This window comes from Mastigoproctus giganteus, chromosome 11 (assembly GCF_048544385.1).
Source record: "Mastigoproctus giganteus isolate SK-2022 chromosome 11, ASM4854438v1, whole genome shotgun sequence".
Taxonomy (NCBI): Eukaryota; Metazoa; Arthropoda; class Arachnida; order Uropygi; family Thelyphonidae; genus Mastigoproctus; species Mastigoproctus giganteus.
The window spans coordinates 33,334,733-33,474,053 of record NC_143585.1 but is presented as its reverse complement, the minus strand read 5'-3'; the positions used below and the strand labels follow the sequence as shown (position 1 = coordinate 33,474,053).

General features: G+C 38.3%; 1 protein-coding gene across 3 annotated transcripts; it reads right to left on the bottom strand.

Annotated features, from left to right (window-relative positions):
* Positions 1-23,096: 23,096 nt before the first annotated feature.
* Positions 23,097-117,916, bottom strand: LOC150077876 (protein D3-like). 3 transcript variants are annotated; one of them, XM_090385430.1, is made up of 6 exons: positions 117,802-117,916; positions 117,358-117,444; positions 48,214-48,310; positions 43,652-43,778; positions 32,241-32,378; positions 23,097-25,265 (listed from the first exon to the last, which is right to left on the bottom strand). In XM_090385430.1, the coding sequence occupies exons 1-6, from the start codon at positions 117,855-117,857 to the stop codon at positions 25,048-25,050; spliced, it is 723 nt and encodes a 240-aa protein (XP_090241556.1). In that variant the 5' UTR covers positions 117,858-117,916; the 3' UTR covers positions 23,097-25,047. The 3 variants fall into 3 exon arrangements, with proteins under 3 accessions (XP_090241556.1, XP_090241557.1, XP_090241558.1); XM_090385431.1 differs by lacking the exon at positions 117,802-117,916 and adding an exon at positions 117,581-117,599; XM_090385432.1 differs by lacking the exon at positions 117,802-117,916 and having other exon boundaries at positions 117,294-117,371.
* Between the last annotated feature and the right edge of the window lie 21,405 nt (positions 117,917-139,321).

Below are 139,321 nucleotides of genomic sequence, written 5' to 3'. Positions count from 1 at the left end.
TCATTTCTGCCTCTTATCTCTGTGAAGAACAATATTACTACAAATGGGCCAGATATGTGTCTTATCATCGGACATAGTGTGCATAGTGTTAGGGTCGGGCGCCACCTGTGGTTTCCCACATCTGCGCCATATGTACACTGTGAAGAAATACAGAACACTGTAAATGCCAGAAAAAGTGTAGTGTGTTGAGTATGTAGTTTTGTGTTGAGTTCTGTTGTGTGTCCTGGCATTTGGAGCAGGGCCCCTGGTAGAACCCCACGTTGCCCGCACACACCACTAGGAGGTAGCCAGGCTGCCCATTATACTCTGGCAGGTCTCCGTCAGGGTCGCCTGAGCTTTCTGAACGGAGACCAATTAAAAAATAATAAATAAATAAAAAAATAAATAAATAAAAAAATTAAATAAATAAAATAAAATAAAAAAATAATAATAAAAAAAAACCGATGATAAATAAAAAAATCTTATCATCGGACACCCTGGGCATTGTGGTGATGTATTTTCTTTAGTTCCTGGTGTTGATTACCTACCTGGTCTTGGATGGCGAGCATGAATCATTCAGTCTCGCCGAAGAACATTCCGCTTGCGAACCATGCATTGGAAGCAATTTTATCTAATGTGATCTTGATGGAGATCATTGTAGTGTCTGCACGGGTAGCACAGTGGTATTGTCACCGTCCTCCCCACACCGGGTTAAAAAGGCCCGAGTTCGAATACCGTTGATGACGCTAGGAACTTTAATGGGCTTTTTTCACTCCGTGACTGAGTTAGTCGGTCTCAGGCGTAGAGAGAGAGCAAGGTTTTTTCCCCCCAGCAACTGGGTTTCTGGGTAAAAAAATGCAAAGATAAGATACAGCACGGCAGACGAATTTAATTATTCGGGTTGCCTAAATATAATAGTTTTTTTTTAGATCATTGTAGTGTTTGCCATGGACTTCTCTGGCCATCTTTCTAGCTTCGTTTGTGCCTCCTGATTGGGAGGGGGCTCCTCCCTTAGGTTGAGTGGGGTATACCACTTGTCTATCTTCCTTATGGCCTGGTGGAGTGCTGCTGTGTATTTCTGGGTGTAATGCTCCAAGTTAGCAATCGCTGTCTTCTGTTGCTCGATGAGGTCTATCAGGCTCCTTCTTCCTTTCCGGCCAGTTTTCCCTCTCCACAGCTGATTTCAGGTGGTGTTGGCAGCTCTTGGTCATCATTGTTCTTGTCTTTCTCATGATATCCTTCAGCTCGGTGTTCGTCCAATTTGTGACCCTAAAGGAGCATGTTAGCACTGGGACTGCATAGGTGTTTATGGCTTTAACTGTGCTCCCTCCATTCAGCTTTGCTTTCAGCAGGCTTCTGAGTCTCTGATGGTATTTTTCGGTCAGGCGGGCCTTAATTTTCTTGTGCTGTAACTGCTGAGCCTGCATCATCCCCAAGTATTTGTAGGCCTCTCCCTCTGTCACGGCTTCGATCCCTTTACCAGTCTGCAGTTGGTAGTTTCAGTTGACTAATTTTCCCTAGTGCAATCCGTGGGTCATGCAATCAAGTGGGTCAAGCAATCAAGTAGTGCAATCGTGGGTCAAGCCTAGACCAAATTCCATCCTAATATCATTGCTGAATTCTTTGGAAATCTGGAGTAGTTGCTGGAGCTGAATGTCGCTTCCCGCGTAGAGCTTGATGCCATCCACGAAATTTAAGCGTAGGTGAGGGTGTACAGGTTCTTCCTTCTTTCTTTGAAGTTATATCCGTACTTGCTACTGTTGAGCATGGCGGACAGCTGGTTAAGTGCTAGACAGAACCACAATGGGCTCAGGGCATCTCCCTGAAAGATTCCTCTGATGATGGGGGTTCGCCTGATTGTTATGTTTTCGACCTTAATGGTGGTACTCCATTTCGATATCGTTTCTCCTAGGAAGTTTGTCACTATCGGATTGACTTTGTAGATGTTCAGCACCTCTATTAGCCAGCTATGGGGTGTAGAGTTGGAGGCCTTGCGGTAATCGATGTAGGCTGTGTACATGTTGCAACGCTTCTTGTAGGCTTGCTCCATAACCGCGGCATCTATGGTTAATTTCTCCTTGCAGCCTTTGCTCAGCTGCTTCCATCCTTTCTGCTGTTCAGCCATTATGTTGTGGCCCTCCAAGTGGTCTTTCTCTTATTATTTTTTTGCTTGCTCTCAGGTTTGGGCAGCATGGGAACGGAATCGCTGGCACTCACCGGTATAGCACTACTTCCGGTGGGTGCTGGACTTTAGTGCACAAGGCACTGTCAGAATGGTGGACCCAGGCCTGGTTCCATTTGCCTGGGGTCAGCCATCAGAGTGGAATGTCCTGGTACCGGCTGCTCCCTGGTGGCTCAGAGGCCTCTTCCATACAGGCCCATTTTACAGAGGGGGTGCATAAATTCGGCTTTTCAGGTGGAGATAGACGGAAGTCTAGGTGCCACAGTAAACATAAAATAAAAAGTGGTCTGATATCTTCCTGGTATTTGCAGCTGGTCAGGATCTTGTTCATTGTTGGGACGCAGGTGATTGTCCTATATTTCGCCTGGTTTCTTGTAAATTTGTCTTTTAGGCTTCAGATATGCGATTCCTTGAGTGAGAAACTTCGGGATTGTCTGTGGGTGCCTTTTCATTCGGGTGAACTGCTCTGCTACATGATTGCATGCGCAAGTGAGCTTCTTCTACCAGTAGTTGTGAACGTTATCTGTTCCTGGAGTTTGCCAGTTGCGAGAGTTCATCATCTCTTTTACTTCTTCCCAAATCTCCCATCCTCTCATTCCTTGTACGTCCTTGGTTTTCTTGCATTCTAGTTCAATCCAAGGGACTCAGCTGTTATGTCTTACTTACCTCTTCCATGTTTCCCCAGAACTCCTCAATCGTCATCTTTCCGGGTGGTCCGTTCCCTTCTTTCCCTTCTTCTCCGAGACTCCTGTAAAAGCCTCTTTGGTCCTCTTCGAAGATTCCATTGTTTATTTTCCTCTGGGAGCTGTCTTTGTATTGGCGTAGTCTCTTGCTGAGTGCACAGAGGTTCTGTTTCAATGTATCCAAGTACTCTTCTATTCTCTGATTTTTTATCTCATGTTTGCTGGGGATGCTGTCCCTCCCTACACCGGGTGGAAAAGGCCCAGGTTCGAATCCCGTTGATGACACGAACTTTAATGGGCTTTTTTCACTCCATGGCTGAGTTAGTCAGTTTCAGGCGTAGATAGCAAGGTTTCTGCCCTAGGAACTGGGATTTTTCATCCAACAAAAGACAAATCGACCCGAATAATTAAGTTAATCTGCCGTGCACACAGCATGGCAGATTAACTTAATTATTCGGGTCGTTTTTTGTGGATTCTGTCTCTCTCTTGAGGATGCTCTTCACTTTTCCAATTAATTTCTTACTGCTATTGTCCTGTTGGTACTGGGTCAATTGGCCTAATAATATCTTGGACTCTTAATTCTTCTATCCTGCTGAAGTCTTCTCCAAGCTGGTAATTCCTTCTGTTTTCGGTTCTTCTGCTGCTGGTCTCTCGTTTCTCCTTCTTCAATCCTAATGGCAGCCTCCTCTGTTGCACCATTGTTGTTGAGGTAATGCAGTATTTTGTGCGGTTTGTGGTGGTCTGTGACTCTCCACAAGGTTCTATTCGGCCTCTGCTTCAGTATCACGTGTCTTTGTGGCATCCATTCCTTCGAATTCTGTTAGGGCCTTCTTCCACTCACCCGCTATTCTGGATATGACCTCGTCTCTTTCCCCTTCAGCTGCTGTGGGTTGTATTTCTTGTTCTTCCTCCTCCAGTTCCGTATTCTTTATCCGTTGTAGTTGATTGCTCATGTCCTGCTTGATTTTTTCCAAGATTACAGGAGCTATCAGGTTCTTTGTGACGATGGTACTTCTCTGGTGCGCTATTCGGTCACCTGAATATCCGGGAGTCGTTCCAACCACTTGGTATGTAATCTCGCTCTGTAAGTTGTCATATTGGTCTCCAGCTTCATTATTTCATAGTATGCTTGCAAGTGCATGTATTCCATTTCGATGCTCCACTTCATGCACCGGCGTGTTCTACCATCCTGGGTGGTCACTAGCACAGTTGCGCAGGAAGCACTTCCAGTTTGTAGGGCTGGATGGTCTTGGCCTACGGGGGACCGCCACTTGCTCCACTGTCCTCCTCGGGCGACCATCTCTGATTTTTCTAACCGACCGCTCTGTGCAAGGGATGTGACTTTATCCTGCGCCACACTTGATGCAGTATGATTAATTTTTCTCTGTGACATCATCCATTTATGGAGATGGACTTGTTTAGCTTCGGCTTATGTCCAGTGGCAATTGTCTGGAGGGACACCAGATGGCGCCACAATTTGCCTTAGCCACCACTCAGACCTTGGGTTAGGTAGGTTCCTTTGAGCAACTTTCACATGTTTATTTATTTATTATTTTATTCTAATTTATTACTATTATTATACCGGTCTACCAGGGCGAGGGCACCGCGTTCTCTTCCTCCAAGGCGGTTCTCGAGCCCAGATCCATCAGGCTAGCAGTTATTATTATTATTAGCTGAGGAAGCCTGAGGCTTATACTGCAGCAGCCATAAAATAATTCCCGAGTTAGCCTAAGAAAGAGAAGTTAAAGGTAATCACCAAGAAAGAGAAGAATGATGATATCCAGCTGAGGACACCCAGGTGTGCCAGGTCAGCCCCTGGGGTTGATAGTACAGGGGCTCAAACCTGGAAATTAGTGAGAAACGTGGGCAAAAATTAAAGTGCAAAATAATTTTATCATACAAAAATTAAGAAAAGAAAGGAACAATGTAGAAATCGAGTGAAAGATCTCATACAAGAAAAAAGAATTTACCAATGGTGCAGGATGGAAGGGCAACACCAGAAGTACAAGCTGTTATTCGGCATAATATTGGAAGAACAGAAAGAAAAGGCGCCTAAAATTCATTTAAAATTTAGGGAGGCTGATAGTCCATCAGCTGCATTTTACCAAAGAAGACTAAGGCTAAATAATCTAGCCAAAACAGTCCAGGAAATTAAAGACAGTGGCAACACATATTCATCAATGTCCACCATTCTGAATCATTTTGTAAATTATTATGAAAAAGCTTGCTTGGCAGAAAAAAGAGACTACTGCATTTGGACGATTGGACAATTCACAGCCTAGCAAAAAAGCATTACAGGACGGAAATAATAATAGGGGATCTAACCGTGGCACTAAAATCATGTAAATTACAACGCGTGCCGGGACCGGATCGTTTGAGGGTTGAATTTAATAAGAAATTTTGATACTTGTTAGTGCCTATTCTTCTAGCCATCTTTAACAAATTTTTTGTAAGGAAGGGGTTGTACCCGAAGAATTTTTACATGTCTACACTACTTTCATTCCGAAGCATGGACGGGATTTAACGAAAATTGGTAACTGGAGACCCATAACGTTGGTTAATTGTGACTACAAAATACTTGCAAAGATTTTGACATCTCAGTTAAATCGCAACGTAATCCAGTTAGCAGTATACAGTTCTACGGTACACCGGGAAGGCGGATAGAGAATATAACCTTTGGCTACTAAAGGATATAATATTAGAATATAGGAAACAAAAGGATTATAATTTAACGTTAGTAACAATTGACCTAGAAAAGGCTTTTGATAGAATTTACCATAACTACCTTTCTCCATAATTAAGGAAACGAATATAGGAGCTAAGTCCTGAGAAATTTATATACAGTTAGTAGCACAAGACTTGATAAATGGGGAAATTTCGAAAAACATTAAAATCGATAGGGGTGTAAAGCAAGGATGAGCGCTTAGTCCTTTATTTACATTAGCACTGTAACCACTACTGGGAAGAATAGACAGAACAGGCCATTCAGGAGATACCGTTGCCGAAGCTGGCAGGGAAGTGTAAATGTATAGTTTATGCGGATGATGTTACCGAGTTATGTAGAGTTATGCGGTGGAAGAATTTAGATCACTCTAAAGAGTGACCTAAATTTTAGGTAAGAAGTCTGGGATTAAACATAAAGTGCTATCCAGCTCAGGACCCTGGGTGTGCCCAGCCCATACTCACCAGATGTGAGTTTATAAGAATGGGAAGTGTGACAATTTTCTTTTTAGAACAAATCCATCATTATAACCGTAATTCTTCCTATGATGTTATACACAGTGTTTATAAAGGGAATCGCAGCTAGGACAATGCGACGATTTTAGGTTCCAACATTTCCGTTTTTATGAGGAGGGAAATGGATATAAAACTAGGATTATTGTCAGGAGAATGGATACACCGACCCTTAGCACAGCAAGAAAAAAGAATCGGATAAATCAATTAAAATATTAGGAGATCCGTTTAGAGTCCCGTGTTACCTGTAGGAGGGCTGACTGCTAAAATACCGAAAATACCGGAAAGTTTTTATTATTATTAGGCATATGGTGCAAGGAAGCCTGAGGCTTATGCTGCACCAGCCAAAAAGAGAGAGAACTAGTAGAAGGGAATCACCAAGAAAGAGAAGAATGATGATATCCAGCTCACGACCCTGGGTGTGCCCAGCCCATACTCACCAGATGTGAGTTTATAAGAATGGGAAGTGTGACAATTTTCTTTTTAGAACAAATCCATCATTGTTATAACTGTAATTCTTCCTATGATGTTATACACGGTGTTTATAAAGGGAATCACAGCTAGGACAACGCGACGATTTTAGGTTCCAACATTTCCGTTTTTATGAGGAGGGGAATGGCAAGAGATAGTACAGAAATTCTTATTTTTAACATGGAAAGATGGGGAGAATAACTAGTGGTGGAATTCAGCCGGTTCACACGAAACCGTACATAGAATTTCCCGAGTTCGCCGAACCGATCCCTAAAGTCCTTTTCACACCAAATGCAATGCGAACGACGCTACTTTTGGTCTATGTTTGGTATTTATTTTGAACCTTGGAAAGGGGGAGTAAAGTGATAGAGAACCGGATTTTTAAATTTTCGATTCCCACACTGGGAATTACTGTTCCAAAAATTAAATTGAGGTGTAACTGTAAGGGACTGCTGAACGTGACTAATATGGTGCATTCTAATCATTTAGTAGCGGTATTCATAAAACATTTTATGGGTTTTCATCATCAGCCATTTTCAATCCACTGCAGGATGAAGGTCTCTCCAGAAACTTTCCAGTTCCTTCTGTTTTGAGCACTGGCCATCCATTTACTACCCACAGACTCATGAATTTCATCTATCCATCTCCGCCTTTGTCTTCTAGGTTTTCTTCTAGCTCCTCTTGGGTACCATTCTGTTATTTTTTTAATCCATCTCTCATCATGTCTTCGAGCTATGTGTCCTGCCCAAGACCATTTTAGTTCTTTAGTTTTGATAAGAATGTCCTTTACTTGAGTTTGCTGCCTAATCCATGTGTTTCTCTTCTTATCTAACAGTCTGATTCCCAATATAATTTTGCTATCATATACTTGGATTTCAGGAAAGTGTTTGATACTGTTGCGCATGGAAGACTACTAAAAACTGAAGCAGTATGGAATTAAGGGCAGAGCCGGAACTAGGCAACCCAATGCCTTGGGCAAAAGTGTTATAAGTACGCTCCCATTATGTACAAGTAGTCAATCTGTCAGTAGCATAGCAGGGTCATCGACGACATGTCTTCCTGGCGCCGATGATTGTAATAGATGATCCCTTCATTTTGCGTCCCCAAAGCTCGGCGCCCGGGAGGGAATCCCCCGATCTGTAACCCCCTGCAAACTTTATGGATTTATAAAAATTACTATTGCAACGGTCTACAATTTGCATATATTTATTAATAAAATAATTTAAATAATACAATGAATATAACCAAACAAAAATATCAAACGAAAAGAAACTTACAAATATTCGTTTATATCTACAGAGAATTGAATTCTATATAAACTACAAAGAAAGCACATATAACTGCAGAGAAATTAAAAAACCAAATAGTTTATGTTTATATATAAACTATCACATATATGTTTATATGAAGGGCAACAAGATTGGTGAGGGGGAACAAAGGGGTGCTCTTACCAAGAAAAGCTTAAGTTCTGCAAATTTCAGCGCCTGGCACCTGCGAGGTGATCTGATTGAGGTGTATAAGGCCTTGAATGGGTTGAGCAAGCAGAATACTGATGAGAATCTTCCTCTTGCTCAGACTAAGAACCTGAGAGGGGCACAGTTTCAAATTGAGGAAAGATAGTTGTAGAATAGATGAGCGGAAATTTGCCTTTAGCCAGCGATAGTTGATTGGTGGAACAGGCTGCCATCTTTTGTTCTGGAAGCTAATAGCCTAAATAAATTTAAGGCTGAGCTGGACAGGCATTTGGAACGAAGGCAGGGTAATAAAAATTCATAGCGCTATTTCTATATTAAGGTTAGATTCTATTAGACTGTCAGGGGGCGCTCTCTCTCTGTCTTTCTCTCATTCTGTGTGGTTTCTCTCTTTCTTGCTTATTCCTCTCGATTTATGGCCGTGTTACTTTTCCTATGATAATTGTTCTAAATGAGATGATCGTCGGACTAGGACAAAATCCGTGCTCCCGGCAAATTAAAGGTTGTTCTAGCAATTAACTGCTGCGGCATCGGATTCGCATTGTGTTAGGTCGGACGATCACAAAGTGTCAACCCGACCCCCGCTCTTATCTTTATTGGTTCGTACTTATATCTGTTGATGTATGAGAATATGGGCAGAGAGAATGAGACATTATGTAACACATAACAACATTTATTATAACAAAAGAAAACATGTGTACAGACTTATCCCATCTAGTGGTTTGTGTAAAAGTAAAATTACGTATATACAGTATATTGCTTCAAGGTTTCTGTTCATAACAAAAATATTACATTGGCAAAACATCTTTATAACATACTGGATTCTCGTATCACTGGAACTATTCCTTCAATAGACTTATTGTTTGGCTCTGGTTTAACAAGCTACAACATTCACAAAACAATTCAATTCAATTCACAAAACACTTCAACATAGAACAGAACGGTTGGGGACAGTAGAACCTTAGGCAAAGTGCTTTTGATGTGCTCATCACTTTAGACCATCTTACATCCGTTCTAATCGGACGTCTACAGAAAGGATAGACTGGATATTAAGGGAGGCGGGGTTATGCTATTAGTTAAGAAATACATAAAATCCCAGGAAGTGAGGCCAGTGGACATCGCTGGACAGTGCAGTGTCGAGTCAGTTTGGTGTGACATAAGCATTGGGAGATCAAAATTGAGAGTAGGAGTGTGATATAGGCCTAATGACTCTGATGAGTACAATAAGAAACTGTACAGGGAAATAGAGTGGGCCAGTAAATCAGAGAGTCTTGTAATGGGAGATTTTAATTTCCCAGATATTGACTGGAATTTGGGGGCTGGTCACTCACACACTAGCAAGGCTTTTTTGGATTTATTGGATGATTGATTTCTACATCAGCATAGTTCGGGAGACAACTAGAGGAAGGAATACTCTTGATTTGATTATCAGCATTGATTCTTCATGCATTAAGAATCTGCAGATAAAGGAACCACTAGGTGGCAGTGATCACAGTGTGCTGAAGTAGGATTTACTCAAAGAGGTAACTACCATTAGGGGTAAAGGGAAGGGTTATTGCTTTCGTAAAGGCGACTACGATGGACTGAGACAGTATTTAAATTCTATACAGTGGAACCAACTGATGATGTTACCAACAGCAAATGCAAAATGGGAAGCACTCAAAGAACTTATCTTGGAAGCTACTAGGCTTTACATACCAACTAAGAAATATTGTTCAAGGTTTAGGCCTAAATGGATGTCAGATGAACTGATGAGGCATATGGCAGAGAAGAAACATGCATGGGATACATACAAATTAACACGTGACACAGAAGCCTATGATAGATACAAGTTGATCTGTAACCAAGTTACAAAGGAGGTTATGCAGGCGAAGGCAGATTACGAGATATCTTTGGCAAGCGATGCAAAGAAAAACAGCAAAGAGTTCTTTACTTATGTAAACTCTAGAAGGAAGGGGATGAATCAGATTGGTCCACTTGATAACGATGGGGAAACTGTTCATGATCCTGCTCAGGTAGCTAACAAACTAAATGAATATTTTGCATCGACATTCACACATGAGGAGTTACTCAGCGAGAGGAAAGCCAGAGGTGTATTCAACTCTAGCAGTAAGCTAGAGAATCTTGTAATAACTGAGAGTAAAGTGGAGGAGAAATTTTTGAAGATCAACACAAGAAAGGCACCCGGGGTGGATGGGATCTATCCAGTTATATTAAAGGAGGCAGCAGAGGAAGTAAGCAAACCCTTAGCCATAATTATGAGAGCTTCCTTGGACTCAGGGGAGGTACCCACAGACTGGAGATGTGCAAATGTGACCCCAATTCACAAAGGAGGATCAAAGGCTGACACAAGTAATTATAGACCTGTGAGTTTAACTTCTGTTCCCGGAAAATTAATGGAGGCACTAGTTAAAGAAGCACTGCAGGATCATTTAGACAAGACTTCAGTTATAGCTCGGACACAGCATGGTTTTGTTAAGGGGAAGTCTTGCTGACCAATTTGATTGGATACTATGATGCAGTCACAAAGGAACTGGATGCAGGGAATAACTTTGATATTATATACTTAGATCTTAGAAAGGCTTTTGATACTGTTGCACATGGAAGGCTGCTGCACAAATTGGAGCAGTGTGACATTGGAGGCAAATTGCTGCTGTCGATAAAGGGGTGGCTGAGGGGGAGAAGACAGAGAGTGGTAATCAATGGACACTGCTCGTCGTGGACTAATGTTATTAGTGGAGTCCCTCAGGGCTCAGTGTTGGGTCCATTATTGTTTTCTGTATTCATAAATGATATTGATGATGGTATATCAAGCTTAATGTCGAAGTTTGCAGACGATACGAAGGTTGGCAGGGTTGTCAAGGACACTACTGACACTATACTGCTGCAACAGGATCTGAAAAGGTTGAGCAGATGGGCTGAGAGGTGGAAAATGAAGTTTAACATTGACAAATGTAAAGTACTACACATGGGAAACAGCAACCCCAGAGCAACGTATCAACTCTGTGGTACTACACTGACAGTGGTAGAAAATGAAAGGGACCTGGGGGTGGTTGTGCAGGCAGATAATAAGTTCTCTGAGCAGTCCAGATGGGCTGCAAGAGTAGCTCAGGGTGTATTGTCAATGATATATAGGAATTTTTCTAGCAGGGATAAGGAGGTGATTATTCCCTTGTATAAGGCAATGGTCAGGCCACACCTAGAGTACTGTATACAGGTCTGGAGGCCTCATTTCAAGAAGGATGTATAGCTGCTGGAACGAGTACAGAGAAGGGCAACAAGAATTGTGAGTGGAACAAAGGGGTGCTCTTACGAAGAAAGGCTTAAGTTTTGCAAATTACAGTGTCTGGAGACTAGGCACCAGCGAGGTGATCTGATAGAGGTGTATAAAGCCTTGAATGGTTTGAGCATGTTCAATGCTGATCGGATTCTTCCTCTCGCTCAGAATAATCACCTGAGAGGGCATAAATTCAAATTGAGGAAAGAGTTAAATTAACAAGGATTAAATATTTAGGAAGGAAGCATTGAAAATGGCATCTGTTTTTGTTATGTTCTCAAGGTTTACTTTCACACGAATGAGATAATGGCTTACCAGTTAGATCTCTTGCTTCAGGACAGATTATGGGACCTCCTTCCCTCTGGAAGAAACTAGGGTGCGGTCTTCTGAGCCATGTTTCCTTTGTCTCAGCTTCTCCTCGACCGTTCTTAAGGCTGAAGCGATACACGACTGCAGAACCTTTCCTTCATATCCTTAGGAACCTGGACGTTCGACGACGAGACGTTCCACTCTTCTGCCAGTCTCTGGTGGAAAAGCTAAAAAGGTCTCTCCTCTGATCTTGCCTTTGCCTCTCTGACTACGCCACTCTCTCGCCGTCTAGCTGTTCAACTGCGAAAAGCCAACTCCCATCTGCCCCTTTTTGGGTCCCCAATACTCTTATATACCTCGCACCTTTGCTCTACTTTTCCCCAAAAAATTCTCCTTTCATTGGCTATTGTTCCACAGGCTTTTCCGTCATATTATGCTCTTGCCTATCAATATACTCGTGAATCCTCGCTATAGCAAGTCAGCACAATATCATGTGAATTCCAGAAAAGCCTGGGTTTCGAATGATCTATCTAGTGGTTCAAATTAGGACAAAATCCTGCGCCCTCAAGTCTCACTCAACATGTCACAGTGAGCGTACTCGCAGCGACAGAATTGCGTTGTGTTTTTCATCCCGAAACAACTCTTAGCTAAGGGCTGGTTCGAAATGCCGCCATAAATGATTCTTTAAAAAAAATGATAGTTAGTGATTTGCATGTATTGAAAAAGAATGATCACGACATAATTTTAACAAACAAAACAGGTTTATTTAACATATATGTATACAAATGAGTACAATATAACTGGTAAATAAGTTAGATTAATTGGTATTTAATTGTTAGACAAATTAATTGAAAGCAAGCATTATTTTGCTGTTAGCTATATTACAATGTTGTAATATTCTTCATATGGTTTTTCCACTAATTCCTTAGCAAGTACAAAATAATTAGTGTTTGTCAGAGCATACCACTGTTCAAAATATGAAACAGGTAATTATATTATCTTAATAGTGTAATTAGTAATTGACAATTAAATTAATAAGTCGCATTATTATTAAAGTTGAATACTAAGAAAATAATACAGTTGTCGGGGTATATTTATGTGAGGAAAGGTGTCTTATAAAGGCATTAAAACGTATGCAGGTAATAGGTTGGCTTTTGGGTGATTTAATACAGTTTGTTATTAAACAATAAGGGTTGTCTTACCCGAAAATATTCTGCAACGCCTCGGGGGGGGGGGGGGGGGGAATCTGTTCCAGACATCAATATAGTTCTTTTCTCATCTTTTCCCTCGTAATTATTAATTTACATCTTCTTTACACAATGACAAAAATCGGCCAACCGTATCACTACTCTTTCTTCAGTCATGTCTTGCACAAAGATCACTGTGTCTGTGTGCCTCTGTTCCCCCTTTCTTTTTCCCCTTCAAATATATATATCTCTGCATCGCTTCGGGGGGGGGGGGTGAGAAATAAATTGATACTGAACCATGCACGGCGTCGTAGTGACAATTAATATCTTTATAAAGGTCTTGTTATGCAAGACCTGCTGTGTCTTGTTCTGGTAATTTCTACTCATATAACAATTCGCCGTTCTTCGGACCTTTGCGTTCGATCAACATTCTTGTCCGCTCAGGAGAACGGGTGACGTCACTGTGGTGTCCCCTTACGGCGACCGCACCCCTGGGGTGATTTGAAAGCGAAAGTAAAAGCTTAGCTCAAGTGACGCTATCTTATATAATTTAGTTGTACAGGCCGTGAAAAATATATCAGGCATTATTAGGCCCAATACCTCTTGAAAATAAGTGAAAGGGCTGAAAATGAAAATATTTTTCACACTATGCTAAAATCAAAGGATTATTCACTTCCTGCGATGGTAATAAAGGAAGTGGTAAATATGGAAGAAAACTGTTCTTTTGGTTATTTGAACTTACGTCATGGCCACGAAGTGACTCTAAGAAGGCATCTCTCCTCCGATGTGACCATTATTGGTGACGGTTCCACGGTCCTCTGTGCGCGTGGGCTTCGCTATGACCATAAACATCTTTTTACTTACTGTTGTGGACATGGGAACCAAAGTTCTTACTGTCCCTTCAGCCCACGTTATTAATCCCCGTTAAAAGCAAATGCAAGATTCTGGTAGTTATGGCAATCCTTGCCTTCTCATTGGCTCTTCCACATTTTCTCCTCCTTCTCACCGGTCGGACGCACGGCACCGCCTGTCCGCAATTGAGGGATAGGATAAATTTTCGCTGAACGCCGGAGCATTTGTACCCCTTCCCTACACTCATGGGTTTGTCTTTTCTCTTGCTTAATTATCGTGGGTTCTGATCGAATACGGTTTTTGACAATTTAGCCTAAATAGTCTAAATATCGGTTTTATTGATAGAATCGTTAATTAGATTTTGCTCGATCGTCGTGAGCTGAGAATTTTTCATTCTCAAAGACAATATTCATGAAAGAATTTGATCAGTTCTAAACGGGTTACAGATTTTATATCCTATAGAATTGATAAAACATGATTTTTCAAATATCTGTTGAAATATCATCAGTTTTTTAAGAATTTTGTTTCTCCTCCAGTGGTTAGCACTGGAGGACAAACCAAAAAGTTCAGAGGTGTAACGTCACAAAATGGGCCATCCTTTATAGAAGTTTGTAATCGGATTTCTCTGTTGTTTTCGAAATTTGTAAAACACTGTTCCTCCCTGAAATTTTTTCTATAAGTGATTATGAATCCCGAATTCATAATTTTTTTCACTCTCACAAAGTCACAAAAATTTCTGGAATCATAAGTAGTAAGTACTGTACAAAGATAATGCAATATTTCTTTCAAAAAATTCACTATAAATTTCGTTAAACACAGGTCCGACAGTAATTAAATCAAAAATGAAGCAATATTTAAATATATAACTGGTCGGATGTGCCATTAACATGTTGCACCTGGGCTGGTACCCCGCTCGCCCCACCCTAGTTCTGGCTCTGATTAAGTGCAAGATGCAACAATGGATAAAAGGGTGGTTGAGTGGAAGAAGACAGAGTGGTAATCAATGTAGGCTGCTCTTTAGGGACTAATTTTATTAATGGAGTCCCCCAGGGTTCGGTATTGGGCCGTGTTGTTTTGTATATTTATCAATGATATTGATGAAGGTATATCAGGCTTAGTGTCGAAGTCAGCAGATCAGTATTAGCATTAGCATTGGTAGAGGCATATGATGCAAGAAAGCAAGCTTATGCAGCATCAGCCAAAAAAAAAAAAAAAAAAAATCACTCCCATTTCACCCCTCCGTTCGTTCAAAATACCTGCCCAGCTGAGCCTTAAATTTATTTAGGCTATCAACTTCCCTTCAAGGAATGGAAGTCTGTTCCACCAACCAACTACCCGCTGACTAAAGGCAAATTTCCGCACATCTATCCTACATTTGTCTTTCCTCAATTTGAATTTATGCCCTCTCAGGCGATTATTTTAGCAAGAGAAAGAATCCCATCAGCATTGGGCATGCTCAAATCATTCAAGGCTTTATACACATCTATCAGATCACCTCGCCGGTGCCTAGTCTCCAGACACTGTAATTTGCAAAACTTAAGCCTTTCTTCGTAAGAGCAACCCTTCGTTCCGTTCACTAGCCTTGTTGCCCTTCAATGTACTCGTTCCAGCAGTTCTACATCCTTCTTAAAATGAGGCCTCCAGACCTGTATACAGTACTCGAGGTGTGGCCTGACCATTGCCTTATACAAGGGAATAATCACTTCCTTATCCCTGCTAGAAAAATTCCTGTATATCATTGACAAGACACCATGAACTACTCTTGCAGCCCGTCTGCACTGCTCAGAGAACTTCATATCTGCCTGCACAATTACCCCCAGGTCCTTTTCATTCTCAACCACTGTTAGTGTAGTACCACAGAGTTGATACGTTTCTCTGGGGTTGCTGTTTCCCATATGTAGTACTTTACATTTCTCAATGTTAAACTTCTTTTGCCACCTCTCAGCCCATCTGCTCAATCTTTCCAGATCCTGTTGCAGCAGCATAGCGTCAGTAGTGTCCTTAACAACCCTGTCAACTTTTATATCATCTGCAAACTTGGACATTAAGCTTGATATACCATCATCAATATTATTTATAAATACAGAAAACAACAATGGACCCAACACTGAGCCCTGAGGAACTCCACTAATAACATTATTCCACAATGAGCAGTGTCCATTGATTACCACTCTCTGTCTTCTCCCCCTCAACCACCCCTTTATCCATAGCAGCAATTTGCCTCCAATGCCACACTGCTCCGATTTGTGCAGCAGTCTTCCATGTGCAACAGTATCAAAAGCCTTTCTAAGATCCAAGTATATAATATCAAAGTTATTCCCTGCATCCAGTTCCTTTGTGACTGCATCATATTATCCAATCAAATTGGTCAAGCAGGACTTTCCCTTAGCAAAACCATGCTGTGTCCGAGCTATAACTGAAGTCTTGTCTAGATGATCCTGCAGTGCTTCTTTAACCAGTAACTCCATTAATTTTCCGGGAACAGAAGTTAAACTAACAGGTCTATAATTACTTGTGTCGCCCTTTGATCCTCCTTTGTGAATTGGGGTCACATTTGCATATTTCCAGTCTATGGGTACCTTCCCTGAGTCCAAGGAAGCTCTCATAATTATGGCTAAGGGTTTGCTTACTTCCTTTGCTGCCTCCTTTAATATAACTGGATAGATCCCATCCACCCCGGGTGCCTTTCTTGTGTTTATCTTCAACAGTTTCTCCTCCACTTTACTCCCAGTTATTACAAGATTCTCTAGCTTACTGCTAGAGTTGAATACACCTCTGGCATTCCCCTTGCTGAATAACTCCTCATGTGTGAATGTCGATGCAAAATATTCATTTAGTTTGTTAGCTACCTGAGCAGGATCATCAACAGTTGACCCATCAATATCAAGTGGACCAATCTGATTCATCCCCTTCCTTCTAGAGTTTACATAAGTAAAGAACTCTTTGCTGTTTTTCTTTGCATCGCTTGCCAAAGATATCTCGTAATCTGCCATCGCCTGCCTAACCTCCTTTGTAACTTGGTTGCATATCAACTTGTATCTATCATAGGCTTCCATGTCACCCATTAATTTGTATGTATCCCATGCATTTTTCTTCTCTGCCATATGCCTCATTAGTTCATTTGACATCCATTTTGGCCTAAACCTTGAACAATATTTCTTAGTTGGTATGTAAAGCCTAGTAGCTTCCAAGATAAGTTCTTTGAATGCTTCCCATTTTGAATTTGCTGTTGGTAACATCATCAGTTGGTCCCGCTGTATAGAATTTAAATACTGTCTCAGTCCATCGTAGTCGCCTCTACGGAAGCAATAACCCTTCTCTTTACCCCTAATGGTAGTTACCTCTTTGAGTAAATCCCACTTCAGCACACTGTGATCACTGCCACCTAGTGGTTCATTTATCTGCAGATTCTTAATGCATGAAGAATCACTGCTGATAATCAAATCAAGAGTATTACTCCCTCTAGTTGCCTCCCGAACATGCTGATGTAGAAAACAATCATCCAATAAATCCACAAAAGCCCTGCTAGTGTGTGAGTAACCAGCCCCCAAATTCCAGTCAATATCTGGGAAATTAAAATCTCCCATTATAAGAATCTCTGATTTACTGGCCCTCTCTATTTCCCTGTACAGTTCCTTATTATACTCATCAGAGTCATTAGGCCTATAGCACACTCCTACTCTCAATTTTGATCTCCCAATGCTTATGTCACACCAAACTGACTCAACACTGCACTGTCCAGCGATGTCGACTGGCTTCACTTCCTTGGTTTTTATGTGTTTCTTAACTAATAGCATAACCCCTCCCCCCTTCCTATCCTGTCTATCCTTTCTGTAGACGTTGTACTCCCCAAATTGCAGTTCTGCATCCCTTATATCTGTGTGACACCACGTCTCTGATATCCCAACAATATCTGCCTTTGATGTTTTGAGCAATACCTCAAATTCATCAAATTTATTTACTAAACTCCTAGCATTGGTGTACACGCAAGTATACCTGCACCTGTTTCTATTCTTAGCTACCCTAACACAACCCATGTGTTTACTTGTACCGCAATGGCTCCCAGCAGTCTCTGAAATACCATGCATCTTGTTTTTCAGGCTTCTGCTCATTCTAATAGAAGCAGTGCAAGAATCTCTTTCACCTCTGCCAGTGGCTGCTAGCAGTTTTCCGACCCACCTAACACTGCCTCGATAGCATCAGCAAATATTCTTGCACCCTTTCTATTTAAGTGTATCCCATCCCTGTAGAAGCAATCTCTCCTGTTAACAAGTAGTCCAGGCTGAAAAAAATTCTACCCCTTGAGCCTTGCACAATCTTTCCAGGGCCGAATTGATCGACAAGGCTCTCATTATATACTCCCTCCTATCGTGTCTGGGCAGAATTGCAGACACTTTCAAATTCAACCCTAATTCTCGGCTTTTGTTCAATAGTGACCTGTACTTGTTAAGTAATTCTGTCGGTCTCCTACTCTTTATATTATTAGTGCCAACGTGTACAACTATATCACCTTTTGTGCCCTTAAAAGATGATATTCGCTCTACAACGTCATCAACCTTTGCCCCTGGCAGACATACCCTGGTCCTGTTCCACCTATCTTTTTTACAAAGCATGTTGCCCGTTTCCCTGACAATAGAGTCACCAACAACTACTAGTTCCTTCGGGACCAGCGCATTCTGCCTTGGGAGTTGTCTGTGTCACGTGATGCCCAAGTGCAAGCTCTGGCGTTGATGTGGGCAGCTGAGAGCTTGATGGGCCCGTCAATTTAGTTTCTTCGAGGGCATCCACCCTGTCCTTCAAGCTCTCATATAGGCCCACAAGAACGCCGAGTTGTTGCCTGATATCGATACACTCCTTGCATAGCGCACACACAAAGACATCCCCCTTGGCAGTATCATGTCCCGGATAAAATCAAATGTGACGACCATGCTTATGGTCTTTCTTCCTTGGGCCTTTGAGAAGGTAGACAGGACTTCTATTGAGAAGACTGGGCCTTTCTTTTCGGGTAACAACAATAAACCGCTGTTCGTCACAGTAATGATGGAAGGCGGCCACAGGAAGGTTCATTTTTGACAGATAAGTGGCCCTCCTGAAACTTTGCAAACCATGGAATGAATGACACTAATGAAAAATTACTCCTTTAACAATCCAAAAAATGTGGGATATTTTAAAAGGCGATTTTTCAGATAATATTGAATAAAAATCTTTTAATATTTTGTAATAAGCTTATTCAAAACAGTGGGCCATGGCACATAAAAAACACGGTAATATTCAAAGCTGCATATACACTGTATGATCACTGAATTATGATCACCCCTATGAAAACTGAAGGCGACCCGTCGACCACGTGAGGTACGGAGTGTGCAGTTAGTCGACCTTCATAGCATAACTAAGGTGTCAGTGGTTCAGTAGGTAGTAAAATTCCGAGAGTGAAGGGTAATAGAGATTTATCGGAATTTGATAAAGGACAGATTGTGGAAGCTCGACAAGCTGGTGGCTCGATTTCCCAAACGTTTGAAGTGGTGGAGTGTTCGAGAGCCGCCGTTGTTACTGTACCAGGACGTTGTTAGTGGCGCCAAAATGATCAAACGACCCAACAGCAAATCTACAAAGGTCAGCAAAAGGTTGATGTTAGTGGTGAGCGCTGGGTCCGATGAATCGTACAGGCAAACAGGCGCAGCACTGTTGAAGAGTTGACTACCCAATACATGGGCCAAGCCAGAACAATATCTGGCATGACCACACGTCGCACGTATGAGCTATACGTGCGACGTATAGCTCATAACCAAGGTTCATTGGTTATGAGCTATACCTCTCCTAACCAAGGTTCATTGCTGTAAAACTCGCCTGGTGCAAAGAGCATACAAGTTTGACATTAGAAGACTGGGTTTCCTCACCATGGATGGTCGTGTATGGATTTGCCATCAACAACACGAGGCTCTTCATCCACCATGAATGGTATCAAAAGTGCAGGCAGTTGCATGGTGTGGGGCATGTTTCACTGGTAAGAACTTGGACCCCTAGCGCATGTGGAACATATCACTGGTCTTCGCTATCGTCAACTGCTTGCTGACTTTGTACACCCCGCTATGTTACTTTTTCCCGAATGGCGATGGTGTCTTCCGAGATGACAATGCGCCGAGCCATCGGGCACTTGATGTGTTGGAATGGTTTCAGGTACAGTTCTGACTCCAGATTGGCCTCCGAACTCCCCCGATATCAATCCCATAGAGCACTTGTGGGACACTATGGAAAGGCATATCAGGCGTCTGGATACACCAATCACCTCCATACCTGCATTACTAGCCGCATTACACACAGCTTGGTTGGCTATACCTCCCGAACGTTTCCGACATCTTGTTGGATCAATGCCACGTCAGATAGCTGCTGTACTGAGGTAAAAAGGAGGATCTACGAAGTATTAGGTAGGTGGTCATAATTGATCACTCAGTGTATATTGTAAGTTGTAGTTTTATTGTATCTTCTATCTCATAAACTGAGATCCAATGTGACTGTCCCAGAACATAAACAGAATATTTGATTTAGAACTTGCCCTTCAGATTATAAATTCCTTCCAAACTAGGGTGTGATATTTCTGAAACAGGATGACTGGTATGTCTGATGGGAATAAAACTGGAATAGCCTGTTTTTAATGGAATAATTGTGAGAATGCCAAAATTATTTTTTTTGAAGTAGGTGACAAGGCCTGGGTCAAATTCCCATCAATGAGAGGAGTAATTTTTAAGCTTTTTTCACTTTTTTTTTGTCCAGGAAATAGGCAAGCTTAGATGCATGCAATTTACAAATACTGACACCTCATGCCATTTGCTTCAGCACTTCACATACACATATACCATGGATATAATCAATGAGGTGTTTTCATGATGTGCTTACCAATAAGACCCCTAGAAAGGGTCGAGTAAGGACTGGATCCAAAGGTTGTTCCCCCTTGGCATTTGGGACGCTTTTCCCTTATGAGTGCAGATGCATAGCTTGCACTAAGAACACTTGCACTTCTCCAATTTATTGAGCTTTTCTGTTGGGGCATCTAATTATAAATGGGTAGTAAACTATCTTATTGCATTGGCGATAATACCAATAACTGGAATTCAGTGGGTTTTTACATTACAATATTATGGTGAAATCAGTACCCCTTCACTGAAATCTTCAATTCTATAAAAAAACAAATTTTCAGAATCTTCTCTTCATTCCTATTTACTTATTACAATGATCAAGGGAAAGCGACTACCAGAAAGTGCAAATGGTGGCAGTGTTAGGAAACAAAACAAAATTGATTTAAAAATGAAGATGAAAATAATTAAGAAGCAGGACAAAGTGTCATCTACTGCATGGGAATTAGGTCTCGCTGCTTCAACAGTGAATACTATTTTAAAGGAAATAGTAATATCATTACTATTGATATTACACGGCACTAATGATATTAAGGGTAAATATCATTACTCTTAATATCATTAGTGCTGTGTACAACTATATCACCTTTTGTGCCCTTAAAAGATGATATCCGCTCTACAACATCATCCTTTGCCCCTGGCAGACATACTCTGGTCCTGTTTTGTCCTGTTTCACCTATCCTTTTTACAAAGCATGTTTCCCTGACAATAGAGTCACCAACAACTACTAGTTCCGTTGGGATCAGCGCATTCTGCCTTGGGGGCTGCCGTTGTGTTGGGCGATGACCAAGTGCAAGCTCTGGCATTGGTGTGGGCAGCTGAGAGCTTGATGGGCCCCTCACTTTTAATCCTTCGAGGGCATCCACCGTCCTTCAAGCTCTGATATAGGCCCATAACAACGCTCAGTTGTCGCCTGATTTCCTTACACTCCTTGCATCGCGCACAAAGACATCCCCCATGGCAGTATCATGTCCCGTACCCGACTGTCCACAAACATCAAGCAAGTAGTGCATTTTAAAAGGCTGTGATTCAGAGGGCAACTGCCCCCCCTCAGTTCTCCTGAGCTACAGCACTCCCATTAGCTTGAGCCTTTTGCTTTGCTGCTCTGGTTTGAGTCATCATTTCGATTTAATTTCAGTAAAATTTCAATTTCAGTACAAAATTAAAACCCTAAACTTGTATCCCAACACAGTTATAACGCTATATTTATGTTTCAGTATCGAGTGTTATCTACGAAATCCCTTTATATAACTTCCGTATCGAGTTAAGTATTAATTATTTATTTTTCTAATTATTTATGTTACGTAACCTAAGTCGTTACATGTATAGTTAAAAATACAATTTAATTGACAATGAAGTTCAACAAGATTAATAGATTTTACTGATTAATTGACAATATTATGTACTATGCTATACTATACTATATTAAGCTTATGCTATCTAGTTCGAGATATTTTGAATCGCGCTACAATGGCGGCAATTTACGAACGGTCAACACGTGGATTTCATACCCTTACCGATACTAAGTAATACCTACAAAATCTCTATCTAAGTTACTTTAAACAAGTATAGTAAATAGGAATATAAAGCTACTCTAGAAAATAAGTTAATATGCCAATTTAAGCTAATAAAACAGAAATAAATCAGAAAAAACTTCTCTGTTCCAGGAGCGACAAAAAGCTACATCCACACAGGCTACCCTCATTCTCAAACTGGCTAATGATTACTGTTTAGCCATAGAAAATCACTAGATAACCAGTCCAGAATATTGTGAATGAAAAACAGAACTAATACAGGGAATAAAGATGATTTATTAGCAACATGGGCTCATATTTATCTATTAGATTAGTTATTGAAGATTCTCTTCAAGTCCTATAAACAAGTTCAAATTTCCAGAGGCTCGTAGTGATAGGGAAGTTATAATCTCACTTTATAAGGCAATAATAAGTTGTACTTGAAAAGTGTGTCCGAGTATGATGTTAAAAAAAGGGGGCCTTTTAGAAAAGATCCAAAATTGTGTTGTGCGTGATGACATCAGCAGGAAAAGAGCATCCATACAATGAAGACGACTTCAATTATGTGGGATTCAAGTATTCAGTCTTGGTAACTAACCTTAGAGGAAAATCTGTAAAGCGGAACTCTTGTCATTTATCTTGTGGTCTTTGTAGACTTGCTTTGCATGATGCAGAATATACACAGATTATCACATGTCGAGAGCACTAGAAGAATGTATGTAAACACAGTAGGCTGAAAGGAGTTTCCATAGCCTCTAGCAGTTATTTATTTTATTTATTTATTTATTTTTAATCAATCTGAAGGTCAATAAAAATCCTCTTTATCACTCTGCTTCAGATGTCAAGTCCCTTGCCATTCTCAGATTTCCACACCAACCATTATTATAACTGCAGCTTCAAACCATACCACTTCTTTCGAATCTTTATTTTTGCACAGTTACTTAACATGACCTATCAATTGGTGAAATTTCACTGTTAAAATTTCCCCTCCCTAAAGAATAAAGTAACTCATTCTCTACAGAATCTCCATTTCAAAAATATCTTTATTGAACCTTACACAAAATGTTTCCTGATATAAACAAGAAAAAAAGCAACAAGTTTCTATCAGAGTGCACACTATCTTTGGTATTTCAGGAAATGACAGTAGAAATAATAACTTGCTTGGATAGGGACAACCTTAAACTGATTTAAATTGAAAAGTTTTTATCAAAGAGTAAAAAAGCATAGTAGCAATGTTAGTTCTGTAGGTTCATGGAATTCCAATGTCAAATTAATTCAAGTGCATAATCATTTAGTATCAAAAAATAACAATAGTAGAAATTAGGGCTAGTTGGCACATTGTTCAGTAATTGTATATATTAAGAGAAAGAAGTACAGTTCCAATTACAACCAGGGAGCAGCTCAGTTTAGCTTATGCTTTGAAATTGGTGTGAAAATATGGATGGTATTTATGATTGCTAATTTGAGTGTTTTTTCTTATTTTGTGCAGAAAATAACTTTTCCAACAGTTCCAATCTAAGTACATATAATGGAAATATGAAGTTCATAGGTGCATGGAAAATCTGTCACTAAAATATAAAAATGACACAAGAGCTAGACAGCTCATTTCAAGAGAAGGATGACCACTCCAATTCTTATTAAGCCATTTTCATACACTTTATCTCAATTTCCCTACATTCCCTTAGCCCCATTTTTTGTTGATGCAAAAATTTAACAAGACCACTAATAAATAAAAATATTTGCATATATAATATTTGTTAGTTCAGCCTTTTGGTGCATTTTGCTGATGAATAGAGGAGAAATAATCCACAAAACACATGAGCTGTATTAAGAATAAATATATTCCTAAAACTACAGAGGCAAAGTGCTTTTCAGTTCACAAGCAATTTTTAAAAATTATATGCATCGTATTCATGGCTTCATTTTATGTATTTTCTCTTGCGACCTTAAATAAATGTGAATTGTCTGAGACACCAGATACTTCTCAATGGTTTCTTATTTCTCATACTGAAAGTTGTAAAAGAAGGGAAAAATAAGTCAATAAAGGAGTGTCACTAATTCCTGATGTTCTTTCTCAAACCTTGGCAAGATACCAATGTAAGGTAATGCCAAAGCCAGTGAAAACTTTTTTGAGTTGTTATGAGTGACAAATTTAATGTGCTGAGCAGGCATATAAAGGTTGCAAAATGCTAAACCAGACAATGGCTGGCTGTGGCTCTGGGGAAACATATGCACATTACAAAGTTGAGTCCATGCACTATCAGAAAAAAAAAAATAATAATAATCATAAATAAAATAAAAATACAAATGCACAGCCCACTTAACTATTGCCCTAGTATATCTTCTCCAATAGAATATTAACAAAGTAAACTAAACCCTTGCTGCTGCAGCCATACAGAAAACACAAATAGAAGTTTATTTATTTTATTATTTAAAAAAATATTCAACAAGCTTATAAGGAGACATATCATACACCTAATTTTAGAAAATTAAAGAAAATAACATAAGATAAATAATTTGCAAGAAAAATATAAATATGTTAGTATGACATTTTAAAATAGGTATATCTGTCATAATTGTGAATCACAGCTTAGGTCCAGTAATATGTTTTTTATAATTTAATTTTAATTAAATTCATTAACCTAAACATAATGACTTTACACACTGAATCACTCACTGTTTGCTCATTTCTGGACTTCAGTGTGTGTTCCATTGCCTCAGAGCAGTGAGACCCAGTTTATTCTGTCTAGGGATCCCAGCAATTGGAAGGGCTTAGAAAATGCATTACCACCACTCCTAGTTACAATTATGATGTAATAAAATTTCCAATCTACAGCAAAACAGTATCTCACCACTGTTTAGCAGCTTCTTTTTTTAAAGGTCAATAAAAAACAACAAAAATTAGAACAACTGTATAAAAATATGCCAACTAGCTCTAATTCTCCCCTACATATAAGAAAACACCACAGATGCTGCTCAGTTGCCACTGAGCTGCTCATATAGCTTAGGAACATAATCATCCCACTGTGCCTGGTAAAAATTCCCAGCAATTGGCATTCCAAGTTCATATTTCTCTGCAAAATGCCGTATTTTGAAATTCCCACGATGGTCCCCTGATCTATTGTTTAGGCGTTTCTCATCACAATCAAGCTGCCCAGGCTGTTTGAAAATCAAAAACACGTAACGATGCAAACCTATAACAAAACAGAGATATTGTATTAATAATAAAAAGAAATTAGATACAATACTGACTTCTAGGCTTTCTCAAGGCTTATTTTTTTTGTGCATGTGTGTGTACACAAGCACACAACTAAAAAACTGAACCTTTCCTTAAGCTGTCTATAACGATGTACACAAAACAGAGAAACCATAGTAATAATAAAGATATAGTAACCTGATATAATGCAGACTTGTAGCAATGTATGGATTTCAGAATCCATACATATAATAAGGTTAATTTTTTAGTCTTAAACCATGTTGATTCTGAAATCAATACAGTAAACTTTATATTGCACATCAGATGCTGCATTCAAACAATGATTGTCGTACACAATTGCTGTTGGCTACCCCTGGTCTACAGCAATTGTCGTACACAATTTCTGTAGACCAGGGGTGGCCAACAAGTCGATTGCAATCTACCAGTCGATCGCAGCTTTAATTTTGGTCGATCACGATGAATTTTAAATATATATAAAAAATTGACTAGTCAAAATCTAAATGTTATTATTATTATGCACCCTACTGCATAAGCTTATTACAAATCCGCTGGACCACATGACTACTCTTGTCGCCACGCAACCACTAGGCTTGTCTGGTGAAAATTCACACAGTTACATTGAGGAGAGCATAGTGTATGTGTCGAATTCTTATTTAGCTTACTTAATATTAATAATTGGACAGTACTTATGCATTAATTTAATACCCTTTGATTTAAAATGAATACTACAAAAAAGAGTAAAACGTATTATTTTCATCAAGTGGGAACTAGAATACTTTTTTGTAATGTTGTTGTTTGATTTGCAATGCTTCCGTGGCTATACCCAAAAAAGGAAATTTAGAAAGGCACTTCAACGCACTCCATGGTAAATACCAATCGGATTTTCTGCCTAATAGCGACCTTAGAAAAAATAAATTAAAAGAATTTAAATCCAGATTATTTGCACAACAAAATTTCTTCATTTACAATCTCAAGCAGTAACTGCAGAATCATTTGAAGTGAGCAGTCTTGCAAAAAAATGCAAACCATTTTCTGATGGTCAATTCATCAAAGACGCATTTTTAGAAATAACAGATTCTCTTTTTGAAAATTTCAAGAACAAAAATGAAATGAAAAGTGCTCTTCAAGATCTGCAATTATCTCGAAATACTGTGATACGACGCATCAAAAAAGAGGGTAAAAATGTGAGTGAACAATTGTGTGCCCTTTTCTTTACAACTGGATGAATCTACAGACATCAGTGATACAGCTCAATTGCTCGTTTTTATTCGTATGGTGTTTGATGATTCTGTCACTAGAGAAGAACTGCTGAGTATGGTTTCGTTAAAAGAAAGAACTGGAGGTCTTGATATATTTAACGCATTCAAAAATTTTATTGAAAAATTTAAATTACCACTATTTAAGCTCGTAGCAATAACAACAGATGAAGCTAAAGCAATGACGAGGAATTTTAATGGATTCATCGCATTGTGTCAAATGAATTCCCAGATTTTTTGAGTTACCACTGTATCATCCCCACCATCAAGTGTTACCCAGCAAAAGATTAAATACTAAAAGTGTTATGAACATAGCTTTAAATATCGTGAATTCCATCAAAGGACACAATCTCTTCAAAGGAGACTTTTTAAAATGCAACTCAATGAAAATGAACCAGATCTGATATTACACAGATGTGAGGTGGCTGAGTCAGAGCAAGTTTCTACAGAGATTTCGAAATTTGCTGAATTAAATTTAAAAATTTGATCAAAGGGGAGATGATTATCAGCAGCTACAAGATACAGAATGGTTGTGCGATCTGGCTTTTTTGGCAGATTTCACCAGTAAATTAAGTGATCTGAAATTGGAATTAAAAGGAAAAAAATAAAAATGTTGGTGACATGATTAGTAGTATTTCTGCATATAAATATCAATTTTCGCAATGGCTAAAGTTCTCAAAGAAGAAAAAAAACCGATCATTTTGCAAATATCAAGGTCATTTGCAAAAATATCCTGTCTTTGAATTTAATAGTGAGAAATATGTTTCTGAAATTGAGAAAGTTGTTGATGATTTTAAAACCAGATTCAGTGATTTTAAAACAATTGAAGACATTGTTCAATATATTTCTTATCCATTTAAATGTCGACTTAGATACGAAACAAATTGCAGAAAAAAATCTCTGAGATTTTTCACAAGCAGAAAATAGTACTTGAAAATGAAATTATTACATTGTAAAACGATAACTTCTTAAAAGCCAGATCATCAGTAAAAGCCTTTTGGAAATACTTTCTCGGCAAACTGCCGAGAAAAGTACCCAAATGTAAAAAAATTAATTGAACTTTTAAATTCCTGTTTTGGTTCCACATCTCTATGTGAATTGGCCTTTTCGTATTTGAAACAAACAAAAACGAAGAATCGCTCTACTCTTACAGACTTGCATACAGAAGATTCTTATCACAGTATATCTCCAATTTTGAAAACTTGGCAGATGACACGAAGACACAAACTTCATATAAATTAAAAATTTAAATACGTGTGAATTTAAAATAAGAATTCTGAATTGTATTTAATTTTAAAATTTATAAACAAAATTTTTCAGTATGTGTTGATTAACTTTTTTAACCATGTGCAATGAAATTCTTGAGAGGGTAGATCACATCACAAATTAAGTTGGTCACCCTGCTGTAGACAATAGCTTAAGCCTTTATAGCATAGGTTATAAAAGATTAAACTATGAAAAATTTAACTAGCATATAAGTTAGAGCATGCAATGGCACCATTTCTATACATAACAAAATTATTTAAAGCAGAGTTTTCAATAAAAGGCATCATTACAATAAGATGCCTTTACAATATGGCAGTTGTTGTTATTTGTTATTTGGTTTTTTTTAGGAGCATTAGCAACTAAGGCCATATTGCTCCGGGGATATGCGGTGGTCATTGCCTGACCTTTCCGCATCCTCTGTATTTGGTAGTCACAGGCTCGAACCCCGGTCTAATCAAGAAGCGTGTGCTATGCACTGCCACTCCTGCCCATCTGGCTATGGAGGCGCCACAATATGGCAGTGATGAGAAGACACCATTTTGGTTGTATCCTCATTACCAAGATGACACAATTTTGTCTCCAAAATGGTGTAGTCTGGGTGGTGGCACCTAAATGAAAATTTGTAATATACAGGAACTCCCCGCCTTACATAATACTCGACTTTACGTAAGTTTTTGATGGCCGGTGCAAACTTAAAAATATCGTGGAAACATATTTTGCATCCCGTAGGAATAAATGGAGGTATCGTGAAAATATCGTAAAGTGAACCCAATAACATGTTTTTTTTTTTTTTTTTTTTAAATTCGTTCCAAGTCCTTGGAAGTTGAAAATTTTGCTATATTACTAAGCTATTTATCTCTCTAAAAGGTCATATTTATAATTGAAATTGCACTACCCTTTCATTTTTATCATATGTTCCATTCTAAGAATCAGTTTTGAATGCCTTTGTGATATTTTTCTAAAGCACATTTCTGGAGGTCACGACCATAAAACAATAAAAACAATTTGCACTTTCAGGTTTATTGGGCTTTTCTGTTAGTGCAATCTATTATAAATGAGTAGTAACTCAATCTTATTGCATTTGCAATAATACCGATAACTGCAATTGTGTGGGTTTAAGTTATGGTGAAATGCATTCCCCTTCACTGAAATCTTCAATCATATAAAAAAACAAAATTTTCAGAACCTTCTCTTCATTCCTATTTACTTATTACAATTGTGAAGGGAAAGAGACCAACAGAAAGTGCAAGTGCTGGCAGTGCCAGGAAACGAAACAAAACTGATTTAGAAATGAAGATGAAAATGATCAAGAAGAACGAACCAGGACAAAGTTTGTCATCTATTGCAAGAGAATTAGGTCTGGCTGCTTCAACTGTGTTAATTTTGTGCTTCAACATTTGCACTTCAACAGTGCTATTTTAAAGGACAGTGTGCATATAAAAGAACATGTCAAAGGATCAATGCACTCAAGATCAACAGTGATCATAAAACAGTGTTCAGGTGCTATATTGAAAATGGAACGGCTCTGCAACCTTTACAATAATAATTATATTATTGACCATCAATTTTATAAAAATTTATAAATTATATAATAATTATATTAATAATTATTAATAATATGGATGGAAAATCAGATTCAGAAGCGAGTTGTTGTATTTGGTTTTTAGGAGCATTAGCAACTAAGGCCATATTGCTCCGGGGATATGCGGTGATCATTCCCTGACCTTTCCGAATCCTCCATATTTGATGGTCACGGGCTCGAACCCCGGTATAATCAAGAAGTTTGTGCTATGCACTGCTGCTCCTGCCCACCTGGCTACGGAGGCGCCATCAGAAGCGAGTGTCCCTGAGTCTAATGACCATTCAAGCAAAAGCAACAAGTATTTATAAAGATATTAAGGCAAAAGCAATGGGTGGTTTAATAGGCTCAAGTTGCGCTGGTTTCCACAATGTTAAAGTATGCGGTGAAGTCGCCAGTGCCGATTCTGCAGCTGCATAGAAATTTTGTGATGTTTGGAAAAAATTATTGATGAAGGCGGCTGGCTATTCAATGCAGCAAATTTTTAATGTTGACAAGACTGCTCTATATTGGAAAAAAATGCCAGGTCGAACATACACTGCCAAAGAGGAAAATACAATGCCAGGTTTCAAGGCATCAAAATATAGTGCCATGCACTTGCTTGGGGCTAACGTAGTGGGAGACTACAGATTAAAACCACTGCTCTTGTACCATTCTGGAAATCCTTGTGCATTTAAAGCCATCAATAAAGCCACCCTACCCGTGCATTTCTGATCGACCCAGAGAGCATGGATAACAATATCTCTCTTTGAGGATTGGTTTAAATGCTGCTTAATTCCAAGGTTGAAAAATATTGTAAAGATAACGACATTCCTTTAAAGATTTTGCTTCTATTAGATAATGCTCCCAGACATCCTATGCATCTAGATGATTTCATTTTGAATGTGACAGTCATATTTCTTCCACCAAACACGACTTCACTCATCCAACCTATGGATCAGGCTGTTATTTCGAATATAAAAGCATACTATTTACGCACAATTTGCTCAGGCAGTGTCTGCAATAGACGATGAGAAAAATTTTATGTTAAGAGATTTTTGGATATTTTACAATATTTACCATGCCATTTTGAAATTACTAAAAGTTGTTTAAATGGCACATGGAAGAAAATATGCCCATGACACATAAAAGGCTTCGAAGGATTTGAAAAAGATGAATCATATGACGAGGTTACCAATAAGATTATAAAGGTTGCAGAGCTACTTCAGTTGGAAGTTGATGCCGAAGACGTGGAGGAGTTAATAGAAGAAGAGAAGGAATTATCTAACAAAGAACTTACTGACTTGCGGGCAGCAATAGTGAAAGAAGAAAATGCTGACGAAGCTCAAGATGAATTGAATGAGGAGTGGAGATGCTGCATCACCAGAGATGGCAATGGCATTCCGTGAAATTGTATCGGCAATGGTGAGGTTTGAGAAGATGGATCCCGACAACGAACGATTCTTAAAAGTTAACAGAGGGGTAAATGATATGCTTGCTTGCTACAAAGAAATCTACAATGAAAAGAAAAAAGCCACCACATCCAGTTATTCATATATATGTTCTTTCGTAAGGTTGAGTGGCCGACGCCTTCTAAATTTCCACAGCCCTCAACCTCTGCAGCAGTGTACTTATCAGCTGAAGACGTCAATTCTGGTAATGAAGCTTTAGAGGTAAAACTTACTGACGTTTATGCCTGTCTCCTCTCTTTTTTTGTAATTTTATAATTTAGAAATTTTTTTTAAATTGCATGCTTTTGTAATTTTTCCTGCGAATGAAATAAAAAATTGAAAAAATACAATATATAATTCTATTTACATGTTCGTCAAACATTTCTTTTTTGATTCAATTAATTCACCGAGCACAGTTGCAAGTGCTGCACAAGCATGGGGGAAATTCAGACTTACATAAAATCCGACTTGCGTAGCTTCCACGGAACACAACCCTTACGTAAGTCAGGGAGTTCCTGTACTTCTCTATATGGAAACTGTTACTTATTTGAGGTGCAAGAATAGGCAACTTGTGAAGGATTTCACAATGAGATATACTGTAATAATTCATTTTGTGCAAACTCCATTTTGCTTTAAAAATTTACATACAGAAATGATGTTTATGCAATAACTTATACATTAATAGCATTGCCTTTAAAAAAGCACCAACTAGTATAAGCATAAATTTTAAAAAATACAATCTGGGAACTTGTTTACACTGTACAGATAGATATTTGGGATTTTTTCAGTTTTGTCCGAATTTTTTCTGCTTCTGCAATAAAAAGAGTATGTGGCAGTCTAGCCTGAAAAACAAGGTATAATATTTTTTGGAAACTGAACAACACAAGACAACATAATACTTATTTATGAAATTACTCAATTAATGAAACTAAAGTGAACAAAAAAAAAAAAGGAGCATATTTAGTAGCCAACTTTCTTTGTAATTTACAGTTATGAAAATCTATTATGACCAAATACAAACGAAAGTGCTGGACATTACAGACATAACAAACAACTAGAACTAATTTTGTTACGTCCATTACTTTCATTGCAATTATTCATAACTTTCATCATTCATAACATGGCAAAGATTTTTTTTGATAAAATCAAAATATTTCCAAATAACTGTTTATAAAAACTGTTTGAAATGTGCAATTTCTTTGTGTTAAGAATAGATGTGTGCACTGATGTCTTACTTTCTGCCATCAGATATCTCAGTGACCTACAATAAAAAAGCAAAATTACTCAACCCATTTCATTTTATAAATGCAAAAAAACTCTTTAGCCATGAGCAATCTTCCATGCAGAAAAATATTCTGTACAGTTACAAGAGGGACACTTTTCATATTCATTTTCTTCTAAAACAAACAAGAAAATATTACCTGTGCCTTTGGGTGGTCCAGAACCTACATACTCTGATAATACTTCTCCATCTTGTACATTTGTTCCCGGAATATTAACTACCAACCAGTGATGCCATTCTCTGTATTTTGGATTCTGCCGACTTGGAGCATCTGGATCTAATAAAAAAAAATACTATAGAGCATAACTCTGTAATATTTGAATATTTATGATATATAAGTCTTAAAATTTTTCTAATTAAGCTATATTAATTTGTTTTTTTATTTTTATTTTTAGATAAAGAGGGTAATTTTTATTTAAATATGTTCCATTAATGGATACTGCAAAGGTCAAGTAAAAATAGTTGAATATGTATAATCAACACGAATCATCAAGAGTTTGTCTGGGACAGAACTTTGTAGTCAGGTGGAAAGGGTTGCACAAATTCAACTACCACCACTAGGAGCAACATATATGTCAGCAATGATTCTGATCTATTATTAGGAAGTTATTTATTACTGAAATCCATGGGGTATGTGTTTTTGGAGGGTAAAGCATAATCCTGAAAATGCATACATAAAATCCGACTTGTGAGCTTCCACGGAACGCAACCCTTACGTAGGTCGGGGACACCCTGAAGAGAATAAAAGTCACATATAACTTGTGGTTTAAATCCATACTGCAGCTAAATATGGTTAATAACATTCTTACTAAAATTAACTGTAAGGTTCTCTGACTTAGTGTTAGTAGTGAAAAATTATGCAAGAAGGCGTATAGAGCATAAAACAACAACAACAAAAAGCTATCCACCTCATGCATCCTCTTCAAGAATTTGCCTAGTTCTACCTGAAGTTTAACCTTGACAAATGCAAAGTACTGCATATGGGTAGAAGTAACCCCAGAGAAACGTACCAACTGTGTGGTACTGCACTTAAGGTGGTAGAAAATGAAAAAGACCTGGGAGTAATTGTGCAGTCAGATATGAAGTTTTCTGAGCAATGCAGACAGGCTGCCAGGGCAGGTCATGGGGTTTTCTCAATGAGATATAGGAATTTTGCTAGCAGGGAAAAGGAGGTGATTATCCCTCTGTATAAGGCAATGGTCAGGCCACGCCTTGAGTACTGCGTACAGGTCTGGAGGCCTCATTTAGGAAGGATGTAGATTTATTTGAGCGTGTACAGAGAAGGGCAACAAGATTGGTGAGGGGAATGAAGGGATCCTCTTATCAAGAGAGGCTTAAGTTCTGCAAATTGCAGTGGCTGGAGACTAGGCACCTGCGCGGTGATCTGATTGAGGTGTATAAGGCCTTGAATGGGTTCAGCACGCTGAATTCTGATGTGATCCTTCCACTTGTTCAGATTACGAACCTAAGGGGGCATAAATTCAAATTAAGAAAGGACAGATGTAGAATAGATGTGCGGAAATTTGCCTTTAGCCAGCGGGTGGTTAATTGCTGGAACAAACTTCCATCTGTTGTTGTGGAAGTTGATAGGTTGAATAAATTTAAGGAGGAACTGAACAGGCATTTGGAGGAAATGGTGTGATTTTTTTTTTTTTTTTTGGCTGATGCTGCATAAGCTCATACATTTGCTTTCTTGCATCACATGCCACTATTACTACTACTACCTTGAATTTAGTCAAACTGCCCACTTCCACAACAAAAAAACTTGGAAGTTTGTTCCAGCAATCAATCACCCAGATTTCTTCACAGGTGCCAAGTCACCAAATGTGGCAATTTGCAGAACTGAAGCTATTCTTGGTAAGAGCACCCTTTTGTTCCCTTCACTAATCTCTTTCTCCTTCTCTACACCTTTCCAGCATATCTATATCCTTGCTAAAATGAGTACTCAAGATGCAGCCTAACCATGGTCTTGTACAAAAGGATAATCACCTCCTTAAGCAAAGCTCCTGTGTATCATTGACAAAATCCCATAAGCTGTCCTGGAAGCCTGTCTGCATTGTTCAGAGAACTTTATATCTGACTGCACCATTACACCCCAGATCTTTTTTCATTTTCCACTATGCTGAGCATAGTACCACACAGTTTGTACATCCCTCTGGATTTACTGCTACCCATACTCAATACTTTGTATTTGTCAATGTTAAACTCGAACTGCCATTTCACAGCCCATTGGCACAATTTTCTAGATATTGTTGCTGTTGCTTACCTTGATTACTGTCATTAATCACAATGCTAACCGTTGTATCATCTGCAAACTTGGCCATTAAGATTGATATACCCTAATCAATATCATTAAAAATACTGAAAACAGCGATGGGCCAAGCACTGAACCCTGGGGAACTCCACTAATAACATTAGTCCATGAAGAGCAGTGCCCATTGATAACCACTCTGTCTTCTCCCACTCAACCTCCCCTTTATCCATAGTAATAACTAACCTTTAATGACACATTGCTCCAGTTAGTATAGCAGTCTATGTGTAACAGTATCAAAAACCTTCCTGATATGAAAACAATGTATTAAAATTATTTTTTGCATCCAGTTCCTTTGTACTGCATCATAGTATCCAATCAGATTGATCACACAAGACTGCCCCTTAAAAAATCTGTGCTGTGACTACAATATAACCGCATTCCTTCCTGGATGGTCTTGCTTTACTTTTTTAACCAGTGACTCCATTATTTTTGCTGGAACTGACATTAAGCTAACTGGTTTGTAATAATTCATGTGATCTTTTCATCCCCTTTATGAATTGGGAATACATTTGCACATCTCCAGTCCATAGGAACCTCCTCTGAATCCAAAAATGCTCTCATAATTAAGGCCAAGGATCTGCTTACCTCCTTTGCTGTTTCCCTTAATATAATTTGAAAGATCCCATTTATCACAGGCATCTTTTTTTTATTTTTTTTATTTATTTATTTTTTTTTTTGTTTAGCTTCAACAACTTTTCTTCTGTTTTCCTTTCAGTTATCACAAAATAATTTAGCCCGCCTTTAGAATTTTATAAACTTCTGGCATCCCCTTCCCTAAAGAATTCCTTCTGTATAAATGTAGATACAAAAATACCAATTTAGTTAAACTACACTGACATCAAGTGGCCCAATGTGATTCAACCCCCTTCCTTCTACTATTAATAGAAGCATAGACACCTTTGTGGCTGTTCTTTGCATTCTTTGCCAGAGACTTCTTGTAATCTGCCTTAGCTTGCCTAACCTCCTATGTGACTTGATTACATATTGTTTATATCTACCATAGACTTCTCTATCATCTGATAATTTAAATGCATACTATGCATTTTTTTCCAGTGCCACAAGTCTGATCAGTTCATCTGAAATGCATTTAGAACTTTCTTAGTGGGTATGAAGAGTCTAGTAGCTGCTATGATTATTTTGCCCACTGCATGCTTCCATTTAGAATTTACTGTTGGTAACATCATCAGTTGCTCCCATTGCATATAATTTAAAAAAAAAAAAAAAAACTTTCTGAGGTCACTGTAGTCAATGTTATGAAAGAAACAGCCTTTCTCTTTAACCTTGACAGCAGTAATCTCTTTAAGTACACCCCACATCAGTACATTGTGATCACTGCCACCCAGTGTTCATTTACCTGCAGATTCTTAATGCATGAAGAATTGCTGATGATAACCAGATCAAGAGTACTGCTTTTTCTTGTTGCCTCTTTAACATGATGCTGTTGAAAAAGTCATCCAATAAATCACAAAAGTCTTGCTAGTGTTGAGTGACCAATGCACAAATTCCAGTCAACATCGGGAAGGTTTAAATCCTCATTATAACACATTCTGATTTACTGGCCCACTCTATTTCTCTGTATAGATTTGCAGCCACTCATTAGGCTTATAGCTCACACCTACTCTCATTTTCATTTTCCCAGTGCTTACATCACACAAAACTGACTCCATTGCTGGACACCCATTCCATGTCAGCTGGATGCACTGCCTTAGATTTAATATGCTTCTTAGCTAAGCGCATAACCCCTTCTCCCCTCTTGTCCTGACAGTCCTTCCTGTATAAATTGTACTCCCCATATTCAAATTCAGCATCACAGATGTCTGAGTCTCTGATATGCCTACAATATGTGCATTTGATGACTCAATCAGTAGTTCAAATTCATCAAATTTATTTACAATGGCAACTAGCAATAGTGTACATTCAAGTACATATGCATCTGTTCTTACTCTTAATAACCCTAATACAGCTTATTCTACAAATATCTCAGTAGACCTTATAATCTCCTACACTTTGCTTTTTAGGCTGCTTTATGTTTCAATAGAAGCAGTGCCCAAATCACTTGCATCTCTGCCTGCAGCTCTAATTAATCTATTAGCCTGTATATCCCCCCCCTCACAAGCTAGGAGTTTTCCAACCTGGCTATCACTGCTTCGATAGCATCAGCAAATATTCTTACACCCCTTCTATTTAAGTCTATACCATCCCTGTAAAATCTCTCTCTCCTGTTAACAAGAACAAACCATGCTGAAAAAATTCTACCCCATAAGCCTTGCACATTCTCTCCAGGGTGGAATTGATTGACAAGGCTCTCAAACATGTACCCCTCCCATCATGTCTGGATAGAATTGTACACTGAAATTAAATCATACTTGTTAAACATGGTCATACCAGAATACAAATAGAAGTATGTACCACCCAATACCAACAGACAGTGTAGCAGCTGGTCTCCTGGAGTGACCATCTGATTATTCACCTAAACTGCAGGTGCATCTTAGGTGATGACTAGACTTGATGCATGCAAGCATGTGCAAAATACCAAGTACCTGAGAGCCCTGGTGTGTGTGTGTGTGTGTGTGTGTGTGTGCAAAAAAAAAAAAAAAAACTATAAAAATGTAAGGGGGAAAAATATAAAAATAGAATGCAAGCAGAGTGAAAATGAAGATTATGAATGAAGTAAATGTGTGTCACTTCCACCCCCACCTGACATCATGCAGCTACGCTGCCAGCACCATCTGGCGATCTGTATCGTGCTCCCTTGCATGGTATCTTTATTCCTCTTCCCCTGGCAGGGGGGAAGGGGATGGGTTCCTGTCTCCTCTTCTCCCCACTGATATTTTTGGGGCTGCCTTCCTTATCCCCATACTTTATATGTTCTCCCCCAGCCTTCAGGCTTCTTTCCTACTCTAACTTACCCAACCATCGTGCTTGCTTTTATAATCTAAATGAAACTTAACTTAGTGTCCAAATTTAACTCTACCCTAACTTTAAACATCAATTCAGCCTTAATCTAATTTCCAGTGCTTAATTTTTATTTATTTATTTTTTTATATAGGCCCTAGCCACTGAAATCTTAGGAAACTAGGTGGCAGGGCCTGCCAAAGTACTATTAAAAATCTACTGGGTACCTGACCTGCCTCCCTGTGTCAAAATGTGGACAATGTTGGGTCCCACTGGGGCCCAATGGCTAAATGGTCAGAGATACAACGGTACACAACACTACACACCCCATACACCTTTAAATCTCTGACCTTCACAGAGTTCTGTGTCACACGTACAAAGAATAAAACATGGAAATGGGGAGAACCCCTGGTGAAGTTAGACAACTAACACACTTTACTGTACCCAAGAGACATCCCACTGATTATACATGATGTGCGAGCCAAAAGTTTACAGACTAGGGCAATAAAATTAATTTAAACTTATGTTAATTACATATTGGCGTTATCTTGCTCAAAGTAATCCCATCTGAAGTTTACATATTGATCTCAAAGTTTCTTTCACTATTTGAAGCATCTCTGGAACTTCTGCTTTGCTTTGTGATACTATCCAATACTTTATGAGATTCAGCTCGCATTTCTACAATGTCTTCAAACCTTTGTACTTTTAATTAGATTTTCATATTTGGGTAGAAGTCACAGGCAGCAGGTCAGGAGAATAGTGAGGTTGTGGGATCATCAACATTTTGTTCCCAGTTAACAACTGTTGAACTAACAAAGCCATATGGATTGATGCATTGTCCTGATCAAAGAAAACAACCAGCATGCTCTTAATATTTGATATGATCTGCCTTGCTTTTTTTTGAATGTGAAGAAGATGGACCTTACCTGGGAGAGTTGGTGCTGCTGCTTTGTTTCTGGGTCATAACCACATATCCAGCATTCGTGCTTTCATTCCCTGTTATGACCCCAGAAAGGAAGTTTCTGTCCTTTCCAGCCTGCAGGTCCATGAAACCGGTTATGTTTCTGTTTGTCACTTGCCACAAATTTTGTAGCAATCTGCCTCAAGTTTCAATTTTCAGCTAAAATTTAAATGTGAGGCAGTTAAAATGCATTGGTGCATTGGAATGTTCATATGACAAGCCTAGAATATCACAAATATCTTTAACTATATGCCGTAAATCCTCATTCATGCCATGATGCACCAGCAAAAAAAAAAAAAAAAAACCCTTCTCATTTCACCCATCCATTTGCTCCAAAAGTTTGTCCACTTCTTCCTTGAATTTATTTAAGCTATCAACTTCCACAACGAAAATGAAAGTTTGTTCCAGCAATCAACTACCCACTGGTTAAAAGCAAATTTCTACACATCTATTCGACAACTGTCTTCCCTCAATTTGAATCTATGTCCCCTCAGGTTCTTAATATGAGCAAGAGGAAAGATCCCATCAGCACTGAGTCTGCTCAATCAATTTAAGGCCTAATACACCTCAATCAGATCACTTCACAGGTGCCTAGTCTCCAGATGCTTCAATTTGCAGATGTTGTTATTTGGTTTTTAGGAGCATTAGCAACTAAGGCCATATTGCTCCGGGGATGTGCGGTGGTCATTCCCTGACCTTTCCGCATCCTCCGTATTTGGTGGTGATGGGCTCGAACCCCGGTCTAATCAAGAAGCATGTGCTACACACTGGTGCTCCTTCCCACCTGGCTACGGAGGACCCCTTTGTTCCCCTCACCAGTCTTGTTGCCCTTCTCTGTACTCGTTCTAGCAATTCTACATCCTTCCTAAAATGAGGCCTCCAGATCTGTATACAGTACTCAAGGTGTGGCTTGACCTTTTATACAAGGGGATAATAACCTATTTATCCAGGCTAGCAAGATTTCTGTATATCTTTGACAAGACCCCATGATGACCTCATTGCTAAAAATACTCAACTGAAGTTTGTCCACCTTAGAAATGCAATCTGTATTCTACTCATAGCATCATCATAAAACATGTGTTGAAGCATTTCATAAGTCTTTGAAGTTGTTTTTCCAAGTTTGACAATTATTTGGTGCAAATTCACTGTTTCTTAATGTGAGCCATCTTACTTGGTTACAAAAATTGCAAGACACATTCAATAGAAACACACTCCTATTGGCACAGAACTCACCACACTAACTCACAATGAATAAGTTCAGCAATATCTGACAGCTCGCTGCTATAACACCTCCAATTCTCTTCTCCAATGGAGCCTTTCTGTCATGACCATTCTCAGCTTCGTGTTTGGGATTACAAAAATGCAAAATGGGATATTCTGCGACATTTCTATTCTTATTTGGATTACTGTTTTAAATCTTCTGACATCAATGTTTTTCTCAGGTCACGTCAATGAAATTATTCTTGTAGGGATGAAATCCTTTATTCCACACTCCTCCTTTATCTAACCCTTGGTTTTCCAATAAATGAGCTAAGGCTGTTCAAGATAAGAATGTTGCATACCACAACTGTCTTGCATTGAAATCTCCAGGTTCATTTTCTGCCTACACCAAAGCTCGCCACAATTGTAAAGCAATTATCAATCAGTGAAATCTAGATTGTGGATAAGCTAAGAGTATAAAACTTGCTTGTTTTCCCAATAGTAGTCAAGCATTCTGTTCTCTTGCCAAAGCTACTGGCTGCAACTTTCCCATCTGCACTCCCACCTCTGTTAGAAGTTTACTTCTTTGCATCAAATAAGTTGTTCACTTTCACTCTCGGCATCACTCCTAAACAGCTACTGACTGCATAAATCACAAATCTGCTTCACCTCCAAAACCTCTCTTAATTTACTAGATCCTCTCCAAAAGAGGGGTCATTTTAATTACCAATCCTTCATTTGCAAAGTCTCATTCAGCTTCTGCTGCATACATTTTCTACTGATATTTCATGGTTTGCCATTTTTACCATTCCTCTTCCATTTACCCCTTCTATTTCTGCTCTTTTTAACAACCTCCCATTACAAGTATACAGGGTGTCTCAAAAATATTGGTACAAACATTTAGGGGAGGTAGGTAACATCTAAAGGAATGTCAATCGCATAGGAATCCATAACCGGAAACATCACCGTAAGTCGGTACACGGCGTTGTTCATCAGTTTGCGAGAGGGAAAATTTCTGGTTTACTCATTCAAGCAGTAGTCGCCGCATGAAGAGCATGCATCGATATACGAACTGTGAGCTGGCAGACATGCACCTAGTGTACGGATTAGCAGAGGGCAATGGACGAGCCGCTCAATGAATTTATGGAGAATGTTTCCCAGACAGACATGTACCAGACCACCGTTTGTTTGCGCGTGTGCATCAAAATTAGTGTGATTATGGGTCATTTAGAGGTAACAGGAGTAGTGCAGGTAGACCACGTTCAACACAAACTCCCGCCATGGAAGAAAGTGTGTTGAATGCCGTCCAGAATAATCCTACTACCAGCACACGTGCCGTTGCCTCTGCCTTAGGAGTGTGACTGCTTAGTCGGCCCATACCTGTTACCACCCCGCATGAACTCCGCTAAATATCGGATCTTTCTTGAACAAGTTCTACCACGGTTACTTGACGATGTTCCAGCAAATGTGAGACACAACATTTGGTTTCAACATGACGGGGCGCCTGCCCATTATGGAAGGTGTGTTCGTGACCATTTGAACAGGCGTTTTGGGCGTCGATGGATTGGCCGTGGTGGACCTGTTGCCTGGCCCCCACGCTCACCTAATTCATCGAGCCTTGATTTCTTTCTGTGGGGGGGGCCTCAAATCTATTGTGTATGAATTGTCTGTGGAGATGGAAATGGATCTCGTGGCAAGACTCGTCTGCGCTGCTGCTACTGTCAAAGAAACTCCAGGTGTGTTCGACCGGGTCCGCCAATCCATGCTGCGTTGGTGTCACGCATGCATCGCGTCTCATGGTGGAACCTTCGAGCATCTGTTGTAACATCATGAAATGCATCCATCTCGTACTCCATTGTTAATATTAAATCAAATAAATGTTTGCCACTAATTACTGTCTTGTGTCATTTCTGCTTCTTGTGCCTCTGCTACTACTGTCCCGTGACGTTTCCGGTTATGGGTTCCTATGCGATTCACATTCCTTTAGGTGTTACCTACCCCCTAAACGTTTGTACCAATATTTTTGAGTCACCCTGTATATTGAAAATTAGAAAATTACAACATATAGAAATTCTAGTTTACTGTCAACAGAAAGTATCTTCTGTATTCTCAACCTTTTACCCACATATGGTAACATGATTTCCATGACGTTTCATGTTTGGGATAACCATTAAAAAAAAAATAATTGAATTAAAGGCTAGAGAAATATATGCAGCTTAGATTATAATTAAATATGACACTGTACTATACAGAGCATTTTTTATGAGATCAAGGTGGCATACTTTACAACATGTACCTTTAAAATTAAATCGATTAACCCTGTGTCACTCATTTCCTAAACAGAGCAAATACACTTGCATGGCATGTGTGAGACAACTTTTTTTTTTGTTTTAATCATAAAAAAATTAATTTTTAGCTTTTTCTTTTTTACTGAATGGAAAATTGTGTTTATTGATTAATTTGCTAAACTGAAATCAAAGAAACCAAATTTTTTATTGTATTTCTCAGAATTTAAGGTCATTCATACCCTGAATTGAAACACAGATGCTTACATGGTCTGCCAGACCAGATTCCACATTTTTTATGGAGTCCTTTCTCCATTAGCACTTTCTCTATTTCCCCAAAATAGTGAATAGCACTATTCTGGGGGAACAGAGTACATCTCTGGGAGAAGGTTAAGTATAAATATACAGAGCATTATAGCAAACAGATGCTGAGTGAACTGTTCTATAGTGGGAACAACTGTATTATGTTTAATTATAAATAATAACCCAATACAGAATAAAATACATTGCAGAACCAGTCCAAGTTTGAGGACATTAAGTGGATATACACTGAAAGGACAGATTTCATGGGATACCTGGTTTCTGGGTAACGTGATGCTGTCACTCCTCTCGTTAGTGGACAAATCCACCGCTTGGCAGGTATATAAGTACACTGCATCACCACATTCAAGTAGACGGTGATTCGATGTCAGTATGAATGAACGTTGAGTTAAACCAACTTTGAAAGAGGGATGATAGTGGGTACCCGACGAATAGGTCACTCTATCGCGGAGGTGGTACAGAAATTGCACTATCCCCATTCAACAGTATCAAGAGTGTATCGGGAATATGCCATTTCTGGAATAACATCTCATTGTGGGTAGAGAAAGGTGGTGGATGAATGTGGCCATTGTTGATGTCTGTCTTGCATGGTTTCAGCCAACCGGAAAGCAACAGTGGCACAAATCACCGCTGACTTCAACGAGGGAGGTGCCAGAAACGTCTCCACCAAGACCATCAGGTGACCATTAGCCACAACAGGTTATGGGAGATGCTGACTCACCAGAGTCCCATTGCTAACATTATGACACAGGACTCTATGTCTCAAATGGGTGAAAGAACATCGGCACTGGACCTTGGATGATTGGAGACGAGCCTCTTGGTCCAATGAGTCCTATTTCCAGTTATTTCAAGCAGATGGGAGGATGTGCTGTTTCTGCCAGATAGGCAGAAACAGCACAAAGCTATGCACCCGTCATATCAACAAGGAACTGTTCGGGCAGGTGGACGGTCGGTAATGGTCTAGGACGTGACCAACTGGCACACGTTGGGACCTCTGGTATGTCTAGATGCATCTCTGAATGGTACAGGTTATGTGTCCATCCTTGCAGACCATCTGCATCCCTTCATGTTCATTGTGTCATACTGAATGGGAAAAACAAAATTTTAGAGCACCTTAAAATGTTGCAAATCTGTGTTTGCTAGATTCCACACTATTTAACACCTGATCAGAAACAAAACTACATGAAAGTGTGAACAGGAATGGTAACTAATGGTAATGGTAATGCTAATCTTCATCATACTGTACAAAGTTGTAATAATTTATTCTTTTCCTATCATTTAAGCTAATGGAAGCAATATTCACAATGACAAAGTGTGATTTCTTAAAACTGAGTACCAGTTCATTTACAAAGCATATGCTAAGCTGGGTAATATTTGTGTACAGAGAAGGGAATCAAAAGTTAGAGCCTTTTCTTCCAATAGAATGAATACACTACTTTCTGCAATACTCTGATATTCCTTCAAGTATATTGCATATTGTAATATTATAAAAATAAAAAGAACATAAAAAAAAATGTTTTTCTTCATACAATTAAATCACATTTATTAAAATATTACAAACAGTTTTTACACACCTGTCATGCATAATGTATATAAAGAACTTTCTTCAACAGGATAACTGATATGAATAGGTGGATCCTTAACTTCGGTAGGAGTTAATTCATTTCCAAGGTTTACTTCAAGATCACCATCATACATAATCTGATTAAGTAATAAAACACATTTAATGAAAATAACAAGAAGAAAATATAAGAAGAATTTAAAATAGCATAAAATTTATATAAAGTATAAAATATAATTTATATATATTTATAATAATTTTAACAATATATTTTAAATAATATAACATTTTTAACAATATAAATTTTATAATATATATATTTCTAATAAATATAATTTGTTATATTTATTAAATCCATATCTCATCACCAGTCACACTATGAGACAGAAATTCTTCACAGCAGCTGTCTGGAATGTTAGCTTGAGTGTGAACAGGAATGTTACCATTCCTGTTCACACTTTCATGTAGTTTTGTTTCTGATCAGGTGTTAAATAGTGTGGAATCTAGCAAACACAGATTTGCAACATTTTAAGGTGCTCTAAAACAATTCTTCCGATGCTGTGTGATTCTCTTGCCTTCATCCAGAACCTCCTGGGCCTTTCCAATTTGCTGTGGAGCAGGACAGTCCTCAGCTGTGTAGGCTGCGAGTCATCAGCCAGAGATCCCTGACCTTTAATATACCAGTCACTTAAGTTGCAGTTTTCTTCAAACACTTGTCTCTGTAAAGCTCTAAAATTTTTCTCATAGTCTCTGTAGCACTCACACCATAGTATATAATAAAACACTGCCTAATCTTCAAATCTTCCATTATGCAACTCACAAAATGGTTCACACTTACAGCACATATCTTAAGGCTGCTTTGAAAGTAAAGACCACGTGTCAAAACTTGCAAATGTATCAGGGTATCCTTCGCCACACACTCTCCTGCCATCTATTAGGCAGTTTGCTGAAACTTTGGTGGTTGTATAGTGACATAACACTAATTAATGATCTTCTTCGTCTTTTCCCACGTTATATGGGGTCGGCATTCAATGTTCCCAATTCACACTTTACATCTTCTTCTTCTCCTCTAGTTGGATTAACTTCTTAACTGGAACACATCTATTGGTTTTGGCATAGTTTTTACGACCGGATGCCCTTCCTGACGTCAACCCTCACCATTTATCTGGGCTTGGGATTTAAGCTGCCGATCTACTAAACCTGCCTCAGCCATATAAATGGAGTAGCTCTTATTCAGTGATGAAGCTTTCCTCGTGATGTCACAATTTAATAATTTTACGCAATTTATGTCTAATTTCTAGTCACCACTGAACAAGCAGGTGGCACTGCTGTAGTTCTTTTATCTCCTGGAAACATCCAAATGGCTGACTCGGTAGGATTACTGTGACCTTGAAAATACCAATAATGTATAACTCAGCAACATGTGAGTATTTTAAATACAATTTGGTATCCTGAAAACTTCTACATCAAAGCTATCAGGTAGCACAACTATTCAACAAAGAATTCCCAGTGGCTGATTATAGTTCCTTAAAAATTTAATGGCCTTGAAATTTCCTATGTTTTCTTATGTCCGAACATAATAATGATAGCCATTTTAAAAAGGTTCACAGTTTGAAAAATAAAACCACCTTTAGGTCCCAAATCTTAATCTATCACTCACCCACACTTATTTTATCTAAAATATAACTTCTTTTTGAGCAATACTCCCGAAAACCTTCTTTATTAATTAATTTTAATAGTGCACTAATTTAGCTAGCATACAGCTGATGCCACCAGGTAATGGAAAAATGAGTAATTACCAATATTTTACCCTTTTGGCAATATACATTCCAAGCTCTTTGAAAGCACCTTTAATTAGACACTGCTGACATGTTTAAGTGTGCCTGTCTCTTTGGGATTAATATTATTATTGTATTATGAATTTATTTATTTTTGTTGCTGTACTGGGCATATAAGTCTTTAAGCTTGCTTTTAATTTCATGACTTAAATCAACAGCTTTTTTCTATTACAATTGACATCTAGTTCATGTGATGATATTACTATTTTAATTTACAGTAGACGACATGTGATTTAAATATCTTTCATATGTATAAGTATAGTACACTAATTAAATGATCAGCCTCTGTAATTTAACCACACTACCTGACTCTGTTTATCCCAAAATCAATAGAGACATTTTAATGACATAACAGGCTTGGTTATTCTCTCCACTTACAGATCAACCTTGACATATAAATTACCTTAAGTAGAGAATTCAAGATCCTTACTCCCTTGTAAACACACAAAAAAATAAAACAAATAAAAAAAAGCTTATTTTCAAGTTCTCACTTATGCAACGGTGTGCATAGTACTGAATACAATTGAGGAAAGAATTTCAGAACAGATGTGTGGAATTTTGCCTTTAACCAGTGGGTGGTTGATTGCTGGAACAAACTTCCATCTGTTGTTATCAACTTCCAGATGGAAGTTGATAGAATTTAATGTTTGGCCATTTTCATACATCGTTATTAGTTTAATTTTCTGATCCAAATCGATGGCTTTCCTTTTGTTGGTAGATTTACTAGTAGTGCTGTCACTTATTCTCTTAGTCGACACCATGATAATGGTCAAAATGAAATTTTCTGAAAAGAACTTCACAGGGTTAAGGGTCACTATTATATATTATTATTATTATTATTATTATTAATATCCATATGATGCAAGGAAGCCTGAGGCTTATGCTGCACCAGGAAAAAAAAAAAAAAAAACAGTTCCCGAGTAACCCTGAGAGAGAGAGAGAGAGAGAGAGAGAGAGAGAGAGAGAGAGAGAGAGAGAGAGAGAGAGAGAGAGAGAGTGTGTGTCAAAATTAGAAGGGAATCACCAAGAAAGAGAAGAATGATGATATCCAGCTCAGGACCCTGGGTGTGCCAAGCCCATACTCACCAGATGTGAGCCCCCGGGGTTAAATATAAGGGACACAGGATCACTATTATATATAAGGGTCACAGGATCACTATTATCACCTCACGCGAACTCGCATTTTACTAAAGCACATTTCGAGAAGGTCACTACATTTAAACAATTTGCACCTTCCGGGTTACTGGGCTTTTCTGTTCGTGCATCTAATTATAAACGGGTAGTAAACTCTATCTTATTGCATTTGCAATAATACCGATAGCTGGAATTGTGAGTTTTTACGTTATTATGGTGAAATGTGTCCCCTTCACTGAAATCTTCAATCATATATATATATATATATATATATATATAAAAAAAAAAAACCATAAATGAAGTGTAAGAATCTTCTCTTCTTTCCTATTTTTTTGCTTGTTACTCTGTATCTCACTTGTGCAATTCGTGCGTGCCATGATCGTCATTATTGATTGCTTATTTTATTTATTTATTATTTTTCTTAAAATTTGCGTAAATCTGTAGGTGCGTAAGTCGGAGACTTACTGTATCGAAAAATGTTCAGCAACCTACGTAAAAAATATGGCGATAGATAAAAAAACTTACCACGTACTATTTGTGTGTTCAATACGATACGGCCCTTTATTTTTTTACGATGTCGATTTTAAATCTAATAGCTTTCCTTTATTTTTTACAATGTTGCATATGGTTTGGTCACCAACATTATAATGGTTCCTTTAGAGATTTAACGGATGCACCGTTTTCAAACTTTTGAATAATTTTAAGTTTTTGTTTAACTGAAAAAGCAATGCTTTTGCATTTACCCATCATTTTCGCGATTTCTAAAAAAAAAAAAAAAAAAATAAATAACTATAAAAAAATTCTGACATCGATGACATAAATAACGAAACAAAATTTGTCCTTTTTGGGCTGCAACGGAACACAACAATCGACGCAACGCACTAAAACAAACTAAACACTGTCTCTTTTTTTTGAGCGGCGGTTGTGACGACAGCGGGGATTGCAAGATAATAGGTACACTAATCTCCCAATGACGACTTATAATGCCACTTATTTACGACTTGCAAAATATCTGTTTATACCTATTCTAATTATTACTTGAACTTTTTGATTTCTGGTTGATTTTTTTTTTAATTTGGAGTGTCCCGGTTAATCCGATCCCGATTAATCGAGAGTCTGCTGTATTCACTTCTAGCCAAACACTAACGGAGGCCAATGAATACTAGTATACTGACAAATTTTATTTTAGATTCCTCCTTTAAAACAATAACTAATTTAATCAGTTTAAAAGCCAATATAATTGATATTTAACCAAATTTGGAATATTTGATCTTATTCAAAGTGAGTAAATGACTAACACTCTTTAAACAGTTATGATCCAAAATGAAAACTTGATTTAGAATCATAACTGTGATCACACCACAAAATGATGCCAATTTTATTTCTTTTTCTATAGACAGAAATTCTTGCATGTGTGTGAGAGTGAGAAAGAAAATACCTTTATATGTAGTAGGCTGTCTTCATTGCAGAAGCAATGTTTTAATGATAAATTTAACAGTATACGTGACTTTTTTTTTTTACAGTTTTATACAGAGTAAACTATATTTTTTTTAACTCATGCAAAAATAATTCATTTGCATGACAGTTAAATCACATATCTTACCTCCATAACGTGTGGTGGGACTTCATCAATAACATCAGGTACAACTTCGTGCTCCTCCATGAGATCTATTATTCTCGAGCTCACACCTTTTGTGGTACTAATTAAAATAAATTTAAATTACATATTTAAATCGGATATATGAATTATATGTTAAATAAATTACAGAATTAAATCAGATATAACAAATTTAAATTAGACAGAATAAATGTGAACCTTGTACAACACCAATGGGTGACACCTTATGTGACATTTATTTGTCCCTATATTAAAGTAGCCATTTATGCCACACCATTTCAATTTACACAAAAGTCACTCATGCAGAACTGTTTAAAAGATCTGTTAATGTCTAGCAAATATTTAAATAATGCTAAAATGTTAAAAATAGCATCTGTATCCAGACTAGCATTAGCATTAGTAGATGCATTTGATGCAAGAAAACAAGCTTATGCAGCATCAGCCAAAAAAAAAAAAATAAATAAATAAATAAAAAATAACCACTTCCACTTCACCCCTCTGTTCGTTCGAAATACCTCTCCAGCTGAGTCTTAAACTTATTTAGGCTATCAACTTCCACGACAAGGGATGGAAGTCTATTCCACCAACCAACCACCCGCTGGCTAAAGGCAAATTTCCTCACGTCTATCCTACATCTGTGTTTTCTCAATTTGAATTTATGCCCTCTCAGGTGATTATTCTGAGCAAGAGGAAGAATCCCATCAGCACTGAGCATGCTCAAACCATTCAAGGCTTTATACACATCCATCAGATCACCTCACTGGTGCCTAGTCCCCAGACACTGTAATTTGCAAAACTTAAGCCTTTCTTCGTAAGAGCACCCCTTTGTTCCATTCACTAATCTTGTTGCCCTTCTCTGTACTCGTTCCAGCATCTCTACATCCTTCTTGAAATGAGGCCTCCAGGCCTGTATACAGTACTCTAGGTGTGGCCTGACCATTGCCTTATACAAGGGAATAATCACCTCCCTATCCCTGCTAGAAAAATTCCTATATATCATTGACAATACACCATGAGCTACTCTTGCAGCCCGTCTGCACTACTCAGAAAACTTCATATCTGCCTGCACAACCACCCCCAGGTCCCTTTCATTCTCTATCACTGTCAGTGTAGTACCACAGAGTTGATACGTTGCTCTGGGGTTGCTGTTTCCCATATGTAGTACTTTACATTTGTCAATGTTAAACTTCATTTGCCACCTCTCAGCCCATCTGCTCAACCTTTCCAGATCCTGTTGCAGTACCATAGTGTCAGTAGTGTCCTTGACAACCCTGCCAACCTTCGTATTGTCTGCAAACTTGGACATTAAGCTTGATATACCATCATCAATATCATTTATAAATACAGAAAACAATAATGGACCCAATACTGAACCCTGAGGGACTCCACTAATAACATTAGTCCACGATGAGTAGTGTCCATTGATTACCACTCTCTGTCTTCTCTCCCTCAACCACCCCTTTATCCATAGCAGCAATTTGCCTCCAATGCCACACTGCTCCAATTTGTGCAGCAGTCTTCCATGTGCAACAGTATCAAAAGCCTTTCTAAGATCCAAGTATATAATATCAAAGTTATTCCCTGCATCCAGTTCTTTTGTGACTGCATCACAGTATCCAATCAAATTGGTCAGGCAAGACTTCCCCTTAACAAAACCATGCTGTGTCTGAGCTATAACTGAAGTCTTGTCTAGATGATCCTGCAGTGCTTCTTTAACCAGTGCCTCCATTAATTTTCCAGGAACAGAAGTTAAACTAACAGGTCTATAATTACTTGTGTCACCTTTTGATCCTCCTTTGTGAATTGGGGTCACATTTGCACATCTCCAGTCCATGGGTACTTCCCCTGAGTCGAAGGAAGCTCTCATAATTATGGCTAAGGGTTTGCTTACTTCCTTTGCTGCCTCCTTTAATATAACTGGATAGATCCCATCCACCCCAGGTGCCTTTCTTGTATTTATCTTCAACAATTTCTCCTCCACTTTACTCTTAGAGATTACATGAATCTGTAGCTTACTGCCAGAGTTGGATCCACTTCTGGCATTCCCCTCGCTGAATAACTCCTCATATGTGAATGTCGATGCAAAATATTCATTCAGTTTGTTAGCTACCTGAGCAGGATCATCAACAGTTGACCCATCGATATCAAGTGGACCAATCTGATTCATCCCCTTCCTTCTAGAGTTTACATAAGTAAAGAACTCTTTGCTGTTTTTCTTTGCATCCCTTGCCAAAGATTTCTCGTAGTCTGCCTTCGCCTGCCTAACCTCCTTTGTAACTTGGTTACAGACCAACTTGTATCTATCATAGGCTTCTGTGTCACGTGTTAATTTGTATGTATCCCATGCATTTTTCTTCTCTGCCATATGTCTCATTAGTTCATCTGACATCCACTTAGGCCTAAACCTTGAACAATATTTCTTAGTTGGTATGTAAAGCCTAGTAGCTTCAAAGATAAGTTCTTTGAATGCTTCCCATTTTGAATTTGCTGTTGGTAACATCATCAGTTAGTCCCACTGTATAGAATTTAAATACTGTCTCTGTCCATCGTACGAAAGCAATAACCCTTCCTTTTACCCCTAATGGTAGTTACCTCTTTGAATAAATCCCACTTCAGCACACTGTGATCACTGCCACCTAGTGGTTCATTTACCTGCAGATTTTTAATGCATGAAGAATCACTACTGATAATCAAATCAAGAGTATTACTCCCTCTAGTTGCCTCCCGAACATGCTGATGTAGAAAACAATCATCCAATAAATCCACAAAAGCCTTGCTACTGTGTGAGTGACCAGCCCCCAAATTCCAGTCAATATCTGGGAAATTAAAATCCCCCCATTATAAGACTCTCTGATTTACTGGCCCACTCTATTTCCCTGTACAGTTTCTTATTATACTCATCAGAGTCATTAGGCCTATAGCACACTCCTACTCTCAATTTTGATCTCCCAATGCTTATGTCACACCAAACTGACTCGACACTGCACTGTCCAGCAATGTCGACTGGCTTCACTTCCTTGGATTTTATGTATTTCTTAACTAATAGCATAACCCCTCCTCCCTTCCTATCCTGTCTGTACACATTGTACTCCCCAAATTCCAGTTCTGCATTCCTTATATCTCTGTGACACCACGTCTCTGAAATCCCCACAATATCTGCCTTTGATGTTTTGAGCAATACCTCAAATTCATCAAATTTATTTACTAAACTCCTAGCATTGGTGTATACACAAGTATACATGCACCTGTTCTTTTTCTTAGCTACCCTAACACAACCTATGTGTTTATTTGTACCCCAATGATTCCCAGCAGTCTCTGAAATATCCTGCATCTTATTTTCCAGGCTGCGGCTCATTCCAATAGAAGCAGTGCAAGAATCACTTTCACCTCTGCCAGTGGCTACTGTTAATCTATTAGTCCTTGTATCCCCCCAATCTAGCAGTTTCCAACCCACCTAACACTGCCTCGATAGCATCAGCAAACATTCTTGCACCCTTTCTATTTAAGTGTATCCCATCCCTGTAGAAGCAGTCTCTCCTGTTAACAAGTACAGACCAGGCTGAAAAAAATTCTATCCCTTGAGCCTTGCACAATCTTTCCAGGGCCGAATTGATCGACAGGGCTCTCATCATATACTCCCTCCTATCGTGTCTGGGCAGATGAAAATCTCAAAGCAAATCACAAATGATGTGCTACATAAAATGTATTTGTATGTTCAGCATGGCATGAGGTTTACAAAAGTGATTGCCTATTGCTTCGAACATGATGGATGTTGCCTTGAATGATGCAATGAATGAAGCATTGCATGCTTCTTCCTCTAATAATCAAGAACAGTGCAATAACAGTGAAGAACGTTTTGAGAATGTGTCATAACATAAACTTAGAGGGAAGTGTGTTTTGAAGACCATGCTGGAATGGATGTAGACACTGTGTGTTTCAATGTAGATATACTAATAAAGAAGATGAACTCACTGCAGATGTAATGGAACCTAAAATTTGTAGTGATGAAGAAAAGGAACCTAGAGGAGTTGAGCATGAAGTTTCACTGATGGACATTTGTCAAGGATTAGAACTTGTACATTGTTTATTTCAACACAGCCTAACTATTAAGGTGAATTAACCACTATCATGCACCTCCAAAAAATTCCTCTATCTAGGTAAGCCCACACACACACACACAATTTAATCTTACTGCACCAGACAATCAATGCAAAATGTACAATATTCATTTTCTTTTTTTAACCTTCCATCACTCGCATCCTCAATTTAACAATGACTGAGCAAGAAGCAAGAGAAAGAATGTTGATGGCATTCTTCCTCTTGTTCTGACTACACATGGGGGGCATATATTCAAATAGCGAAAGGATGGTTGCAGGACAGATGTGCAGAAGTTTTCCTTCAGCCAGTGGGTAACTGATTGTTAGAACAAATTTCCATCTGTTGCAGAAGTTGATAGTTTGAATAAATTCAAAGAACTAGAAAAACTATTGGAGGGGATGGGCAGGTGATGTGGGAAGTTTTTTTTTTTTTTTTTTTGGCTGATGCTGAATAAGCTTTATTTCTTGCATCATTTGATACTATTAAAACTAAAGACACTTGTGTGGCATCTGTGAGATAACCTTTGTGTTTTAATTATAAAAAAAAATATTTTTGCTTTTTTAGTGAACTGAAAAATAGTGATCTGTTAATCTCGATTTACTAAAATAAACTAAAAAAAATATCAAATGAAAACAAATGAGAGAAAACCAATAATAATAAAATTTTTATTGTATTTTTTAGAATATGAGGTCACAGAATCAGTTTGGACTGAACTCCAGATAATCATGTGGCAGCTCACAAAAGTAACATGAACACCAGTATTTTTGTCAGCTGTTCATATTTAGTCATCAAAACAAAAAGCTCTACAACAAAACTGGAAACCTGTCACTGGCTTCTCACAGAGACCATGTGGAATCGAACAGAAGAAATGCATTTGCTTGCCCGGCATCTGTTAAACACCAAACAAAAAAATTACGTCGCAAAATAAATTAAGGAAAACAGAAAATACTATATAACCAGTATTGGTTATTGGTGGGCAGAGGTACTTGAGAGAATCTGATTTCATTAAAAAAAAAAAAAAAGTCAGAAAAAGTTTAGGTGGCACCTGTCAAACACCATACCAGCAACAGAAGGTAAATATTGTGGTACATATTCTGAATTATCTTATACTATATTGTATTAGTAGAAGTACATTAAATGTCACACTTTCTTTTTGCTAATTTTATTTACTATAAATATAATAATCCTTGCAATATAAAACATTTTTTTCATTCCCCTGTAGGGAAGAGGACAACATGAAGGGCTTCATCAGTAATATATATTAGTTAAGTAAAGTAACAAACAATACTGGATCAATACATGGGAGAAGTGGGATCAATATAAATTAGTATTAATATGCGAGTTAAGTGTTGAGCAAGACAGGCTGCTTTTGCATTCCAAATCTTAAATTATATAACTTACAGCAGAATACTAAACTGAATCCAAAACATCATCTTAGTATTAATAGAGGCAATGATGCAAGAAAGAAAGCTCACACAGCATCAAAAAAAAAAAAAAAAAACACAACCCATTTCACCTATCAATTTCCTCCAATACTTTGTCTAGTCCTTCCTTGAATTTATTCAAACTATCCACTTCACAACAACAGATAGAAGCTAGTTCCAGCAATCAACCACACATTGGCTGAAGGCAAACTTCAGCACATCTATTCTCCAACCACCTTTCCTCAATTTGAATTTATGCTCCCTTGTGCATAGTCTGAGTAAGAAAAAGAATCCCATCAGCGAGCGTGCGTGCACAATGGGGGGTTTAATGGTGCATGAGCTGCTGGGGCTATGGTGCACCATCCCATCAGCACTGAGTTTGGGCAAGCCATTCAAAGTCTTAAACACCCTGAATCAGATCACATCGCAGAAACCTAGTCTCCACAGACTGCAATTTGCAGAAGTGAAGTTTTCTTGCTAAGAGCATCCCTTTGTTCCCCCTCATCAACGTTGTTGCCCTTCACTACAACAATTTCAGCAGCTCTATATCCTTCCTAAATTGAAATCTGACCATATAATGGGATAATCACCTCATTATCCCTGCTAGCAAAATTCCTGTATATCATTAACAAAACCCGATGAGCTGTCCTGGAAGGCTATCTGCACTGCTCAGGGAACTTCATATTAGATTGCATAATTACCATCAGGATCTTTTCATTTTTTACTATGCTGAGTGTAGTACCATAGAGATCATCTATTACTCTGAGAACACAGCTATCCACATACAGTGACTTGAATTTATCAATGTTAAACTTCAACTGCCATTTCTCAGCCCATCTGCCTAATTTTTCTAATCTTGTTGCAAGTAGCATAACTTCATTACTGTCAGTCAGTCACCACCCTGCCACTTTCATCATCAAACTTTCATCTGCAAACTTTGACATTAAGCCTGATATACCTTCATAAACATCATTAATAAATATAAATATTGAAAACAAAAATTGGCTCAGCACTAAACTCTGGGGTACTTCACTAATAACATCAGTTAACAAAGAACAGTGTCCATTGATAACCACTCAATCTTCTTCCACTCAACCGTCCCTTTATCCAAAGCAGTCACTTTCCCTTTATGCCACACTATCAATTTATACAGTAGTCTTATGTGCAAGTATCAAAAGCTTTCCTGAAATCAAAGTATATGATATCAAAATTTTTTTTTGCATCCAGTTGCTTTGTCATTGCATTACACTACCCAATCAGATTACACAGACAAGACTGCCCCTTAAAAAAATGTATTCTGTCACTGCAGTATAATTGTATTTCTGTCAAGGTGGTCCTGCACAACTACTTTAACCAGGAAAATAAAACTACATTATTTTCCCTGAAAAAGATGTTAAGCCAACAGGTCTGTAATAATTCATCATGTCACCTTTTGATTCCCATTGTGAACTGGGGATACATTTGCACATCTCCAGTCCACAGAGACCTCCCATGAATCCAAAGATTCTCTTATAAATATGGCTAAGGGTTTGCTTACCTCCTTTGCTGCCTACCTTAATATAACTAGATAAATCCCACTACCCAAGTTCCTTTTTCAAGTTTAACTTCAACAATTAGGTCTCACAGGAGCTAGTTATTGTCGGCGACCCTACTGTCAGGGAGACGGGAAATATATTATGCAAAAAAGGATAGGTGGAACAGGACCAGGGTACGTCTTCCAGGGAAAAAAGTTGATGACGTTCTAAGGCAGATATCATCTTTTAAAGGCAAAAAAGGTTGTTGTGCATGTTGGCACTAATGACGTTAAGAGTAAGAGATCTGCAGATTTACTTAACAAGCAGGTTAATGTTGAAAAAAAGTCGCAAGTTACGGTTAAATTTGAAAGTGTCTGCAATTCTGTCCAGACACAATAGGAGGGAGTATATGATGAGAGCCTTGTCAATCAATTTGGCCTTGCAGAGACCGCAAGGCTCATGGAGTAGAATTTTTTTCAGCATGGTCTGTGCTGCTAACAGGAGAGACAGCTTCTACAGGGATGGGATACACTTAAATACTTTCTATTTATATATAAATACCAACTAAGGGTGCAAGAATATTTGCTGATGATATCGAGGCAGTGTTAGGAGGGTCAGGAAACTGCTAGCTTGGGGGGATTCACAGACTAAAAGATTAACAGTAGCTGCAGGCAGAGTTGAAAGTGATTCTTGCACTGCTTCTATTGTAATGAGCAGGAGCCTAGAGAACAAGTTTCTGGGGATTTCAAAAGATGCTGGGAGTGATCATGGAACAAGTAAATACATGGACTGTTTTAGGGTAACTAAGAGTAAGTACAGGTGCATGTATACTTGCATGTACTCCAATGCTAGAAGTATGGTAAATAAATTTGATTATTTTGTTGGGATATCAGAGACAATGTCACACAGATATAAGCAGTGCAGAACTGGAATTTGAAGAGTACAATGTGTACAGAAAGTATACACAGGGTAGGAAGGGAGGAGGAGAGGTTATGCTGCTAATTAAGAAAAACAAAATCTAAGAAAGTGCATCAATAGTTGACATGGGTGGACACAGTTCAATGTTGAGTCAGTTTGGTGTCACAAACACTGAGAAAGGGAAAATGAGAGTAGGAGTGTGTTATAGGCCTAATGACTTTGATGAGCAAAATGAACAATTGTGCAGAGAAATAGTGGACCAGTAAATCAGAATGTCTTGTAATTGGGGATGTTAACTTTCCAGATATTGACTAGAACTTGTGGATTGAGAGGAGTTTGAGCACGAGAGTTTCCTGTGCGGACGTGCCTTTCTGCCGCTACTGGAACAGAGAAGTTTTTTCTGATTTATATTCTGCTTTATTAGTTTAAATTGACATATTAACTTATTTCTAGAGTAGCTTTATATTCCTATTTACGGTACTTAAAGTTAAAGTAACTTAGATAGAGATTTGTAGGTATTACTTAGTATCGGAAAGGGTATCAAATACACGAGTTTACCGTTCATAGACAGCCGCCATAGTTACGTGAAAATTAATCAGTAAATCTATTAATCTTGTCGAACTTCATTGGCAATTAAATTGTACTTTTAACTATACATATAACCACATAGGTTACGGAACATAAATAATTAGTAAAAATAAATAATTAATACATAACTTGATACCGAAGTTATATAAAGGGACTTCGTAGATAACACTCGTTACTGAAACGCGACACAGCATATCCGGAATTCGATAGCATTAGCTTTGTCTGGTATAGTGCATAATATAATATTGTCAATTAATCAGTAGATCTATTAATCTTGTTAAACTTCATTGTCAATTAAATTGTTCTTTTAACTATATATATATAACGACTTAGAGTACAAACGTAACAAATAATTAATACATACTTGATACTCGTTCGTGAATTCCCGCCATTTTTACACGATAGCATAAGCTTAGTGTAGTATAGTGCATAATATAATATTGTCAATTATTCAGTAAATCTATTAATCTTGATAAACTTTATTGTCAATTAAATTGTATTTTTAACTCTATAAATATATATAACGACTTAATCGTAACAAATAATTAATACATAACTATAGTGGTACACGTGATACGGAAGTTGTATAAAGGGAACACTAGATACCGAAAAAAAAAAAAAAAAAAAAAAACAATATATATATATCCATATATATATATATATATATCCATATATATATATATATATATATATATATATAATATAACTTAAGGATTTAATTTTTGTTTTAAATTTTATTGAATTACATTGGAATCATGACTCTAACCAGAGCAGCAAAGCAAAAGGCTCAAGCTAATGGGAGTGCTGTGGTTCAGGGGAGAACTGAGGGGGCCAGTTGCCCTCTGAATCACAGTCTATTAAAATGCACTGTTTGCTTGATGTTTGCGGAGCAGTTGGGTACGGGACATGATACTGCCAAGGGGAATGTCTTTGTGTGTGCACGATGTAAGGAGTGCAAGGAAATCAGGAGCCAAACTCAGCGTTGTTATGGGCCTTTATGAGACCTTGAAGGACAGGGTGGATGCCCTCGAAGGAAATAAATTGAGGGGCCCATCAAGCTCTCAGCTGCCCACATCAACGCCAGAGCTTGCACTTGGTCATCAGGCAACACAGAAGCAGCCCCCTAGGCAGAATGCGCTGGTCCCACAGGAACTAGTAGTTGTTGGTGACTCTATTGTCAGGGAAACGGGAAACATGCTTTGTAAAAAGGATAGGTGGAATAGGACCAGGGTATGTCTGCCAGGGGCAAAGGTTGATGACATTGTAGAGCGGATATCATCTTTTAAGGGCACAAAAGGTGATATAGTTGTACACGTTGGCACGAATGATATTAAGAGTAGGAGACCGGCGGAATTACTTAGCAAGTACAGGTCACTGCTGAAAAAAAGCCGTGAATTAGGGTTGAACTTGAAAGTGTCTGCAATTCTGCCCAGACATGATAGGAGGGAGTATATGATGAGAGCCTTGTCGATCAATTCGGCCCTGGAGGGATTGTGCAAGGCTCAAGGGGTAGAATTTTTTTCAGCCTGGACTGTACTTGTTAACAGGAGAGATTGCTTCTACAGGGATGGGATACACTTAAATAGAAAGGGTGCAAGAATTTTTGCTGATGCTGTCGAGGCAGTGTTAGGTGGGTCGGAAAACTGCTAGTTGGGGGGGATACAAGGACTAATAGATTAACAGTAGCCACTGGCAGAGGTGGAAGTGATTCTTGCACTGCTTCTATTGAAATGAGCAGAAGTCTGAAAAACAAGATGCAGGATATTTCAGAGACTGCTGGTAGTCATTGCGTTACAAGTAAACACATGGGTTGTGTTAGGGTAGCTAAGAATAGAAACAGGTGCATGTATACCTGCGTGTACACCAATGCTAGGAGTTTGGTAAATAAATTTGATGAATTCGAGGTATTGCTCAAAACATCAAAGGCAGATATTGTTGGGATATCAGAGACGTGGTGTCACACAGATATAAGTAATGCGGAACTGGAATTTGGGGAATACAATGTGTATAGAAAGGATAGACAGGACAGGAGGGGAGGAGGGGTTATGCTATTAATTAAGAAACACATAAAGTCCAAGGAAGTGAAGCCAGTCGACATCGATGGACAGGGCAGTGCCGAATCAGTTTGGTGTGACATAAGCATAGGGAAATCAAAATTGAGAGTAGGAGTGTGCTATAGGCCTAATGACTCTGATGAGTATAATAAGATATTGTACAGGGAAATAGAGTGGGCCAGTAAATCAGAGAGTCTTATAATGGGGGATTTTAATTTCCCAGATATTGACTGGAATTTGTGGGTTGGTCACTCGCACACTAGCAAGGCTTTTGTGGATTTATTGGATGATTGTTTTCTACACCAGCATGTTCGTGAGGCAACAAGAGGGAGCAATACTCTTGATCTGATTATCAGTAGTGACTCTTCATGCATTAAGAACCTGCAGATAAATGAACCACTAGGTGGCAGTGATCACAGTGTGTTGAAGTGGGATTTACTCAAGGAGGTAACTACCATCAGAGGTAAAGGGAAGGGTTTTTGTTTTCGTAAAGGCGACTATGATGGTCTGAGACAGTATTTAAATTCTATACAGTGGGACCAACTGATGATGTTACCAACAGCAAACTCAAAATGGGAAGCATTCAAGGAACTAATCTTGGAGGCTACCAGGCTTTACATACCAACTAAGAAATATTGTTCAAGGTTTAGGCCTAAATGGTTGTCAGATGAACTAATGAGACATGTGGCAGAGAAGAAAAATGCATGGGATACATATAAATTAATGGGTGACATGGAAGCCTATGATAGATATAAGTTGGTCTGTAACCAAGTCACAAAGGAGATTAGGCAGGCAAAGGCAGACTACGAAAAATCCTTGGCAAAGGATGCAAAGAAAAACAGAAGAGTTCTTTACATACTTGAACTCGAGAAGGAAAGGGATGAATCAGATTGGTCCACTGGATATTGATGGTTCAACAGTTGAGGATCCTGCTCAGGTGGCTAACAATCTAAACGAGTATTTTGCATCTACATTCACGCATGAGGAGTTATTCAGGAAGGAGAATGATGTAGGTAAAGTAAACATTGGCAGTGAGCTGGATGATTTTGTAATAACTGAGAGGAAAGTGGAGGAGAGATTGTTGAGGATAAACATAAAAAAGGCACCTGGGGTGGATGGGATCTATCCAGTTATATTAAAGGAGGCAGCAAAGGAAGTATGCAAACCCCTAGCCATAATTATGAGAGCTTCTTTGGACTCAGGGGAGGTACCCATAGACTGGAGATGTGCAAATGTAACCCCAATTCACAAAGGAGGATCAAAGGCTGACACAAGTAATTATAGACCTGTTAGTTTAACTTCTGTTCCAGGTAAATTAATGGAGGCACTGGTTAAAGAAGCACTGCAGGATCATCTAGACAAGAATTCAGTTATAGCTCAGACGCAGCATGGTTTTGTTAAGGGCAGGTCTTGCCTGACCAATTTGATTGGATACTATGATGTAGTCACAAAAGAACTGGATGCAGGGAATAACTTTGATATTATATATTTGGATCTTAGAAAGGCTTTTGATACTGTTGCACATGGAAGACTGCTGCACAAATTGGAGCAGTGTGGCATTGGAGGCAAATTGCTGCTATGGATAAGGGGATGGTTGAGTGGCAGAAGACAGAGAGTGGTAATCAATGGACACTGCTCAACGTGGACTAATGTTATTAGTGGAGTTCCTCAAGGTTCAGTGTTGGGTCCGTTGTTGTTTTCGGTGTTTATGAATGATATTGATGATGGGATATCAAGTTTAATGTCCAAGTTTGCAGATGATACAAAGGTTGGCAGGGTCGTCAAGGACACTACTGACGCTATGCTGCTGCAACAGGATCTGGAAAGGTTGAACAGATGGGCTGAGAGGTGGCAAATGAAGTTTAACATTGACAAATGTAAAGTACTGCATATGGGAAACAGTAACTCCAGAGCAACGTATCAACTCTGCGGTACCACACTGACAGTGGTGGAGAACGAAAAGGACCTGGGGGTAATTGTGCAGGGAGATATGAAGTTCTCTGAGCAGTGCAGACGATCTGCAAGAGTAGCTCATGGTGTCTTGTCAGTGATATACAGGAATTTTTCTAGCAGGGATAAGGAGGTGATTATTCCCTTGTATAAGGCAATGGTTAGGCCACATCTTGAGTACTGTATACAGGTCTGGAGGCCTCATTTCAAGAAGGATGTAGAGCTGCTGGAACGGGTACAGAGAAGGGCAACAAGATTAGTAAATGGAACAAAGGGTTGCTCTTACGAAGAAAGGCTTAAGTTTTGCAAATTACAGAGTCTGGAGACTAGGCACCGGCGAGGTGATCTGATAGAGGTGTATAAGGCCTTGAATGGTTTGAGCATGCTCAATGCCAATGGGATTCTTCATCTTTCTCAGAATAATCACCTCAGAGGGCATAAATTCAAATTGAGGAAGGACGGATGTCGGATAGATGTGCGGAAATTTGCCTTTGGCCAGCGGGTGGTTGGTTGGTGGAACCGACTTCCATCACTTGTTGTTGAAGTTGATAGCCTAAACAAATTTAAAGCTCAACTGGACAGGTATTTCGAACGAACGGAGGGGTGAAATGGGAGAGGGTTTTTTTTTTTTTTTTGGGCTGATGCTGAATAAGCTTGCTTTCTTGCATCGTATGCCTCTACTAATGCTAATGCTAATGCTAATGCTAATGATTGGTTACTCACATGCTAGCAAGACTTTTGTGGATTTATTGGAGGACTGTTTTCTACAGCAAGATGTTCGAGGAGCAACCAGAGGGAGTAATACTCTTCATCTGATCATTAGCAGCGATTATTCATGAATTAAGAATTTTCAGATAAAGTAACCTCTAGGTGACAGTGATCACAGTGTACTGATGTGGGATTTAATTAAAAATATATAACTACAATCAAGGATAAATAAAAGGGTTTTTGTTTTTGTTAAGATGACTACAGTGGTCTCAGACAGTTTGTTTTTAAATTCTATACAGTGGGATCAACTGATGTTAAAAACAGTGAATTCAAAATGGGAAGCCTTCGAGGAATTAATCTTGAAAGCTACTAGGCTTTGCATACCAACTAAGAAATACTGTTCAAGATTTAGACTTAAACGGATGTCAGATAAACTAATGAGGCTCGTGGCAGAGAATAAAAATGCATGGGATGCATATAAATTATCGGTAGACACAGAAGCCTATGACAGATATAAGCTAGCCTATAATCAAGTCACAAAGGAGGTTAGGCAAGGGAAGGCAGATTATGAGAAATCGTTGGCAAAGGATGCAAAGAAAAAAAACAAAGACTTCTTTACTTATGTAAAATCTAGAAGGAAGGAGATGAATCAGATTGGTCCACTTGATGTTAGTGGTTCAATTGTTGATGATCCTGCTCAGATAGCTGACAAACTGAATGAGTATTTTGTATCTACATTCACATATGAGAAATTCTGTAAGGAAGGAGAGGACAGAAGTTAACTAAACTTTAACAAGGAGCTAAATGATTTTGTAATAACAGAGAGCAGAGTAGAGGAGAAATTGAAGTTAAACATAAAATAGGTACCTCGGGCAAATGGAATCTATCCAGTGATACTGAAGAAGGCAGTGAGGGAAGTAAGCTAACTCTTAGCCATAACTATGAGAGCATCCTTAGATTCAGGGGAGGTCCCCATGAACTGGAGTTGTTCAAATGTATCCCCAATTCACAGGCACCTCCGTAGCCAGGTGGGAAGGAGCAGCAGTGCGTAGCACACGCTTCTTGATTAGACCGGGGGTTCGAGCCCGTCACCACCAAATACGGAGGATGCGGAAAGGTCAGGGAATGACCACTGCATATCCCGGAGCAATATGGCCTTAGTTGCTAATGCTCCTAAAAAACAAAAAAAAAACCAAAAAAAACAAATCCCCAATTCACAAAGGGTGACACAAATAATTATAGACCTGTTAGTTTAACTTCGGTTCCAGGGCAAATAATGGAGTTACTGGTTAAAGAAGTGTTGCAGGATCACCTAGACAAGACTGCAATAATAGTTCAGACACAGCATAGGTTTGTTAAGGGGAAGTCTTGTCTGACCAATTTGATTGGTTACTACAATGTGGTCACAAAGGAACTGGATGCAAAAAATAATTTTGATATCATCAAAATTATTTGATATGAATTGGATTTCAGGAAAGCTTTTAATACTGTAGCACGTGGAAGACTACTGTACAAATTGGAGCGGTATGGCATTAAGGGCAAGTTGCTGCAATGGATAAAGGGATGTTTGAGTGGGAGATGGAAGAGATTGGTAATAAATGGATACTGCTCTACATGGATTAATGTTATTAGTGGTGTCCACCAGGGTTTGGTGCTGGGCCCATTGTTGTTTTGTGTATTTATCAATGATACTGATGAAGGTATATCAAGCTTAATGTCCAAGTTTGCAGATGATACAAAGGTTGGCAGGGTTTTTGATGACAGTAAAGACAGTATACTACTGCAACAGAATCTAGAAAAGTTATGTAGATGGGTTGAGAAGTGGCAACTGAAGTTTAACATTGACAAATGCAAAGTATATGGGTAGCAGTAACCCAAGAGAAAAGTACCAACTATGCGGTACTCAGAGAAGTGGAGAATGAAAACAAACCTGAGGGTAATTGTGCAGTCTTATCTGAAGTTCTCTGAGCAGTGCAGACGGGCTGCCATAGCAGGTCATGGAGTTTTATCAATGATATCTAGGAATTTTGCTAGAAGGTGATTATTCCTTTGTATAAGGCAATGGTCAGGCCATACCTTGAGTACTGCGTACAGGTCTAGAGGCCTCATTTTAGGAAGGATGTAGAGTTGCTAGAACGAGTACAGAGAAAAGCAACGAGATTGGTGAGAGGAACAATGGGATGCTCTTACCAAGAGAGGCTTAAGTTCTGCAAGTTGCAGCATCTGGAGACTAGACACCTGCTAGGTGATCTGATTGAGGTGTATAAGGCATTGAATAGTTGAGCAGGCTCAATGCTGATGGGATACTTCCACTTACTCAGATTAAGAACCTGAGGGGGCATAGATTCAAATTGAGGAAAGACAATTGTAGAATAGATGTGCACAAGTTTGCCTTCAGCCAGCAGGTAGTTGATTGCTGGAACAGACTTCCATCTGTTGTTGTGGAAGTTGATAGCTTCAATAAATTTAAGGCTGAACTAGACAAACATTTGGAGTGACTGGATGGGTGAAATGGGAAGGGTTTTTTTCCTTCTTTTTTTTTTTGGCTGATGCTGTATAAGCTTGCTTTCTTGCACCACATGCCTCAACTAATGCTAATTTCTCTATCCATTTTCCTCTCAGTTATCACAAAATCATTTAGTTCCCTGATAGTTTGATAAAGTTTTGGCATTCCCATCCCTGAAGAATTCCTAATGTGTGAATGCTGATGCAAAATACCTATTTAGCCTGTCAGCAACCTAAGCAGGTTGCTGCTTAGTTATTGTTAATGAACCCAAAGGTTGCAGGTTCATTAACAGTTAAATCAAACACATCAAGTGGATGATATGATATTCCTTCCTTCTGTTAATATAAGTAAAGATTTTGCTGCTTTTCTTGGCATTCTTTGCCACAAATTTCTCATAACCTTGGCTTGCTTAACCTTCTTTGTGACTTGAATGCAAACTAGTTTATATCCACCATAAGCTTCTGTATCATCTGATAATTTATATGCATCCCATGTATTTTTATTCTGTGCAATGTGTTTCAATAGTCATCCAACATTCATTTAGATTTAAGCCTTGAACAGTATTTTTTAGTTAGTATGAAAAGCCTAGTAGCTTCTATGATTATTTCCGTGAATGCATCCCATTTAGAAGTTCTTGTTGGTAACATGATTAGTAGATTGCACCATATTGAATTTAAAAACTGTCCACTTTAGTCTCCTTTACAAAAGCAAAAGCCTTCCCTTTATTCTTTATGATAGTTACATCTTTAAGTATGTCTCAACATTAGTTCGTAGACTAATGTTATATCACGCTTAATGTCTAAGTTTGCAGATAATATGAAGGTTGGCAGAGTTGTTAATGTGACACTAATGACAGTATGCTAATGCAAGAGGATCTAGAAACGTTGAGCATATGGGCTGAGAGGTGGCAACTGAAGTTTAACATATGTAAAGTACTGCATATGGGTAGCAATAACCCCAGAGTAACATATCAACTGTGTGGGACTACACTCATGGTGGTAAAGAATGAAAATGACCTTGGGGGTAATTGTGCAGTCAGATATGAAGTTTTCTGAGCAGTGCAGACAGTCTGCTTGAATAGCTCATGATGTCTTGTCAATGATATACAGGAATTTTTCTAGCAGCGATAAAGAGGTGATTATCCACTTGTATAAGGGAGTACTCAGGCCACGCCTTGAGTGCTGTATACAGGTCTAGAGGCCTCGTTTTAGGAAGGATGTAGAGCTGCTGGAACGAGTACAGAGAAGGGCAACAAGATTAGTGAATGGAACAAAGGGTTGCTCTTACGAAGAAAGGCTAAAGATTTGCAAATTACAGTGTCCAGTGACTAGGCACCTGCGATGTGATCTTATTGAGGTGTATCAGTCCTTGAATGGTTTCAGCAAGCTCAATGCTGATGGGATTTTTCCCCTTGCCCAAATTAATTTCCTTAGGAGATATAAATTCAAATTGAGGAGAAACAGTTGTAGAATAGATGTGTGAAAATTTGCCTTTAGCCAGCATGTGGTTGATTGCTGGAACAAACTTCCATCTGTTGTTGAAGAAGTTGACAGCTTAAATAAATTCAAGGCAGAACTAGACAAACATTTAGAGTGACTGGATGGGTGAAGTGGGAAGTGAAGCCAAAAAAAAAAAAATTCCAGTCTGAAAGTTCCAGTCAATATCTGGAAAGTTAAAATCCCTAATTTTAAGAAATTCTGATTTACTGGCCCACTATTTTTCTGTATAGTGGTTTGGAATACTCATAACAGTCATTAGGCCAATAACACAATCTTACTCAAATTTTTCTTTCCCAAGTGCTTATGCCACAAACTGACTCAGCATTGCACTGGCCAGTCATATCAACTAGAAACACTACTTTAGATTTTGTGTTTTTTAACTGAGAGCATAATCCCTCCCGTCTTCATACAATATACTCCACATATACAAATTCTGCATCACTTATATCTGAGTGACACCACATATCTGATATCCGCACAATGTCTGCATTTGATGTCTTGACCAGCATTTAAAATTAATCAAATTTATTTACTATGGTACTAACACTGATGTACAGGCACGTATACGTACAACTATTCTTACTCAGTCACCCTAACACAGCCCAAGTATTTCCTTGTTCCATGATGACCCACAACAGGCATTGAAATCTCCAATACTTTGTTTTTCAGGCTGCTGCTGCTGCACATTCCAATAAAAGCAGTTCATGAACCACTTCCTGCCTGTGGCTATTGTTAATCTATTAGTTTGTGTATCCCCCCAACCGAGCTAGCAGTTTTTCAAAAACCCACTTAATGCTGCCCCAATAGCATCAGCATATATTCTCTTTCTATTTAAGTGTATCCCATCCCTGTAGAAGCAGTCTCTACTGTTGACAAACACACACCACGCTGAGAAAAATTCTATCCCACAAGCCTTGCACGTGTTCTCTAGGACCAAAGTGATTGAAAAGGCTCTCATCATGTACTCTCTGCTATCTTGTCTGGCCAAACTGTGGACTTTCAAATTTAACTCTGACTGCGACTTTTTCGCAATATGCTCTGTACTTGTTAAGCCAGTCCTCAGATCTCCTATTCTTAATGTCATTAGAGCCAACATGTACAACAGCATCACCTTTTTTGTGCACTTTAAAAGACAATATCTGTTGTATGACATCAACTTTTGCCCCCCCCTGACAGACACAACCTGATCTCATTCCACCTATTCTTTTTGCACAATATATAGTGTATCCCCTTTACGATATTAATCTGTTCCAGAGACACTATCATATTGTGAAAATATCATAACGTGAACCCAATAACACATTGTTTTTGGTAATTCGTTCCAAAACCTCGGAAGCTGAAATTTTCGCTATATAACTAAGCTATTTATCTCTCTAAAAGGGAATTTTTATAATGGAAATTGTACTTATTGATTAAAAAAATAGATTAAAACTAATATATTGATTAAATCACAACAAAAAATCACTTCAACTAAAGGATGCAAAAACAGAACATGCAACCAACACCAAAAGCTGCTATTGGTTGAGAGGAAGGACCACGTGCTGGGGTTTGAGACAATTGTAAGCACATTGTAAAGTAAAATCAGTTAGGTGCCTCTTAACATGGTCACTGGTTAGTAGAATGAGCTCTGTTACTAGAATCAAATTTCAGAAAACCAATTCAAATCATTAAAATTCACTACACTTTCATCGCTATCATATGTTCGGTTATAAGAATCAATTTTGAATGCCTTTGTGATATTTTTCTAAAGCATATTTCTGACTACTATAAAACAATTTGCAGTTTCTGGTTTATTAGGCAATCTATTATAAATGGGTAGCAAACTCGATCTTATTGCATTTGCGATAATACCTATAGCTGGAATTGTGGGTATTTACGTTATTATGGTGAAATGTGTTTCCCCTTCCTCTTCAATTATACAAAGACAAATTTTCAGAATCTTCTCTTCATTCCAATTTTAAGCTTCGTAAACTTGTTACTCTGTATCTCACTTGCATGTATTGTGTTAGTTGCAATTTGTGCATGCTCTGTTCTTTGTTATTGATTGCTTATTGTTTTTACTGTTTTAAATTTTACAACAAATAACATGCCAGTGAACAGAAATATTAATTAGCATGTACATATTCAAATTTAAGTCCCCTTACGTATGTCTCAGCAAGAGAAAAAATGCCACTCACAATCAGCTTACTCAATCTATTCAACATCTTAAACACCTCAATCAGACCACCCCGCAGGTGTCTAGTCTCCAGATGCTGCAATTTGTAGAACTGAAACATTTCTAGGTAAGAGTATCCTTTTGTTCCCTTCACCAATCTGGATGCATTTCTCTGCATCCATTCCAGTAGTTCTACATCCTTCATAAAGTGAGGCCTCCAGACCTGTACACAATACTCTAGGTGGGCCTAACTATGCCATGGTAAAAGGGATAATTACCTCCTTATCCCTACTAACAAAGTTTCTGTATATCACTGATAAACTCCCATGAGCTGCCCTGGCAGCACATCTGCACTGCTCAGAGAATTTCATATCTAACAACACAATTATTCCCAGATCTTAATTTTCTACTACCCTGAGTGTAGTTCCTCACAGTTGATAAGTTACTTTGAGATTCCTGCTACCCATATGCAGTACATTGCATTTGTCAATATTAAACATTAACTACCATTTCTGAGCCCATCGCTCAAAATTTTCTAAATTTTGTTGAAGTATCATACCATCATTACTGTTATTAGCATTAGTTGAGGCATATTATGCAAGAAAGCAAGCTTATATAGCATCAGCCAAAAAAAAAAAAAAAAACCTTCCCATTTTACTCATCCAGTCACTCCAAATGTTTGTCTAGTTCAGCCTTAAATTTATTTAAGATATCAGTTTCCACAACAATAGGTGGAAGTGCATTCCAACAATCAATTACCTGTTGGCTAAAGGCAAACTTCTGCACATCTATTCTACAACTGTCTCTCCTGAATTTGAATCTATGCCCGATCAGGCTCTTAATCTGAGCAAGCGGAAGTATCCCATCAGCACTGAGCCTGCTCAAACCATTCAAGGCCTTATACAACTCAGTCAGATTACCTCGTAGGTACCTAGTCTCCAAATGCTGCAACCTGTTGAACTATTAAGCCTCTCTTGGTAAGAGCACCCCTTTGTTCCTCTCACTAATTATGTTGCCCATCTCTGTACTCGTTCTAGCAACTCTACATCCTTCCTAAAATGAGGCCTTCAGAGCTGTACGCAGTACTCAAGGTATGGCCTGACAATTGCCTTATACAAAGGGATAACTTCATCTGCATAACTTTTCTAGATCCTGTTGCAGTAGCATACTGTCTTTACTGTCATTAACAACCCTGCCAACCTTTGTATCATCTGCAAACTTGGACATTAAGCCTGATATACCTTCATCGATATCACTGATAAATACAGAAAACAACAATGGGCCCAGCACCGAACCCTGCGGGACTCCACTAATAACATTAGTCCACGTAGAGCAGTGCCCATTTATTACCACTCTGCCGTCTCCCACTCAACCATTCTTTTATCCATTGCAGCAACTTGCCCTTAATTCCATGCCGCTCCAATTTATACAGTAGTCTTCCATGTGCAACAGTATCAAAAGCTTTCCTGAAATCGAATCCAAGTATATGATATCAAAATTAGTTTTTGCATTCAGTTCCTTTGTGACCACATCGTAGTAACTAATCAAATTGGTCAGACAAGACTTCTTCTTAACAAACCCACGCTGAACTATTACTTCAGTTTTGTCTAGGTGATCCAGCATCACTTCTTTAACCAGTGGCTCGATTATTTTCCCCAGATCAGAAGTTAAACTAACAGGTTTATAATTATTTGTGTCACTCTTTGAACCCCCTTTGTGAACTGGGGATACATATGCACATCTCCAGTCTGTGGGGACTTCCCCTGAATCTAAGGATGCTCTCATAATTATCGCTAAGGGTTTTCTAACTTCCCTCACTGCCTCCAATATAATTGGATAGGTTCCATCCACCCCAAGTGACTTTTTTATGTTTAACTTCAACAATTTTCCCTCCACTTTGCTCTCCATTATTAACAAAATCATTTAGCTCCCTGTTAGAGTTTAGTAAACTACTGTCCTCCCCTTCCTTACAGAATTCCTCATGTCTGAATGTAGATGCAAAATACTCATTCAGTTTGTCACCTATCTAAGCAGGATCATCAACAGTCAGACCACCAACATTAAGTGGACCGACCTGATTCATTCCCTTCCTTCTAGAGTTTACATAAGTAAAGAAGTCTGCTGTTTTTCTTTGCATCCTTTGCCAAGGATTTCTCGTAATCTGCCTTTGCTTGCCTAATCTGCTTTCTGACTTGATTACAGACTAGCTTATATCTACAAATCCCTTTATCCATAGCAGTAAATTTTCCTTAATGCCACATTGCTCCAGTTTAAACTGCAGCCTTTTATGTGCAACAGTATCAAAAGCTTTCCTGAAATTGAAGTACAGGTAACCCTCATTTAACACAGCAGTTTGGTTCCTACAAAGTTTCGTGTAATGCGAAACTGTGTTATACAGGACTAAGAACCAGTACAAAAGGGGGGATTACGTTCCAAAAGTATAACAAAAATACGTCCTTTTTTTTTTTTTTTTTCATAACTATCAGGAACTTAATTTTTATAGTATGAATAACTTAATATTTTAAATTTATTTTTATAATAGTAGTAACTTAAATAGTAATAACTGAACAAACGTCTTACCTTACAAACTGTGATACTTATGTGAGACGATGTACATTCATTTAATTTTTTTCCTCTTCATCGCTACTAAGCACAATCTCTCTTCTGCAGCATCTAGATTTCGCATACTTTTTGCTCTCTTTAAAAGACACAAACTGCACTTTTTGAAGTCAATTATTTTTTATGGTCTCAAACAAGCACAAGTCAATAGCACAGAACCTAGTCCAGGGATCTCCCAACAAAATACAGTACACCCTGCTTTAAATGAAACGTGAAAATCGGAAGAATATTTTCCAGTTAGCAAAATAAAAATAAATTTATGCTTACATACATAGCTTAATTAATACGTATTGTAATATGTACATACTAATTGATATTTCTGTTCACTGACTCTTTTTGTTGTTGTAAAATTTAAAACAGTAATAATGATAAGCAATTAATAACAAAGAACATGGCATGCACAAGTTGCAACAAACACAATACAGAGTAATGAGGTTCTGAAAATTTATGTTTTTTTATGATTGAATATTTCATGGAAGGGGTAAACACATTTCACCATAATAACGTGAAAACTCACAATTCCAGCTATCGGTACTATAGCATATGCAAGAAGATCGAGTTTACTACTGTTTTTTTAATCGATTACACTAACATAAAAGACCAATAAACTGGAAACTGCAAGTTTTTTTATTGTTTTATGGTAGTGACCTCAAATGTGCTTTAGAAAAATATAATGAAGGCAATAATAACTAGCGAGTCAACAGTAGGGATTCACAAAAAGGAATGGAAACGTTGAAAGTTACATCTAACATAGTAGCAGGGTTTTCCCAGCACAAAAGCTCAAAAATACTGCGTTATGCAAGATTTCCAGCAATTCTCGAAATGTGTTAGCGCCAAACCTTGTTGTAGAAGTACCGTGTTATAAGGGGATTGCCTGTATAGATATCAAAATTATTTTTTGCATCCAGTTCCTTGGTCACAGCATCTTAGTATAACAGAGACGGAACTAGGCAATCCTAAGCCTGGAGCAAAAGTAATATAAGTGCACCCCTATTATATGCAGGTAGTCAATATTTATGAATTTATAAAAGTTACTATTGCAACAATCTATGATTTTCATATATTTATTAATAAAATAATTTAAATAATACAATAAATATAACTAGAGTGTCCATACATCCCGGTTTAAGTGAAACTGTCCTGGTGTCCCGGAAGTTTTTTTCGGGATGCTTAAATGTCCAGGTTTCTTATCATGAACAATTTTGCACAAATTTATTTGTCAACAATAAAAAAATATAGTAGCAGAGTTCGGAGAATTGTCTTCAATCGTGTCGTCAATCACAGCCTGTACGTCGCCTGTTCACTGCAGGTTTGCGGCCACCTCACTATAAACTTTATAATGGTCAAAAAAACTTAATCCATATAATCAAGGAGGTGGTGTCTAGCATTGATTGGCAGACCTTCATTTCTCGTGTATGCACGTGCGACGTTACGTGTTCAGTTTTATTTCAGTGATTTGGATGTTAAGATGTGTTTTCTTCCTTTATTTTCAGTGCATGTGGCTCGATCAGTTTATAGATAAAGATAAGTGCATTTTTGTTTAAATTAGTTTAAGCTGCATAATAAAAAAATGCCTAAAGGTAAATGTGTTTTAAAAGAGGATTTCCAGAAAGAATGGAGGTTTATAAAAAAGGGAAGACACGAAAATGAGGCTGAATGCAGAATGTGCTCATGTTTTATCAACCTAAGTCACGGCGAGAGATGTGATATCAAAGATCATGTTAATTCGAAAAAACACGCAATGAAATTTCAAGCAACTGCATCATCCAAATTGGAACACTTTTTTTTCACAAAAAATTCAAATGAACATGACAAGGTTGCCATCGCTTGATTGCTCAAGCCTTTTTGGTCAACTTTTTGATGACTCAAAAATTGCACAAAATTTTTCCTACTGCACGAATGAAAACAATTGCACTAATAAAGAATATACTGGCTCCTTATTCACTTAACGAAGTTTTAAAAGATGTTAGCAGTACTGAATTATTTGGAATCTCTGCCGATGAAAGCAACCATAAATCGGAGAAACTATTTCCATTGTTATTGCATTATTTCAACAACAAAAATGGTATGCAAGTTAAGCTTCTTAAAATGAATTGTTTATCTGATGAAACATCAGAAACTAAGGGAAGTAATATCCCCAAATGAAAGTGTATTGCGTTCGGAGCTGACAATACAAATGTTAATTTTGGAGGGATCAACATAAGAGACAAATGCAACATATTTTCTCAACTCCAAAATTTAATTAATTTCAATATCAAAGATGTCGGATGTGTAGCGCACATATTTCATAAATCTGCTCAATCGGCAGCAGGAAGATTAGCTGTTGATGTGGAATTGGTAGTTATAAAAATTTTTTCTTACTTTCACACTTATACTGTTCGCACGGAACGTTTAAAGGAATTTTGTGCTACCGTTGATACAGAGTATAAAAAATTACTCTCTCACTCTAAAACTCACTGGTGGTCATTATTTCCTGCCATTGAACACATTTTAAAAATTTTCGAAGTTTAAAATCTTTTTTTTTTTATCTGAAGAAAAGCCTCCCGATTTTATTGAGAAATTTTTTAATCATCCATTGGGAGAAACATATTTGTGGACTGCCCACAGTTTTTCTCAGTTTCTTCAATAAGCAGATACTAAAAATTGAAAAAACAAAACTATTTTAGAGGTTAAAATAATTGTTGAAGAAACAATTGGGATGTTACATAATAAAATATCTGATCAATTTCTGCCATTTGAGGCTAGAAAAATTATTCAGTGCGATATAGAAAACCAAAAAGTTCATAAGTTTAAAAACAAAATCAGATTTTTATTCGACGGCTAAAAGTTATTTAGAAAATTGGTCAAAACTCCTAGAACAATTCCAGTTCTTAAACTGGATGCTAATGAAGAACATTCCGAAATGAGAGGATATAGCAAATTCTATGGAATCATTCGAAAAAATTGAAATTAAGTTTGATGAAAATTTATTATATGATCAGTTTGGAGTTTTAAAAAAATTGTCATAAATGAAATCAAAAATAATAAAGAATGGAATACACTGAGTTGTGTATTCATTTTGTTGTTCAAATTTAAGACCCGTATTCTGTTTTTGTTAATTCTACATTTTGAAAATAAAAATTGAAAAAAAAAAGTCTTTTTTTCATTAAAACAAAATTTCGCACATTTTTTTTTACAAGAGATGACTCTCCCCCCTCCCTGATAACAACAACATAAGATAAGTGTCCCGGTTTTGTGTTCTTCCAATAGGAAATATGGACACCCTAAATATAACAAAACAAAAAAATCAAAGAAAAAGAAACTCACAATTATTCGTTTATATTCACAGAGACTTTGTTTCTATATAAACTACAAAGAAAATACATATAACTAAAAGAAATAAAAAGTCACAGATAGTTTGTTTACATATCTAGAATAAAATCATATAACTTTTAATATTATAACATAAACTAAAAATATGCAATCAAGATGTATTATTTTAATTGAATTTTTCTCACTTTTGCTGAAGCAAAATCATCAATAATTTTATCATAATTTATGATTTGTGCAACGTGATTTTCAATGGATATAATTAATACGTTGATTACTCGTTTTTGCCCAGTTGTTGAACTAAGGTGATTTTTAATCTATTTTGTTTACTGAAGGACCTTTTACAGGCAGGGTAAGAAAAATTTGTAATGGTATTTCTGTTTGGACAAGATTCTATTGGACAATACTCATGAATGAATTGGAGAAGTTGAAAAGGGGTTACAGATTTTATATCCTGCAGAATTGATAACACATGATTTTTGAAACTTTCAATTTCTGTTGAAATATCTGGCACATTTAAATCTTTGTTGTATTTTCATGGACAAGGTCTGAAGCAGCCTTTTGCAAGTCAGATTTATTAATTAATGAGCGAGAAGTTCCCAATTAGAAAATCAAAATCTTAAGAAACAGTATTCAGTTTTTCAAATCTAGTGCTTAAGTTCATTCAAACGAACATCCAAAAGGTATTTAATTTCAATACAAAATCGTTGTTCAGCAGATAAATTCAAATCATCTGAAGATTTGTAAAGTGTCATTCTTTTTTTTTTCTTTCTTCTTCTCTCCTCTGGAAATGTAGCTGGTAAAGTAAATTGCAGCCATTATCAACCCACTGCAGGATGGAAGCCTCCTCAACAATTCATGCTGAGGGAAATGGACCATAATCTGCCACGCTGGTCCAGTGCGGGTTGGCAGATCGACTGTATTCAGCAGTCAGGGGCTTGAACCCCGGTCTACTCAAAGAGCGTGTGCTACTGCACCCCTGCTCCTGGCCACTCGGCTACAGAGGTTTTTTTTTTTTTTTTTATGTAGCTGGTATATATCCATTATTTCTGTTGTGGTAGCAGCATATCCGAAAATATCTTGAATTCACTTTCCCATATTTCTTGGAGATTTTTTATCAATCTGCTTATTAATTGTGAAAGCTTCCATGGACTGGAGGTGTGCAAATACTTCTCCTTCAACCCATGCACGGTACTAAGTACTATAGGTTTTGATACCTTTCGTCTTTGGGGTTTTCATAAAAAAAAAAAAAAAAAATGTATCACCAATTCACAAAAGGTAACACAAGTAACTATAGACCTGTTGGTTTAACTTGTGTTCCGGGGAAAATAATGGAATCACTGGTTAAAGAAGCACTGCAGGATCTAGACAAGATTGCAGTTCAGACACAGCATGGGTTTGTTAAAGGGAGGTCTTGTCTAACCAATTTGATTGGATACAATGATGTAGCCACAAAGGAATTAAATGCCAAAAATAATTTTGATATCATATACTTGGATTTTAGGAAAGCTTTTGATACTGTTGCACATGGAATACTGCTGTACAAATTGGAGAGGTATGGCACTAAGGGTAAGTTGCTACGATGGATAAAGGGATGGTTGAGTGGGAGACGACAGAGACGTGAGAGTGGTAATCAATGGACACTGCTCTTCATGGACAAATGTTATTAGTGGAGTTCCCCAGGGTTCGGTGTTGGGCCCATTGTTGTTTTGTATATTTATCAATGATATTGATGAAGGTTTAACGTCCAAGTTTGCAGATGATACAAAGGTTGGCAGGGTTGTTAACGACAGTAAAAACAGTATGCTACTCCAACTGAATCTAGATAATTTGGACAAATGGGCTGAGAAATAGCAACTGAAGTTTAACATTGATAAATGCAAAGTACTGCATATGTGTGGCAATAACCCAAGAGAAATGTACCAACTGTGTGGTACTACACTCAGGGAAGTGAAAAGTGAAAAAGACCTGGGGGTAATTGTGCAGTCAAATATGAAGTTCGCTGAGCATTGCAGATGGGCTGCCTGAGCAGGTCATGGAGTCTTGTCAATGATATATAAGAATTTTGCTATCAGGGACAAGGAGGTGATTATCCCATTATACAAGGCAATGGTCAGGCCACACCCAGAGTACTGTGTACAGATTAGGAAGCCTCGTTTTAGGAAGGATGTAGAGTTGCTAGAACAAGTACAAAGAAGGGCAACAAGATTGGTGAGGAGGAACAAAAGGGTACTCTTACCAAGAAAGGCTTAAGTTCTGCAAATTTCAGTGCCTAGAGATTAGGCACCTGTGAGGTGATCTGATTGAGGTGTATAAGGCCTTGAATGGGTTGAGCAAGCTGAATGCTGACGGGATTCTTCCTCTTGCTCAGATTAAGAATCTGAGGGGGCCCACTTTCAAATTGAGGAAAGACAGTTGTAGAATAGATGTGCAGAAATTTGCCTTTAGCCAGTGGGTAGTTGATTGGTGGAACAGACTTCCATCTTTTGTTGTGGAGGTTGATAGCCTAAATAAATTTAACGCTGAGCTGAACAGGCATTTGGAACAAATGGAAGAGGTTTTTTTTTTTTTTTTGGCTGATGCTGCATAAGCTTGCTTTCTTGCTTGTTTGTCTGTTATTTGGTTTTTAGGAGCATTAGCAGCTAAGGCCATATTGCTCCGGGGGGGGGGGGATATGCGGTGGTCATTCCCTGACCTTTCCGCATCTTCCGTATTTGGTGGGCACTGGCTCGAACCCTGGTCTAATCAAGAAGCGTGTGCTACGCACTGCTGCTCCTGCCCACCTGGCTACGGAGGTGCCTTTGCTTTCTTGCATCGTATGCCTCTGCTAATGGGGACCATAACACAAGATGACCAGAGGCCATTATTCATTTTGGGAATGCGACTGGCTATGAAAATCAGTTGATTAATACAACTTCTCGGTATGTGGGATAGGTGGCTTTTTACGGGCACCACTTTGCGGAATGGTAATCTCTTTAACCCTTAATTCACTCTTTTTAATTGCCTAAATGGTCAGAGATGGGAACAATGCATGCAAAGTTAAGTCTCTAGTAATCCGTTTAATTATATGGGAATTTTCTTCGTTCTATGGAAACTACATTAAATGTAATCACCAAGAGAATAAAAAAAAAATTAACTATAAAGATGTTCATTAAACAGACATCCGAATGTAATTAAATCAAAAATGAAGACATTTCAAATTACATAACTGGTCAAGTGCACTCTTAAAATGCTGTGCCTGGGGATGGGGCCCCGCTTGCCCCACCATAGTTCCGGCTCTGCTTAGTAATCTATCAGATTGGTTAGACAAGACTACTCCTTAACAAATCCATACCCTCAGAATTATGGCTAACAGTTTGCTCAACTCCTTTGGTACCTCCCTTAATATGATTCGATAGATATCATCCACCCCCAGTGCCTCTATGTTCAACTTCAACACTTCTGCTCTTTCACTTTCCTTTCAGTTATCGCAAAGTCATTTAGCATCCCATTGGAGTTTGATAAACTTCTGACATCCCCCTCCTGTAAAAAATTCCTCATGTGTGAACGTAGATGCAAAATATATATTCAATTTTTCAGCAACCTGAGCAGGGTCATCAATATTTAATCCATCGACATAAAGTGACCCAAAGTGGTTCAACCCCTTCTTTCTACTGCCAATATACGCATAGGAGTCTTTGCTGCATTTTTTGGCAATCTTTGCCATTGACTTCTCATAATCTGCCTTAGCTTGCCTAATCTCCTTTGTGAAGCGATTACAGAATAATTTATATCTAGCATAGATTTCTCCATTACCTGATAATTTATATATACCAATGCACTATTCATCTCTGCCACGTGTCTCAATAGTTCATCTGATATCCATTTAGGTCTATGCCTTGAACAGTATTTCTTTGTTGGTATGAAAAGCCTAGTAGCTTCTTGGATTACTTCCCTGAATGCATCCATTTAGAATTTGCTGTTGGTGACATCATCAGCCATTCCTACTGCAAATAATTTACAAACTGTGCAAGTCCATCGCTAGTCATCCTTATGAAAGCAAAAGCCTGTCGCTTTACCCTTCAATAGCTACGCCTTTAATTAAATTTCACATTAGTATACTATGATCACTGTCACCCAGAGGGTCTTATACCTGCAGATTCTTAATACATTTAGAATCACTGCTGATAACCAAATCAAGAGTATTGCTCCTTCATGTTGCCTCTCTAATATGCTACTGTAAAAAAGATTCATCCAAGAAATCTACATAGGTGTTGCTAGTATATGAGTGACAAACCCCCAAATTATAGTCAACATCTATAAAGTTAAAATCCTCCACTATACGACAATCTGATTTATTGGCCCACTATTTCCCTGTATAGCTGTTTGTTACACTTAGTATTTGTAGTGGATATGATGCAAGAAAGCAAGCTTATACAGAATCTGTCAAAAAAGAAAAAAATTAAAAAAATAAAATAAATAACACTTCCCATTTCACCTATCATTCCTTTCAAAGGTTTGTCTAGTTTTACCTTCGATTGAGTGGTTGACTGCTGAAACAAACTTTCATCTCCTGTTGTGGAAGTTTATAGCCAAAATTAATTGAAGAAACCAGTGACTCCATTATTTCCCTGGAACAAAAATTTAAACTAACGGCTGTAATTACTCATGTCACCGGCATATCTATTTTGCAACCAACTTTCATCAATCTGAATTTATGAATGCTTAAGTGCATAATCTGAGCAAGGGGAAGAATCCCTCTTGCTCAAATTATGAGGTATTTAAGGCTTTGAATGGTATGAGCAAGCTCAAACCATTCAAAGCCTAGTCTTCGGATGATGCAATTTGCAGAAGCGAAGCCTTTCTTGGTAAGAGCACCCCTTTGTTCCCCTCATTGCCCTTCTCTGTACTCACTCCAGAGGCTCTGCATCTTTCCTGAAATGAGGCGTCCAGACCTGTATGGAGTACAAAAGAGGTGGCTCTTGACCACTGCTTTATACAAAGGGATAATCACCTCCTTATCCCTATTAGCAAAATTCATCTAAATCATTGACAAAACCCCATGAGCTGTCCTGGCAGCCTGTTTGAACTGCTCATTAAAGTTCATACCTGACTGCACAAGTTTATTAAGTTTAACTTCAACAATTTCTCTTCCACTTTCCTCACAGTTATTACAAAATCATTTAGCACTCTGTTAGTTTAATATACCACTGGCATACTTCTCCCCTAAATAACTCCTCATGTGTAAATGATGATGCAAAATACTCATTTAATTTGTTAGCTACCTGAGCAGGATCATCGATATCAAGTGGGCCGATCTGATTCATCCCCTTCCGTCTAGAGTTTACATAAGTAAAGAACTCTTTGCTGCTTTTCTTTACATCCTTTGAAAAAGATTTCTCGTAATCTGCCTAACCTCCTTTGTGACTTGATTCCAGACTAGTTTATATCTACCATAGGCTTCTGTGTTGCTTGATAATTTATATGCATCCCATGCATTTTTTTTCTCTGCTAGGAGTGTCATTAGTTCATCTGACATCCATTTAGGCCTAAACTTTGAACAATATTTCTAATTCGGTATGAAAATCCTAGCAGCTCCAAGATTAATTCCTTACCATTTGTATTCCTTACCATTTAGAATATACTGTTGGTACATCATCAGATGGTTCCACTGTATAGAATTTAAAAACTGTCTGAGACCACTGTAGTCACCTCTTAGAAAGCAAAAACCCCTTCCCTTTACCCTCAATGGTAGTTATATCATTAAGTAAATCCCACAATACACTATGATCACCACCTAGCGGTCTTTTATCTGGAGATTCTTAATGCTTAAATATTCACTGCTGATAATCAGACCTATAACACACTCCTATCCTCAATTTTGTTTTCTCAGTGCTAATATCACACCAGACTGACTTAACGTTATGCTGGACACCCACATTGACTGAATGCACTGTCTTAGATTTAATACACTTCTTAACTAAGAGCATAACCCCTCCTGTCCTGTCATTCCTTTCTGTAACATTGTACTTTCTGTATTGTAGGCCCATAATCAAATTCAACATCTTATGTCTCAGTGACACCATATCTGTGCTATTCCTACGTCTGCATTTGAAAACTTAATCAGTACTTCAAATACATTACATGTTTTTACAATGCCCCTAGCATTAGTGTACATGCACACGTTCTTATTATTAGTTACCTTTACACAGTCCATGTACTCACTGGTTCCATGATGATCCACAGCAGGGCCTGAAGTCCCCAACACCTTGCTTTCCAGTCTACTACATTTTCCAATAGAAGCAGTTCAAGAACCACTTTCACCTCTACCTGCAGTTACTGTTGATCTATTATTCTGTGTATCCTCCAAGAAGGCAGTTTTCTGACCACCTATCACCACTGCCTTGATAGCATCAGCAAATATACTTGCACCCCTTCTATTCAAGTGTATCCCATACCTGTAAAAACAGTCTCTCCTGTTAACAAGCACAAACCATGCAGAGAAATATTCTACCCAACGAACCTTGTGCAATCTCTCCAGGAGTGAATTGATTGACGTGGCTCTGAACATATACTCCCTCCTATCATGTCTGGGCAAAATTTCAGACACTTTCAAATTCAATCTTAAGTCACGACTTTTCCCAACATTGCCCTGTACTTGTTAAGTAAGTCCTCAGATCCGGTTCTCTTAATATCATTAGTGCCAATGTGTATAATGATATCACCTTTTGTGTCTTTAGAAGATGGTATCTGCTCTGCATTATCTACTTTTGCCTCTGACAGACATACCCTGGTCCTATTCCACCTATCCTTCTTATACAACATATTTTCCGTTTCCCTCACAATGGAGTCACCAACAAGCAACCCCAAGGGCTCACATCTGGTGAGTATGGGCTTGGCAAACCTAGGGTCCTGAGCTGGATATCATCATTCTTCTCTCTCTCTCTCTCTCTCTCTCTCTCTCTCTCTCTCTCAGGGTAACTTGGGAATTTTTTTTTTGGCTGGTGCAGGATTAGCCTCAGGCTTCCTTGCACCATATGGCTAATAATAATAATAATAATAATAATGATGATAATAAATAATCACCTCCTTTGGTTCCAGTGCATTCTGCCTTTGAGATTGCCATTGTGTTGCCTGATGAAGAAGCTTAAGCTGTGGAGTGGAGTTGAGAACTTGATGGGACCCTCCCCCATTTTAATTCCTTTGAGTGCATCTACCCTACTCTTCAGTCTCATAAACACACCCATCACAATTAGCTGAAGCACAATTTCTTCACACACTCTGCATTGAACAGACAAAGACATTCCCTCTTGGCTGTATCATGTCCTCTACCAGAAATCAGCAAACATTACACAAGTTAACACCAGGGGCTCACATCTGGTGAGTATGGGCTTGGCAACCCAGGGTCCTGAGCTGGATATCATCATTCTTCTCTTTCTTGGTGATTCCCTTCTATTTCTGACACACACACACAAACACTCTCTCTCTCTCTCTCTCTCTCTCTCTCTGGGTAACCCATAATTTTTTTTTTTTTGGCTGGTGCAGCATAAGCCCCACACTTCCTTGCACTATATGGCTAATAATAATAAAAGTTGCACATTTTGTTAGGCTGTGATTCATAAGAGACTCGCGCTCTTCGGTTCTCCCCTGAGCCAAGGTATTTACACTACTTTGTGCCCATTGCTTTCCTGCTCTAGTCTGGGGCATGATTTCCGGTTAAATACAATTTAATTGATCAACAATGAAAATTAATAAAATTAATTGACAATACTACACTAGATTAATAGATTCCTAAATTCAGTGATACGTATTATGCTATCAAGTTTTATGTTATACTTTGCACTGTCCATTACGATCACAGTTTTAAATTAGCTATATTCTTATTAAAAAGTAAAATTTCTTAAAAAAAAAAAAATATGCCTAGCAAATGATTAGAACCTTCGAGCTACTTATTTATCATAATTAGACCCTACTATTCTACCTAATTATATTTTTGTGATATGATGTTTGCACTAAAGAAGTGATAAATAGTGGTACGAATAATAAGTCATAATTTGCAAATTCACTAGTAATTTTAAAAATAAGGAACAAACGGTCCTAAAACTATTAAACTATCTTCTATCTTCTATATATTCTATTAAACAATTTAATGTGTTAATTAATCAAAAATACAGTAAAAATTTCCACATAACTTATCCGTTACCACGAGCTCAAAATTCTTCGACCCTATGCCAGTACTCTCAAAGCAAGTCATTGGGGAATTGGTAGTAGATATCCGAGAAATTGAAGCTGTTTGTGCAGGGCAAGCTTTCTCATACTGGAAGGTGGAATGCAATGTACTATCATCAGCAAAACCATGGATAGGATTTCTGGTCAATGAGGGAAGGTCATTAAATTACAAGAGGAAAGGAGTGGGAGAAAGAACTGAAACTTGGGTGACACCAGCATTAGTGTAAAAGTTAGAACACAGAGAGCCATATACCATCGGATGCAGTGAACAGTCAGAGAGGAAACTGGATATCCAATTACAAAAAACAGTTGGCAAACCATAAGACCGAAACTTATTTAGAAGACCTTTATGTCAAGCACAGGTCTTTGAACTGTCAAGATCAACTGCTTGAATTTCAAACTTTTCCAGTGAATTGATACTGAAGGTTTTGGACCAGGGGTCAGCAATGCGGCGCTTTGAACATGTAACTGCGGCTCTTTAACTTTTAGCCCACATGTACGACAAGCTACGCATTTCTGTGAGCAAATATTTTTGAACATGAACTATATTAAAAATAAATCATGAAACTATCCGAACAATGTCTCTCTCAGCACGTTTAAGGATTAAAATTACAGCATACTCCCCTGATGTTGAGAGAATCACTCAAGAAGTTCACCAGCAAAAGTCACATTAATTTGTACCTAATTGGATGTTTGTTACGTTTTTTCCGTATTAATAAATAATATTTCAAAAAATATTTTTTAATAGAACACCTTCCCACTCTATTCCATTTTTTTAAATTCCACCCAACCCCCACTCATCTCGGCTTGAGCTGAGGTGCGGCTCTTCAGATTTTTTTTTTTTTTTTTTAATTAAATCAAAAATGGCTCTTCACTCAAAAAAAGGTTGCCGACAACTGAAATATTTTAGACAGTCAATAGATTCCTCCATTAATTTATAAAGAGTAGAATTGCAATGGGACGATAATTAAATGGGAGATTTGTTACCCTTTTCAGAAACTAATTGAATATGAGCAAATTTACTTGTTCTGCAAAGACTGCTGGGAGTCATTGTGTATACACCTGTTCCTATTGTTAGGGTAGCTAACAATAGGAACAGGCGCATTTACACTTGTGCGTACACCAATGCTAGGAGTTTGGAAATAAATCTGATGAATTTGAGATGTTGGTCAAAACTTCAAAGGCACATATTGTTGGGATAAGAAAGACGTGGTGTCACACAGATATAAGGAATGCAGAACTGGAATTTGGGGAGTACAATGTGTACAGAAATGATAGAAAGGGAGGAGGGGTTATGCTATTGGTTAAGAAACACATAAAATTCAAGGAAGTACAGCCAGTCGACATGGCTGGACAGTGCAGTGTCAAGTCACTTTGGTATGACACAAGCACTGGGAAAGCAAAATTGGGTAGAAGTGTGTTATAGGCCTAATGACTCTGATGAGTATAATAAACAACTGTACAGAGAAATAGAGTGGCCCAGTAAATCAGTGTCTTACAATGGGGGATTTCCCAGATACTGACTGGAATTTTTCAGTTGGTCACTCACTAGCAAGGCTTTTGTGGATTTATTGGATGATTGTTTTCTACAGCAGCATGTTCAGGAGGCAACTAGAGGGAGTAATACTCTTGATCTGATTATCAGTAGTGATCCTTCATGCATTAATAATCTGCAGATAAAAGAAGCACATAGGTGGCAATGATCACAGTGTGCTCAAGTGGGATTTACTCAAAGAGGTAACTACCATCAGGTGTAAAGGTGACTACAGTGGGCTGAGACAGTATTTAAATTCTATACAGTGGGACCAACTGATGATGTTACCAATTGCAAATTCAAAATGGGAAACATTCAAATAATTAATCTTGGAAGCTACTAGGCTTTTCATACTAACCAAGAAATATTGTTCAAGATTTAGCCCTAAATGGATGTCAGATGAACTAATTAGACATGTGGCAGAGAGGCAAAAATGCATGGTATACATATAAATTAACAGGTGACACAGAAGCCTATGACAGATATAAGCTGGTCTGTGACCAAGTCACAAAGGAGGTTAGGCAGAATACGAGAAATCTTTGGCAAAGGAAGAAAAGAAAAACAGAAGAGTTCTTTACTTATGTAAACTCTAGAATGAAGGGAATGAATCAGATTGGTCCACTTGATATCGATGTTTCAACTGTTGATGATCCTGCTCAGGTAGCTAACAAACAATGAATATTTTGCATCTACATTCACCCATGAGGAGTTATTCAGGGAGGGGAATGCCAGAGGTGTATTAAACTCTGGCAGTAAGCTAGATAATCTTAAAATAACTGAGAGTAAATTGGAAGAGAAATTGTTGAAGATAAACATAAGAAAGGCACCTGTGGTGGATGGATCTATCCAGTTATATTAAAGGAGGCAGGAAAGGAAGTAAATAAACCCTTAGACATAATTAAGAGAGCTTCCTTGGACTCTGGTGTGGTATCCATGGACTGGAGATGTGCAAATGAGTCCCAATCCACAAAGGAGGATCAAAGGGAAACACAGGTAATTACAGGCCTGTTAGTTTAACTTCTGTTCCAGGGAAATTAATGAAGGCATTGCAGAATCATCTAGACAAGCATTCAGTTATAGCTCGGACACGGCATGGGTTTGTTAAGGGGAAGTCTTGTCTGACCAATGTGATCACAAAGGAACTGGATGCAAAGAATAATTTTGATATAATATATTTGGATCTTAGAAAGGCTTTTGATACTGTTGCAAATGGATGACTGCTGCACTAATTGGAGCAGTGTGGCATTAGAGACAAATTGCTGCTATGGATAAAGGGATGGTTTAGTGGGAGAAGACAGAGTGGTAATCAATGGACACTGCTCTTTGTGGTCTAATGTTATTAGTGGAGCCCTCAGGGGTCAGTTTTGGATCCATTGTTGTTTTCTATATTTATTAATGATATCGATGATAGTATATTAGGCTTAATGTCCAAGTTTGCAGACGATACGAAGGTCGGCAGGGTTGTTAATGACACTAATGACAGTACGCTGCTGCAAAAGGATCTAGAAAATTTGAGCAGGTGGGTTGAGAGGTGGCAACTGAAGTTTAAAATTGACAAATGTAAAGTACTGCATATGGGGGCACCTCCATAGCCAGGTGGACAGAAGCAGCAGTGTGTAGCACACGCTTCTTGATTAGACTGGGGTTCAAGCCCGTGACCACCAAATACAGAGGATGTGTAAAGGTCAGGGAATGACCACTGCATATTTCACCGGAGCAATATGGCCTTAGTTGCTAATGTTCCTAAAAACCAAATAACAAAAACAACTGCATATGGGAAGCAGTAACCCCAGAGTAATGTATCAATTGTGTGGTACTACACTGGCAATAGTAAAGAGTGAAAAGGACCTGGAGGTAATTGTGCAGGCAGATATGAAGTTTTCTGAGCAGTGCAGATGGTCTGCAAGAGTAGCTCATGGTGTCTTATCAATGATATACAGGAATTTTTCTAGCAGGGATAAGGAGGCGATTATCCCCTTGTATAAGGCAATGGTCAGGCCACAGCTTGAGTACTGTGTACTTGGCTGGAGGCTTCATTTAAAGACGGTAGAGCTGTTGGAACGAGTACTGAGAAGGGCAATGAGAATAGTGAATGGAACAAAGGGTTGCTCTTAAGAAGAAAGGCTTAAGTTTTGCCAATTACGGTGTATACAGCCTTGAATGGTTTGAGCATGTTCAATGCTGATGGGATTCTTCCTCTTGCTAAAAATAATCGCTTGAGAGGGCATAAATTCAAATTGAGGAAAGACAGTTGTACGATTGATGTGCAGAAGTTTGCCTTTAGCCAGTGGGTGGTTGATTGCTGGAACAAACTTCCATCTGTCATTGTAAAAGTTGATAGCTTAAATAGATTCAAGGCAAAACTAGACAAATATTTGGAGCAAGTGGATGGGTAAAATGGGAAGGGTTGTGTTTTTGTGGTTTTTTTTTTTTGGCTGATGCTATATAAGCTTGCTTTTATTGCATCATGTGCCATTGCTAATTCTAAATTTCCAAACAGAAAAGAAAATGCCTGTGGAATAATAAAGTGAAAAAAGACAAGACAGAACAGGAGTAAACTTGGCAGCATGGGTTTGGAGAACAAGAGAAATACCATCAGATCCTGGCATCAAGACTGTTCAAAATTCTTCTGACATTCTTTTGACAGAAGACCACAGGGGACATTGAATGAAACTTAATGCAATTGGTATGAGGTGGTTTACCAAGATCATCAATATACGAGTTAGAAGATAAGTAGGATACAAGTAGGTCAGCTTTATCTTTGGCTGAAGTGGCTATAGAGCTATCCAGTTTTGAGATGGTGGTAATAGAGATGGGCAAAAGTTGTGACCAACAGCTTTAGCAAGAGACCAGAATGCTCGATTATCATTTGGACAAGAAGCAAGTTTTCAACTCTTAGCTTGTTCAAAATGTGTTTGGACTGACTAATAACTGCTTTACAGTTGTTGTGAGCTGAGATGTAGGCAGAAAATGAACCTAGGGATTTCACTACAAGCCAACTGCAGTGTGCAACATTCTTATCTTGAACAGACAGCACATTTATTGCAAAACCAGGGTTTAGATAAAGGATGAGATTTTAAGGTGGAATGTGAAATAATTGATTTCATTCCTAAAAGAATAATTTCACAAACATGATCTGAACAAACGTTGCTATCAGAAGATTTTAAACAGTAATCTCAACAGGAAAATTCAAACAGAAACCTCACAATCATCTCATTTTGTATTCTTGTAATGAACCAAACCACACAAGGTTGAGAATGGTCATGAAAGAAAAGCTACATTGGAGAAGAAACCATCAAGTTGTGATCTGAGATACCTAAAAGGACCATTCACCTCGACTGTATCCTTAGAAGGGTTGTTTGTGAGAAAAAGATCATGCATGTTTTGCAAAAGCCTCAGCATCTCAACCAATGGGTCCATATGACTAGAAAATGAAAGTCAGCTGGAGTTGTGAATGTTAAAATCACCAAGGAATATTACCACTGTTAGGAAAGTTGTACTGGAGATAGTCAAGTTTCAAAGAGAGGAAGTTTCTAAGTGGATTAATGGAGTTGGGAAAATGATAGAGGCAAGAGACAAATTTCACAGAATGTGTTAGGGAGATTTTAAGCCAGAGAAGATCAAAAAGAGGAAATTCCAAATTACTAAGTCTCTGACAAGGAATATCAGAGTGGTCATATGCCCAAGTACCACAGTGAAGTGAAAGGAATCATACAGCAAATAATTAGGGCAACTGAGATGAGCAGTGGTTGAATCAACCGATAATTGGGATTCTAAGAGAAAAAGTATGAGGTTTAGAAGACTATAAGTGGAAATGGACATCTCTGTATGCTATCTTCTAATGGAGGTTGGCGACTGCCATGGAATTTCTGTCTCTGGTAGCTCCGAAGAGCTGCTCAGTTTTCAGTCCTGTCCAATTCTTGATGTTATCTAGCCTTGATATGCTAGATAACATCAAGAATTTCTTTCTTTCTTTCTTTTTCCTTCCATTCTCCCCTCAATAATTAGCAGTGAAATTGCATATTTGCATCTTTACATCCTTCAGCAATTCAAATGGACATCAACGAGACCACATATACAGGTAGTTCTCAACTTTACGAGTTAATTCGTTCCTAGCGCGAGCGCGCACACTCGTAAAGCGGGAATTAAATCCCACGGACGTAATGTTAAAAATAGGGGTTACGCTCCCAACAAGGAAATTAGTTAGCTAATTACTTTATGTTTAAACAATGATTGATTTATCCAAAGAAATTAAAATGTAGCCTGTAAAATGAAGCAAATTATAATAATAAAGAAATTATATTTATGACTTACAAATAAATTTTAAAGAATGGTTATTCTTCATTATGACTAAATGTACACTCGCTGATCACTTATTATTGGCTCGGCAGTCGTTGGTTTGTTGCACAAGAAGTAGTCTTCTTCAGAAATTCTTCAAAAGGTATTTATTTCCAAGATAACCTTCTATTTTCTTTATAAATTTCAATAGATGCACAAGCATTTTTTAATGGAACGCACAAATTGCAACTAACACGATTCACACAAAGTAACAATTTTACAAAGCTTAAAAAAAAAAAAAAAAGGAATGTAGAGAAGATTCTGAAATTTTATTTATGTTTTTTATACAATTGAAGTAAAGGGGAAACATTTCACCATAACGCAAAAAAAACGCACAATTCCAGCTATCGGTATTTTTGCAAATGCAATAACATCGAACTACCCATTTATAATTGCTTGCAGTAACAGAAGAGCCCAATAAACCAAAAAGTGCAAATTGTTTTTATTGTTTATGGTCATGGCCTCCAGAAATGTGCTTTAAAAAAAATGTCACAAAGGTGTTCAAAATTGGTTCTTATAACAGAACATATGATAACGATGAGTGTAGTGCATTTTAGTGATTTGAATTGGTAACCAATACAATTTGCACTATAAAAATGACCTTTTAGAGAGTTATATAGCGAAAATTTCAACTTCCGAGGTCGTGGAACGAATTACCAAAAAATAATGTGTTATTAGGTTCACGTTATGATATTTTCACAATACGACGGTGTCTCTGGGATGGATTAATATTGTAAAGCAGGGTACACTGTATTGTATAGCTATGCATGTGGTTTGAAATGCGGTATTTATGAATGTTTAGCATTAATTTTTTGCAATTAATGTTCATATTTTCGATTTTGTTGCTACTTGATACTTTGAAAAAAAAAAAAAAAAAAAAACCTCGTAAATCCAGGGACTCGTAAAGCAAGAACTGTCGCTATTTGTGAAAGAACGAGGAAGTGTTTGGGAGGTTTAATTCTATTTTGCAGATAAGTTTGTTCATTAATTTGACTATTCCTGATATATTCGATAGTAAGAAAAGGTGGGGAGGGCATATTGTATGAAGTTGATTGATTGATTGAGTTTTTATTGGCACATCAGCAACTATGGCTATAATGCGCAAAACCCTTGTCATAAAAAGTAAATACTTTCAGTGACCTACTGAATTAGGTCACTACGTCAGATTATAAAAACAAGTATAAACTGTAACAGATCAAGTAACAATAGTAAATCTTAAAATAATAAGATTTTTTAAATATGAGTAAAAAGGTTTACTAATTTTAGGAAATTAAAAATAGCAGACACATGGTCACTGTCGGATAAAATCTGACTGAGTGTATACGGCTCAGTCAGATGGTTAAAAGCGGTAAAACGAGCATTTCTAAAACTGGTACAGTCAACTAAAATGTGTCTAATTGTTAAGATTGTGCCACAGGACTCACACATAGGAGGGTCATCAGCCCTCAGCAAAAACGAATGTGTCAAATGACTATGTCCTATGCGGGTCCGGGCAAGAACAACTTCCTCCTTACGATTTCTGCGCAGACTAGACTGCCAGGGTTCAATTACAGGCTTTATACAATATAGTTTATTCCCAGTCTGTCTATTCCACGAGTCCTGCCATTGGGAGTGTATGTTTTGGTGTATTATTTGCCTGTAGTCTGTATAGGGGATTGACAGGCAGCGATTATTATTGGGGATTGCTGATTTGGCTGCGGTGTCAGCCAAATCATTTCCCCTAATCCCAATGTGGCTGGGAATCCAGCAGAAGCGGATATCATATTCACGTCCAAGGAGGAAGTGAATCTTCTGCTGAATACTAGACAGAACTGGATGAGGATTATACCTCACAGATATTAAAGCCTGTAACACGCTGAGAGAATCGCAATATAAAATGAATGAAAATGAACCGCAATATAAAATTAAATAAAACGGCCAGACTTCGCCAAAATTCATTCCACTTGACTTGGGTGTCAGTTTCAGCATTGTTTCAGACTACCAGACAGCAAATCCAGCTTGACACACCTGAGAGAATGTCTGCGGCAGCCTGAAGGAACATAATTGAATAAAATAATTAAAAAAGTTCACTTGGCAATTGTTTTTCTTGCTTTTATTTGCACAAATTCATCAATAACCTCTTCCATATCCAAGTTCTGTACAAACTCATTTTCAATAAATAAAATAGCTAAACTACTCAGATAGTCTTGAGTTAAGCTATTGTATAAATAATTTTTAACTTACTTAAGAATTGAAAACGATTGTTCCCTGCTTTCATTTGTAATTGGAACCCTTAAAAATATTTTTAAATGTTTCAACATTAGGAAATGTTGATCAAAGCCTATCTACCACAGTCTTATACATTGTAACTGGATCAACAATATTCTTTTCTTTAATGAACTTCAGAAAATTAATTACCTCGTCTTTAAAATTTTTTTTTTTGCTTGCATCAATGTCATTATTATACTTGTTTTTTAATCTACCAATGTGCATATTAAGTTCATTCTCTGTCATGCATAATTTAAAAAAAAAAAAAAAAGTTGAAAATCATCAATAACAATACTGTAAACTTCATATCTTTTATATAACTCAAAAATAGGCTTGTCACAAATAACATTGTTTCATAGGTAATGAAAAAGCTTCATTACCTATGAAAGCTTTTTTTTTTCCAGGTAAATTTATTTCATTGCTCTATGATTCATCATATTGTAGTTTCCTTTTTTTGCCCTGGTTTTTAAATCTTTAAATTCCAGAAGCTCTTTATCAGTTATTAAATCGGCTTTCTCTCTATCAGCACTTTCAAAATCATTTTGAATCTGCAAAATAAATTCTAATAATGATTTTACCAGTTTTATCACTTTCCATAAATTGTGTTGTAGAAGAGATTTATTGGTGCTATTAATTTGTCAAGTTTATTTCACAGAACTGAGCAAAGCAATCTCATAATTGCTTTGGCAAATGTTTTTTAATAATATTTGTACTTTTATTTTGCCTATGGGTTTCTATCATTTTTTATCATTCTTTTCAAAGCTCATTTAATACACCTATAGTTTTCTCTTAAAGCTAAAACTGCATCAGCCAGCACACCCATCTAGTATCACTTACTCCTGTTGTACAATGGGGATGATTTTCTTTTTAAGCAGTTGATGAAAACATTATAGAATTTGTAAAAAACACATACAAGTTTTGCACAAAATCAAAATAATATAAAGTAACAGTGCAAGATTCAGCAGTAGAGTCCCCACTAAATTTAATGAGTGGCTTGCACATGGTACATAAGTTGCAGTTGGACACGATGCATTTATTTAGCCCGTAACCATGAATATTTGCCAGCCATGTTAACAGCATCATTGTATAACTCACCTCTATAATAATTAATATCAATGGAAAACTTGTACAGTATATGGAATTCAAAACAACATCTTTTAAATATTCAGAATTATGTTTGTTGATTGGAATAAAATCCATAAACCTTTCACAAGCATCACTTTCTTGATTTATGTATCTCAGAACAAATGTTAGTTGTCAGGAGTTGAATCCACAATTATAGAAAAATACATGGCTTCTCTCATCTCACAAATGATTTTATCGTTAACTTTGTTTGCCATTATAGCAATTAATTTGTCACAAATTGTATGTGATAAGTATATAACATTTCCTTGATCGGAATTAGCAAATCTTTCTACCTGTGTTTTAAGGAAAAATCAAATTCTGCCAGATATTCTATACAACTCAAAAAATTGACTTTTCTATTAGAAATAGAATGTTCTCTATGACCTCTAAAAGAAGCAATACCTAATGTTGATAATAGCTTAACAGTTGCAAAAATCCTCTTCAAAGCTTATCACCAATAATTAGTCTCAGTTTTTATTTGTTTAGTCAGCACTGTATCTATATGACCAGCTAATGAAGTTGTTTCGGAAAACACGCATCTATGTAATATTGCCCTTAGAACGTTCATGTTCCTTTAATGAACAACTTTTATAAATGGTGGGTCAAATAAAATGTCTGTGATATACATGCGAGCCAAATTTTTTTAGCTTTCCACGAGTTTTAGGATTATTAAAATGGTGTATAATCAGTGGTGAGCTGTGAATATTTTAGCAATGGGCTTGCACTTTTGCTGACTTTTTGATGTGAAACATCCTTTTGGGGGGGGGGAGTACCTACCGAGTAAATCTGATCGGTCACGGAAGTGACATCATCCGCGGTGTCTGCCAGAGGCGCTTCCCACGCTCAGACCACTAATCTGTGTGGAGCACTAATTAGTAGTATGATTAGAGTGCGTGATGCATTTTTGATATCTTAAGTTCTAACTTTTTGGAATTTTTGAATAGTATGATGTCACATCATACTTTCTGCAGTTACTACTGCAGTAAGTATGATTGCAAGTTTGTCATATGACTGCAACAATACAAAGATCTGTCAACAATTTCTTATTTCATCTCGCATTTTCACATATGCAGCTGTTCAAGGCATCTAACATTCCATTGTTAGGTGCACTGATATTTAGATACGTTGCAGTAGCAAGTATACGTCTCTTATTATTATTATTATTAGCTGTATGGTGCAAGGAAGCCTGAGGCTAACGCTGCACAAGCCAAAAAAAAAATTCCCTAGTTACCCTGAGAGAGAGAGAGAGAGTTTAGTTATAAATCCATTGTTATTATTATCATTAGCTATATGGTGCAAGGAAGCCTGAGGCCTTTGTTGCACCAACCAAAAAAATTCCCGAGTTACTCAGAGAGAGAGAGAGAGAGAGAAAGAGAAGGGAATCACCAAGAAAAAGAAGAATGATGATATCCAGCTCAGGACCCTGGGTTGTGCCAAGCCCATACTCATCAGCTATGAGCCCTGTCTTCCAGAAATTATGGAAATTTGTGAATGATCAATAAAATATTTACAATACAAAAGCTTTTATTTCATAATCAATATATACAAATCAAAATATCTAAAAGAAATGCGAAGGATGTTTCATATAAAACCATCTACCGTGCGTGCTCGGCAAACGTGCAACTTTTTTATTCTTTTGTTTTACAACTAGGGAAATATAATGGATACATTTTATTCATGATAATATTTTAATATTGTGAATAAAAATAACATAAAAATATTTCCCATATTACAAATAACGAATTATCACAAAACATTCCAGAATATAAAAACAAATATTACATAAAAAACAAACTGTTCTAGAAAAAGGTACACAAAAATCAGATTACGTGAAAAAAATTATTGCAGAAATATTCGAGAAAATTTTATTCTAAAAATTGCCATATGCAATTTACTTCTTTATTAATATTTGTTTTCGGTCTTCTTCTTTGCTGAATAGCTGAGCTATTATTACAGAGGAATGATTTGACATAACGATCCGGATCAAATTGAAGCAATGGTTTTCCATTCAGATGTATGGTCATCATAATCTGCAATGTGTTTAATTGTCAACATTATTCATTAATTCATTCATTTGCACAATATTATTCATTATGCTGAAAGCTCGCTCAGCTTCAGCACTGCTAATCGCAGTGGTTTTAAAGATATTTCTGGCTTTCTTAATTGAAAAGGGAATTTCATTCGATTTTAAAGATAAACTGTCTTCAACAAAATCTCTAAAATCATTAATTTTTATTTCATATTTTATCAGAAAACAAATTTCTTATTCAGTTTTCACAGTCTTGCCACCAAGACGAAAGTTCTTTCATATTCCACGATTTCCGGTAGCACATGTTTAAAATTTCTTTCAATGCTATCGTTATTTTCTTTATTTAAAATCATTCTGTTGCATTAATAACTTATCCTTTAAGGATAAAACAATGTATTTAATAACTTGTCATAAGGTAATTTTACTGTTCTTACTTTCGATTTTGATTCCTCCAAATTCTTTCCACTTCAACATGCTCTCAATTTTACCATCATAATTTCCTTCAGAATTTTTCAAATTAGCAATAACACTGATAGTTTGAATAATTACTTTATCTGCTTTTACTATAGTGAATCTGTAAAGCTACTGAAAGGTAAGAAAGCTCCTGCAGGATGTCAATCATTAGTGCTATATGATTAAGAAATTCCAGATTTAAAAGTCAATTTAATAATCTGGAATATTTAACTTCTGATTCAAAATGTTTGCACAATTCAGGATACTTCCCTTAACCCGCAATTACCATCTGCAAGCTACAAGTTGCTCATCGTAGCCTGAACATACGACCAATCTTTATAGTTTCCACATCAAGTTCTTCAGCAATCATCTTTAATTTGCACTGGTTTTTTGGAGATTGGTGATATAATGCATACAGTTGGGGTTTTTTTGGGTTTTTTTAATTATTACCCCTATGCCATTATATTTTAAAACGTTTTCTACACAGTGAAAGCCTCTACGAAATTTCAAAATCTGCTAACATTTCATCTTTGTAAAGTTTATATAATATCTTAGTTGCCTCAATCCCCCCCCCACTCTACGTTGCTACTGTCACTAGTTCTTCGAATATTGTGCAAAATGTCGGAATCACACAGATATTCAGCTACTGTGACCATGTAAACATAGACAGGAGAAATTTACTGGAAGGCGTGGATCACTCACTTCTCCGAAAAACACACGCCCGTTTGTCGGAGTAAATGGGAACCATAACACAGCTTGACCAGAGGCTATTATCCATGTCGGGAATCTTCTTAATCCTCTGGCTATGGAAAGCATATTGACTAGCACGACTTCTCGGAATGTGACTGCATAGGTTTTACAGACACCACTAACATTGTGAAACAGCAATCCCTTTCACCCTTAATTCGCACTTTCTAATTACCTAAAGGCCAGATGTGAGAACAATGCATACAGAGTTGTCTCTCCTAATCCATTCATTACATGGGAATTATTTTCGTTCAACGGAAACTACTGTATTTTAAATGTAATTACCAAGAGGAATTTTAAAAAATTCGGTATAAGTTGGTTAAACAGAGGTCTGCTGTAATTAAATCAAAAATGAAGCAATTTTAAAATACATAACTGATCGATTGTGCCATTAAAATGCTGGGAATGGGGCCCCGCTCGCCCCACCGTAGTTTCGGCTCTGGATACTCAATAATTGCATCCAGGATTTCATTTGTAAAATAAATGATCATCTCAACAATGGGCTCTCACGAGCTCACTATAGCTCACCTCTGTGTATAATGAAAAAAACTGTCATAAACAGTTTTGTTATTTATTGTAATATTTATACATACAATACATGTACATATAATTAATTTTATTAATAAGAAAAATGAAATACAAAATCAAGATAAAATTACAAAAATATAATTATAGTAAAAAAATACAAATACAATTCCAGTAACAAAAAGTGCAATATTTTATTTTTATAATATTTAAATGAGATTTGATAATTTTTATTTTTATCAATGAATCGATATCTGGATCGATATTTATTGTAGCGATGAGCAGAGTATTTTCTAAATTGACATCAGAAATTCCATTAATTCAAAAATATATTTTAATAAAGTAAAGTATTTAGATGTAGTTGTTACAGACCCCAGGGTTTCCCCCATAAGCCACTTTTATACTTCTTGTGGTGAGGCTTGCACCAAATCCAGTCATGTGCATGTAGTGTTTTGTGTGTAAATTTTGTGCTCTGTTCTGTTGTGTGACTGGCACCTGGCATCTTACCAAAAATCCCATCCTGGTATCAGGGTTAGCTGTTGTTGTTATTTGGTTTTAATGAGCATTAGCAACTAAGGCCATATTGCTCCGGGGAAATGTGGTGGTCATTACCTGACCTATCCGCGGCGCCTCCGTAGCCAGGTGGCAAGAGCAGTAGTGCATAGCACACGCTTCTTGATTAGACCGGGGTTCGAGCCTGTACCCACCAAATACAGAGGATGCAGTAGGTCAGGGAATGACCACCGCATATTCCCAGCCCGGATAAAGGGTGAGGGGTGGCGTCAGGAAGGGCATTCGGCCGTAAAAATTGCATGCCAAAACAATAAAAACGCTGACCCTATATAATAATGGGAAAAGGCGAGGACAGACAAAAAAAAAAAAAAAATTACCTGACCTTTCCGCATCCTCCATATTTGGTGGTCACGGGCTTAAACCCCGGTCTAATCAAGAAGCGTGTGCTACGCACTGCTGCTCCTGCCCACCTGGCTACCGAGGCACCTGAAGACATGTATTAAGAGCATTAAACACAACCTGATAGTGAACAAGTAAAGATTTATTTTCATTAGTGAAGAGTCCTGCAATACGTTAAAGTTCTTTTTTTTTTTTTTTTTAGGTGCATTAGCAACTAAGGCCATATTGCTCCGGGGATATGCGATGGTCATTTCCTGACCTTTCCGCATCTTAGCATTAGCATTAGCATTAGTAGAGGCATTTGATGCAAGAAAGCAAGCTTATGCAGCATCAGCCAAAAAAAAAAAAAAAAAAAAAAAAAAAGTAACATAAATAAATAAAAATAACCACTTCCACTTCACCCCTCTGTTCGTTCGAAATACCTGTCCAGCTGAGCCTTAAACTTATTTAGGCTATCAACTTCCACGACAAGGGATGGAAGTCTGTTCCACCCACCAACCACCCGCTGGCTAAAGGCAAATTTCCGCACATCTATCCTACATCTGTCTTTCCTCAATTTGAATTTATGCCCTCTCAGGTGATTTTTCTGAGCTAGAGGAAGAATCCCATCAGCATTGAGCATGCTCAAACCATTCAAGGCTTTGTACACCTCTATCAGATCACCCCGCTGGTGCCTAGTTTCCAGACACTGTAATTTGCAAAACTTAAGCCTTTCTTCGTAAGAGAACCCCTTTGTCCCATTCACCAATCTAGTTGCCCTTCTCTGTACTCGTTCCAGCAGCTCTACATCCTTCCTGAAATGAGGCCTCCAGGCCTGTATACAGTACTCTAGGTGTGGCCTGACCATTGCCTTATACAAGGGAATAATCACCTCCTTATCCCTGCTAGAAAAATTTCTATATATCATTGACAATACACCATGAGCTACTCTTGCAGCTCGTCTGCACTGCTCAGAGAACTTCATATCTGCCTGCACCACCACCCCCAGGTCCCTTTCATTCTCTACCACTGTCAGTGTAGTACCACAGAGTTGATACGTTGCTCTGGGGTTGCTGTTTCCCATATGTAGTACTTTACATTTGTCAATGTTAAACTTCATTTGCCACCTCGAAGCCCATCTGCTCAACCTTTCCAAATCCTGTTGCAGCAGCATAGTGTCAGTAGTGTCCTTGACAACCCTGCCAACCTTTGTATCGTCTGCAAACTTGGACATTAAGCCTGATATACCATCATCAATATCATTTATAAATACAGAAAACAATAAAGGCCCCAATACTGAACCCTGAGGGACTCCACTAATAACATTAGTCCACGATGAGCAGTGTCCATTGATTACCACTCTCTGTCTTCTCCCCCTCAACCACCCCTTTATCCATAGCAGCAACTTGCCTCCAATGCCACACTGCTCCAATTTGTGCAGCAGTCTTCCATGTGCAACAGTATCAAAAGCCTTTCTAAGATCCAAGTATATAATATCAAAGTTATTCCCTGCATCCAGTTCTTTTGTGACTGCATCATAGTATCCAATCAAATTGGTCAGGCAAGACTTCCCCTTAACAAAACCATGCTGTGTCCTAGCTATAACTGAAGTCTTGTCTAGATGATCCTGCAGTGCTTCTTTCACCAGTGCCTCCATTAATTTTCCGGGAACAGAAGTTAAACTCACAGGTCTATAATTACTTGTGTCAGCCTTTGATCCCCCTTTGTGAATTGGGGTCACATTTGCACATCTCCAGTCAATGGGTACCTCCCCTGAGTCCAAGGAAGCTCTCATAATTATGGCTAAGGGTTTGCTTACCTCCTTTGCTGCCTCCTTTAATATAACTGGATAGATCCCATCCACCCCAGGTGCCTTTCTTGTGTTTATCTTCAACAATTTCTCCTCCACTTTGCTCTCAGTTATTACAAGATTCTCTAGCTTACTGCTAGAGTTGAATACACCTCTGGCATTCCCCTCGCTGAATAACTCCTCATGTGTGAATGTCGATGCAAAATATTCATTTAGTTTGTTAGCTACCCGAGCAGGGTCATCAACAGTTGACCCATCGATCTCAAGTGGACCAATCTGATTCATCCCCTTCCTTCTAGAGTTTACATAAGTAAAGAACTCTTTGCTGTTTTTCTTCGCATCCCTTGCCAAGGATCTCTCGTAATCTGCCTTCGCCTGCCTAACCTCCTTTGTAACTTGGTTACAGATCAACTTGTATCTATCATAGGCATCCGTGTCACGTGTTAATTTGTATGTATCCCATGCATTTTTCTTCTCTGCCATATGCCTCATTAGTTCATCTGACAACCATTTAGGCCTAAACCTTGAACAATATTTCTTAGTTGGTATGTAAAGCCTAGTAGCTTCCACGATAAGTTCTTTGAATGCTTCCCATTTTGAATTTGCTGTTGGCAATATCATCAGTTGATCCCACTGTATAGAATTTAAATACTGTCTCAGTCCATTGTAGTCGCCTTTACGAAAGCAATACCCCTTCCCTTTACCCCTAATGGTAGTTACCTCTTTGAGTAACTCCCACTTCAGCACACTGTGATCACTGCCACCAAGTGGTTCATTTATCTGCAGATTCTGAATGCATGAAGAATCACTACTGATAATCAAATCAAGAGTATTACTCCCTCTAGTTGCCTCCCGAACATGCTGATGTAGAAAACAATCATCCAATAAATCCACAAAAGCCTTGCTACTGTGTGAGTGACCAGCCCCCAAATTCCAGTCAATATCTGGGAAATTAAAATCCCCCATTATAAGACTCTCTGATTTACTGGCCCACTCTATTTCTCCGAACAGTTTCTTATTATACTCATCAGAGTCATTAGGCCTATAGCACACTCCTACTCTCAATTTTGATCTCCCAATGCTTATGTCACACCAAACTGACTCGACACTGCACTGTCCAGCGATGTCGACTGGCTTCACTTCCTTGGATTTTATGTGTTTCTTAATTAATAGCATAACCCCTCCTCCCTTCCTATCCTGTCTATCCTTTCTGTACACATTGTACTCCCCAAATTCCAGTTCTGCATTTCTTATATCTGTGTGACACCACGTCTCTGAAATCCCCACAATATCTGCCTTTGATGTTTTGAGCAATACCTCAAATTCATCAAATTTATTTACTAAACTCCTAGCATTGGTGTACACACAAGTATACATGCACCTGTTCTTTTTCTTAGCTACCCTAACACAACCCATGTGTTTACTTGTACCCCAATGATTCCCAGCAGTCTCTGAAATATCCTGCATCTTATTTTCCAGGCTGCGGCTCATTCCAATAGAAGCAGTGCAAGAATCACTTTCACCTCTGCCAGTGGCTACTGTTAATCTATTAGTCCTTGTATCCCCCCAATCTAGCAGTTTTCCGACCCACCTAACATTGCCTCGATAGCATCAGCAAACATTCTTGCACCCTTTCTATTTAAGTGTATCCCATCCCTGTAGAAGCAGTCTCTCCTGTTAACAAGTACAGACCAGGCTGAAAAAAATTCTACCCCTTGAGCCCTGCACAATCTTTCCAGGGCCGAATTGATTGACAGGGCTCTCATCATATACTCCCTCCTATCGTGTCTGGGCAGAATTGCAGACACTTTCAATTTCAACCCTAATTCACGGCTTTTTTTCATCAGTGACCTGTACTTGTCAAGTAATTCCGCCGGTCTCCTACTCTTAATGTCATTAGTGCCAACGTGTACAACTATATCACCTTTTGTGCCCTTAAAAGATGATATCCGCTCTACAACGTCATCAACTTTTGCCCCTGGCAGACATACCCTGGTCCTATTCCACCTATCCTTTTTACAAAGCATGTTTCCCGTTTCCCTGACAATAGAGTCACCAACAACTACTAGTTCCTTTGGGACCAGCGCATTCTGCCTTGGGGGTTGCCGCTGTGTTCCGCGATGACCAAGTGCAAGCTCTGGCATTGGTGTGGGCAGCTGAGAGCTTGATGGGCCCCTCACTTGTAATCCTTCGAGGGCATCCACCCTATCCTTCAAGCTCTCATATAGGCCCATAACAACGCTGAGTTGTCGCCTTATCTCCTTACACTCCTTGCATCGCACACACACACAAAGACATCCCCCATGGCAGTATCATGTCCCATACTTGACTGCTCCGCAAACATCAAGCAAATAGTGCATCTTACAAGGCTGTGATTCAGAGGACAACTGCCCCCCTCAGTTCTCCCCTGGGCCACAGCATTCCCATTAGCTTGAGCCCTTTGCTTTGCTGCTCTGGTTTGAGTCATGATTTAGATTTACTTTCAATAAAATTTCAATTTCTGTACAAAATTAAATCCTAAACTTGTATCCAAACACAGTTATAACGCTATATTTATGTTTCAGTAACGAGTGTTATCTACGGAATATTTACGTTTCAGTAACGAGTGTTATCTACGAAATATTTACGTTTCAGTAACGAGTGTTATCTGCGAAATCCCTTTATATAACTTTCGTATCAAGTTATGTATTAATTATTTGTTTTTACTAATTATTTATGTTACGTAACCTAAGTGGTTATATGTATAATTAATTATGTTAAATAAAATTAATTATATTACGTTTGTAATCTAAGTCGTTATATGTATTTATTTAAACGTACAATTTAACTGCTAACGAAGTTCAACTAACGCTATCTAGTACGGTATATCGTATCACAAAGGCGGGAAAATTACGAACGGTTAGCGGAGTTGAAACAGGTGGAAACCTTTACCGATACTTTTATGCAATTACAAGGCCGAGTAAAGAATAAATACACCAAATTAATCAGAAAATCACAAAATAATGTTATACTACTAAATTTAAATCAAAAGTTTTAGAAAAACAATAATTTCAAATCAATAATTAACAAAAATCCACTTAGCGGCTTTGAAAACGACCGTCTCTAGTAGCCTCGTCAGCAACCACTCTAGTAGCCTCGTCTCTAGTAGGAATCCTCTGTATTTGGTGGTGACGGGCTTGAACCCCGGTCTAATCAAGAAGCATGTGCTACGCACTGCTGCTCCTTCCCACCTGGCTCCAGAGGTACCTTGTTAAAGTTCTTGTCTATAGTCCAAATAGTAGTGACAATCAAATAAGATATGATCCACATTCTCTTCAGCTCCACACAGAGAAAGTGCAGAAGGAAACAGTCCCAATTTAAACACTTTACTATTAACTAGTTGTACCCGGCGTAACATGTGCCTCTTTCTGATTACGGCATAAATAGTTTAATCTAGATCCTTCAGTCTTCACCATTCTTGTTCAGTGGCAATATAATTCTACAGCATTCGCCTGTGGGATACAGTGGTGCCTCGCAATTCGACTGTAATCAGTCGCCGAATTAGAGTCGAATTGTGGGTCAATATTTTCCATACAAGTTTATGGCAAATTGATTAATTTGTTGTCGGAGAGAAATACACAATATTATTGACTTTACTATATTCTACCATGTAACAAACGAAATTACAAAATACATAATGAGTGCATACATTTCATTGAGCCTAAGATGTTGGAAGGATGTTTTATTTATCTTGTTCTATCCCTTCTCTTCCCGGCTTGAATGGGGATGAGGAATTGATCAAGGGTGGACTCTCTCTCCCTCTTTTTCAAGATAGCCTTGAAGTGATGCATAGTAGTGTTGTTAAACAAGTCTGTCATTCTAGTTACAACAGCAGTGTTGGGGTGCTATTTTAAATAAGCAGACTGCACCTTCTCCCAATGGAATAAAATTTCTTTAATGGCAGCTGTTGGCATCTGCCCTTTTTCCCTGTCGTCTTCTTCTTCACGTGAAATTTCTTTTTCTCTCCCTTTTGCTTCCTGTTCGCTGAGTGTTTTGAGTTCTTCCACGGTTGGTTCGTCATCGTGATCCTCCACAAGCTCTTCCACATCAGCCTCATCAACTTCTCCTATGTTGAGGTTCTCCGCCGTCAAAATGATTTCTCACATGGCCGCAGCTGCTTCTGATTCTTCAGCAGCTTGGACTGCACTGTTGTCATCCCGAAAAAAGGAAGGAACGAGTTTCTTCCATGATGCACGAAGGGTCCTCTGTGTCACTCCCTCCCCGGCAGTTTTAATAAAGGAAATGGTGTGAAGAATATTGAACTCAGTCTTCCAGAACTCCTTCAGTGTCTTATCAGAAGAATGAGTCATGTCGAAAAGCTGTGAAAACAAAGCCTTGGTGTAAAGTTTTTTAAAACAGGCAATTACTTCTTGATCCATGGGTTGGATCAGCGATGTGGTGTTTGGAGGCAAAAATTGGACTTTGATGAAATCATAGTCAATTTCAAGAATGTTTGCCAAGTCTAGGTGGTGGGCACTAGCTTTGTCAAGAATCAGCAGTGCTTTCAAAGGTAAACTGTTGTCAATGAGGAATTTTTTTACGGTAGGGGCAAACTCCTCAAAAATCCAATCTTTGAAGACTTTCTGGTCTACCCAGGCTTTTGCATTGGATCTCCACATCACTGGCAGTTTAGACTTGATGATTTTCTTCCCAAAGCACCAAGGATTTTTAGAGTGGTAAACGAGAAGTGGCTTTACTTAAAAGTCTCCGCTTGCATTTGCTGCCAATAACAAGGCAAGCCTATCTTTCATAGGCTTATGTCCTGGGAGCATCACTTCTTCTTGCGTGATGTATGTTCGATTTGATAAGCGCTTCCAAAATAACCCAGTTTCATCCCCGTTAAAAATTTGCTGCGGCAAGTAGCCTTCCTTCATGATTAAATCTTCAAATCTTTTCACAAACTCTTCTGCAGCCTTTTTATCTGCACTAGCTGCTTCCCCATGTCTGAGCACACCATGGATATCTGTTCTACTTTGAATCTGTGAAACCACCCACGACTTGCCTTGAATTCATCAGTTTGATCTGAGATACGTCCTGGAATTTTCTTCTGCAATTCTTCAAAAATTAACCTAGCCTTCTCACAGATAATTGCCTGAGTTACTGGATCTCCTTTCACCTGTCTTTCTCTAATCCAGGTAAGAAGAAGCTTTTCCATTTCTTCATTGATTAAAGATCTGTTTCTGTCGGAAATTTTCATTTCTCCAGCGAACACCCTAGCACCTATAATCTTGTCTCTTTGTTGCCAAAAAGTTGCCTACTATGTCAACCTTTTGTTGTCAAAAGGTTGACCTAGGGACACCATACTCTTGAGCTACATCTGTAATTGTTCTACCTTTCTGCACTTTATCTATAATTGTTCTACCATTCTGCACTTTATCTATAATTTCTTTCTTCTTTTCTATGCTCAACCAAGTGTGTTTCTTTTCTGAATTATTCCACTGTTCACTTCTCTTTGGACCCATTATCAAATTTCACTCAAAAAATAAATAACTGCCAAAGCACAAAATTTTTCACTTTATGAGAAATGCAGAATTATAAATTAGCACAAACAACTTGAGCAAACATGAACTCGGACTACGATTATTAACGAGATAATGTTGTCTCATAACTGAGGAAGAACTGACTGCATATCTGCAGCTATCTTTGAGGGCGGCTAACGTAGCTGAACAATTGTAGGATCTATTCCCCTTTATCTATCATTGGTTAAATGTTACTCCCGCTCTTTAATACCATTGGTTAAAATGTATGAAGCAATCGTCACTATTTAGCGCTATTTAGTAACATTAAACACAGCTACATAGTCCAGCAAAGAATTCTATCGTGCAATATCATGTAGCGTTTGCGCCAGTCCGCGAAATCCGACTATCGAATTTAGAGACTGTTGAAGTGCAGTACATCGAATTGCGAGGCACCACTGTATAGGCATATGTCTCTATTTGCAGGTGGTTCCCAGTCTTCTCCAACAAATATTGCAGCAACCTCAATTTTGGATGTAGGTGCATTATATCGTTTCTTATCTAAATCCAGATCTTCTATAAATGCCATGTGCACATTCATTGTTGGATGGGCCTGGGTTATTTTACGCATTTGTTTGTATGACTCAGCAAATGGGTTAACTTGTCGCAGCATCTCATCCAATTGTTGCACTACTTCAGCCATTGGTTTGATTGTTGGCATCAGCAGATTTGAAAATATAAAGTTGTCCATATCCTGGCTTATTTGCCTCATTTGAATATAGCAGTGAGACCCAAATGGTAAATCTGGCCGTACATTCTAAAACAGTATGGACCATTTTCAGGTGGTGATTTAATCTCTGTGCCCACTGATGAGAACAAACACCATTGCTGAGCTGTACTCTTGTACATGTTCTCTGTGGTTATTTGCTTCACATATATCCCCTGTAAATAGCTCTTGTAATAGAATAGGTGTCTCAGACAGTGGGTCAAGTGAAACCTTTCCATCATGATAGCATTTAGTGTATTTATTCGATGTGTTTACTCATATTCCCAATATCTTGCATTGCAATACTCAGAGTTGTAACACATATTTCCGATGTCATGCTCTTCCACATTAATTACAGCTTGTTGATTATTCGCATCCAGTACTTCTATTTGATTAGTCCTACAGCATTTCGCCTATCTTCTCATTTCCAATCTTGCTTCTCTTTCTTCAATGTTTTCTGTCAGTCTTCATAGTTGTAGAGTCTCGTTTCAGTCTCTTAGTCTATTAGATCCTCCTCTAATGTTTCCTTAGCATTTCTTCTACATTTTCTCAAAGTTCATAAGCACTGTTCAGCCATTTTCATACTTCTTAAAACTTAGAACGGTTTATTAAAATTGAAGCCAGATAAAATAAACATACATCAATAGCTTACAGGCATAGGTTGCCCTTCTTCGGTCAAAAAATGTTAGTACAAAAATTAATAAAGAATGCCAGGTGAACTGGCATTTCAACTGCTAATTGTTGGCAACAATTAGCAGTTGAAAAATTTGGGCAGCATACCTAAGTGTTTCATATATACAGATGCTACCATGACCAACAGCAGGAATGTGCCATGCAATCCTGGAGAAACCATAAAAATTCTTTCTTCTTGAATTCTATTACTGAAGGAAAAATTCTCTTGTTACGCTACCAGGATGTGAGGTATTCCAATCTCTTTGCCAATTTTCAATGTAGATGGAATGCAGTCTTTTCCTTTCAGAAGCCAAAGAAACACTTAAATCAAGCTGCACATCTTCCAAGGAAACGTGCTTTTTTCAGATGATAATTCATGTATCTATGGATCACATAAAGTATTGGTAGTTTTCCCAAAAGAACCTGTAAGGCAACAGTAGATGTAGTCCTACATGCCCTAGACATCATCAGGAGGGCAGCACAATAGGCCTGTAACAACTGTTTAATCACAGCAGACTTAGAAGCTCTATAACCCCAAGCATAAGCACCATAAGGTAATAATAGACAAAAAGACATTTGTAATACAGTCTGAGAGAGTGACTTTTCAGACTCCACTCCTTTCTGGTTACTAATCACAAACTTGCAAGAATTGATTTATACTTTTCTTTTATGTACCTTAGATGAGGCAGAAAACTTAAGGTGTCAAGATAGATGCCTAAATACTTAGTTGTAGAATTATACTTATTGGACTGCCCTCGATACTTGATCAATGGAGGATGCCCCCTGTCTAGCTTACCCTTCAACAACATTGAGGTGTTTTAGACCACCATTTGCCAAACAGTGTTCCGCGAAAAATTTTAATTAATAATTGAAAATATAAAATAAAATAAATAAATTTTGCATATTTTTAGCATACACCACTTTTGTATCATTATAATATTTAATGTAATTTTTTTTTTTTCGGTTATTAATATACTGGCATAGACTAATAATCGAATAGACCACGGAACACTTTATTTTGGCGGGCTTTGCATAGAGAAGTATGCTTGAAAAAAGGAACTTTAAAACGAGAAGCAAAGTACTTCTAGTAGTGAAACTGTGGTCAATGAAAATGAACACAATATTGTCACACTTCAAATTGAGAATGAACAATCGCAGCCTTTTGTTCCCCAAAAATCCAAAGTGAAAAACAGGAACCAACTAATAAAAGACCAAAACAAAAGTATAATGGTAGTTATTTGAATCTCGGCTTTACGTGTGTTGGAAATAAAATGATGCACGGTGCGTCATATGTAATAAAATATTAACAAATAGTTCTTTGGCTCCCGCTAAACTTGTGTTTCATAAGTGTTCCGTGAATATGTTGTGAAATGAAAAGTGTTCCGTGAATATACAGGGGTGGGTTAGATGGGTTGGAAAACTGCTAGCTTGGGGGGATTCACAGACTAAAAGGTTAAGTAGCCGCAGGCAGAGGTGAAGGTGATTCTTGCACTACTTCTAGTAGAATAAGCAGCGGCCTGGAGCAAGGGGTGTGGGGGTCTCAGGGACTGATGGCAGTCATCGTGAAACAGGTGGGTATATGGGATGTGTGAGGGTAACTAAGAATAAGAATAGGTGCATGTATACCAATGCTAGAAGTATAGTAAATAAATTTTAAGAATTTGAAGTGTTGGTCAAGACATCAAAGGCGGATATTGTTGGAATATCAGAGACATGGTGTCACACATATTAGGAATGCAGAATTGGAATTTGGGGAGTACAATGTGTACAGAAAGGATAGGAAGGGAGGAGGTGTTATGCTGTTAATTAAGAAAAACAAAATCAAAAGAAGTGCATCCAGTTGATATAGATGAACAGTGCACTGTTGAGTCAGTTTGGTGTGACATAAGTACTGCAAAAGCAAAAATAAGAGTAGGAGTGTGTTATAGGCCTAATGACTCGAATGAGTACAACAAACAATTATACAGAGAAATAGAGTGGGCAAGTAAATCAGAATGTCTTATAATGGGGGATTTTAACTTCCCAGATATTAACTGGAACTTGTGGGTTGGTTACTCACACACTAGTAAGACTTTTGTGGATTTACTGGATGATTGTTTTCTGCAGCAGCATGTTCGAGAGGCAACCAGAGAGGGTAATACTCTGGATCTGGTAATGATCACTGAGTAGTGATTATTTGTGTATTAAGAATTTGCAGATAAAGGAACCACTAGGTGGCAGTGATCACAGTGTACTGATGTGGGATTTACTTAAAGATATAATTACCATCAGGGATAAAGGAAAGGGTTTTTGCTTCCGTAAAGGTGACTATAGTGGTTTCAGACAGTTTTTAAATTCTGTACAGTGGGATCAAATGATGTTACCAACAGCAAATTCTAAGTGGGAAGCATTCAAGGAATTAATCGTGGAAGCTACTAGAAGTTTCATACCATTAAGAAATATTGTTCGAGGTTTAGGCCTAAATGGTTGTCAAATTAACTAATGAGACTCGTGGCAGAGAAGAAAAATGCATGGGATGCATATAAATTATTAGGTGACACAGAAGCATATGGTAGATATAAGCTAGTCTGTAATCAAGTCACAAAGGAGGTTAGGCAGGCGAAGGCAGATTAAGAGAAATCTTTTGCAAAGGATGCTAAGAAAAACAGCAAGGATTTCTTTACTTATATAAACTCTAAAAGGAAGGGGATGAATCTGATTGGCCCACTTGATATCGATGGTTCGACTGTTGATGATCCTGCTCAGATAGCAAACAAACTGAATTAGTATTTTCCATCTACATTCACACATGGAGTTATTGAGGTTTGAAAATGCCAGAAGGTTATCAAATTGTAGTAGGGTGCTTAATGATTTTGTAATAACTGAGAGCAAAGTGGAGGAGAAATTGTTGAAGTTAAACATAAGAAAGGCACCCGGGGTGGATGGGATCTATCCAGTTAGATTAAAGGAGGCTGCAAAAGAAGTAAGCAAACCCTTAGCCATAATTATGAGAGCATCCTTGGACTCAGGGGAGGTCCACACGGACTGGAGATGTATCCCAATTCACAAAGTGAGATCGAAGGGTGACACAAGTAATTACAGACCAATTAGTTTAACTTGTTATTTGGTTTTTTTTTTTTTAGGAGCATTAGCAACTAAGGCCATATTGCTCCGAGATATGTGGTGGTCATTCCCTGACCCTTCCACATTCTCCGTATTTGGTGGTGACGGGCTCGAACCCCGGTCTAATCAAGAAGCGTATGCTACGCACTGCTGCTCCTTCCCACCTGGCTATGGAGGCGCTTAGTTTAACTTCTGTTCCGGGGAAAATAATGGAGTCACTGGTTAAAGATGCATTGCAGAGTCATCTAGACAAGACTGCAGCAATAATTCAGACACAGCATGGGTTTGTTAAGGGAAAGACTTGTCTGACAAATTTGATTGGTTATTATGATTTGGTTATAAAGGAACTAGATGCAAAAAATAATTTTGATATCATATATTTGAATTTCAGGAAAGCCTTTGACACTGTTGCACATGGAAGACTACTGTACAAATTGGAGTAGAATGATATTAAAAGTAAGTTGCTACAATGGATAAAAGGATGATTGAGTGGGAGAAGACAGAGGGTGGTAATCAATGGGTGCTGCTCTTCATGGACTAATGTTATTAATGGAGTCCCAAAGGGTTCGGTGTTGGGTCCACTGTTGTTTTGTATATTTATCAATGATATTGATGAAGGTGTATCAGGATTAGTGTCGAAGTTTGCAGATGATACAAAGGTTGGCAGGGTTGTTAATGACAGTGTGCTACTGCAACAGGATCTAGAAAATTTTGGTAGATGGGCTGAGAAGTGGCAATTGAAGTTTAACATTGACAAATGCAAAGTACTGCATACGGGTAGAAGTAACCCCAGAGAAATGTACCAACTATGTGGTACTATACTTAAGGTGGCAGAAAATGAAAAAAGACCTGGGAGTAATTGTGCAGTCAGATATGAAGTTTTCTGAGCAATGCAGACAGGCTGCCAGGGCAGGTCCATGGGGTTTTGTCAGTGATATACAGGAATTTTGCTAGCAGGGAAAAGGAGGTGATTGTCCCTCTGTATAAGGCAATGGTCAGGCCATGCTTTGAGTACTGTGTACAGGTCTGGAGGCCTCATTTTAGGAAGGATGTATATTTGCTTGAGTGTGTACAGAGAAGGGCAACCAGATTGGTGAGGGGAAATGAAGGGATCCTCTTACGAAGAGAGGCTTAAATTGTGAAAATTGCAGCAGTTGGAGACTAGGCACCTGCAAGGTGATCTGATTGAGGTGTATAAGGCTTTGAATGGGTTGAGCAATGCTGATGGGATTCTTCCACTTGTTTATGGCCTTAAGGAGGCATAAATTCAAATTGAGGAAAGACAGATGTAGAATAGATGTGAAGAAATTTGCCTTTAGCCAGTGAGTGGTTAATTGCTGGAACAAACTTCCATCTGTCGTTGTGGTAGTTGATAGGTCAAATAAATTTAAGGAGGAACTGGACAAACATTTAGAGGGGATTGTTGTGTCAATTTTTTATTTTTTATTTTATTATTTTATTTTTTGGCTAATGTTGCATAACCTCATACACTTGCTTTCTTGCATCACATGTCACTACTACTATACTGTGAGACGAAAAGTGTTCCGTGACTAAAAAGTTTGGGAAATGCTGTTTTTGACGGTGAGATATGGAGTTTATGTATTTCAGACCAAGTGAAAAGTGCCTGCAGTAATTGTCCATAACGTGCAAAGATGTCCTTGAGTTTTCCTGCACAAGAATAGTAAGGTCATCCGTGTATGTGATTAATGGTGATCGCTTAATGGTGATTAATGTGATTAATGGTGATCGCTTCAAATTTTCTGTTAAGCCAAGAGTCAAATACGAGATTCCGACACAGGGGCCCCAACGTTGACTCGTGGACGTCCTCATGAAACATTTCTGGAGATCTGTACAGATCTATTCTTGACATTTATGGAACAATGTGAGAAATAACTTGCCAAAAGATTGTATATTGGTCTTGACACTTCGGCCTCCCAGAACCGCTACAGGACACTTTGCTACAAAGGCCCCTTCAAAGTCCAGAAAGAGGCCAAGCAAATATTTAGTTGTAGTCTCTGCTTGTGATTCCACATATATTTAGCTGTAGTCTCCGCCTTCAAAAATATATATAATAAACGGCGGGATATATATTTTGTAAACAGCCACGAGCCAGGTTACGCACGTTCGAGGGCCAGAGTTGGTCCGTGGGACGGAGGTTGCCTGCCTCTGCTTTAATATATTATTTATATTTTTCAAATTATTCTACTCAGTAGAAAGTTTTGTTGGCAGTGTAGAAAATAATTTGCAAATGTAATAATAGACACGCTTACTCATTTTAGAAAAAATGAGCCATTCCCTTTTTTTCTTTGTTGCCATTTGCTTTCTGGCAGAAAAAAATGCAAATCTTCTAAATTCCTACAGTAAACTGTTTTCCTTTCTGTATATTCACTTTTCAGTTTAGTAATGTCTCCTACAAATGTAGGAGACATTACTAAACTGAAATAATAATTAATGGCACCATTACTTAAGGTTTTGTTCATAATGCAATATCATTTGGATAATTTACTAAATTTTTATTTGCTTCTTCTCAACATTATCAATTACATTTTCTGAATTTAAGTCTTTAATTCTTGTTTTCTTTCTAAAGTAGTATAAATTCTACTTTAGTTTTTGTTGTCCCTTCCTGTTCTTTGATTTTTACTTCTGTTTCTTCAGATGTACCTATTTTTGTTATAGCACTGGATATTTTTAAAAATGTAGTTATTGAATTTTTTTGCTTCTCTACCAATTTTTTCCTTTTCTCTCTGTCATTTTCATTTATGTGCTCCTGAATTGAATGATCGCTTCATTTTCTATGAGATAACAATAATATAAATGAATGAAATAAAAATGTTAAAGTAAATCAGCACTTAACTAGAAAATTTGTAACATACTTTGAATGTCATTTAAAATGAACTGAGAAAACTTATATATAATCTTCAGGATACAACACATAAAACATATATATACATATTCACGAACTGTTTAACCACAAATTTTCAAGCATAAAAACAGATATCAACTTATATGCTCAGTTGACTTATATGTCAGAATGTATACTTTTATGTATAGAGGCAACCCCCGTATAACACAATTGATAAATTGTGGCAATTGTCGCACAACATGGTACCTTATATAACACGGTTTCGCTCTAACATGGTTAGAGAATTGTGGGAAATCTCACATAACACGGTATATTTGAACTTTTGTGCTGGGAAAACTCTGCTACATATTATGTTAGATGTAATTTTAAATGCTTCCATTCCTTTTTGTGAATCCCCTGCTGTTGACTTGTTAGTCATCATCACCTTCATGATATTTTTCTAAAGCACATTTCTGGAGGTCACTACCATAAAACAATAAAAACAATTTGCATTTTCCAGTTTATTGGTCTTTTCTGGTAATGTAATCAATTATAAATGGGTAGTAAACTCGATCTTCTTGCATTTATTATAGTACTGACAGCTGGAATTCTGTGGGTTTTCACGTTATTATGGCGAAATGCGTTTCCCCTTCCATGAAATATTCAATCATATAAAAAACAAATAAATTTTCTGAAACTCGTTACTCCGTGTCTCACTTGTGTGTATTGTGTTTGTTGCAACTTGTGCATGCAATGTTCTTTGTTATTAATTGCTTATCATTTTTACTGTTTTGAATTTTACAACAAAAAAAAAAAAGTCAGTGAACAGAAATATCAATTAGTATGTACATATTACAGTATGCATTAATTAAGCTATGTATGTAAGCATAAATTTATTTTTATTTTGCTAACTGGAAAATATTCTTCCGATTTTCACGTATCATTTAAAGCAGGAGTCCTCTGTATTTTGTTGGGAGATCCCTGGGTGCTATTGGGTGCAATTTCTGTGCTATTGAAATTGTGCTTGTTTGAGACCATAAAAAACAATTGTGACTTCGAAGAGTGCAGTTCGTGACTTTTAAAGAGAACAGAAGGTACACGAAATCTAGATGCTGCAGAGGAGATTGTGCTTAGCAGCAATGAAGAGAAAGAAAATTAAATGAACGTACATTATCTGACATATATCACAGTTTGTAAGGTAAGATGTTTGTTCAGTTATTACTATTTAAGTTACTACTATTATAAAAATAAAGTTAAAATATTAAGTTATTACTACTATAAAAATTAAGTTTCAATAGTTATAAAAAAAAATGGTGTATTTTTATTAGCTTTTGGAATGTAACCCCCTTTTTGTACTGATTCTTAGTCCTGTATAACTCAATTTCACATTACACGAGAATTTGTAGGAACCAAACTACCGTGCTATGCGAAGGTTACCTGTACTATATAAAAGTATGTATAACGGTGTTCGCAGGCTGGCCACTAGTTAGTACACCAGACTGAACCTATTGGTAACTCTCTAGGAAGCTTCCGGATCAGCTAGTGTATAATCTTGCTACCTCTACTCTGCCAGATAGTGACTGGAGGGAGTACGAGTAGTGTGTATGGGGGGAGCATTGTCGAGGCAATGTTATGTCAAGGATCTGGGAATATTCTTACCACATGTACGCCATATCCAAAAATTTCATTACTTCATACAGCATGTCCCACCTACTTTTTCTTACTATTGAATACACCATGAATTGTCAAACTAATAGAGCAAGCTTATCTGCGAAAACATCTAAACCTCCCAAGGACTTCCTAATTCATTTCACAAATATACGTGGTCTCAATTCTAATCTCAACGATGTCCATTTCCACTTGCAGTCTGCCAAACCCCATGTACTTTTTCTGACAGAATCTCAGTTATCGGTTGATTCATCTACTGCTCATCTCAGATGCCCAAATTATTCGCTGTATGATTCCTTTTGCCTCAAAGGTGGTACTTGTGCATATGTCCGTTCTGATATTCCCTGTCAGAGACTTGGCAATTTGGAATCTCCTCTCTTTGATCTTCTCTGGCTTAAAATCTCTCTACCTCATTGTGTCAAATTCATCTGTTGTCTCTACCGTTCTCCCAACTCCACTAATCACTTGGAGCTCTTTGACTTCCTCTCTTTGCAACTTGACTTTCTCCAGTCCAACTTTCCTAACAGTGAAGTGATTTTCCTTGGTGATTTTAATGTTCATAACTCCAGCTGGCTTCCATTTTCTAGTCACACTGACCCAGCAGGCCGAGATGCTGAGGCTTTTGCAATTACTAATGACCTAGCACAGATTGTTCATTTACCTACAAGAATACCGGACAATCCTAATCATACAGCCAATACGCTTGATCTTTTTCTCACAAACAACCCTTCTAAGTACACGGTCGAAGTGAGAGGTCCTTTAGGCACTTCAGATCACAACTTGGTGATTGTCTCTTCTCCAATGGAACCTTTATCTCATGGCTATTCCCAACCACGTGTTGTTTGGCATTACAAGAATGCAAAATGGGATGACCTGCGAGACTTCTTTTCTTCTTTTCCTTGGTCGGATTACTGTTTCAAAACTTCTGATGTCAACGTTTGCTCAGATCGTGTCAGTGAAATTATTCTTGCAGGAATGAAATCCCTTATCCCACACTCGACTTTAAAATCTCGTCCTTTATCTAAACCTTGGTTTTCCAATAAATGTGCTAAGGCTGTCCAAGAGAAGAATGTTGCATATCGTAATTGGCTTGTTTCTAATTCTTCAGTTTCATTTTCTGCCTACATCAAAGCTCGCAACAGTTGTAAAGCAGTTATTAATCAGTCCAAACTAGAGTTTAAACAGGCTAAGAGTAGAAAACTTGCTTCTTGCCCTAATGGTAGCCGAGCATTCTGGTCTCTTGCCAAAGCTATTGGCCCCAACTTTTGCCCATCTTTGCTCCCACCTCTGTCCAAACCAGATGGTTATGTTGCCACTTCAGCCAAGGATAAAGCTGACCTGCTAGCATCCCATTTTTCTTCCAGCTCATGTATTAATGATCTTGGTAAAACACCTCCCACCATTCCCAACACGCTCCATTCAATGCCTCCTGTGGTCTTCCGTCAAAAGGATATCAGAAGGATTTTGATGAATCTTGATGCTAAGAAAGCTCCAGGTCCTGATGGTATTTCTCCACTTGTTCTCGAAACCTGTGCTCCTGAACTTACTCCTATTCTTTGCCGCCTTTTTTCACTTTCTTATTCCAAAGGTGTTTTTCCTTCTGCTTGGAAACTTGCTCATATCCAGCCAGTTCCTAAAAAGGGTGATAAATCCCTCCCATCCAATTATCGTCCCATTGCAATTACTTCTACTCTTTCTAAAGTAATGGAAAAATCAATTAACTGCCAACTGTTAAACTACCTAGAAACCTTCCGTCTGATCAACGATCACCAGTATGGATTCCGTCAGTGTCGATCCACTGGAGATATTCTGGCTTATGTTACCCATTTATGGACTAATTCAATGGAAAGGTTCGGTGAAACACAAGTAGTTGCTCTGGACATCTCAAAGGCTTTTGATCGTGTTTGGCATAAAGGTCTTCTAAACAAGCTTCCATCTTATGGTTTGCCAACTGTTTTTAGTAATTGGTTATCCAGTTTTCTCTCTGATCGCTCACTGAGAGTGATGGTAGATGGCTCTCTGTCTTCTAACTTCTCCACTAATGCCGGTGTCCCCCAAGGTTCAGTTCTTTCCCCCACTCTTTTCCTCTTGTATATCAATGACCTTCTTCCATTGACTGGAAATCCTATCCATAGTTTTGCCGATGATAGCTCATTGCATTCAACTTTCCATTTTGAGAAACCTTGTCCTGCTCAATCAGCTTCAACTTCTCGAAAATCTGCTACTAATTCCTTAAATGCCGATCTTCAGGTAATTCTCCAGTGGGGCAAAGACAACTTAGTTGATTTCAACCCTTCTAAAACTCAGTCTTGTCTTATATCTCGCAAAAAGGATTCTTCTACTCCTATGCTTATCTTTAGTGACACTCCGATTTCTAGGCAAAATGATATATCTCTTTTGGGGATTACCCTTCTAATCTCTCTTGGCACAAGCACATTACAAATATTGCTTCCTCTGCATCTAAAAAACTTGGTTTTCTCTTTCGCTCTCGGCGTTACTTTTCTTCCAAACAGCTGCTCACTCTGTATAAATCGCAAATTCACCCTGCCATGGAACATTGTTCCCACATCTGGGATGGTGCCCCCAAAACCTCTCTCAGGCTTCTTGATTCCATTCAGAAGAGGGCAGTTAGGTTAATTAATGATTCATCTCTAACAGAGTCTCTCCACTCGCTTTCTCATAGACGCACTGTTTCTGCTGCATGCCTCTTCTACAGATACTTCCATGGGCACTGTTCTTCTGAATTGGCTTCTATAATTCCTGCTCTCTCTTTCAAAACAGTCCGAACACGTGCCGCCACCAGCCAACATCCATTTACTGTCCAACTTCAAACCCACAGAACCAACTTTTCATCTTCCTCATTTATTCATTCAACTGCCGTTTTCTGGAACAACCTTCCTTCATACGTATTTCCTGAAAATTACAATCTACAGAAGTTCAAGTCCAATGTCAACAAATATCTTCTATCATCTTCTTAACCTCAAACCCAAGCACGGTACTAAGTACTATAGGTTCTAATACCTCTCGTGTTTGGGGTTCACATAAAAAAAAAAAAAAAAAAAAAAAAACATAGTATTATAAAAATGTGTATACATAAAAACTCGTTAAAAATTCAACCTAAGTTTTGTTTTTCAATTACTGTCAAATAAAAATATCTTTGTTATCTGGGGAGAAGTGCCATAGTCACCCCTAAGAAAAACTGTATTTGGAAAGGTAGTTGATAAAATTAAGGAGAAGTTTTTTTAATTTTTATGGCAGGTGCTATATAAGCTTTGCTTCCTTGCAATTTTCTACCATTTTAATGCTAACAACGCAGCAAGTTCTGCATTTCAATTCACCACCTGTAAATGGGAATATACAATAAATTCCCGGGATAGGGGCAGTTTATTCATGTAAGCAACATACAATAATAACTCGGAGCACCAAGTTTAAAGTGGGTGGCATCTATATGGCTGAATTCATGGGGAAAAAAATCAAAGTTAAAAAATTAAAATGGAAACAATAGGGAAAAAAAAAATATATATACAAACAAACAAAGTCGTCATTATTTCAGTCTCAACTGAAATCCGTGAATTTGATGAATTTATTCTGATTACTCAGACGACTTCTCCAGACCAAGAGAAGGCTGTGATATTACCCAGCTGACTGCAGTTATTTTAACTGTTTCAAGTATTATTGCATTTTTGCCTCTCTATAAAATTCACATGTGAACTGTTTTTGTCTGTGATGCTTTCTTGTAAACAGTATATACATTTCATTATAAATAACATACTTTCTAGACACTTTAATTTCAAGGAAATATTTAAATTTCTAGAAATTTAAATATTTCCCTGAAAGATATTTTCTTTTTGCTCTTGTATCATTGTTAATACAAGATTAATGTTAATTGTAAATAATGCATGATTATTAAAAAATAAATCAAAACATTTGATTTATTTTTTAACAATCTTACATTGTTTTATTTTTTTTAACAATCTTAAAGTCTGATTCACTCTAAGTGAATGATGGCAAATCTTTCAACAATTATCTGAAAGATAATTGTTGAAAGATGCAAGGAAATGGGGTTTATGCTGCACCAGCCAAAAAAAAAAAAAATTCCCCGAGTTACCCTGAGAGAGAGAGAGAGAGAGAGAGAGAGAGAGAGAGAGAGAGAAGTAGAAAGGAATCACCAAGGAAGAGAAGAATGATATCCAGCTAAGGCCCCTGGGTGCACCAAGCCCATACCAACCAGATGTGAGCCCCTGGGGATAATTCTGTTGTTTAAATGAAATGAAATGAAATGATATAAAATTTCAATTCACATTGGAATTGAAATATTAATTCTACTTTCTGAATGAATTCCACCATTTCTGAGAATTTATTAATATTTCAAACCTTTTATTTAATACAGAGATAAATAATATTTTTGGGAAATTTGTTTTAATATTTGTTGAGATTGTGTTGATTAGTTTTCAATTTTCATAAATAGTAACTCAGCAATGTTTCCCAGTCTTCATCTAGAAGTCTTTGAATGGAGGAGGGGGGGGGGTTGTGTTTCATGGGTTGCTCAAGGCACCAGTTATTCACAATTTGATTATTATTAGCCATATAGTGCAAGGAAGACTGAGGCTTATGCTGCACCAGCAAAAAAAAAAAAAAAAAATTTTCCCAGTTACCCTGAGAGAGAGAGAGAGAAAGTAATCACCAAGAAAGAGAAGAATGATGATATCCAGCTCAGGACCCTGGGTATGCCAGGCCCATACTCACCAGATGTGAGCTGCCCTTGGGAATGAATTGCAACAACCATATTTTGTTATAAAAATACAGGTAACTGGTAACCAATGCAGGCTGAATTTTCATACTGGTAATCCACAAATACCAAAATTTAGGAGTGTTTAATTTGAAAAAATAAACTATATACAATGACAAATCAAGAACTGTCACATGGGCAGTCATATATAACTTCACAGTACACTTTCAACAACCAAATGGCACAAATCTCTGCCATTCGATGGTTGCCCCTATAGTCCATTGACAGCAAACACACCGACGGGGGGAGGTAAGGCTCCTCACAAAACAGTTTGTTTATGTAACTGCAGTCACGTGTTACAACTACCAATGCGGAACATACTAGCCCCCCACCCCGCCAAAAAAAAAAAAAAAAAAACCAAACTACTGGGCGCGTCACGCTAATAGCTAAGTAAATAAATCAGTAAATCTTTATTATGTGAAGAATGAAAACGGTTAACCGAAAAACTGAAACATTACATAAATATCATAACTTCAGCTTACTTATAACAAAGAGAGAATGCTCTGACTGCTAAACACAAATATTATATAGTATATTATCACTTACGATACACGTCGAGATCTAAAGCCACTAACAATTCGTGCCCAAGAATTCAAGAATACAGAAGTTGACTCTCGTTCCCAATTCAATTTCCTGAAGCAAAAAACATAATAACAAGTAAATACAATACAGTACTACACATAACACAGATAATAATAACACACAGATAAAAATAGATAATAACCAGGTTACCAAGCATTAAGAAAAAATAAAAACCCAAAACACAAACCTTATGAAACATGATGAAGCGAGTAACTCACTTATCGTGCATTAAATAATATTAATAATAAAGCAAAATCAAATAGCAATAATAGTAAGACTAAAAAAAAATAAAAAAATAAATATATATATATATACTGTATATAAAATAATTAGGCTAACGATAATGGAATAGTTCTGAACGTTCTAATTTCTATTTTATAAACCAATTCGTGGTTTAAAAAAAATCACCTCAATGAAAGGGACCCGAAAGATTTCGCTACTGACAAAACCAGCCTAACTGCCATTTTTTAACACTTACGAATAAAAGCTTGAATTGGATTAGATTTATAAGTGAAAATGGGAATTGGTAAGGCAATTAGATATACGGATTCATTTCATTGCTGTTTTGGTTACTGTTATCTTTCTAGTTGAGCAAAAAAAAAAAAAAAAAAAAAACAGCCACAACTAATCATTCTCATACAAATCAATTCATGGAATGAATAAAGTGATTAATTTGATAATTCTTCGGTAAGAAGCACTAGTGAAGCCAAATTTTAGCAACTAAAAATTTCAGATATTCCTTTCGCCTAACAATGTTGAATACCACTGAAAGTACTTCTTGAAATAAATTTCTCAACATAATTTCTTTAAGATTTGTGTTTCATCAACTCCTGAAATGATTCGGACAACAAAATTTTTCAAACAAGTTGGATGGACATATTAGTTTCACCAGTGATATAATTAGTTTCCATTTTAAATACGTACAAAGATTATTCAAATGAAAAGCACAAATCTAACGTAAAATATATACTATGCAAAAATAATAAATTTATAAGATCAGATTATCATTGGCCACCTGCTAGAGTTATTGGAAACAATCAATTTTCAGACGACAACACGGATTGCAGGTCAGTACCAAGCCAGAGATGTGATTTGAGGTCAGATTTTTGAATGTGGATGAAATATAACCAACTGATATTTAAGGAAGACTGTCGGTTCACTATGCTAAAGCTTGCATGAGTCAACAGTAAGCCTGCGAGTGAATGAGTGGGTGAATAAGTTTAAGTATGATGTTGAAAGTAAAAAAAAAAAACCCTATTCATTACGATGACCCGGAAAGTTATTTCATCGACCTATGTGTATTATGGCTGTAAATTGAGTGTGTTCTCTGGTCGATTTGCATGCTTTGCTTGACGAAAAACCCTAGGATCAAGGGGGAAAAACCTTGCTCTACGTCTGAGACCGACTAACTCAGCTAGGGAATGAAATATGCCCATAAAAGTCCCCGCGTCATCAACTGGATTCGAACCCATGCCTTTTCCACCCTGTGTGAGAATGACAGTACCACTGTGCTACAGCGCAGACGAAGCTGAAAGTACAAAAAAACCAAACCAAATTATTATATTACGATCACCGGAAATACCCACGTGTATTGGGTCTGTAAATTGCGAGTGTTCTCTGGTCGATTTGCTTGTTTTGCTGAACGAAAAAACCTTGCTATCTACGCCTGAGACCGACTAACTCAGCCACGTAGTGAAAAAAGCCCATAAAACTTCCTCGCGTCATCGACGGGAATTGAACACGGGCATTTTCCACCCAGTGTGGGGAGGACAAAAAAAAATCAAATTAATATATTATGGTTACCCGTAATTGAATACATCAACCCGTGTTTGTGTCTCTAAATTGTGTGTTCTTTGGTCGATTTGCCTCTTTTGCTGGATGAAAAATATCTCAGTTTCTAGGTAAAAACCCTTGCTAATCACGCCTGAGACCGACTAACTCAGCCACGAAGTAAAAAAAAAAAGCCCATTAAAGTCCCTCAAGTCATCCATGGGATACGAACCCAGGTCTTTTCCAACCGTTGTGGAGAGGACGGTGACGATACCATACGCGCAGACTTTTGAAAGTATAGTGCAACCTAGATAAAACGAGGGTGTAAAACGACAAATATAATATCCGCGTTATAAGCGAAGTGCGTTACAGCCGGAAAGTTTAGCCTTTTTTCCATTTTTTTAAACATAAATACACTTTATTTAGTAAACATTTTATTTTACGAGCATACAGACTAAAAGACATAAAGTATTAAAGATTATACTACACAACATGATTTTTACCTCCAGCAAATTAATGGTTGTTTCTGGTCAAGTTTTATGTGTAGAATTAAAAATCAATCATAAAAATTTCCTATCACGTCTCGGTTTTAATATATAGATAGATAACCGGATTCTGTATAAAGATATAATTATTTTTGAAATACAATTTTTAAACTTATTAACTTTTGGTTGGTTTTGTTTGCTGGGCCAAAAGTTAAGCAAGTACATCATTACCGTTCTTGCAATTTAGTATATTTTGATTTTGATGCTCTTTTCCAAACAAGTCACTATTTTATTACATTATCCAACTATTCAATATACATGTATAGTGTATGATAAACTACGCTACAGGAATTCACCTTCTGTTCAAATTTACCAATTGCTTTTACTGTTTTTAGGTTAATGCATTGTTAAAATGTAGAAGACAAAGCACAACTTGCATAAATCACCCAGACAACTTCTTCTATGTTTGTGGACACTTAACCCCAAAAACTCAGAGGAATAAAATATACAATGTCACAAAAGTTGCATATTCATTGTACTTCGGCTGCAAGATCGGTGACCAAGAAAAAAATTGGGCTCCACATATCTGTTGTATTGCATGTACAACAAACTTAAGGCTGTGGTTATATGGCACTCTGAGAGAATTTTCTTTTGGTGTGGCGCCAAAGCACAAGAATCATTTCGATAACTGCTATTTCTGCATGAAAAAAATAAATGGTATTTCCAAAAATAATAAGCACTGCATCAAATATCCCATCAGCAAATAAGCCAGTGCCACACAGTAAAGAACTGCCAGTACCTGTGCCACCAAAATATTGGGGTAAGTGTAAGTGTAAGTGTGTGTTGTTGTCTTACGGCACCAGGGGTTTCCCCCATCTCCGCGTTGCTTTCATTGTGGTGAACCAGTTCACTGGGAAATGCCAGAGATTTAAAAGTGTGTGGGAATTGTTCATGTGTTGTGTTCTGTACCGTTGTTCATCTGGTCATTTAGCCGTTGGACCCCTATTGAGGCCCAACGTTGTCCCACTTACGCCCCGTGGAGGCAGACCAGGAACCCAGTAGCTGTAGATTCACTCTGGCAGGTCCTGCCGCTTAATTTCCTGGGATTTCGGCGGCTAGGACCTTAAAAAAAAAAAAATAAATAAAATAAAAAAAAAATAAAATAAAAATAAATAAATAAAAAAAAAAAAAAAAAAATAATAAAAATAAATATATAAGTAAATAAAAAATCTGCGCTGGGGTAATGTCGCTTTGGTTTGCTAGGCCGAGTTTTGGGCGTAAGGTAATTTTATCATATTTAGTTTTTGACGTGTGGGGCTTTCGCTATGATGAAGGTAGAGAGGGGAGGGAGACCGAAGATTGGGGGGAAAAGACAGAAATATGGGGCCAATAGAGTAGATAGCCCCAGTTTTCAGTGGGGCATGCCCATGCCCCACCAGAGTAGAAGTTTGGGGGTGGAGGAGAAGGAACAAAAAATGTCCCCTCCCCCCAAGGAAGTGGGAATAATAGGTGAAGAGGGCGAGGGTGTCCTCTTCAGATCGCCATCAAGCTGTTTGCAACTGTGCTGCGTTTAGTCTGTTCTCTACTGTCTGTGCTGCATTCCCCCGTCCTTGCTTTTCTCTTCCGTGTGATCAGCACTCTTCTTTTCCAAGTACTGGTCCTCTGCAAGGTTTCAGTTTTTTTGTCACATTTGGCGCCGATTTTTGTCAATCTCTGTGTACGTTGCTGTAGATAGCTATTAGTGTTTTTCTCCTGGTGAATAAGTCTTGCGCATACTGGGAGAGTGCCCTATATTCATCCTCAGTGTCCAGGAAGTGGTGCTCCAGTCCTTTTGGGAAGTATCTTAACCTTGTTATTAGTAGCCCTCTGAGGTCTTCATAGTGTTGACAATCATAGACTATGTGGCTCCAGCTTTCACTTTCTCCACATATGCAGTTGGGGTCCTCAACAAGTCGGAAGCCAAACAGCTTCTCCTTGTAGGGTCCGTGTCCGGTTAATAGTGTTGTCATATGGTACCCTGGGAAGTACCACGGTGGCTGCTTTGGGTATATTTTCTGGAGGTCTGGTAGAAATCTTTTTGTTACTTCGCCTTTTGTAGTCTCTGTCCATCTTCTCTGCCAAAGATCTAGGAGGTGGGTCTGTAGCCTATTTTTTTCGTGTTTTAGGTTGCCCGCCGGGTCAGTCGTATATCCTTGGTGGGTAGCGGCCACTCCCCTGGCCAGCAAAAACAGTAGCCCGGCCTGAACTGCCTCCAGGTCCAGAGGGAGCGCTCCAGCAAGTACCTGCAATGCTGGGGTACTTACCGTGCTGCAGGCGCGCGTTGTTGATAGCAGTATGTTCCTTTGGGTCATTTCTAGTGTTCTTTTGTTGACTACCAGTGTCGTTTTTGGATACCAAACCGCTGCTGCATAGGTGATTGCAGGCAGGAAGGTTGTTTTATAGTAAAGCATCAGTGCTTTTTTCTTGAGTCCCCAATCTTTCCTTGTGATTCTGGTTACCAGTCCAGAGTATCCTCTGATTTTTCTTCTGATGTATTTCAGATGCGGCTGGAACGTCATGTTTTTATCTAGGATAACGCCCAGATACTTCAGTTGGCTCACAAATTTGATTGTTACATTGTTGATTTTAATTTGCGGGGGTCGTCGTAGTTGCAGAGTCCCCTTTAGCAGGATCGATGAGGTCTTGTCTGACGATATTTTCAGCTGGTTCTTTGATGCCCATTGCTGCAGCCGCTGCAGTGCCTGATTTGCCAGCGTCTCCAATTGGGCCCTGGAGTCCGCCTCTACCGTCAATGTCAAGTCGTCCGCGAAGGCGTGTACTGCCACAGAACCCAGGTCCGTAGTCAGGAATTCATCGAGGACCATTGTCCACAGAAGCGGCCCAAGCACCGATCCCTGCGGACATCCTCTGTGCACCTCTCTTGTTATTTTTTGATAGTGTACATTGATTTCCACTCTTCTTTGTGTTAAATAGCTTTCGATTACTTTGTAGAGGTTAAGAGGCACCTCAGCCTCCCTCAACCTTGCCAGGACGCTTGGCCACCAAAGTGAATCAAACGCCCCAGCAAAGTCAACAGAGATGAGCAGCAGATACTTTCGTCTACAATCTTGGAAAATCCTTAGCAAGTTTCCCAGTGCGTCCACGGTTGAGGATCCTGGTCTGAAGCCATACTGATTTCTGGCATGTAGGCCTGCCGCTTCATAGTGTTTTATAACTCTCACATGGAGTAATCTTTCAAACAATTTGCTTGCCACTGGGAGCAGTGCGATGGGTCGATATGAATCCGGAAATTCTGGATTTTTGGTAGGATTTTTCAGTATTAGTTTTAAATTTGCTGTTTTCCATGCAGTTGGGAAATGTCCTGTTTCCAAGCATCTATTGTATAGTGTTAGGAGTAGGTGCGGATTGTATTCCACGGTTTTCTTCAGTATTTCAGGCTCAATAAGATCGAGGCCCGGGCATTTTCTATTTCTGACCCTACTAGCGGCCACGCTGAGTTCATCCAGGGTGAAGGGAGGCTCAATCGCCTGGTTTCTGTAGTTATCGTTTCTGTAGCATGTCTGTTTCTGACCTGGCATAGTTAACATATTTGGTTTTTGATATATTCTGTCGAGTATGTTATTCATCGACTGCTCCCAGGTTGTGGTGAGATCTCCCTGCCGAGTCCTAGTGGTAGAAATCACCTCCCCCCTAGGCAGTCTATTGGTTGTTACTTTGTAGACAATGCCCCAGGGGTCATTGTTCCCTGCTGTGGAGACCAAGGACTCCCAAGAGCGTCTTTTACTTGTCTTTATGGCGTCAGTGTACCGGTTTCTTATTTGTCTATATATTTGCCTCAGGGCTTCAACCTCATTTGCTGGCCATGTTCTTCGGGCCCTCTGGAAGTCCTTCCTACTCTTGTTCATTTGTCGCCGGAGCATGGCAATGTCCCGGGTCCACCAGGGGACTGAGCCCAGTCGGGGTTGTTTCTTCCTGATAGTTTGGTTGCTGATATCTATCATCAATTTAGTAATTGCCTTCTGCAGTTCGTTCGGATTATTCTGTGGATCTAGGGACGGAGGTTTGTTGTTAACCGCTGTAGTTAGTAGCTCTTTGTATTGGGGCCAATCTGCCTTGGCAACTGCGTATCTGTGGGGTGTTTGTATATTTGCTGTTGTTCTTGGCAGCGTTCTTGTTACTTTGCAGGTGATGACTCGATGGTCCGAGGTGGTCCAAGCGTCTGCCACCCTCCAGTCGGTCACGTGGTTCGCCAGGTTCCTAGTTGCTAGAGTGATATCGATGGTGGCCTCCCAGAGGGTGTTGCAGAATGTTGGCAGATGGTGCGGTTGGTTCAGTACAACAAATTGTGATCCTATCAGATAGTTTTCGAGTTGCTGCCCATTTGTTGTTCCTCTTCTGTCGGCAGTAACGCTGTGCCATAGTGGAGAGCGACAGTTTACATCCGCTCCTATAATTATTTTTTCATTCGGCAGAGTGTTTTGGAGACGGCGCAGGTAGTTGATTGTGGTCTCAATTTCCTGTCCTGGCCTGCTGTAAAGGGCCACTACATATAGGGAGCCTAGTGCTGTAATGAGCTGGGCACAGGCAGCCCAGGTCGTGCACAGTTGAGTTACTTTTGTTGCAGTGATTTTGGTGTTCCTGACTAGGACCGCTGCCCATGGGGTGTCCTCCTCCGTGTGGACGGCCTTATATTGCAGTGGATACCCCACCACCCGCTTTGCGTGAACGTATGGCTCCTGCAATATGATTATGTCGGTGTCTTCCTCATCGGCCCTGACCCGGATTTGGTCTGCCACTGTTTTGGCTCGTTGCGCGTTAGTCTGGATTATCTTAATCATTGCTATATTATACTTTTTATTTCTTGTCCCCATAAAAAATATTGGGGTATTGGAAGTAGTGATGAAGGTACAGAAGAAAATCTTTTATCACATATCGCAGAACCATGTACTTCACGTGATTTGGATTACGAGCCAGAAAAAGAAAAGGCCCCACACTACATTGAACAAGAATAATTTAGCGACTTGATCAGAGACTTGGGTTTATCCAAAGAGAAGGCTGAATTACTCGGATCCAGACTACAACAGTGGAACTTACTCGTCAAAGATACAAACATTACAATATACCGTAAGCGAAATGAAGACGTTTTCAAGATATTTTGCAATGGAAAACAACATGTGTGTCTGCAAAGACGTCATTGATTTATGCACGAACTGAACATTGATCACAATACCTCTGGATGGCGTTTGTTTATTGATGCGTCAAAGCTAAGTTTTAAAGCACATTTGCTTCATAATGGAAATACTTTAACATCAATTCTTCTTGTTCATGCTGTTGGCCTGAAAGAACCTTATGATAGTATGTCCCAGATTCTTGCTGCTATACGTTAAAATTACTATGGTTAGAACATTTGTGGTGATCTCAAAGTTATTGGACTGCTTTTTGGGTTGCAAGGTGGTGGAACAGACTTTCATATTTTGTTGTGGAAGGTGAAAGCCTAAATAAATTTAAGGCTGAATTGAATAGGTAATTTGGAACGAATGGAGTGGTGAAATGGGAGGGTTTTTTTTTTTTGGCTGATGCTGCATAAGTTTGCTTTCTTGCGTTGTATGCTTTTACTGATGCTAATGTTTCCCTAAATACTGTTGTTTCCTGTGTTTGTGGGATAGTCGTATAACAGCCAAACACTACGTCGTACAACACTGGGAAAAGGGAGGTGAATATATTCCCGGCAAAAACAATGTAAAGTGTGTTTCACTGATTGACCAAAAAAGGTTTTTCTTCCCACTATACACATCAAACTTGGACTGATTAAGAATTTTACTAAGGCACTGGATAAAGAAAGCAGAGGATTCGAATATTTACTGAAAATATTTCAAAATTTATCTCATGCAAAGCTGAAGGAAGGAATTTTCATAGGTCCTCAAATAAGAAAGCTCCTAAAAGATAAATAATTTCAAAGAAACCTAAATGATGTTGAACTGGCTGCATGGGGATCTTTCAAGACTGTGGTACACGCATCCCTTGGAGGGAGAAAGAAGAGAACTATGAGCAACTGGTGAAAAAACTTGCTGAAATGTTACAAGAAAATGCACTTCCTTCATTCCCATCTGGATTTCTTAAAAATTAGCAGATGTCAGTGATGAACAAGGAGAGTGCTTCCACTAGGACGTATCTGCATTGGAAAAACGATCCCAAGGTCGCTGGGACTCTGGTGTTATGGGAGATTACTGTCGGTTCCTTAAACGGGAAAGCAATCTGTAGTATAAAAGGAAATAATTGAATGGGAAACATGTCTAAGCATATATTGTGTGTAATATTTACAACCATGTATGCTGATATTGTATAAAAACAAGGAATTTGAAAAATGCCATTATTTCTTTTGATGTAGACGTGACAGAAGTAAAATATTGATATTTTCATAATTAGGAAATCAATTTTGTTCAGAATAACCAATTTTCTTTCCAGAGGTATGAAAAAAACAATTTTGTCGGGTAGTGTTATCAGAGGTTTCCAAACTTTCTCGGTTCACGAATCACTTAAGGTCTCAGTAATTTTTTACGGCGCCATTAGGCCAAAAGAAACACCTAATAGTTCAGTATATTAAGTCGTTAGGTCCAAACAACTTAATAAGTAATGCTCAAACAGATGTCAAGTGTCACTCATCTCTTTTCAGTTTCTACCACCCCAAGTGGGATGGGGTGGGGTCTACAGGGATGGGATAAACGTAAATAGATATGGTGCAAGAATTTTTGCTGATGCTATCGAGGCAGTGTTAGGTGGGTCGGGAAACTTCTAGATTGGGGGATACAAGGACTAACAGATTAACAGTAGCCACGCAGAGGTGAAAATGATTCTTGCACTACTTCTATTGGAATGCGCAGCAGCTTGGAAAATAAGATGCAGGATAATTCAGAGACTGCTGGGAGTCATTGGGGTATAAATAAACACATGGGTTGTGTTAGGGTAGCTAAGAAAAAGAACAGGTGAATGTATACTTGCGTGTACACAAATGCTAGGAGTTTGGTAAATAAATTTGATGAATTTGAGGTATTGCTCAAAGCATCAAAGGCGGATATTGTTGGCATATCAGAGACGTGGTGTCACAAAGAAATAAGTAATGCAGAACTGGAATTTGGGGAGTACAACGTCTACAGAAAGGATAGACAGGATAGGAAAGGAGGAGAGGTTATGCTATTAGTTAAGAAACACATAAAATCCAAGGAACTGAAGCCAGTCGACATCGCTGGACAGTGCAGTGTGGAGTCGGTTTGGTGGGATATAAGCATTGGGAGATCAAAAAATTGAGAGTAGGAGTGTGCTATAGGCCTAATGACTCCGATGATTATAATAAGAAACTATTCAGGGAAATAGAGTGGGCCAGTAAATCAGAGAGTCTTATAATGGGGGATTTTAATTTCCCAGATATTAACTGTAATTTGTGGGTTGGTCAGTCACACACTAGCAAGGCATTTGTGGATTTATTGGATGATTGTTTTCTAAATCAGAATGTACGGGAGGCAACTAGAGGGAGCAATACTCTTGATTTGATTATCAGTAGTGATTCTTCATGCATTAAGAATCTGCAGGTAAATGAACCACTAGTTGGCAGTGATCACAATGTGCTGAAGTGGGATTTACTCAAAGAGGTAACTACCATTAGGGGTAAAGGGAAGGGTTATTGCTTTCGTAAAGGCGACTATGATGGACTGACACAGTATTTAAATTCTATACAGTGGGACCAACTGATGATGTTACCAACAGCAAATTCAAAATGGGAAGCATTCATAGAACTCATCTTGGAAGCTACCAGGCTGTACATACCAACTAAGAAATATTGTTCAAGGTTTAGGCCTAAATGGATGTCAGATGAACTAATGAGACATGTGACATAGAAGAAAAATGCATGGGATACATATAAATTAACATGTGACACAGAAGCCTATGATAGATATAATCTGATCAGTAACCAAGTTACAAAGGAGGTTAAGCAGGCGAAGGCAGATTACGAGAAATCTTTGGCAAGGGATGCAAAGAAAACCAGCAAGGTGTTCTTTACTTATGTAAACTTTAGAAGGAAGGGGATGAATCAGATTGGTCCACTTGATATCGATGGTTCAACTGTTGATGATCCTGGTCAGGTAGCTAACAAACTAAATGAATATTTTCCATCTACATTCACAAATGAGGAATTATTCAGGAAGGGGAATGCCATAGATGAAATAAACACTGGCAGTGAGCTAGATGATATTGTAATAATTGAGAGTAAAGTGGAGGTGAAATTGTTGACGATAAAAACAAGAAAGGCACCTGGGGCGGATGGGATCTATCCAGTTATATTAAAGGAGGCAGCAAAGGAAGTAAGCAATCCGTTAGGCATAATTATGAGAGCTTCCTTGGACTCAGGGGAGGTACCCACAGCCTGGAGATGTTCAAATGTCATCCCAATTCACGAAGGAGGATCAAAGGCTGACAAAAGTAATTATAGACCTGTGAGTTTAACTTCTGTTCCAGGAAAATTAATGGAAGCACTGGTTAAAGAAGCACTGCAGGATCATCTTGACAAGAATCCAGTTATAGCTCAGACACGGCATGGTTTTGTTAAGGGAAGCTCTTGCCTGACCAATTTGATTGAATACTATGATGTAGTCACAAAAGAACTGGATGCAGGGAATAACTTTGAAATTATATATTTGGATCTTTGAAAGGCTTTTGATACAGTTGCACACGGAAGACTGCTGCACAAATTGAAGCAGTGTGGCATTGGTGGCAAATTGTTGCTATGGATAAAGGGATGGTTGAGTGGCAGAAGACAGAGAGTGGTAATTGATGGACACTGCTCATCGTGGACTAATATTATTAGTGGAGTCCCTCAGGGTTCAGTGTTGGGTCCATTGTTGTTTTCTGTATTTATAAATAATATTGGTGATGGTATATCAAGTTTAAGGTCCAAGTTTGCAGACAATACAAAGGTTGGTAGGGTTGTTAAGGACGCTACTGACGCTATGCTGCTGCAACAGGATCTGGAAAGGTTGAGCAGATGGGCTGAGAGGTGGCAAATGAAGTTTAATATTGACAAATGTAAAGTACTACATATGGGAAATAGCAACGTATCAACTCTGTGGTACTACACTGACAGTGGTAGAGAATGAAAAGGACCTGGGGGTAATTGTGCAGGCAGATATGAAGTTCCCTGAGCAGTGCAGACGGGCTGCAAGAGTAGCTCATGGTGTCTTATCAATGATATATACAGGAATTGTTTTTCTAGGAGGGATAGGGAGGTGATTATTCCCTTGTATAGGTCACGCCGCACCTTGAGTGTTGTATACAGGTCAGGAAGCCTCATTCCGAGAAGGACGTAGAGCTGCTGGAACGAGTACAGAGAAGGGCAACAAGGTTAATGAACGGAACGAAGTGTTGCTCTTACGAAGAAAGGCTTTGAAAGTATTGCAAATTACAGTGTATGGAGACTAGGCACCGGCGAGGTGATCTGATAGTGGTGCACAAAGCCTTCAATGCTTTGAGCATGCTCAATGCTGATGAGATACTGCCTCTTGCTCAGAATAATCACCTGAGAGGGCATAAATTCAAATTGAGGAAAGACAGATGTAGGGAAGATGTGTGGAAATTTGTCTTTAGCCAGCAGGTAGTTGGTTGGTGGGACAGACTTCCATTCCTTGTTGTGGAAGTTGATAGCCTAAATAAATTTAAGGCTCAGCTGGACAGGTATTTCCAACAAACGGAGGGGTGAAGGGGAAGGGTTTTTTTTTTTCTTTTTGGCTGGTGCTGCATAAGCTTGCTTTCTTGCATCATATGCCTCTACTAATGCTAATGCTAAAGTTTAGAACCACACAGTTCGTAAGTTTCTCTGCGATTATTATTATTATTATTATTAATAATATTAATAGCCATATGGTACAAGGAAGCCTGAGGCTTATGGTGCACCAGGAAAAAAATCATAATTCCCAAGTTGCCCTAAGAGAGAGAGAGAGAGAGAGAGAAAGAGAGAGAGAGAGAGAGAGAGAGAGAGAGAGAGAGAGAGAGAGAGAGAGAGAGAGAGAGAGAGAGCGTGAAAAGTAGAACGGAATCACGAAGAAAGAGAAGAATGATGATATCCAGTTCAGGACCCTGGGTGCGGCCAGCCCATACTCACCAGATGTGGGCCCCCCGAGATTACTTCTATCCATAGGCAATACTTTGCATTTATCAAGTTTAACTTCAGTTGCCATTTCTCAGCATATCTGCCCAAATTTTCTAGGTCCTGTTGCAGTTCCACGCTGCCATTACTGTCATTAACTACCCTACCAACCTTTGTATCAACTGCAAACGTCGACACATAAGCCTGGTATAACTTCATCAATATCACTGCTAAATATACAGAACAACAGTGGAACAACACCGATCCTTGTGCGACCCCACTAATAACATTAGTCCACGAAGAGCAGCATCCATTGATTATCAGCCTCTGTCTTCGTCCACTCAACCACCCTTTTATGCATTGTAGCAACTTACCATTAATATCATTCTGCTCCAATTTGTACAATAGTCTTTCATGCTCAACAGTGTCAAAAGCTTTCCTGAAATCCAAATATATCATATTAAAATTATATTTTGCATCCAGTTCTTTTGTGACTTTATCATAGTATCCAATCAAATTTGTCAGCCAAGTCTTTTCTTTAACAAACCCATGCTCTATCTGAATTATTGCTGCAATCTTCTCTAGATGATCCTGCAATGCATCTTTAACCAGTGACTCCATTATTTTATCCAGAACAGAAGTCAAACTAAGTGGTCTGTATTTACTCCTGTCACTCTTCGATCCTCCCTTTGTGAACTAGGGATATGTTTGCACATATCCAGTCCTTAAGGACTTCCCCTGTGTCCAAGGAATCTCTCATAATTATGGCTAAGGGTGTGCTTAGTTCTTTTGCCATCTCCTTTAATATAACTGGACAGTGCCCATCCACCCCAGGTGCCTTTCTGATGTTTAACTTCAACAATTTCTCCTCCACTTTACACTCAATTATTACAAAATCATTAAGCACCCTGTTACAATTTGATAAACTTCTGTCATTTTCTTTCCTTAATAACTCCTCATGTGTAGATGCAGAATTCTCATTCAGTTTGTTAGCTACCTGAACAGGACCATCAGCAGTCGAACCAAATATATCAAGTGGACCAATTTGTTTTCTCCCCTTCCTTTTAGATTTTTTATAAGTAAAGAAATCCTTGCTGCTGTTTTTAGCATCCTTTGCCAAAGATTTACCGTTATCTGTTTCGCTTGCCTAATCTCCTTTGTGACTTGATTACAGGCTAGTTTATATCTACCATAGACTTCTCTGTTGTCTCATAATTTATATGCATTCCATGCATTTGTCTTCTCTGCCACAAGTCTCATTAGTTCATTTGACACCCATTTAGGCCTAAACCTTGAACAATATTTCTTAATGGGCATGTAAAGTCTAGCATCAGTTTTGAAATAGACATGTAATTAATTTTCTGAAACAGGTGACAGTTCTCGCAAAATAATGATATCATTCTTTCAGATAATTCTTAATAGTGGTGAAATGCAATAAATGAAGGTGTTCACTACTTCTCTGACCTTCTAACGACGCCATAAATTCATCAATATTTTCAAACAATTTGTTAATTTCTGCAGCCTTTTCCTTTCATGAGTCATCCCCATTATCTTCGAGTATCCTCACTGGCCTTGTGTTTATCGATTGTCTTCTCATTGTTCACAGAGAAAGCGATTTCTTCCTTGCACAGGTAAGGCGAGCTGGAGCTCTGCATCAAACTGGGTCCAATCAGCCAGGTCATTTCTTTCAAACTGCCAAGAAGTACGTGTGCTGTATAAGTTACATGCCCTCATTTTAGGAAGGATGTAGAGGTGTTGGAAAAGGCGAAAGAGAAAGGCAACGAGATTGGTGAGGGAAACAAATGGGTGATCTTATCAAGAAAGGCTGCCGTTCTGAAAACCGTAGCGTCTTGAGACGGCACCTGTTAGCTAATTTGATTCAGGTATATAAGGCTTTGAATGTCTTGAGCAAACTCAATGCAGTTGGATTTTTTTTTCTTATTGGCAGACCATGCATATGAGAAAACATAAATTCAAATCGAAGTAGGCCCTATTCAGAATAGATCTGCAGAAGTGTGTCTTCAGTGAACGGGTGGTTGATTGCTGAAACAGGCTTCCATTCGGGGTTGTGGATAGTTTGAAAAAAATCAAAAACGAACTAGACAATGTATTGGAGGGAATGGATAAAACTATTATATTTTATTAAGGTCACCTAGAAAGTGACTTAACAACCTATGTGCATTGTGTCTGTAAATTGCGTGTTTGCTCTGGTCAACTTAATTGCCTTACTGGAGGAAAAACCCCAGCGTTTCTGGAGAAAGAACCTTACTATCTACGTCTGAGACCAACTAACTAAGTCACGGAGTGAAAAAGCCCATAACAGTTCCTCGGGTCATTGACAGGATTTGAACCCAAATCTCTTCCACACGGTGTGGGGAGAACGGTGACGATACCATAGCGGTGGTATCCCATTTCACCTATCTATCCCCTCCAGCCTCGTGTTACCCGTGCAGACTGAACGGGATTTATAGGTGAAATTGGATTTTTTTTATGAGTGATGTATAAGTTTGCTGTCTTGCATCATTGTCGCTATTAATACTAACACTGTTTCCGTAGGAGGCCACGAAATAGCAAGAAGACTTGCTAATTCCTTGCTATGGCAACTAACTAGCCCACCCCATAAGCACAACCGTTAAATAACTTTGGTGATATCCACGCAACCCAGTCACAGAAATGATCTAAATGTTACCACAGGTGTTCCTTCGGAAGATCAATCCAATGTTCAATTCCTTTCTCCGAACACGGCGATAATGTGAGATCAGATTATCGCCTAATTAGGCTAAATAACGAGAGCTAAAATTATGCTGCCGTGCTCATTATAGACAAAACCTTTATTCCGGAACAAAACTTAAAAACTTGCACCTTATCAATGATGTTGAGTAGCGTTTTTGGCTCATTAACAAATTGAATCAATTGCGCAGTAAATATTGTCTGTAAATTAAATGTGTACTCTGGTCGTTTTTTCCTGCTCGAAATACTGGAATTTTTGGGACAAAAACTCCGCAACTCAGTCACGGGGTGACGAGGCCTATAAAATTTGGTCTTGCCATTGAAGGATTGAACCCCAGGCGTTTTTAAATGACGTGGGGAGGATCTAATCATGCCACCCACGAGGGCCTTAATCAAGGAAGAACCCGGCGAAACTAAGGTATTACTGTGCCCCGGGCAGAAAGATTATTTCGGTATCCTTTCGCATATCCTAGAAATCTGAGTAAGGAGGGGCGATCCCGAACTATAATTGCCACAGAGTCCTTTCGATGTCTGAAATAAGACAGGAATTTTGATGGCAATTTATATCGATACAAGTGAAGCCAGAACGGGCCACGTTCTGAATTGTAAAAGAATCTTTCGAACGATACTTCAATTTCGATATTTTATATGGTTATATAAGTCGAAACATAAAAATAAAAAGGTCAAAACGATTAAGCGCAAAAAATACCGATCAAAGTTTCAATATTTTCCAACATCGACAGGCCCTGCCGTTCGGAATCCATTTTGTATTTGATGATGGAAAATTCCATAACACAAGGTAGTGAAAAACAACAACTTTGTTTATTAACCTGCAATTTACAGCAATATTTTTTTTTTTTTTTTCAAATTTAAACAAATCAAGCCGTAACGTTTACATTTCATGAGTATAATTAATGAGATCCACATTACATCAAATTTTACCTTACAATAAGTACATTTTAAGGTTATTAAATTTATTTAAAAGAATAGTGAAAGAAACTAATTTTTAAAATATTTATTTTTTGACTTCAAATCCGCAAAAATTTTTATGCTTTCGTTAATGTCAATCCTTTGAATTGTGTCATTTTATATCGATAACAAACCTAATTAATTTAATCATTCATTTCCCGTCGTTGATCGAAGAATGTCTTAATAAGTTTTAATTTGCTGAAACTTCCTTCGCCGGCAGCTACAGTAATGTTCTCAACGCTACCCTTAAATTCGGTAGAGTATTCTGGAGATCATTTAATGTCAAATACTGCAGGGTTTCTTAAATGGTCTGGAATTAAATTACTAAGTGATTTGATTTCATCACATAATCCTATACTGTTAATATCCGAACAACTTCCATCTATGAGAATCAATTCTGAATTCATGCAACATTTCTTTAGTTCAATTGAGGTTAGCATTTTCTTTAAATCAAATAAAAAGCTCCAGGTCTGATGAAAGAGATCTGTTTGCTCAAATTTCTCTTTCAGGAAAGTTTTTGACACTGTTACGCAAGACGACTGTACAAATCGGAGCAGTATGGCATTAAGAGCAAGTTGCTACAACGGATAAAAGTGTGGTTCAGTAGGAGAATACAGAGAGCGGTAATCAATGGACACTGCTCTTCGTGGAATAGTATTATTAGTGGAGTCCCCCAGGATTCAGTGTTGTGCCCACTGTTGTATTGTATATTTTTCAACGATATTGATGAAGGTATATCAGGCTTAATGTCCAAGTTTGCAGATGATACAAAAGTTGGCAGTGTTGTTAATAACAGTAATGGCAGTGTTGTTAATAACTAATGGCAGTGTACTACCGCAATTTTTCCAATAGAATGCAATGTTACTCAGGCGATCCAGTTCAGCTCTCAAATGCTTTCGTTCCTTAACAATGGCAGACTGTAATTCTTTATCTATTGTTCTGGCAGCCCGAAACCTGGAGGACGATAGAAGCTTTGAGAAGATTCAATCCACTTCAAATAGTCTTCCAAATGTATAGGCAATTTTTAATGACTTTTTATGTGTTTCCAAATCCTCATTCTTATGTTTCCAATTCGAATTGCCAACTGATCCAAACGGAGATGTTACTTGAATTTAATAAAGTAGGGCTCACATCTGGTGAGTATGGGCTTGGCACACCCAGGGTCCTGAGCTGGATATCATCATTCTTCTCTTTCTTGATGATTCCTTCTCTCTCTCTCTCTCTCTTTCTCTTTCTCTTTCTCAGGGTAACTCGGAAATTTTTTTTTTTTTTGGCTGGTGCAGCATAAGCCTCAGGCTTCCTTGCACCATATGGCTAATAATAATAATAATAATAATAATAATAATAATAATAAAATACAAAACACTTTATTAGCACTTTCTGATATATATAAGCCAGTTTCGAAAGTAGGTTTCACCAATCGAACTTTTTCTATAATACATCGCCTCGGAAACAGAGGTTTCTTGTAGTAAAAAAGGCCTACGTGCTCTGGATTCATTACGAAAATTTATTTTGTTTCTCAGCGCAAACTAAACATAATTAAAATTAGCATTAGCATTAGCATTAGTAGAGGCATTTGATGCAAGAAAGCAAGCTTATGCAGCATCAGCCAAAAAAAAAAAAAAAAAAAAACCCACTTCCACTTCACCCCTCTGTTCGTTCAAAATACCTGTCCAGCTGAGCCTTAAACTTATTTAGGCTATCAACCTCCACCACAAGGGATGGCAGTCTGTTCCACCAACCAACCACCCGCTGGCTAAAGGCAAATTTCCGCACGTCTATCCTACATCTGCCTTTCCTCAATTTGAATTTATGCCCTCTCAGGTGATTTTTCTGAGCTAGAGGAAGAATCCCATCAGCATTGAGCATGCTTAAACCATTCAAGGCTTTATACACCTCTATCAGATCACCTCGCTGGTGCCTAGTCACCAGACACTGTAATTTGCAAAACTTAAGCCTTTCTTCGTAAGAGCACCCCTTTGTTCCATTCACTAATCTGGTTGCCCTTCTCTGTACTCGTTCCAGCAGCTCTACATCCTTCTTGAAATGAGGCCTCCAGACCTGTATACAGTACTCTAGGTGTGGCCTGACCATTGCCTTATACAATGGAATAATCACCTCCTTATCCCTGCTGGAAAAATTCCTGTATATCATTCACAATACTCCATGAGCTACTCTTGCAGCCCGTCTGCACTGCTCAGAGAACTTCATATCTGCCTGCACAATCACCCCCAAGTCCCTTTCATTCTCTACCACTGTCAGTGTAGTACCACAGAGTTGATACGTTGCTCTGGGGTTGCTGTTCCCCATGTGTAGTACTTTACATTTGTCAATGTTAAACTTCATTTGCCACTTCTCAGCCCATCTGCTCAACCTTTCCAGATCCTGTTGCAGCAGCATAGTGTCAGTAGTGTCCTTGACAACCCTGCCAACCTTTGTATCATCTGCAAACTTGGACATTAAGCTTGATATACCATCATCAATATCATTTATAAATACAGAAAACAATAATGGACCCAACACTGAGCCCTGAGGGACTCCACTAATAACATCAGTCCACGATGAGCAGTGTCCATTGATTACCACTCTCTGTCTTCTCCCCCTCAACCACCCCTTTATCCATAGCAGCAATTTGCCTCCAATGTCACACTGCTCCAATTTGTGTAGCAATCTTCCATGTGCAACAGTATCAAAAGCCTTTCTAAGATCCAAGTATATAATATCAAAGTTATTCCCTGCATCCAGCTCTTTTGTGACTGCATCATAGTATCCAATCAAGTTGGTCAGGCAAGACTTCCCCTTAACAAAACCATGCTGTGTCTGAGCTATAACTGAAGTCTTGTCTAAATGATCCTGCAAGTGCTTCTTTAACCAGTGCCTCCATTAATTTTCCTGGAACAGAAGTTAAACTCACAGGTCTATAATTACTTGTGTCAGCCTTTGATCCTCCTTTGTGAATTGGGGTCACATTTGCACATTTCCAGTCCATGGGTACCTCCCCTGAGTCCAAGGAAGCTCTCATAACTATGGCTAAGGGTTTGCTTACTTCCTTTGCTGCCTCCTTTAACATAACTGGATAGATCCCATCCACCCCGAGTGCCTTTCTTTTGTTTATCTTCAACAGTTTCTCCTCCACTTTACTCCCAGTTATTTCAAGATTCTGTAGCTTACTGCTAGAGTTGAATACACCTCTGGCATTCCCCTCGCTGAATAACTCCTCATGTGTGAATGTCGATGCAAAATATTCATTTAGTTTGTTAGCTACCTGAGCAGGATCATCAACAGTTGACCCATCAATATCAAGTGGACCAATCTGATTCATCCCCTTCCTTCTAGAGTTTACATATGTAAAGAACTCTTTGCTGTTTTTCTTTGCATCCATTGCCAAGGATTTCTCGTAATGTGCCTTCGCCTGCCTAACCTGCTTTGTAACTTGGTTGCATAATAACTTGTATCTATCATAGGCTTCTGTGTCATGTGTTAATTTGTAAGTATCCCATGCATTTTTCTTCTCTGCCATATGCCTCATTAGTTCATCTGACATCCATTTTGGCCTAAACCTTGAACAATATTTCTTAGTTGGTATGTAAAGCCTAGTAGCTTCCAAGATGAGTTCTTTGAATGCTTCCCATTTTGAATTTGCTGTTGGTAACATCATCAGTTGGTCCCACTGTATAGAATTTAAATACTGTCTCAGTCCATCGTAGTCGCCTTTACGGAAGCAATAACCCTTCCCTTTACCCCTAATGGTAGTTACCTCTTTGAGTAAATCCCTCTTCAGCACACTGTGATCACTGCCACCTAGTGGTTCATTTATCTGCAGATTCTTAATGAATGAAGAATCACTGCTGATAATCAAATCAAGAGTATTATTCCCTCTAGTTGCCTCCCGAACATGCTGATGTAGAAAACAATCATCCAATAAATCCACAAAAGCCCTGCTAGTGTGTGAGTAACCAACCCCCCAAATTCCAGTCAATATCTGGGAAATTAAAATCTCCCATTATAAGACACTCTGATTTACTGGCCCACTCTATTTCCCTGTACAGTTCCTTATTATACTCATCAGAGTCATTAGGCCTATAGCACACTCCTACTCTCAATTTTGATCTCCCAATGCTTATGTCACACCAAACTGACTCAACACTGCACTGTCCAGCGATGTCGACTGGCTTCACTTCCTTGGTTTTTATGTGTTTCTTAACTAATAGCATAACCCCTCCCCCCCTTCCTATCCTGTCTGTCCTTTCTGTAGACGTTGTACTCCCCAAATTGCAGTTCTGCATCCCTTATATCTGTGTGACACCACGTCTCTGATATCCCAACAATATCTGCCTTTGATGTTTTGAGCAATACCTCAAATTCATCAAATTTATTTACTAAACTCCTAGCATTGGTGTACACGCAAGTATACCTGCACCTGTTTCTATTCTTAGCTACCCTAACACAAGCTATGTGTTTACTTGTACCGCAATGGCTCCCAGCAGTCTCTGAAATACCATGCATATTGTTTTTCAGGCTTCTGCTCATTCTAATAGAAGCAGTGCAAGAATCTCTTTCACCTCTGCCAGTGGCTACTGTCAATCTATTGGTCTTTGTCTCCCCCCAAGCTAGCAGTTTTCCGACCCACCTAACACTGCCTCTATAGCACCAGCAAATATTCTTGTACCCTTTCTATTTAAGTGTATCCCATCCCTGTAGAAGCAATCTCTCCTGTTAACAAGTACAGTCCAGGCTGAAAAAAATTCTATCCCTTGAGCCTTGCACAATCTTTCCAGGGCCGAATTGATCGACAAGGCTCTCATCATATACTCCCTCCTATCGTGTCTGGGCAGAATTGCAGACACTTTCAAATTCAACCCAAATTAATAAGCTTTCGGCTGGGAGGCAGCCTTCTTCAGATTGAATATATGAATGGCAGTTGGAATAGAGATGTGCACTGCCAGGATGGTGTGTGAGGCGCGTGGTTAATTGTTTGTTGATGTTTGTGGCTGTGACATATGGTGGTGACGTGGCCAGTGTTTGTCTATGGATAGAATTACTGCCTCTGTGATGGGGTTAACTTGGCAACCACTGTTCCTGTTCAAAGAGGCATCCGAGCATTTTATATTTAACGATTCCAACCAGGTGCGCTTTAGGTAATGGTGGGACCTGTCCACAACCACGACATCGCGGTGTAAGTCGATGTCGTGGCGGGTTGTCCAGACATGCTCGGCGATAGCTGAGTGTTCTACATCTGCCAAACGGATCGCCCTTTTATGTTCTGAGAGACGTTTCTCGATTCGACGTCCAGTCTCTCCAAAGTAGCAGCTGGTGCAGTCAGGGCAAAAGATGCGATAGACCAAACCGCTCTGTAGAAGCGTGGGGACGGGTGTTTTTACGTTGGAGATAAGAGAACGCAGTTTCTTGCCTGGGAGTTGGATGCATTTTATCCCATATGATTTTAGGATTCTACCGATCTGTTGTGACAGGTTGGGGTAGTGTGGGATAAATGCCCTCGTGGATGACTCGTCACTGTTGGCGTTGCTGTTGGTCGTCACGTTGTCGCGTGCCTGTCCACAATCACGACATCGACCCACACCGCGATGTCGTGGTTGTGGACAGGTCCCACCATTACTTAAAGCGAACCTGGTTGGAATCGTTAAATATAAAATGCTGGGATGCCTCTTTGAACAGGAACAGTGGTTGCCAAGTTAACCCCATCACAGAGGCAGTAATTCTATCCATAGACAAACGCTGGCCACGTCACCACCATATGTCACAGCCACAAACATCAACAAACAATTAACCAAGTGCCTCACGCACCATCCTGGCAGTGCACATCTCTATTCCAACTGCC

Excerpts from the sequence above, each read along its gene's own strand:
- LOC150077876 (XM_090385430.1), bottom strand. The coding sequence starts at position 117,857 with ATGGCAGTTAGGCTGGTTTTGTCAGTAGCGAAATCTTTCGGGTCCCTT. Across the intron at positions 117,445-117,801 it reads TTCGGGTCCCTTTCATTGAG|GAAATTGAATTGGGAACGAG; the intron begins GTGATTTTTTTT and ends TTTTTGCTTCAG. Across the intron at positions 43,779-48,213 it reads TCCCACCACACGTTATGGAG|ATTATGTATGATGGTGATCT; the intron begins GTAAGATATGTG and ends TTACTTAATCAG.